We start from the raw sequence: 144,179 nt of genomic DNA, 5'->3' as shown, positions 1-144,179 counted from the left end.
CTTGCTCTTTTTACTACCTGGAATGCTCTTCCCCCAAATTGTCATAAGTGTGACTATTTTTCCCTATCTAGCAACAACTCAAATGTCCGTTACTACTCAATCTGAAGTAAGCCCCCTCAGTCATTGACTTTATCTTATAATATTGCCATAAAACAATTATCATATAAATGTGTTTATTGTTTCTGCTGTTTGCCTCTTCCACCAGATGGCAAGATCCATTTGAAAATTCCAGATCTGTCAATGTCACCACTGCACCCCCAGATCTAGAAGAGCAGCTGACACATTGGAGCTGCTAAAGATCTTGGAGGGGCCACCGCTTCATATCTTCTCCACGTGTGTTCCAGAAAAAGAGAGAAAAGGAGAGAGACGAAAAAAAAAAAAAAAAAAGCAGTGGCAGATGAAGATTAAAGTATTATCTACATTACTGGCTATAGGAGAGCGTGAGAACCAAATGGGTCAGCTAACACAAAAATTAGACTGACTCTGTCTCCCTGTTTCAGGCAGTATCAACTGGGTCAGGCCTGCTGCAGAAAAATATAGCCCTGGAGGATCAGATGAGAATTTCTGGCTTTTAATGAAAAAGGAAGGAGTATTTTCACACAACACCATAAAAAAGTGTTTCTGAATTGGGAACTTACTAGTGGTGTGTGAAGGTCAAAGTAACTAATGGTGAGGGATGCCCTGAAATTGCAACAGAGAAAATGGGACCAGTGTTTACATGCCAGGCGCCCATCAGCGTGGGCTCTAAGAGCTGGTTTTCTCTGTTCCTTGGCCGCTCATTTTCAGCGAGTCTCCATTACTAAAAGAAGACAAATAAACCATTGGCGGAAACTAATCTATCCTCATTCAATTAAACTGGGAAGCAATTACGTTTTTTTTTCCCCCTGAGAGAGTGCAATTAGTCCCCTTTGAAAATTTATTCCTGCTCCAGAAGAAAAGAAGAACCTCTGAAAATGTATGTTGAAAGCAAAAATGTTTGGGAGAACGTCTCCTCACCCTTTCTTAACCATCAGCGGTTTCAGTTTTCCCTTTTTAGGATCAGCTTCCCCTTGTTTGATTTTTGGTGCCTCCCTAAGATAATTCCCTGCATGTCACCTTTTCTAGTAGTGACTTTTTCTCATCCAGGAAGCACCCAGGTTAAGATCTGACAATGTATATAGGCAACGTGGTACATTAGAAGGCACCACGGACTTGGAGGACAAAGGTATGATTTCTAGTTCTTTGCTTGGACTCTGGGCAACCTAAGTTTTCCTCTCTGGGGTTCAATGCCTTTATTTTTTAATTTGAGGTATTTGAATTTAAGTTAGTAGTAGAACACTTAAAAAATGTTCCCATCAAACTCTTAAATAAAAAGCAATAAAAGTATGCAACTTCTCTGGTTGAAGTAGAACAGGACAGTGGCAGAGAATAAAAGCTAAGAAAATTCCTTCATTAGGTACACATGGAACAAACCACTCAACTACACAATCTCTAATATTCTTTCCATCTCTAATACCTCTGATTCTTTTTAGTGGACTGTGGTCTAAACTATCAGATAGATCTAAGTTTGAATTCAAGGATCTGTATGATCCTTGGGTATTTATTTAACCTCTCTGTGCAGATAGTTTTCTTTTTTGCAAAATGAAGAATATAAAAATAAATTTTTGTGTGTTCGTTTTTAAAATAAATATTAGGATATTTTCTGAAATTTTCTTCTCTTAACAGTATCTTAGCATTCTTTCTGGAAAAGTATGTATAAATCTGCCTCATCTTTGTAACTGGTCCAAACCATTCCATAGCATAGATATGCCATAAGTTTCCCTTTGCCTTTCTATTGAAATTTAGAGTGTTACATTATTTTTCTATAGCAAATAATGTTGCAGTAAAGATTCTTACATATATCTCCTTTCAGATGTGCAAATGAATGTATAGGTTATGATCCTTAAGTGGAATTAGATAATAAATTCCAGTATAGTAGATAACACCCCATTGCTGTCCAAAGTTAAATTGCCAATATAAAGTCCCAGCAATCTTAAATTAGAGGACATTTTGTTACTATAACTCTACCAATATTTGAATTTATCATACTTTAAATTTGGGTAGTTTTAGAAATTTTGAAATTTTGTCTTATTGCTATGTTTCTAAACTAGTGCAGAACCTAATATGTATCAAGTGCTTAAGTGATACTTATTAACCTTGTCATATCTGTTAGTTTGCTAATAATACAGATGACAATAATAAAGTATTATACAATTAGCATTTTTTGACATATTAAGGAATTAAATTTAAGATCTTATGGTTATAAATAAATTAGCAGTTAATGCTAATAATAGGGAAGATTAGAAGCCAGGTCTAATTTGAGATAAATTTAACATTGAAATAAGCATTTATTTTGAATTTCTACAAATCTGAATTTTTCCTCCTTTTAGCCATGTTACCTTGGGAATTTTACTTTACCACATAAAGTATTAATTTCTGATTTGTAGAGTGGACATTGCATAGCTTATTTTTCAGGACCATTCTATGATTCACATATAATAAATATAAGATGCCTAACTTGGCCCATAATAGTTACTAGGAATTACTGTTTGAGTCTATACAACATCCAACGCTGAGATCTATGCTAGAAGTTTTATATATGTTTTTCATTTAATTCTCCCAAATGCTCCATGAGACAGATAACAATGTAATTTTCTATTTGTAAGGACTAGGACTCAAACTCAGCTTTTTTGAACTTCTAGAATAATGCAACTTAAAATGAGTTACATCACTAAGAGTGAAATAATCATATTTGGATTCATCTTTCCCAGTAGTGTTGGAGAAATCCAGATCTGTGACCACTGTTTCATAACTTTCTTGGGAAACGTGGGCTCAAATTCTGATTGCAGGATGAATTTGAGATCTGGAGTTTTGATAAGGACAGGCAAAACTTTAGCATTTGTTTATCCATTGTTGGGGAAAAAAGACCTAGAAGGATTTCCAAGTTGAAAGATGGGGTAAAATGAGAGTATAATTTGCTCAATTATTTATAATACCACAATAAGACACTGACCATCTGGCATTTGGCAAGGGAAAAATGCATTCACATGACTCCTGGGAAATTTTAAGAGTTTGAAGAACATTTCAAAAGATGAAGCCAATATTCTGCATAGACAAAAAGGATATACTTACTAACTTACTTTCTCACCCTCGCTCCTACCAGCATCTGACACCAGTTGTCTCACTACCTAAAACGTTGCAGTCACTTTCCAAGTGGTCTTCGTCATGGCACTAGTTATTTTACAAAGGGTATTAAAGCAACACAAGCAAAAGCAAAACCAAAATTGTCCAAGGCAAACAAACATGCCTCTAGTGCTATGACTGACCTTTCATGACCACTGGATTCTTCACATTTTCCAAATCGCATTTACCTACAGATCCTCTAGGCCTCATTTCACTTCTCTTTAGACACCTAGGATGTCCATGACCATGGTCGCTGGTCACTGCTTGTCCCTCACTGTGACTTTCTGGATCCTGTTAGTATCTGATTCCAGCATCCCTTGGCCTCTGACAGTGTACGGGACTCCTGCCCGTGGCATACCCATCTCTCTAGTGGAGATCCCGTCTCTGATTTTTTTAAACTATATGATTCTCAAATCACCCTAAATATTCGTTATGGCTTATCTTTCTCTCTCTGATGGCCCTACTTTACTACCTATTATTTTATTTTACATTCATACTCAAATTAAGCATTAAAAATCTTATAATCAATTACTTTTGGCTTATACCACATCCCATTATTTCCAATTTTTTCAAAGTTACTTTGCCTCTTCCTTTCCTTCCTTTTCACTTTGTACACCGTTCCCTGAGATGTTGTCACATTGTGACTGGATTACCACCGAAGCCTCTCTTCAAACTTTTTGTCTTCTCCTTTTGTAGAATATTCCAAACTTCCAATTGAAATTGCTAATATACATCTTCAGATGTGTATTGTGAAAAAGCTAAAATACTCTGCTGACTGCAGGAAACAATTCCATTAACTTTCAAAGCTCTTTATGCTAGGGTTTAATTAACCATGGTTGTTACCATATAAATCTTCCAAACCAGTTAAGATTTCCTGTCTCTACTTCCAAAGCATTATTTTTTTAATCTCCATTTGTACAAGTCCATAACATGCCCTCATATTAAATTTAAAAAGAAGCAGCCTACAAACTATGCATTGAGGAAAACAAGGGAAGAAAATACATAGTAACCTTACGAAGTGCTTATCTTGGGAAAAATGGGATTATAGGTATCATTTTATCCCTTTTTTCTACTTTACTGCCCACGCAGTCTTTAGTGAGAAAGCATCTCTTTTATAATTCAGAGAAGTAAAGACAGTCATTTTCTTACTTTGCTATCCACTCTCCTCTTCCATTTCAGTATGAGGTTTAAAAAAACAAAACCTGAACATGCAGCTGCACAGAATAAATGACTATATTTCCCCACCTGCTCTACAGTTAGGTATGTGTTAGGTCTGGAGCCAAAAGAGAGACACTCGAAGCCTCATGAGAAGCAAAATGCTGTTTATTTTGAGCATCTGGGTGCAGATGGGTGGAGGCCAAAGAGCATCCTCCCACAAGAGAAAAGGGGAGACTTTTGGGTTTTATAGAGGGTTTTTCCAGGGGGAGTAAGTCGGCCAGAACAGCCATTTGTAATTAATTCTTTTTCAAACAACCAGCTCCTAGGACCCCTGCCCCAGTCGCATCCATCCTTCAGCTCTGGGGTCGTCCTTATCAGGAGAGCTAGGGAAGGATAGACTGCGTCTTTATCAGGGGGAAAAGGAAGGCTGACTGCAACTGTCTGTTAGGTTACAATGTCCGGGGAGTCTCCTCACTCCGGCGGCTATTGTTTTACAAGCCTAAGTTTTGCATTAACCACATTCTGTCCTATATATACTTTTCAGGTTCCCACCTGGAACAAACCTAACAGTATGACCATATGACTTAACTATTGCCAATGAAATGTCCAGAAAGTTGGCTCATTTGGAGCTAAATCCAGCTGAGAAAACACCTGTTTTCCTTCCATATTCCATCTTCCTTTGTCATGCAATGAATTTCTGGAATTCCCACAGCCATCTTGGACCCTGATCGCGAACTTGGAAATGGCAGTCATGCACTAGAGTACTGAGGCAGAGCAGTAGGGTCCTGGGGTCCTGAGGCACAGCCTGGATGGAGCCTTTTGACCTGGTTTGTTCACCTCCAGACTGTTCTTGCCTGAGAGAGAGGAAAAACGGTGTTGATCTTGTTTAGTTGATCATTGCTCTGTGGCTGTTGTTGCTTATTGTATGTGCAAAGAAGCCTACATCTATCTAATGCAGGGAGGCAGAAAATAAATCATAATAATGTTGTTAGTACTTTAAAGTAGCAAAATACATGACCTCATCAATGAACATTCAAATGTTTTCAGTAAGGTATTTGTAAGGAGAGAGGAGTAATTACTCAGTACTGGGAATCCTGGCTTCCAATATCAAATCCACCTTTAACAGTGGTATGAATTCATTGAATCTTATTGAATCTCAGTGTCCTAATCAACATAATATGGTGGAGCCTTCCCCTCATTGATCTCTACCTCTTTTGTGTGTTTCTCCCCTTGAGTGTAGACTGAAATTATTGCTTCTCTTCCATTCTATTCTAATTTACAGCATACTGCAGAAGTGATACAATATAACATCTGATATTAGGTTATAAAAAAACCATGGTATCCATCTTGGTTTCTCTCTCTCTTCCTCTCCTTGTCCCTCCCTCTCACTCCTTGGCTCACCTGTGCTGAGCAAGCCAGCTGCTACATGGTGAGCAGCTCTGTGGGGAGGCCCACACTGTATAGCTGGGATCTGAGGCTGCCAGTCCAACAGCTAGTAAGAAACAAAGCCTGATAATCACCTAAGTGACCTTGAAAGTGGAACCTTTAAACGCAGTTAAATCTTGATATGTCTGTAGCTCTGGTTGCAGCCTCATCAGAGGCCTTGAATCACAGAGACCCACCCGAACTACTTCCAGATTCCCAAACAACAGAAAGTGTGAGAAAATAAATCTTTATTGTTTTCAGCCATTAAGTTTTGGTGTCATTTGTTATTCAGAAAAAAAACCAATATTTTTTTACCTCCTCATAGATATTTTACATTTTAATAAAATAAAACATTCTTTTTATTATAAAGAATTTAAAGAAAATTATTCTGGGAATTTTATCTCCCATTTGCAGAGTATACTCCTCTTTCCACTTATTTTTAATTCTAGACAAAGATGAATTACATGTCTTATTCAGCCTGCAGTATGTCATGGTCTAACATAGAATAAGCGTAACAAAGGTCGTTTCACTACAGGCCAGGCTTTAGGTCAGGGTTTTCAACATCAGCACTATTTGATATTTTGAGAATAACTAATCTAGGATTTCAGGGAATTCCTTATTGTCCTGTATATGTCTACAAGCTGGGGGTTTCTGCTCTCAAACCAGCATCTGTCTTCTTGGCATCCAGAGTTCTCCCACTTGTTTTTCATAACCTGTTGGTTTTGTTTGTTTATTTGTTTGGGTTTTTTTTTTTTTTTTAGCTGTTCCTTTGTTTGTTTCCATTGATGTTTTAGTGTTCTAGTCCATTGGCAAAAGGAGGGATCTTGTTTGTAAGGAATAATTGGGACAGCACTAAGCAACGTTCTTGGCAGGTGTCACATCCTTTCTGCTGACCCTGTTAATGTCAGCCAGCAGGTCTTACATGGGCTATGATCTCCATATAGGTGGCACTCCTTGATGTGTCTGTGGGTGTGCCATAGCTCCTGTTGGCTCCATGAGGCAATAAATCGTTGCAGGTCATGCTCCTGGACAGTCTACGTTGTCTTTGTTCAGAGTCCCACAAAACATTCTAACCTTACTACGTCCCATTTCCAGACTCTAGGGGTAGAGTCAGATTTATCTGTCTTTATTTTCTTTCAAACGTATTTTCTAAGGAATAATTTCTCCTTTTAGAGGTTAGTGTTTTGAATTCTAAATTAGCAAGCTTATACAAATGAAACCTTATGTTCTCAAGGTTAAGTTCTGTCCAAAAAATTTCAAGAAGTTTGTTTTTGCTTTTGATCTTACTTTTGTTCTGTGCATATGATCCATCACTCTGATCTATTTTAATGTGAACTATTTAAAAAAAAAAAAAAAGAAGTGGCCATAGTTGGTAGGGTAATATATCACCAGTGGTTATATCAAAATATTTCCCCACTACTAATTTAAATAGATTATTTAAATGTAGTGTAAAAAGTATAATATTCAAGTGTTACATGTTCATGAAACCATGGCCACTTCATTATGAAGCCATGACCCATATGATTCGGTCTCTAAGGACTACTGCTGTTGTGTAGCATGATGTACAACTAAATGTTAATTCAGGGGGAATTTTATTCTTCCATCATATGTTCTTGAAACCATTGTAGGTGGTCCAAGTCATAACTGTCTAGCAAATTTTCTAGCACATCCTTTTAATTTCTAAGCATGGAGAGAAATACATATCTTTTCCTCAACTTGGTCTAAAAACCTCTTGTCTTTCTTCCCTCCTTCTTGTCTCTAGATTTTTCAAGAATGAAACTATTTACCCCCCAAAAGGGAAACACTTTCCTATATGCTGTGGAGATACAGCTTTGGCAGAATTGTATTAATAATACGCATTCAGTGCAGGCTGAGGGGAAAGGCTCAGCACATGGAAATAGTAGCAATCTGTGCTGAGTGCTATAAGAACACAGGGAAGGGAAGCTCTCCATCTGTCAAGGGGGGAGACTCAAGGGTGGGCCAGGAAGGCATATATGGAGGAAGTGACATTGAGTGAAGTCTTGTAAATGAAGAATTTGCCAGAAGGCAAGCTGCAAAATGTGTTCTTTCTCTTCTTTTAACTCTTTTAATGCTTCTCTCCCATGTCTCTGTTACTTAATACAATTTGTGGTTGCATGTGATGTCTGTGCAGGAACATGGTCTCTTCCATTATATTATACATTTCTTGAGCATATAATGATGTATTATGCTTACTTACTATTCCTAAGAGAGCAAGTTAGTAAATTGTAGATACTTAATAAAGGCTATTTTTTCACTGTTAGAGAAAAGGTGATGAAATTCCATCATGCCCCTCATCTCTCTTCTCCTCCATGAACCTAACCTTCTTACACAAAATGTAAATCCCATGTGGCTACATGGAGGCCTTCAAAATCTTCAGCCCATAGAAGGAAAGTGTGGTAACTATATCTCACAAGACATTTCTTAACTTCTGTGGAGCTTTGAATAGAAGTCTGGAGGAGGGAAATTCCACAAAAGATCACAGATGTATTATTTGCAGATTAGCCAACATATGGCATGTTTAATTGCAGCTCTGAAACAACAAGGAGACTAAAACTGATAGTTCATTTTTTAAAATTTCAAGCGATAGAGCCTTCTAAACATTATTTGAAAATGCCAGTGTTTTTGTTGACTCAACTAAAATTACCCAAAGTATTTTTCGTAGTTTAAAAATTGAACTGCAAATTCCAAAATAGTTGAAAGTTTTAGAGGAAAAAAGATTTTTAAGAGGGGGTTGACTTTTCATTCTGTGGTCAAGTCTCAGTCTCCTCCTCTTGTTTCTCCTCCTTCATTTCAAGCAAAACCACAAGATAGGACATAAAACCACATTGTTGGAACATGAAATTTATAATCTTCCTCTCTATTCATCTTGAACAACGAAAAGAAGAATGGAAATTAAGGAAAGGAAACGATCAACACTAAATTCCAGAAAAACATCATTCAGAATTCTCCTTTATTATTGGGATGGTTGAGCAATGAAGAGGCCTTCCTGCTCCACTGTAGCCCATACTTTAACTCAGAATTACAGTGAGACAAATTTCAGGACTCTACGGGACAGAGAGTAGACAAAAGTTTTCATGTGACCCCTACGACTTTTAAATTGCAATGGCCAGTTTCTTTCCACGTATTACTCTTACAGGTTTTAAATCTCTGCCTGAAAGTGCACATCTTCAATTTTCTAGAAAGTCAAGAACCTTACAGCTGGCTCTGCAATTGCTCCAGGGGAGGGAAGAAGAGATTGCCAAAGCCTCCCATCCAAGACTCTGGCAAGCTCTACTATGCTGCAGTTCCATCGTTTAAGCTCTGAGTCTATAATGAGATCCAATTACAACTTCTTTTTTATAGTATTTTGAATCCACAAGAACCAAGTTTCTCCCAAATATATTTATGGAGACATATTTATTTAAAAAGCAAAGGAAAATACTTCTAACCAAAAGTAAACTTTAACCGAGAAAAGAATCAGTATCACTCATCTTCCCCCAGGACAGATATGCAACTAATCATTCATAAAGTGTAAACTAATACTTAGCTTAAGGAATTTTTCCATCTTTTATTCATATACTAATTTCTTAAAGGAAAAAATATATCTATCTTACTGTTATGGATTGAATGTTATATTCCCCCAGAATTCATATGTTGAAGACCTACCCCCCCCCCCCCAGTGGCTGTGTTTGGAGATAGAACCTCTAAAAAGTAATTTAGGCTAAGTGAGGTCATAAGGGTGGGGCCCTGATATTATAGGATTAGTGTCCATATGAAAAGAGATACCAGAGTGTTCTCTTGCCACATGAAGACAAATTGACCATTTGGAAGCCAGGAAGAGAACCCTCACCATAAACCAGCCTGGCCAGATCTTGATATGGCACTTCCAGGCTCCAGATCTATGACAAAATAAGTTTCTGTTGCCTCAGCCACCCAGCTTGTGGTATTTGGTTACAGCAGCCGAAGAAGACTAATACACTTGCCAATAAGAATTAACCTTAGACGACTTATAAAGGGCACTGTTAGGCCGATAACAATGAGAAACTATTCTTCTGAATGATTATTTTATATTATTTTGCTAGTTTATGATGGAGTGATATTACAGTATTGTTCTTTGAAAGTCATTTTGGAAAAAGAATGCAAGCCAGAATATTGCAAAACCACAAACCAAGTGAAAATTTTGAATTTGTATCTGTAAAATTGCAAGAATTCACATTTTATTTTGTTATCTATAAGTTATTGGAAATTGTGTAAGTGACCTGAGATTGATTCTATTTCTGATTTTATTGCAACCTATGCTATTTGTTTTATATTTGCTTTTTAAAAATGTATTATTTGTTTTATTTGTCCTCATTGCATTCCCATCTTCATCACATTGCGTCTGTCCTCCGGTGTCTTTAAAAACATGGTATTTGTAATCATTTGGCTTTATCTTCTTGATACAGTAAAAGCTTTGGACTGTATCAACTACTTTCTATTGGGAAGCAAAAATGTTTATGAAAATTTTATAAATAAATTGTATCAAGACTTTCCTACTTTATTAAAAAATAATCATGAAATATGCTGAATTTTGTCAAATGGTTTTTCTGAATCTGTTACCATCAAGGGGTTTTCTATTTTAATCTCTTAATTTGGTGGACTACATGAATTAATTTTCTAATGTTAAATCAGCTCCTTTGCTTTCTGTGATGGCTTTAACTTCCTTGTCATCCATTTTAAGTTAGTATTAGTTTGCTGTTATTTTGTTGGGATATTGCTACATTCATAAAGAAATGTGGAATGAATTATATATGAAGCTATCATATCCTTGATATAAAACCCCAAAATAGAGCAGCATGAAAAATAAAAAATATATATATACCTATATAGTTATACATATACTTATGTGTACATATATAATTATGTGTGTAAATATATTTTTCTTTTTCTTACTGTCCTATTTTGGGGTTTTGAATCAGGAATATGCTATCTTTGTCAAATAAGCTGAGGGGTTTTTCCTTCTTTTTATATTATCTGAGAGCATTTTTCTTTAATTAGAAAATGCTTCTTTTTTAAGCATTTCATAGAAGCTACTAGTGAAACCATTTGAGCCAGGAGTTTTCTTTGTGGAAAGATGTTTTACTACTTATTCAATTTTATCAATGGTTGCATGATAATTTAGGTTATCTATTTCTTCTTGAATAAGGCTTGCTCACTGCTATTTTAAAATATTTTGCCCATATCCTTTAAATTCCAAATTTATGTGCATAAATTACTTATAATATCCTATTATTATATATTTTAAAAATCTGCAGTTAGTTGTGTCTTCTTTATTCTTGTACTTAATTATTTGAGCTTCTATTTTTCTCATGTACTTTTTTCCTTCTCATTTTATGAAATTAATCAGAGATTATTTATTAATTCATTTGCATTACTCAGAGTTCACTCATAGAATCAGAGACATTAGAAATATGTATAGACATATGTTAGACCACCTCCCTGGCCTTCCGAGGATTCCTGTAACATGTCTAATATCTATTTTAAGTTGTTGGCTTTATGTGTGTGTAGGATCATGGGGATTTGATTTTCTGCAATTATGTGAGCTAGTTAAACAGTCTCTGTGAGGATGCTGTCTTTGCTTACACTAGAGCTTTAAGTTTGCAGAGTGGGAAGTCAGGAAGGGAAGGGGGATGTATGAAGAAGAGAGAACAACGATAAACTGCACCCCACAGCACAAGGTGGGGCCAGCGAGGATGAGCTAAGACATATGTCAGTCTTTCCACTTCCGGCTGCTTTTAACTTTGGCACTGTGGTTGTCTAGCAGGACAAGCCAGCACCCTTCAGCACGAAGTTAAAAGCATTTTGCCCAGGAGTTGGAAAAGCTGAAGAAAGAGGTAAAGGGGGAATGGAGAGGAGAGACAGCTACAGACTGGCCCTGACCCACACCAATGAGGGGAGCCAGCAAATATGCAACTTGTGTGAGCTTCAAGTGTACCTGCTAGCCCAATCTTGGATATTACAATCTATCGCTTTCGCCATGTTCTGTGTGTTTTAAGAAAATCCCTAAATCCAGAGTATCCTGGAGAAAAAGGGATTACATGCCAGGAGGCAGGAAACATTGAGGGACAGCTTAGGGGATCCTTACCACATGTTTTTTTTTTTTTTTTCCTTTTTCAAAACTACAAAGCCAAGAAAATCAAATCTCAAATCTCAAGTAAGCAAATGTCCTCAGACTATTAGGAATTATAAGCATTTACTACATTTTCATAGCTTTAAAATTTTAAGAAACATGTTATCCAATGTTTTACTTGTTTCTTTTCTAATACTATTAAAAATTTTCCAAGAAAACACAGATACTTACATAACACATTAACAACAAGAAAAATAATAATAATGTCAGGAAGAAAGAAGGAAAACTCAAGTTTGATTTGGCAGGAGATAGTATTCTTTTCAATTTATTCAAGTTTTTATATCTTTTCTTTAAAAACATGTTTTGTTTTCTTACTCTGGCCAATCTTCCATAGCTCTACCTAGAAAATCCTGTATGAAAATTTGCTAGATATTTCAGTGATTAGAGGCTTCACTTTCTAAAAATATCCATAAGACAGTACTATCAAGCAGGCTGTGGCTTTCTTTGTCTTTTCTCTTCTAAATACTTCATAAAGGACATTGTAGGCCGGGCGTGGTGGCTCACGCCTGTAATCCTAGCACTCTGGGAGGCCGAGGCGGGTGGATCGCTCAAGGCCAGGAGTTCGAGACCAGCCTGAGCAAGAGCGAGACCCCGTCTCTACTAAAAAAAAACAGAAATAAATTATCTGGCCAACTAAAATATATATAGAAAAAATTAGCCGGGCATGGTGGCACATGCCTGTAGTCCCAGCTACTCGGGAGGCTGAGGCAGTAGGATCGCTTAAGCTCAGGAGTTTGAGGTTGCTGTGAGCTAGGCTGACGCCACGGCACTCACTCTAGCCTGGAAACAAAGCGAGACTCTGCCTCAAAAAAAAAAAAAGGACATTCTAAAGAGCAATCTCAGCTGCCCTGCTTTAAAAGGTAAAAACATAATAATAGCAAGTAATTTTTGTGAGTACTTTGGAGATCAAGTGGAAGAAATAAAGGTAGCCAAATACTATATAAATTTTCTCTGTATAAAATGAATCATTTTATTATTTTTGTATATAAAAATGTTTTAAAGTCATACACTACTCACCTTATTGTAAAAAGTGTCAATTAAATACATTTAGAACAATTATGCAGCCACCCATATAAGAGACTCCATTTAATATTTAACTAAGATGCCTGTAACTGTCACTCAAATTTACCATCATTTTTGATTAGAATGCTGTGAAATATATTCCATAGCTTATTGCCTTTTATTCCAGAAAATATTAAGAACATTTTGTGTCAAGTCAATAGATGTGAAATATACTGTTTAAAACTTGAATGTTTGATTTTACAGTTACTTTATTTTTCCAAAAGGACATGGTGAATTCTCATGCGTTGGCATGTATACACACACCTACCAGATGGTACCTTGTGCCCAGAATTTTCTCAAGAGGGAGGAAAATTTACTTAGGCTGTCACTGTATAATCTCCAAAGTAAAAATTCTAATTTTAGTAATCATCTATTAGTATGGGTCTAATTATTTTATGGTGACTACATTCTGACATTAATGCCTCCAAGTTCAGTGGGTTTGAGATTGCTCTCAGGAGAGAAAGAATCTGTAGTAAAATTCTGTCAGGTCTTTTATTTTGTCCAAAGCTAAATGGCAATTGCATGTGTTAATAGCCAAGTGTAAATCTCTCCATTTCTGGGTGTCATTTCTTATTTCCTGAAGTCTCCTTCTGAAACCTGATCAGGTCAAAATCTATTTTCTAAGGAAAGCATCACTTCGTGGACATTGTTTGTTTGATTTTCATAGCATCTTTTGGTTTGTATATATGTTTCAGATTTTAAAAAGTAATACATGCTCATTGCAGAAAGCTTAGGAAATACAAAAAGTACAGGAATTTAATTTTTAAAAAATCATTCATAAGCCATCATTCACATTTTTATGTTTTTCATTTCCAGATATGCGTGTGTATATTTACATACAAGTCATAATATATAACATATATGTTCATATTGCAAACTCTGTTTTACAGACGTCCCTCTTAGTTCTACAGGGTGAATCACTTTAATGAATAATAAATAGCCTTATACAACCTAATTTTTAACAGCCACATAATATTTAATTACGTGGGAATGACTTAACCAATCTCACACTATTGTATAGTTAAGATATAGTTTTTCAATTTTTGCTATTACAAAATTTCTTGCAATGATTATTTTATATTTATTTATTTGTCTACATCTTTCATTATTAATTTCCACGTAATAGTTAATTAGAAGTGAAATAGTTATGACACAGGGCATGCAGTATTGATGTTGTGATCAAATGTGCATACCACTATTTTTACCAAAGTTAAACAATACATAACTTAGCAAAAGATACATACGTAACAGAATATTCATCAACATTCATAAGATAGAAAGATAAAAAGCCTTTTAATAAAGGCGGATCTCAGTTTTTAAAAATTCCCTTTTCTACATACTTGACAAGGCAAATAAAATGGAAAATTTTACTCAATTAGTTTAATTGTTCAGAGAAGGAAATAAATGCAATGATTCAATTAAAAAATTATTCTCCAAATCAAAAGTTTGATAATTATGGTCTCTCTTTAGCAAATTACAATTATAGATAATCCGCATGGAATTTTCCTATGAGCCAAAAGCTTCACAGGCCTTATCTAAATAGATTTCTCCAACAATTCTTATGCAGGATAAACTCCATTGTCTCAGTTTAACAGATACAGGAAAACTGAAGCTTAGAAAAGGCAAGTTTTAAATTTGATTAATTCAAATTCATATTTTCTCTCCTTTTCTTTAAAATTGCTTCAGACGAAGAGTCATAGAGCTCCTCAGATGGAAATGTATCCTTCTATTGCTAATATTCTTTTTAATCACAGTTATCACTTCATAATAAAAACATTTTTTGAAAAGAATGGGCTTCTATAATCGTAAAACTTCAAAGAAAGGTGATTATTTTCCCCATTGCTTTTCCCTCACCAAAGCAAAGAGACTCTTTTGCTACAGGTAGTCTTGTTGAACATGGTTTCAATAGTGAGAGAAGAATGATGTGCTTCAGTGGAAAGGGCACGTCAATTCATGAGGTGGTAGTGACTTTCCTTCTTAATGTTAAGAAAAGCATTAACCGACCAGACGAATGAGAGCAATGTAGTCAGAATACCCAGTAGGTTTTCAGGCACTATCATTTTGTTGTTTCTTGTGAACTGAGTAACAGTCATTACTTATATGCGCCAAACACTTCCCTAATGTTTACCTTATAATATGACAATAAAGACTTCAGGCTAAATTATTGTTTTAAATCACAAAACTCCCGTCTCCTTCAGCATGCATTACTATATTTATTGCCTGCTCACTTCACTAAGGTAATTTCTGAATTAAATTTTTTTGTTTGTAATGTTTGCTGATAGCATCTGATAGCATCACATAAAAACTCTGTATGCACAGGCAGTTAGAAATTTGTGTTACACTGAGGAAAATGTATCCCTGAAGAGAAAGACTTTAATAAAATTCTTCTTTTGGAGGACAAGATATCCAATGCCTATTAAAACTCTGAAATAGCATTGTAAATTGTAATTACATATTGTTCCACTATGGCCAAACTATGATTAAAAGAATATTTATATTCTTATTACCAAAAAGGTTTTGCTTTAGTCTCCTATTAATTGAAGCGATATAATCTCTAAAGGCGAGAATAGAGCCATCTGCTCTCTTCTTCCTTTAATTAGTTTGTGTTGGCTTTGACAATGTGTTACTGTAGATTTATTGCAAAGAATTTCAGTTCACTGGAATTTAGGTCCTATTGTTTAAATGTGGCCAAACCCGATTACCCTGGAGCTTGTGTACATGGTTTTAAAATAGCTAGAATTTCCAAAACAAAGTTTAAAACCTGCAAAAGAGGCAAGATATGGCAGGTGCCAAATACAATAAACTATTACGAAAGGCAAGATTTGGTAAGCAAAATTCCATTTTTGTTCTTTTGTTGTTGTTGTTATGTTGTCTAAACAATCATTATGTCTCCCCAAGATTTTGTTCCACAGATGTTCAATACTCTTTCCCTAGGATGTTATTTGTAAGGTCCATTAGGGAAGGTTGTTTAAAGATTAAATGTTTCTTGTTTTTCTCACTTGCTGCCTCTTTGAAATGGTGTTAAGTAGTGATGCTGTTCCCCAAGATGCTTCCAAGAATCAAGTTTGGCTTCATTTGCCTACCAAGAAACTTCGGTTAACCTATTCAGTTATCTGAGGTCCCCAGAATAATTTAACGTCCCATCTTCATTCATGTGAAAACTTACCTCCCCATCTCTTAACCCTCTCCCATCCACAACATGCTCATGCACACATGCAGACTGGAGTATTTCCAGTGAGGTACAGACAATCCAGAGAGCTTGATGAACACATACTATAACAATCTACTCAGAATTCTCTTTCTACATCTTTCACCTTGTATCTTCTTACCTTTGCATGAAAGAAGAAACAAAATAATATAAAAACACACAGTCACAAATTGTACTGGAGCACAGACACTATTAATTTCAATCCTATAAATATGGTAGATAGTAAAGGTATTTATTTAAGCATTTTTATTGGCTAGGCACAGTGGCACACACCTCTCGTCCCAGCTACTGCAGAGGCTGAGGCAGGAGCATCACTTGAGCAGAGGAGTTTGAACCCAGCCTGGGCAACTGTCTAGTTAGTGAGACTGTCTCTTAAAATAAATAAATGCATAAATATTTTTATTATTGTGAGGAATGACCCTTTATTTTTCTCTGACTTCCATTTATGGGAAATTATGAATTTCCTTATCATGTAAATGTATTGAAAGGGACACTTTCTCTTAACTTGCAGCTCAAAATAGCCCAATATAATAACTCACTGTCAGTTGTAATGTAAGTATTGCAATATTTTTTGACAATTATCAACATGTAAATGAAAATTATTTAAAATGTATACCTCCTTTGATCCAACTACCACCACTAGGAATCTATCCTATGGAAATAAAGTATAAAATCATATATATTTAGATCTAAATATAGATCTAGATATTTGTTTGTTGTAACTTTACTTGTAAGTTGTAATTATTTTGTTGCTTTTGAATTAATAAATCTTAGTCCATTTATGCTGCTTTAACACAATACTTGGGACTGAGTAATTTATAAACAACAAAAATTTATTCCTCACAATTCTGGAGGTGGAGGAGTCCAAGATGAAGGTGTCAGCAGGTACAGTGTCTGGTGAGGGCTGCTCTTTGCTTCCAAGATGGGGCTTTGTTGCTGCATCATCCAGAGGGGATTAAAGCTGTGTCCTCACGTGGTGGAAGAGAGGAATGGGGCAAACTCATACCTTCAAACTCTTTTATAATGCACTAATCCATTCATGAGAGCAGAGCTCTCATGGCCTAATCAGCCACAAAGGGCCCAACCTCTTAATACTGTTGCATTGGAGATTACGTTGCAACATGAATTGTGGAGGTGACACAAATATTCAAAGCATGGCAATGGATCATGGGAGTGATTGTATAATTGCCCGCTTTCCCACCTCTTATCAATTGCGGTTTTCCATTTGTACCAATGACCATAAGGCAGAATGTATTACATTTATCTTGTCTCGATTCTACATATGAATAGAAAGTTTTTACTTTTAAAATTAATATATTCATAATGAATGTACATTTTGTCTTTATGCCTGCATGTTGTATAGTAACAAGATGGACTTTTAATTCCTTCAACAAGGAAAGGTGATATATTATATGATGTTTTATGAACATCAGAAAGTCAATTCTCTCTTTTTATAAATAAGAGAAAGAGATTCTAAGAAGAGAAATAGCTTATATAAGACTTTACAGGTGTTTAGTCACACAACTAAAAAATTGTGACTTGCAGGTCAGCTTATTTTTCAATATCATGGACTCCTTCCCTCCACTACTTCCTGTCTATGCAGAAGATTAAAAAAAATAGATATAAAAATGTACAGATATTTTGAAACATTAAGTAGATCTGAAATACAAAAATCTTTTCAAATAAGCATTTATATTTGGATTAGCATGATGTCGACCATTTAGTAAATTATTAATTACATTTATTAAATGAAGGAAAAATGGAAAGAAAGGAGGAACAAAGGAAAAAAGGAAAAAAGGAAGGAAAGAAGGAAGGAAGGAGGGAAGGAAAACATACCCTTAATGTGCATTAATTCATAAGGTATACCAGCTACTGCTGAATCATGAACTCATTTAAAAAAATATCTATGGCCAAAAAGACATTAAGTACACTTGATAAGTGTCATTTTTAATGATCATTTTAAAGGTTTGGATGCAAAGGTTTTAAAAGTGAATAGAAAGTAATATTGATGGATTGTGACTTTTTCTGTTAAATATACATGCCAGTTAATTTTGCATTTCCATTTCTCATTTTGTGTCTCTTGATTTTTATGGCATATTTAGTGATTGACAACAAAATGCATCTCAATCATTATATATGAAAAATTCATTAATTAACAAAAGTTATACACATAATAGGAAATTAGCATCATTACATTCACAATTATGTATAAATAATTTGTGATAAATGTAGATTGATGAATATAAATGTTTTCTAAATAAGGGAAGATAGGATTATGTACTTAATCACTGATTAGAAATAATAAAGATTATGCACTTAATTAATGATTTGAGACTATAAAGGGATAATCTTATTACATCTTTTAAGAAATCCTAGGTAGATGATACCAAATATTTGTGACAGTTTTTAGCTACTAGAATATATTGCCAGTGGAAGAGTAAATGGGTAAAAAGACTTTGAAAAATAATTTAGTATTACCTGATACATTGAATTTGTACACCCATTTGGGCCCAGCAATTCTGTTCTTAAGTATATGCCCTTTATAGTCTCAAATCCTGTATATGTGCCTCAGAAGAAATATTCAAAAATATACACAAAGAACTGTTTGTAATAGAAAAAATAATGAGTAACCTGAATGACCACCAACGTTAGAAGAGGTGAACGATCTGTGATCTCTTAATTCCATAAACTATTCTACAGCAGAGAAAACAATTTTATTATGGCTATATGAAATGACACAAATGAATCATAAGATGTAAAACAAATGAAAAGTAGATGAATAATATACAATATAATTCCATTCATATATATGGAATTACATATGTGAATACATATATTCATAGGTTCGTTTCATGTAGTGAAATGAAATGAATGAAACTGAAAACTTTTAGATCTAAAAATATATACAATTAAAGAAAAGCAAAGGAACAATAAGGAATTCAGTATAATGACTATTCCGAGGCTGGAGTGAAGATGTGAAAGGAATTGGGCACACAGAGAATTCCAGGCTAATGATAATAATCTTTTATTTAAACTGAGTGTTGTGTCCGCAGGGGATCATCGCATCTTTATTTTTTTGTCATTTACATATTTTTTTAACTATTACCTTGTATCTACTCAATATTTCATTTAAAAATCATTTAATGAAAAAAGATAGGTAATTTTGTAATATTTGTGTTATAAAGAGGTATTTCTTTTAATAAAATAAAACAAAATTAAATACCAAACAAAAGTTTTAAAGTAATAGAAAAAACATACAGGATTACTTGGGGTTCCTGGCAGGAGCTATTATCATTAGCTATTTGCCGCCCCTGGTGTGGTTGAGTTGAAAATGAAAACTTTGCCTATCCCTGGATTTTATGTCTGGCATATACTACATTAAAAAAATAACTTATAAGAACTACAATTGTTGTCATTTTGATTCTCATAGAAGTTAGGTTCCCAGTCACATGTAAGTCTGTATTTCCTTGGGGGTACATGCACACCTCTGTGTGTGTGTGTACACACATGTGCATCTGCATACTGGGAGCATGCAAGGACATACAAGAACACTGAAACTGGTTCAATAAATACTTTCATCTATTTGAGAAATCACTTTTTCTTTCAGGAGCTGTAAAATATGTTTGATGAATTAAATGTAACCAGATTGTTTGATATGTCACTATTACTACATTGAGAATTGTGCATCACAGGGGAAGTTGAAACTATCAGGCCCTAAAATAGAGTTGTGGGAAGTAGAAAGCATTAAAGTCAATTCACACAAGTTTCTCCTTCCTATTGAACTTTTTCACATGCCCAAGATCCACCTCACTACTTCTTCAACAGTCCATGTCTAGCCAAGGCTGGAGATGTAACAAAGTTCAGTTCACTAACTAATTGATTACATGTAACACGATTTGTGCAAAACATGTTTTCACGGGCAAATAAATTTGGGAAATACATTGTCAAATAGAGGTAATAGGTTTCTTTGCTGAAGAACATTTTGGAGGGTGTAAAAAACTAAACTGTATATCAATGTGCAGATCTCCATGTGTGCCTTACAAATAAATAAAAAATAAGAAATAAACACTACACTGTATTTTGATTGTCTACTGAGGGGCATTGTATACATTGTTTCTCAAACACACTTGATTATGATGTTTTTTTCTTCCTTAGAAGATCCATCTGATGGGAGCAGCGATTTGTGTAATGGAGTTTGAGAAATGCTGCTACAAGTTATTCTGTTCTATTCTAAACCTTTTTCTAAAAAGCCATAGTAATTAGAGAATTTAGGATGAAATCATAGCCTATTTTTTATGTATGACAGAATGGGTACAGAGGCAGCGATGGTTTAAATGTGTCCCCCAGAAATTCATGAGTTGGAAACATAATCCCCAATGCAGTAGTGTGGGAAGGCAGAGCCTAATGACAGGTGTTTAGGTCATGAGGACTCTGCCCTCATGAGCAGATATTAATGCTGTTATAAAAAGGCAAGTTCAGCCCCCTCTTGTGATCTTGCCCTCTGCCTTCGATCACGTGATGGCACAGTAAGAAAGCCTCAGCCAGATAACAGAGGCTTGATCTTGGACTTGCTAGCCTCCACAACTATGAGACAACAAATTTCTGTTCATTGTAAATTACCCAGCCTCAAGTATTCTATTACAGCAGCACAAAACAGACTAAGAAAGAAGCAAGCTGAAGTGAAACTCTGAGTATATATATAGTCTACAAAAAATAAGAAAAAATATTTTATAAGAGCATAATTTTACCCCTTTGCCTTCTTAGGATGCTATTAAAGGCACAGCATCCCTTCAATATTTTCTTGTATCTTTTTTCTTTCCTGATTCAAACTCTAAAAAAATTAATCGGGCATCTAAAGTTTTTAAAAAAATGCCCAGTAGTCTTTGGAAAGATTCACCTTCTCTTTAATCAGGCCAAAGAATTTTCACTTTAATTATAGATGTATGTCTCACTCAAGTTTCTCTACAAATATCATGTGGTCCACGTCCTACTTGGTTGTTTTTAGATTCTTAGCCCCCATAAAAGAATTAGACCAAGAGGTGAGAAAAGTCAAGTGAATGTTTTGAATGGAATGGAATAAAAACCACATTTAACACTCCATATGGAACTAAGTTTTCTTTAAGTGTGAAGATAGGAGAAAAATAGCCTAGATCGTTGTTATTATTGTCTTATGGATTTTTAGAATTTTCAACACGAATTCCCATGCACCAATTTCCACCACAACTTTATAAAGTTTTGCATATACTGTACAGGATTGTTATTTTTCCTTCTATATAATGATAAGAAATGTACAAGACACAAAACATTTAGATAACCTATATAAAGTCACAAGGAATACTATGACATTAATAAAGTGAGAGAGTTGGATTAGATGAACATTAAGAGCTGATCTAGATCTAAGACGATTAGATTCTATAATGTGATGATATTTTTTCCTAGTCATAACTTTCTTCCGGTAATGTCAAGGAGGTTTAGCAACAGTGAACACACCAATCTTATTTACTGAGAATAGCCTTGATACTGGATTCTCACTCCATTTACAACTTTGATTAATTTCTAAATAAGCCATTCATCTTTGAGTCAAATGTGGTAGCATGGGGTGACTGACCTGGAGTCCATTTCAGGGGCCTAATTTGTGTGTAGATGGGTAGAGGGATGGATATTCTAGCCCCCTTGTCCCACAATAGTGGTAGGTAGAATCCTTCCTGTTGCCAGTGCATAAACCAAAATAAAATGACATTCAGATACTTGATAGATTAAATAAAAAAAATAGGTAAAATAAGCACATAATGGAATGTTTGGTCCCACAATTCCTGTTCTATCAATTAGGAGAGATTAACAGCTTTGTAGAACTTGAAAACTAATGCTTGAAATAGTCCCTCAGCCACTTATCCACCACCAGTCCAAGCATGTGCTATGAAGTCTTCAGCAAATGAAGTTTGGTGGTAATGTCAAATCTCTGGTGAACTTCAACTGGCATGGATATTTGATAATGTCTCTTGTAAGTTCTACATGGATTGTTTGTACCAATGAGCACTGTATAATCAGGTGTCAAGGTTAGAGAAGTATGGAAAAATATAGAGAAATGATACATCTGCATTTCGCATCTTGTATTTATCTCAGACTGCCCTGCAGGTTGAGAACTGGAAGCAAATCTTTGATTGTAAAGAGCATCTCTTTTAAAAAATTAGGTGGATTTTGCCACAATAAAATGAGGAGAGTAAATTCCAATATTATATGCTTATGATTTTCTTAAGTTTTTGAAATAGTTCTTAGACGAATATAGTCTTCTCATTATATAGAACAGGAAGCCATAACTCAGGGTAAGTAAACTAATCAAGATTTTAAAAATAGAAATGGCAAATGCAGAATTCCAGTTCAAATGTTCCTGACTCCAGCACCCAATGTCTTAAGCATTAGGGTCCACTGCCCCTAAAGAAATTAGAAGCATCCCCTAATGTAGAGGAGAGATCTTCTGAAACCCTGAGATTATATCATTGTAATCTCCCCTAGTTAGAAAGCCAACTGCATATCACTTTCACATTTATCTCACCTATCTCACTACCAAGACAAACTTTTCCGTATGCAGATGTAAAATTTCATATGCTGGATTCTTTTCTACCTGTGCTATCTGGGGCAACTCACATATACCTTTCAAAACTCAGTTTCCACCTTGATATGACAAAAGGGTTGGAACTAATGATCTTTGAGATCCCTCTCAGATTAAAGACTGTTTAAAATCCCATCACTATATTCCCTTTATGCCTAAGAATATGATTTCAAAACTCTTCTAATACATGATTCTTTTGTTTGTAAAATGGGCTCATACTATGAATTAATTAATTAATTTGCATTGACATTAAAATAAGTTTTTCCAAATTAAATATTCTAGCTCTACCTCATCCGTTTAAACATTGCATTGTGCTCCATAGAATTTCATCATATTTCATAGTGTATCAAGTTTATTCATCCACACAAGGATATTTATATAATTTATACATTTTTTTAAGATTGGGATATATATATAGTATAGATCATATAAGTATATGTGTATATATATATATAAACACACATACTTTATTTAAACTGGATAGATTCCTAGGATTCCTAGTTTTGGTAGATTGGTAGCTGGATCAAAGGCGATGAACATTTTATTTACAGGTATTTATTGATAATCATCCAAAAATATTGCAATGCTTTACATTACCACTGATGGTGTTTGAGATATTATATTAGGCTATTTTGTGCTGCAAATAACATAAAATGTCAATTTCAGTTTATTTAAATAAAAAAATCACTTTCTCATATAACTGGAAGTTCAGAGGATAAAGAGGGTAGCCCTCAGGCCTCTCCTCCCTCCTGATATTCTATGCTCATATAGTTCTCCAGGATGACAGCTGCAGCCCTCCCCGGTGTCCATTCTAGGCCTGACACCATTCAGAGACAGAAATGGGCCTCTTGACCCATTTTTCGAGTGCAAAAATCTTCTGCAGAATTTTACAAGCAGATTTCTCCTGTCTCATTTGCTTGAATAGTGTCAGAAACCCATGCTTAAACCAATTACTAGGAAAAGGAATGAGTCATCAGGATGCAACCCTAGAACTGGAACTATGGCCAGCATATTCTAAAGTGTATGGGTACACGGAGAAGAGTGGAAAGCTGAAAAACTTGGTTGTTTTTAGAAACAATTAGGTAGTCGGTTGTGGTTAAGCAGTGAACGATGTCTGCCACAGATATTTTTGATCTCGAGGGGAGAGGCTGTATCAATCTGATGGGCATGATGGTATCACATTGCTGTTTTAATATGCATTTCCCTGGTGACTAGTGTACGTAAGCCTTTTTTCATATAGTTATTGATATTTTTCAATTCCTCTTATGTTAAAAGTCTTTTTGTATCCTTTTCTCATTCTTTTGGAATGAAATACTTGTCAACTAATAGGAGGAGCTCTTTGGAGAATATTATATTAAAAGCTTTTATGCCAAGATTGTACAAAAATAATTCATAGTCTAGAGTTAGGCTTTGATTTCTTTTATATCAATAGCTTGCTTTTGTCATGAAGATTTCTAATCCCCACCCCCTTCACTTTATGGATACTAGATTTTTGTCTTATTTAAGAAACCATAAGTTATAAAAATATTTTCCTGTAACCATGAAAATAAACTATAATCCATTTCTTTCCTGAACTTTATCTCTTTTGATATAAAAGTATCATGATAAAGTCTGGAGACATTGCCATTAGGTACTTATTTATCAGAATATTTTATATTTTATGCATCAGAAAGTAGAATTTGTTAGAAACTCGGTGAGGCATTCCCTGAGCCCAATCTCAATATAAATATGTCTTCCACCTGTTACTAGTTGTCATTACAACCTATTTAGTTTCTCAATGATACTTATTATAATTTGTTAATTTACATGTATTTACTAGTGTGTGTGTGTGTGTGTGTGTGTGTATTTTAATATCTACCTCCCCAATTTGAAAATAAGCCCAAGGGAGAAAAGGATCACCCTGCTTTATTCACTGTTTAACCTTCGGTATACCTAGAGCATAGTGCCTAGTACACAATGAGTGTTCAACAGTGTGTATTAAACGAATTAATTGACACAAAGTGAAATAAGGGGGTATCTCATGAGGAAAGAAAATATGAGAACATTGACCCCTGAGTTGACAAGCAAGTACAAGAATGGAGAGATCTTTTCTAAGATCTAGTTGCTGCCAAATTCCCATGATTTGGCAATATAAACTGGGAATTATAAAAATGTTTGTCTCGTCTGACTCAATAATTTGACTTCAAGAAATTATCCCAGGGAAACAAGTAGAGTAGCATTCTGAAGTTTGCAGCGTTAATATCCAAAAGATAGTGTATGTTTGGTAACAATGTCGTGGCCCAACAAAAGATGGGTTTCTAAAAATAATTATGAAAGATTAAAAATGATGAAATATCATTGTCATCACAATTAGGATTTCAAAGTATATGTAATGACCTACAAAATGTTTATGATATAGTGTAAGCGAAAAAGGCAAGATGCATTATAAAGAGTCATAAAAGGAAGACCGAAAGCATAAAAAGTGGAACTTCAATGATTTTATTTTCTTCTTTATAATTTTTATTTTTTCCAACTATTCCACCTGGAATATGGGTTCCTTTTATAATCAGCAAAAAGTTAATATTATAAAATATGTAAAGACTTACATTTTTCAGAAATAACATGGGTACAGCCAGTATTTTCTAATGCAGAGAATTATACTTAATTATTTTACACCTCCTCCCCCCACACCCAACTAAATTCAGTTCACTAGAATCTCTGTAATCAACTCCCCATGAATGGTATTGTTTCAGATATTCTGGATTTAATGTAGACTTTTTGTCCTTCTACTTCCAATAGCCATATTCAATAGAGGAAAGAGGGAGTCTGGGAGAGATGAAGACCTCTGTCTAAAGGCAGGCACACCAAGTAGAACATTTCACTTCTTTGGGTTAATTTCCTCCAAGATATTCCAAATAGTTCTAGGAAATTAAAGTATTTATTATATTCTAGTTTCTGTGTTTTCATCTTTGTTTACATAAATTAAAGAAATAAAAAAAAAACAACTAGGTAGACATAAAAAGATTAGTACGTATTGGGCCAAACAACAAAGAAAGGCCTTTGTAGGATAAGCCTCCAATCACAACTAGAACCCACTTCCTTTTTTCACTTTTTACACTTCTGAACTATTATTTCTCCCTAGTATTTATTTCTACTCTAGGAACTTAAAGCAACAATAATCGTTGCCTCTTGTTAATCTCTTTGAATGGAGGTGAGTATCCTGAGGCAGTGTGAAAGCAGTTATACCAATGTAGAGCTTATGTGAAATATATAACTTTATGAATACAGCTCAAAACCTGAAAGACTGGAAGTGTACTAACCTTCAGTTATCTGGATTGCAGCTTTAGAATATAATACCCTAATAAACTGTGTAATGTGCATTAAGTACCAGAACATTTGACTAAAAGCTTTTGCAAATAGGTATCTTTCTAAAGTGAATTTATAGAATTTCTGGCAAAGTATAAAGAGTCCTAAAGTAAACCTAGCATTAAAAAACACCTAAGATCTAGCTCTGGCCACAACTTAGAGGAGGGAAAAAGGAAGGAAGACATAGCATGCATGGTAGAGAATTCTGAAATAATTTCTTCTAACAGCATGGAAGTGAAGGACACAGTCTTTGACAGCATGAAGATCTAGTTTCCAGGCCAAGCTCTACCACTTACTTGCTACGTTACTTGGCAATATAATTTACTCTCTCTAAATCTCAATTTTCTATTCATCTATGGAATTGACATAATACAACCGCTAAGGTGTTGGTTCTTCTACATAGATTTAATTAATTCTAGGTAATCAAAGACTAACATTCCAATGCATGGATATATCATAACTTATCTGATTTAATAAAGGCATATACCTTAAACATACTAGCCCATTTATTCTACCTGTCAGAAATTTGATTCTGGCAACATGAAGCCAATGGAATAGTCACACTAAGGCAGTCTAGCAGGGATTCTGAGGTTTCCAAAGCTTGTCTGTTTCCATTTCTTCCCGATTTTTTTTTTTATTCAAATCTTTGTGTCTACATGATGTTGGTTGGTGATTAATAAATGCTTGTTGAAACAAAAATCAAATTAGGAATTTTAAAATTTATATGCTTAACGAGACTCAATTAAACATGTAATGTAAAATATATATACATAAATCATATTGCATAAAGTGTATATAAATAGGTTATAATAGTAATACAACTGTGAACACTTACTTCTATGATATGGCTAGATATGTACTTGACAGTATGCTAAATACTTGACTGGGATTCGTATTTTACTCATAATGACCTATTAGCTAGTTACCAGTATTACTTACATTTTACAGATGGGAAAATTAAGGCTCAAATAGGTTAAATAATAAGCATTAACACACAATTGACATAGAACTAGTGAGTTTTCAGCCAGTAGTCAAACAATCAGGCTAATTCTGGCAGCTACAATTTATTCCAAGTATCAAAGTGTACATACATTCATTCACCCACTCATCTGCATTTTATGTGTCTCTATGAGTCCAACTGTTAATAATCTATAACTTCATTAATATCATATAAGACATACCTTCCTAACCCTGCTTATTTTGCAATTTATCACCATTTCCCATGTTATTAAGTGTTTTAACATTGTCTTAATGGCACATATATATTAATATTACCTCCTGGTTTTAACATTATCTACCGCTTTCATCAAAAGAAGATTGTGGGCTGAATGTGGTGGCTCATACCGATAATCCCAGCATTTGGGGAGGCAAAAGCAGAAGGATTGCTTGAGGCCAGGAGTTTGAGATCAGCCTGGGTAACTTAGCATGACCCCATCTCTACAAAAAATTTGTAACAAATAGCCAGGTGTGATGGTGCACACCTGTAATCCTAGCTATTTGGAAGGCTGAGGCAGGAGGATCACTTGAGCCCAGGAGTTTGAGGCTGCATTGAGCTATGTTCATGCCACTGCATGCCAACCAGCATGACAGAGTGAGACCCTGCCCCTGCCCCCCCAAAATAATTGTGCTATTCTGGTTTTCTTGTTATTTAATCTGTCCTTTGACACAAATTAGGCCTTTTAGCTTCCTAAAAAAGAGAAAAAACACCTAGAAGCAAATATGGCCCTGAATTTAATTATGTGCTCCTAAATTAATTATTCTAAAATAAGCAGTCTCTTTTAGTAGCTACATATCACACAGAAGTATGAATTTTCCAGCAATTTTTCATTCATTTAGTTATTGAAGCCCAAAATCTGAGATAAAATGATAAATGGCTAAATGGGTTGTCCCCAGGTAGCTGGAGATGACATAGTTAATATGGTCTAAAGGAAAATGAAAAATGCTTGAAAGAATGGATTTTTATGTTAGAAAAGAATATTTTGTTTTTCTTCTTTTTTTGTTCATACTAAATGCTTTAGGCAATCCTACTTGAAAGTAGCATATTTTTCTCAAATAAAAATAAAACTTATAGTCATTGCTTAACATTTTTGTACAATTCAGGTGTATAAAGCACTTTTTAAATGTAACCAAAATGAAATAGTTGGCTGTCACTTGGGTAATTACCAAAATACAATTAAGTTTCCAAGAAAGAAAAAAAAAATTACTAACTTTTTGAAAAGTAGGAGGTTGAGAATGTCACCAGCTTAATGGTTCAAACCAAGTTGCATCATTAATCTAACCAAACTACATAACTGAATGCCCCCCATGCCTTGCAATAATAAGCACTTCTTTCTTCTGCATCCTCAGTATCATAAAGTGATAACTGGAAGTACTAGTATATTGAACAGTTAAAATATCAGGACTAAAAACAGAACTACCATTCAATCCAGCAATCTCACTACTGGGTATCGATTCAAAGGAGAAGAAATCAATATATCAGAAAGATACCTGCACCCATATGTTTATCACAGCACTATGCACAATAGCAAAGATACAGAATCAACCTAAGTGCCCATCAATGGATGACTGGATAAAGAAAATGTGGTACATATACACAATGGAATACTATTCAGCCACAAAGAAGAATGGCATCATGTCTTTTGCGGCAACATGGACTGAACTGGAGGTCATTATCTTAAGTGAAACAACGTCAGACACAGAACGATAAATATCTCATATTCTCACTCACATATGGGAGCTAAAGAATATGTATACAAGGACATAAAGAGTGGAATGATAATGGAGACTCAGAAGGGTGAGGGGATCGGAGTGGGGTAGATATAAGAAATTACTTAATGGGTACAATGTACATTATTTGGGTGATGGATAAAAAGCCCTGACTTGGCCACTATGCAATTTATGCATGTAGCAAAATTGCACTTGTACCCCATAAATATATATAAATAAAAAAAATCAGAAAACAATAAAAAGTAAACCACTCTTTGAAGATTGGATTGAAAAAACTAGGAACAATCTTATATATTTCACAGCATTTAGTAAAAAGGACTAAAACACAAATATTTTAGGGTGGTAATCTTTGCCTTTGTCTTAAATTACCAATTACAGTTGTTTTTATGTGTGGAGGGAAGCTGAGGCCTGGTAGTCAGTGAATTTGAATTTCCCATCTTAACTCTCATTAATCAGGTGGGTAACTTTGAGTCAGTCATTAAACCTCGCTGGGCCAAATTTTTATTTGTACAAAGAGAAGCTTTGGTCGGACATTTTTCTAAAGTCAATTTTAAGGTTTTGAAATGATATTCAATAACATTCTCACTGAGTGATCAATTTGGTTTGATTAATGAAAATGTGGGGAAAGTAACAAAGTTGTTAAACTGTCTAATTCCACAAAGGTTATAACAATGGGCTCCAGTAATTTAAAAAAGTTTTATTACTAATTAATATCAAGTCCCCACAACCAGCCATGAGTAATCTCTTAGAATGCCAACAAATATTTCACCTTCTTAAATCATTTTTATAAAATGTACATATAGGGCCCTAAAAAATGATCAACACACTGCTTTCCTCATGAATCTTTGTGGGGCTTAAGGGCAAAAATCATGGCTTACTCACCTCTGTATTCCCCACGATCTGGCAGTGTTGAACCTTAGTGGCAATTAATAGTATTTGTTAAATGTATGAATGAATGAATGATAACCTGACTTGGAAGCATATTGGTTTGCCCAGGTTTCTGGAGAATTGAGTTCAAAAAGTTTTTCTATTAGAAATGGGATTCAGGCAAATAAGATAGGCTTTACAAATCAGCAAAGTGAGCAGCCACTTCACTAATGTGAATTGAGGGGTTAATGTCAAAGAAACTCTTTTACCTAATTATCATGCCTACTATTCTATTCTAAGACCTACAATTACATTGTGATACATAATGTTCCTTGGTATTAGATTTTTCATATTTTAAGATTATCTTGTTAAAGCCGGTTCCCCTCGGCCCCAGGAACAGAGAGGCAGAGTCACCGAGGCTGCAAAAGGCAAAGGAGTTTATTGGCTAGTTCAAGCTAGGATCCAAGTCCCAGAGCACCAACGCAGTGGCCTCTCCACGAACCAGGACCCCGCCCTGGGATAAAGGTTAAACTTTTATACTTTTCTGTATGCTAGTTTTCACACGACACGTTAGTCTGCACACGACACGTTAGTCTGCACACGACACACTAGTCTGCACACGACACACTAGTCTGCACATCATCCCCCTTTAGTTTATTTGTTCTTTTTTTAGAAGTGGCTGATGGCGTTGGCTCCTGGTTTGTTGACTCTAAGCTTCGGGCTTTTCGTGCTGGCGCCAGTTGTAGTTAACATCATTTAGGGGAAGAGGAGGGTCTCCGACGGGGGAGGGGGGGCTGTTGTTGCACACCTTCTAGTTTTTGGTTACAAGCGATACTGGGAACACACGCCCTGCACAAGCCGTTCATGCGCTGATCATGTCTTGCTCTTCTTATCTACCTAGTTGGTTGGAGGCCCCCTGGACTCTCCAGCCCTTTATCAGGAAGTGACTTGCGGTTACCTCCCCGGGGCCTTGTTTTCCTTTACTTTAGTGAAGCCTGCCATGGCTCCACTTACGCTGAGCACCAAGCCAGCAAGCCATATATACAGAAGCAGAACTAGGCTGTTAGCTTCTCATATCCAGGAAGCCTAGCCTATCATGGAGTCTTTGCTCTTATCCCTGTTTTTCATTCTGATTAACTATATTTATCAAACAACTAAAAGCAAGCATAGTCACAGAAGCGAATAGCATCAGTTAGAATCAAAGAGAGCACACATTTTCCTACTATCAATTCCTGTTCTTCAATCTTAAGTAACTACTCATAAAACTTGTAATCTTTTGCTATTATCTTTTAAACTCAAACAATGCAGAGATTCTTTAATATGCAAATAAAAGCAGAAAACCAAGAAATAGGAGAAAACACAAGCAACGGGATAAACTAATCATCTAACTTTTACTCAGACATCTAACTTTCATGACACTAAGCAAACAGGGCTAGACAGAGAACTTATTGTTTAACTGGACAGACAAGCATTAAATAAACATAATTAATTATGTATGCAATTATAATCATTCATATTTGAAATTACAATAATTTCAAGATTGTGGATCAGGGAAAGCCTCGTTGAGGAAAATCTCATACAATTTATGCTTTTCAGGGTCACACTGAGTATTCTGAAGGCAAGAACAGATACATGATCAGATACAAGGATATTGAAGAACAGGTGAAAAAAATGATAGTGACTCATACTAAGGCGGTGGCAGTAGATTAAAGTTATAATTAAGATAAATAATTGAGAAGACTGGGATTGAATGTGGAGGATGAAAGATGACTCCTGGTTTATGCCTTGAGATGCTATTTGGTACTATTTGAGGAATCATTTGCCTTGAGACTGGCTGAAGTCCCAGAGCTGATAACATACAGAGTTTCAGACCTTCCATACAGAACATACTAAAACGATGCAAAGCTAAGTTTGTAATCTTTAGCCAGCTTTTTCAAACGGGGAATTTTGAAAATGTGTGGGATGATGTTGGTTATCACAATAATTTGAACGTTGCTATGCATGCTGCTGTGTGCTAAATGACACAGCCCAATGAAGAGCCCTTCTCCAACTCACAAAACTCTCCAATTTCTTGTTAGACTAAAACTACCATAAATATAAATAATATTTAATTAACACTAGAATCATGAATAACTTACATGACGAGCTAGTAATTTAAAAGACCATTATTGGGATGGAAACTTAATGGAAAAAAGACATGATTTAGAAATTTGTTCAGAGAGCATATTCCTTATGATGAATGTAATTTAACATTATAACATTTCTAACTCCAGATTTGCTTGGCAATATTGCAGCATGATTGTACAATAACTGAAAAAGAAAACTAATTGCATAATTGCAAATATTAACTAGATCAGCTCAAAGACAATTAGAATCAAAATTATTAAATCAGTAGGGACAAATACAACATTTGGATCTTATTCAATTTTACCATTAAGTTTTGTTTTAAAATATTTTATACTGTTGCTTCCTTACATAGTTAATTTGTACAGACCAAAAAAAAAAAAAAAAGAGAGATCTATGTTATAAAGATTACATGCTGAAAATATATTTTGATATAATTTTGTTGTTGAGTCTTATGAGTCTTGCCTGTTTACAGTCTTACCTACTCTAGTCCCAGACTTGTGCCACACAACCTCTATATATCTTCTTGGTATACTTTTCCTTTACCTTTTCTTTTCCTTTCTATTCTTTTTAAGTCCACTGAAACATTAGCAAAAAATCTTAACAAACACCTCACCAGTGAAGATCTACAAATGGCAAACAAGAGTATAAAAATGTGCTTAACATCATTAGAAAATTGCAAGTTAAAAACACAAACTGATACTACTAACACCTGTTAGAGCAGTGAATATCCAAATTCAAAACATACCAAAAGCTGGCAAGGTTGTGAAGCTACAGGACTTTTCATTCTTTGCTGATGGGAATACAAAATGGTAAAGACACTTTGGAAAACACTTTGACAGTTTTGTACACAACTAAACATACCCTTACTATGCAATCCTGTAATTGTGTTCCTTCATATTGACCCAAGTGAGTGAAAATTTATGACCACAGAAAAACCCGCACACCAATTTTATAGGAACTTCATTTATAATTGCAAAAAACTTGGAAACAACCAAAATGTTCTTCAATGTGTGATTGGATAAATAACTTGCAGTGCATGCATACAATAGAATATTATTCAGTGCTAAAAAGAAATGAGCTATCAAGCCACATAATGACATGGAGGAAACTTGTATATTACTATGTCAAATAGGCTGATCTGTAAGATTTCAGCTATTCTAAAAATGTAAAATTATGGAAACAGTAAAAGGATCAGTGGTTTCCAGGAGCTTGGGGGAAGAAAGAGATGAATAAGGAGAGCACAGGGGATTTTTACGGCAGTCAAACTATTAATATTTTGTATGATACTATAATAGTGGCTACATGTCATTATACATTTGTCAAATTCCATAGAACATACAGTACACAAAGTCAACCCTAATGTAAATATGGACTGTAGTTGACAATGCTGTATCAATGTTGGTTCATCAATTATAACCAATGTATCAACTGGTGCAGAATGTCAATGGTGGGAGAGGCTATGTATGGTAAAAGAAAAAAAAGGCAGGGTATGTGGGAAAACTGTACTGTCTGCTCAATTTTGCTGTGAACTTAAAATTGCCATAAAACATAAATCTATTAATTTTTTACATAACACAACTTCTGTATATTTTCTATGCCTCATGCCTATGTGTTAACAGACTAGAAATATATTTTATTTATATATTACTTTCCTTTTATTTCATTTTATATTACTGTTAGAACAGTGCATTGTTAATTATATGTATAGGTAGATTATATGTTTTTAAATTTTATTTCAAGATAGTACATGGGCGAATAAAAAATATTAGTTAACAAAAAAGGTGATAAGGTTTGATACAATTGGGAATCATATCCATGTTGATGACCCAAATCCATGGTGTGAAAATAAAGGTGATACATTTATTAACAACATTAAATAGCAGAGAGAATTTCATTGGAGAGTTTTCAGTGTGCTGTTAGGTTCTAGTTAGAAAACTACCACTATCAAAAGGAAGGGCTGCTTCTCTCCTCACTTTAAGCAACATGTTTGGAGTCCAGAGAACCACTCTAAGAGAGTAAAGTTCTCTCAAAGAGAATGAAGTGTTCTTTGGAGAGTTTGGAGGACCTGTGGATATGCACGTGATTCGGAATTGGAACAGTCTAAAGGCAAGAGGTGATGACTAGTGTTTTTGGTAACAGGAAGAGATAGAGTGCACCAGAAACATTCTGCACTTTCAGAGCTTGGCAACACAATTGTGTGTTTCCTGTGATTCAGATGTGGTTTCCAGAAAAGGAGGTTGGCTTTGGGCCACCGTAAGGGACTTCTGATCAGTGCGGAGACTGAGATCCACCTAGAAATTCACAAACTGAGGGAGATCATCACCACCATCCAGATGCACCGTCTGCACCAGAAAACTTCTTAGTGGCAAAACCCACAGAACTCTCAAAAGTGCCTCATAAAAGAAAAGCAATAATTGTGTATCCAAGGACCTCACACAAGATTATAATGTACTCATTAAGTGAAATCTTTTCTCCTCCCTGTTAAAAGCACTTTAGGGTGTGTATGTGTGTGTGTGTGTGGGGGGGGATGTATGTGTTAGGAACAAAGCAAGGGAATGTCTACCAAGATAAAGCAGAAAAGTTAATTGGTCTTCCCAATCTGTGTTCAAGTTTCTTCTCCTGAAATAAACCTTTCCATTGCAGCAGGACATCCTTTAAATTGGGAAATGTTTATAGTTTTATAGTAACTTGAATTGCACATCCTAGTACTTGGTAAATACCTATTCATTTATTAATGACAGTGCCAACAGAAGCTATGAGACATGCCCAGGATTTCAACTGGATGCAAGAAGGATGAGTCAACAGAGAGCATTGGAATGAGTTTTTGTGAGAAAGATTTTATAAGAACCTAAGTTTTAGAAACACTGAGTTTGTTGCTCTGGGAGACTGTTCTGTGTCTATGAGGCAGTTGTGTATTTGTTTACAAAGCATAGAAGAGTGCTTGGAAAGGGCTTATTTAGTGTTTCAGTAGGAGTGAGAATAGTGGAAAGTTATAGTCACTAAACTCAAGGGCATTACCTCTCAAGGGCAAGTAATTTGTTTACTGCAACTTTGTTAAAAAATGAATAGAATAATGCCTGATAACTAGTAGGTATTAATACATTTTGATGAATGTTGTAAAATGAGAGAACCATATGTAACAATAATAACAGATATTTATTGAACATTTAATACAGACAAGGAATTGTATAAATTGTTTACACTTATTAATTTATTTAATCCATACAGTACTATGAGCTAAATATTATGAGTAATCCCTATGCAGATAAGACAAATGTAAAAAAAATTTAACAATTGTGACCTAGGAAAGACAGTAAAATTTCTGATGAGACTTAAAATATAGATTAATTCTCCTTGCTAAAAACTCTTACGTTTTGACAAAGGCAGCAGATATTTTTATGTATTTTCTTTTTTTTAATTTTTCTTTTTGTTCCCACATTCGATATTCAGGCCAATAATTTCTCTAAGTTTAAAGCAGGCATGCTTTCTTTTAAAAATTAATTTGAGGTGCTGAATTTAGTTTCCTCAATAAAATAGTCTGATGTTTAAACTGAAAGTCTCCCTACAATTTGATAGATCCACATTGTTTTTCTATTAATAAGTCTTCACATTTGTATTCTGCTGATGCAACTGTGTAAAATAAATGTGATGATTACAATAATGCTTTTATTTATGTTTTTCAACAATGAATAATTTTAAAAATGAAATCAACAATTTAAGATATGATTCACCTTTCAAATGCAAATCAGAACCATAATGAGATATCATCCATCCCAGTTAGAATGGCTATTGTCCAAAAGCCAAAATAGCAAATGCTGACGAGAATGCGGAGAAAAGGGAACTCTTGTGCTCTTGGTAGGAATGTATACTGGTACAGATATTATGAAAAAATAATATGGGTTTTTCTTAAAAAACTAAAATAGAACTTCCATATGATCCTCTCACTACTGGGTATTTATCCAAAGACTGGTATATCAATGTGATCTACATCCCCTTGTTTATTGCAGCACTATTTGCAATATCCGTGATATGGAATCAACCTAAATGTCCATCAACAGATGAATGGATAAAGAAAATGTGATATATATACACACAATGAAATATTATTCAGCCATAAAAAGAATGAAAGCCTCTCATTCATGGCAACAGGCATGAGCCCGGAAGACATTAGGTTAGGTGAAATAAGCCAGGCACAGAAAGACAAATTTTGCAAGTTCTTACTCATATGTGGGAGCTAAAAAAGTCAAGCTCATAGAGGTAGAGAGTAGAATTGTGTTTTTTAGAGGATGGGAAGAGTCAGGAGGGGTGGATAGGAAGAAATTGGTTAAGGGACACAAAATCATAGCAAGAAAGGATGAATAAGTTCCAGTGTTCAACAGCACAATAGGGTTACTATAGTCAACAAACATTTACTGTATGTTTCAAAACAGCTAGAAGAAGAGTTTTGAAATGTTCCAAACACAAAGAAAGGATAAATATTCAAGGTGATAGATATCCTAAATACCCTGACTTCTTCATATACATTGTATGCATGTATCAAAATATCACATATGCCTCATGTGTATATGTATACAAATGTTATACATCAATAAAAAAAGAAATGATTCACTTTTCAACTGAACAAAAAGAAAAGAAATTAAGTACCTTCCAAGAAGGCCACAAATTATCACTATTATCATTTACTGTCATTTCTGCTTATCCTTTATTTTTCCTTGCAGCTTAAAATCCTCTTTTGGCGATACCTGAGGAGATTCTGAAGCAAGTTGGAAAACAATTCATACTATGATTCCAGACAGACAGTCCCACAGACACTTCTGTGACTCAAAAATCTAAAATAAAGTCCCTGGGAGGCATATCATTAGCAATGAAAGACATTAGCCTGGAAAAAGTCTGCTTTACTGTGTCATGACTGCCTAGACCATCTTAGAATCATCACAAGATAATTCACAGAATTGATCAAGTTCTCACATCATGTTCCATACTGAGTAAATGTTGAGAATGGCTGGTACTTTTCAGAATACGTTTTTCATAAGATTATTGCTGAGTGGTTTTTCATTGCATGAGTATACTGCAATGTGATTATCCATTCTCCTGTTGATGACGTTTGGACCATTTCCTATTTGAATAACTCTATGGAATTCTTGTACAGGACTTTTTGGGGATCCATATTTTTGAGGGTTTTTTTGATAAATACAAGTAGAATTATTTAGTCATATGGTTAATGAATGTTTAACATTGTGAGAAGCTGCCAAAATATTTTGCAAGTAGCTGTACCATTTTACATTTTCACCAGAATTTTGTTTGAGTTTTAGTTACTCTATATCCTCAAAAAATTGATATTGTCAGTTTTGCTAATTTTGACTATTCTAGTGAGTATGAAAAGGTATGATTGTGGTTTCAATTTGCATTTCCTTACTGATTGGTGATGGTGAACATTTTCAGGTACTTATTAGATACATGTATAATTTCTTTCATTAAATGTCTATTCAAGTATTTTGAACATATTTAATTGGGTTGTTTGTATTTTTGTTTTTGAGAACTAGAATTTCTGTATGTATTCTGGATATAAGTGAGATATATTCATTGTGAATATTTTCTGCCTTTATATGACTTGCCTTTTCATTTTCTTAAGTGAAGTCTTTTGATAAACTGTAGTTTTTAATTTTTATGAAGTCCAATTTACTAATGCATTATTTTATGTTTAATACCTTTTATGTCTTCTCTAAGAAATTTTTGCTTATCCCAAGGGTTATAAAGATATTCTCCTATATTTCCTTCTAAAAATTCATAGTTTTAGCATTTACATATGTAATGTGAGATGAGGCAAAAGTTATTTTTTAAAATAATTTATCCATTTGTTCCAGCATTATTGTTTTAAAGAGTTAATCTTTGCCACATTGAAATGCTTTACCTTTATTGAAACATTCTTGTGATACTTCACTTCAAAGAATGGGCTAAGGCTCCACCCAGGATAATATAAGAGGTGGTAGCTTCACCATTGTTTTTTATGGTTAAATAATGCTCCATGGTATACATATACCACATTTTATTAATCCACTCATGTATTGATGGGCACTTGGGTTATTTCCACATCTTTGCAATAATGAATTGTGCTGCCCTAAATATTCGAGTGTAGATGTCTTTATTATAAAATGACTTTTTTCCTTAGGGTAGATGCCTAGTAGTGGGATTGCTGGATCAAGTGGTATTTCTATTTTTAGTTTTTTGAGATTAGATGATTATTTTTATCTATTGAGATGATTTTATATGTTTATTCTTTTAACATGGTGAAAAACATTGAATGATTTTTTCATATTAAACCAAATTTATATTCAACCTCATTTTATAAGTATATACTGTCAATTTTCATGTATTCTTTAGTCAAATATGATAATATTTTATGAATAAATTTTACGTCTCTATTTATGAGATATCTTAGTCTGTAATTTATTTTTCTTGCATTTGTCAGATTTGGAATTGAAAACTTCTGACCTTTAAAAATGAACTTTGAAGTGTTTCATCCTCTTTTTTTGCAAAAGTTTCTGTATGATAGGTTTTATTTGCCCTTTAAATGATTGATAGAATTCAACAGAACAGCATTCTGGGAATAGAGTTGTCTCAGAAAAAGTATCATTGGATATGTATTAATTTCTGTAATAGATATAAGGATATTTAGATGTTCTATTTCTTCCATTAGTTTTAACCTTTGTTTTCTCAAGAATTGTTCAGTTAATCTGAGCTGTTAAATAGATTAGAATAGGTTCATAATAATCCATTTTTATCCCTTTAATACCTGTAAGATTTGTAGTGATGTAGCCTCATTAATTCTTGACATTGATAATTTGGTTTGTTTGTTTCTTTGTTTTTCTGTCTTTAATTCTGATTAGTTTGGCTATGGTTAGTTTTATTTAGCTTTTCAAATAAAAATGACTTTTGTTGGCTAATTTTCTCTATAGCTTTTCTATTTTGTTAATTTCTTCTCTTGCCTTTATTTTTTCCTTTTTCTATTATACTTACTTATGGTTTAATTGATTCTTTCTTCCAGCTTCTAAAGCTGGAAACTTAGATTATTGATTTTAAACTTTCTTCTTTTCTCTGTATTTACAGCTATGTGTTTTCCTCTAAGTTCTCTTTTGGCTCCACAACACACATTTTGATGTGTCGTACTTTCATCCTCACTTGCTTTGAAGCATCTCCAGCTGTTCTTGTGGTTTCTATTTGACACATGTATTATTTAGAAACATGTTGTTCAATTTTCAAAATTTTTAGAACTCTTTTTACCTATTTTATATTATTGATTTGTGATTGAATTCTGTTGTGGCAAGCTTTCAAAATGTTGAAATTTATTGAGGCTTATTTTATGAGAGTTGAAAGGAAGGCACATTTTGTAGTTTGTTCAACAATTATTGGGTGTAGAGTTCCATACATACCAAATCAGAGGACATTTGTTAACATCTCCAAGTATGATTGTGGGATTTGTTTATTTCTACTGTTCTGTCAACTTTTGCTATATTTACTTTGAAGCTTTATTACCAGGAATACAATGTCATAATTTTTATATATTCCTGATGAGTTAATCCTTTTATCCTTATAAACTATACTCTTTATCTCTCATAATATTCCTTGTCTTCATGTCTACTTTCAGTCACAATTTTGCTATTTGGATTCTGTTTGTCCTGTTGTTTTTCCCCTCTGCTCTGTATTTTCAGCCTTCTTTTGCATTTACTAAATATTTTTTAGGATCTTTTACATTTTAACTTATCTAATGATTTTGTCACTTTAAGAATTGCCATTTTCATCTTTAACTTACCAAAGTCTATTTACAGTTACTATTAAACTGCTTCATGAGATATGCAAGAAACTTATGACAATATAATTTGATTTATCTCCAACTCCAAAATAATGTTAAATAAAAATTATAGGAGGCTATTGTTTTGGAGTAAGCTCATGCACAAGGCCCCAGTAGACCAGAATAAAAATCAAAATAGAGTCACTCATGCTAAACATCCATGTCACCAAACCTAAACTAAGTTGCTCTTTGACTTTCAGAGAAATAAGAGAACTAACAATGATTTTCCCAACAGGTCATTTTTTTATTTAAATTTTTTATTTTTAATTATTATGGGTATATAGTAAGTGTGTATCTTTTTAGAGTACATGTGATATTTTGATACAGTCATACAATGTATATTAATCAAATCAGGGTAATTGGGGTATCCATCACTTCAAGCATTTATCATTTCTTTATGTGAGGAACATTCCAATTCCACTCTTTTAGTCATTTTTAAGTATACCATAACTTATTGACTATAGTCACTTCCTTATGCTATCAAGTATTGTTCATTCTATCTAACTGTATACTTTTGTACCCATTAACCGTTCCCACTTTATCCCCCACTCCCTGTCACCCTTCATAGCCTCTGGTAATCACATTCTACGCTCTGTCTCCATGAGATAAATTGTTTTTAATATTTAGCTCCCACATGTGAGTGAGAACATGCAATATTTGGCTTTCTGTGCTTGGCTTCTTTTGCTTAATATAATGTTCTCCAGTTCCATCCATGTTGTTGCAAATGACAGGATTCCATTCTTTTTATGGCTATATAATATTCCATTGTGTATATATACTACAATTTCTTTATCCATTCATCCCTTGATTAACACTTATGGTGATTCTGAATCTTGGCTGTTGTGAATAGTGCTACAATAAACATGGGAGTGAAGATATCTTTTCAGTATACTGATTTCCTTTCTTTTGGATATATACCTAGCAGTGGGATTGCTGGGTCATCTGGTAGTTCTATTTTTAGTTTTTTGAGAAACCTCCATACTGTTATTCATAGTGGCCACACTAATCTACATTCCCACCAACAGTGTTCTAGGGTTCCCCTTTCTAAACATCCTAGCCAACATTCATTATTGCCTTTTTGATAAAAGCCATTTTAACTGGGGTGAGATGATATCTCATTGTAGTTTGATTTGCATTTCTCTGATGACTAATGATGTTGAGCATTTTTTCATATACCTCTTGGCCACTTGTATATCTTATTTTGAAAAATGTCTACTCAGATCTTTTGCCCATTTTTTAAATTGAATTATTTGATTTTTTTAATTTTATTGAGCTCCTTATATATTCTAGTTACTAATCCCTTGGCAGATGGGTAGCTTGTAAATATTTTCTCCCTCTCTGAGGGGTAACCCCTTCCCTTTGTTGATTGTCTCCTTTGCTGTGCAGAAGATTTTTAGATGGATGTGATCCCATTTGTCCAATTTTGCTTTGGTTGCATGTACTTTTGGTGTATTACTCAATAAATTGCCCAGACCAATGTCCCCAAACAGGCCAGTTCTAATCTTCAATTAGCATGCTAATGAAGTTCCCTCTGCTTTAATCCTTACACAAAAAAGGTAGCCTGAAGTAGCCTGATTTTAACTAATCAATTATTTTTCTATTATTCTATCTTCCTGCCCCTGCCTTATAAGAAAAGGAACTTTGAAAGTATTAATATGTTCTTTCTTCTTTGCTACCATTTTGTCTGTAAAATCAAATTCTTCTGCTTAGATCATTGGAACACTTATTCTATATTATGGAATGAAACATTACTTGATTCTACAATTGCAATAAAGTCTATTGAGATCTTTAAATTTGTTATAACTTCTTCCTTTGACAATACTTTGTGCTACTGTTGAGATATATTTATATGTTTTAAACTCCAAAATGTACTCTTGTAGTTTTTGCATTGAGTCAGGTGTTTTTTAAAGAAATCAAGATAGAATGTATTATCTTTTATTTTTTCTCACATATTAACCATTTTCAGTGCACCTCACTTCTCATAGATCTGGGTTTCCATCTGGTCTCACTTACAGCCTGAAGAATTTAACATTATTTTTAGTTCATCTCTACTGGTGACAAATTCTCTCAGCTTTCATGTACTCGAAAATGCCTTTATTTTGCTTTTATTTTTGAAGGGTTTATTTACTGGATACAGAATTCTATATATACATTTTATTTCAGGACTTTAAAGATGTTGTCATCCAAGAAGCCAGACATGGTGGCACATGCCTATAGTCCTAACTACTCAGGAGGCTGAGGTGGGAGGATTGCTTGAGCCCAGGAGTTCCAGGCTGCAGTACATGATGACTGTGCCTGTGAATAGCCACTGCACTCCAACCTGGGTGACATAGTAAGACTCCATCTCAAAAAAAAAAAAAAAAAAAAAAATAGAAAAGAAAAGAAAAGAAGCCATCATCCACTATATCCTGCCCTGAATTGTTTGGCTAAGTCAACCATAACTTTGTTATGGGACTCTCTAGCAACAATGTTTCATTTTATTCTGGATACAATCAAAATTTTCATTATATCTTTAGTTTTCTGAGATGTGACTAAAAAGTTCATAGGTAGTCAGCCTGCTTTGTCATTGTGTTTACTCTGTTTTGGATCCACTGAGCTTCTTAAATATATGTGCTAATATTTTCCATCAATTTTCAGGATAATTTTGGCCATTATTTCTTTAAATGTGTTTCTGTTTAATTCTCTCTTTCTTCTCTCTCTACACAACTTTATTATGATGTATGATATTTTCTCACAGTTAGACAGTGTTTCTTTTGTTTTCTTTTTTTGTATTTCAGGATATTATGGGGGTATAAGCATTTTGGTTACAAGTAATGCCCTTGCCTCCTTGGGCTAGACCTGTGCCCTTCCCCCATACAGTATTTCTGTTTTCAATATATTTCTGTGCTTTTTGTATTGGATAATTTTTATTGATCTGCGTTCAAGTTTACTGATCATTTCTTCTACTGCTATTCTGTAATTAGAAATCTGCTATTAAAGCCTATGCGGTGACTTTTCCATTTAGGCACTGTAAATTTCAGTTCCACAATTTCCATTTTGCTTTCTTTTTATTAATAGTTCCCATTTCAATGCTGGGATTCACTACTGTAAACTTATTTGACTATATAAACATCCTTACCATATTTTTCTTTAAGTCCTTAAACTACTGTATAATGGTTGATTGAATATCCTTATCTGCTAATTGCAGTATCTGGGTCATCTCAGGTTTTGTCTGTTTCTATTGACTGCACTTAGAAAATATCTTATTATTAATATATTGTACTCTGTATGTGTTATGATCTTTTTTACCATGTAGCAGACATTTTATATAACACATTAATGATATTTTGATTTGTTATATTCCTCTGAAGAGTGTTGATTTTTGTTTTAAAGGAGTTAAATTACTGACAATTTCCTTTAATCTTGTGGAGAATTAGCTTTATATTGTTTCAGGTTGGTCAGTCTCAGTTTTGTTCTTAGGCTTAGAGTGATTCCGTAGTCCTAGAACAGGAAAAAAGTATGGTCCTTCTAGAGTTTTGAAGTTATGTCTGAGGTGTTTACAAAACTCCTCTAACTTGGCAAGGTTCAAACTCCAAACTGTTTGTTTCTCCTGCAGTGAGTAGCAGCTGAAATAATGGTTAAACTTTTTCAGTCTTTTGATTTTTGCTTTATCTGGGCTTCTTCTTGTCTATTCCCCATTCCCATATGAAAATCACCATTTAAGGGAAGTTTACATACAGCTGTAAAATTTTATCTTTCTGTTGTTATTTTTCTTCTTTGATTTCACCCTCATCAGAGATGCACTGGCAGCCCCAGAGTCTCCTTTTAAACCTCAAGCCATTGAGACTGCTCCCTTTTGCTGATTCTAGCCATCCTGCACCTCCGGTACCAAGGAGTTTCCCGGGATGTGGGACTTTTCCTGCTAAAATCAGGAAAAGTTCCAGGCAAATAGGAAAAAGTTTGTCACCTTTTTAGTGCCTTCAAGGGAAAAGCCACATAATACTATATCTCATCCAATTCACTTTTGGCTTTTAAGGGCCAAATCCTCATACTTTCTGCCTACTTTTGGTAGCTTCCTATTACTCCACATAGCTGTTTACTTAATATTTTGCCCACCAGTTATACTTATTATCTACAGAGTAGTCAGCCTGCTTTGTTATTACCAGAACTAGATTATAAATAATATACTTTAAATTTCGAAGTAATAAGAGATTTTGTATCAACAACCAAATTTGTTCAACTTTTAACCTAATAATTCACTTCTGGGTATAGTAACTATTAATATAATAATAACAGTAGTAATAATAATAACACAATGCCAAATTACAAGAAAAAATAAAACTTTATTCAGAGAAAATTAACTTCCAAAACAATTTTCCAATATATTGACAATGGCTTGTTAGAATGAGAGGATGTGAGTGATAGCTTTCTTTTTTTTACTATTCCAAAATTTTATATGATTCAGGACACAGTACACCACAATATGGCACCTTGGCATACTGAGTATTTTAAGGTGAAAGAAATTGAGAAAAACCACAGAAGCAGGAAGGTCACTCTGACTTTCTTCTGCACTCTTTCTTTCCTGAATCAGGTCACAAAAACTACAAAAAAAAAAAAAAAAATTCCCTTTGCCCCTGTCCTCCCGAAGTGGGCAATAAAACCTAGTTAACCTTCTCCTGAAAATAGACCATAAGGCACTCATTCCCTCCTTATATCTGGAAAAAAGAAATGTCCTTATCTCTGAAGACACAGAGACATAAAGAAGAATCTGAATAACAGAACTTGCTGAGTTCCTACCAGTTTATTACCATTAGATCACACCTATTTTTGTCCATCATGTTTCTTCACAACAATCCACCTCTTTATCAGACTTAACATAAATTATACACTGTTTTTCCTGTTTCTTTGGGTCATCAATTCTGAAGGCTCCTATGCCACATAAAACTTATATTAAATGGATGTGTATTTTTTTTTCTTGTTAATCTGTCTTTTTTATAGGGATCTCAGATATAAACCTTGTCAAGAGTGAGAAAAAATGTATTACATTTTCTTCTCTACACTATATACATTTACACATTTAGAATGAAAATATGTTTATTAAAAACATTATTATAAATGTTTTATAATATAAAAATTATTTATATTTACTATAAATATAATCTTAAAAATGGGCAAGAATATAGCTAAAATGTGATAACAAAAAATTACTGGAAGAGTTCTCTTATAAATACCAGTGAATATAACATTTGTTGCAAAAGCTTACAAAATATATGAAAATACTTTTTTCAAGAGCAATCCCCAGATGAGAAAGATCCACAGGCATACTAAGGCATTTATCCTTGAATGGCACAATTGAAATTGTACACAGATACTATAAGTAATAAAATTTCCTCTATGGTTTCTCTTAATATGTAGGGAAATATTTCATTATTAAAGTGGATTCTAATTTACAGGGATCATTATAAGTCTGATAAGGAAATCAGTACATGAATCCCTACTTCGTGACTGTGACAACATTCATTCTCACAGCCTCATTATTCTTGTCACTAAATAAACCCACTTGAAAAATTAGAAATGTCCTATATGGTAAAAGAAAGAATTGTCCCATATAGATATTTTAATACCCTATACAAATTTCCAACCTGTGGCTTACATAACTGTTTTTTGATTTGGCCTGTTTTGTGTGTTTTAAAAACTAGGACACAGAATTGAGCAGTGGCAACTCCACTCAGGTGGAGTATGGGTGCTCCATGGGCATGGGCTCCACCAGGTTACTGATTCATAACCAGTCAGTTTCTTCCATTTATTTCACTTGCTTGGTTTTTGTAAGCATCTAATTAAAAAAAAAAAAAAAAACTACATATATATATATATATATATATATGTATACATACACATATATAAGTAATATACATATAAGTGTCATATATACACTTAAGCCTACAGAAAATATGATTGGATCACTTCGTTGTTTATATAGTAATAAACAACCTATGCTTGTTAAAAGAAAAATTATGATTACAAGATGGGGCAAAAGTCCTCACTGTGTAACAGAGAGTGACAAAGAAAGGGGATTTATGTCTGCTCTACCTCCCTTTAATCACATTGTTCCAAAAGTCAAAACTACATGTGAATCTCCCTGCTGTTTTATTGGATTTTGTCCAAACGCCTTGACAATATCTCTGCCTAAGGCAGAGTTCTACAGCCATGCAGGTTTCCAGGTGTGTCTGTCAGGCCTTTTCTGCTTCATTGTGGGAATGCATCTCCTCAGCCTACATCATTGGCAGCAGCCACTGGTAATTCTTTCTGCTTTCCTTGGGTATATTTTAGAGTTAGTGATGGAAGCTGTGGACCAGATTTTCTCATGTTCTATTCCTATGTCTCCTGGACTCCTCCCTCAGGTTCCATTCCTAGAAGACTTTTTTCTTGAAGAAAACATACTTGTTTTGAGAGGACACCCTGTTACTTTCCATAAAGGGATCCAATTTTCCTCTTCGTGCATATCTTCATTGTGCTATCTTGATTCTACAGGGGCCATGAAACCCTCCTCCACTTTCTTCCCCCTGATGAGTGAATGGGGTTTTCTTTGTGGTGGATGAAGTACTTTGGCATAGAGGGGCACCTTCCATATATCAGTATCCAAGGTAACATTCTAGGCAAGAAGGAAACATGCTAATACCACTCCCCGAGGGCAGAAACTTTCAGGATTGTTCCTAAGAACCAGAAGATCAACAACAAAAGCCAATCTCCACATAACAAACAGAAATCTCTTTGTTTTGTTAAATGACCTCTGGACCTTTGCCCACACCCCCTACAAAAAGCAGCCTCCTATTTTTTTGGTCTGTTTTCTTTACTCCATCTATCCCTGTGCAATTACATTCCTCCACCTTCAAATAGTCTGTGTCTTTAGCTTTTCCCTGGGGCTGGAGAACAAACAAGGGAGGAATGAATGCTGGGGAACATAGATTTTCTCCATGTCTTTTCATTCTGTCAGTGTTTTCTCCCTTCATTCAAGTTGAATCCACCAAAATCTGTCTTCCTCCAGAGTGGCTTGCAGAGAAAACAGCCACTCCTCCCCCACTGTCTGCTCTCCCACATCTAACAGAATAATCATGATTTCTAAGACCGCAGGATTTTAAAACAAGGATGCTTGGCAGATATGACTACCACAAACCTTCTGTCACTGGGTGATACAGTCTCTGGGCTTGCTAAAGCATCTGTTGTCCCCATCAACGCCAGTCCTCCCATACTTGTGTGCGCAGTGAAGGGTTAAAAAAGCGCTGGAAAGACACCACGCATGTGTTAATTCGTGCTGCAGCAGCGCGCATCGCTTCCACTTTGACCTCCTAGTTAATCTGCGTGGTAGTTAATCACGCAGAGTCTCTAGTGATTTTTTTTTTCTATTTCTTTCAAACACACACACACACACACACACACACACACAGGGCCCTGCCCCTTCTAAAAAAAAAAAAAATCAAAAGAAAGCAAACAAATAAACAAGCCTGAAATGCAGGACTTGGGGGAGTACGAGTGAGTGTGAGGGCATGAGTATGTATATGAGTGTGCTCGCCTTTCTGTCTCCCTTATTTGTCTCTCGGCGGGAGTCTTTCCTGTGCCCTCCCCCTGCCTCAATTATATGACTCCCCCAGACTTGGAAGCCGCTCCTGAGCTGACGCTTGATGATATCTGCAGGCGTTGGTGCTGATCTTATTTCTGCCCCTTGAATATTAATTCCCTAAGCTGGGAGCAATCCGTCTCCCCAGTGACGGGATCTACGAGAGGCAGGTGGGGGGAGCCACCGGCAGATCATAAGCATAATAATAATACAAAGGGGAGGGATTCTTCAGTAACGAAAAGGCAAGAGGCAGGAGAGAGGAGAGGAAAAAAAAAAAAAAAAAAAGAAAAAAGCGATGAGTTCGCCAAATATATGGAGCACAGGAAGCTCAGTCTACTCGACTCCTGTTTTTTCACAGAAAATGACGGTGTGGATCCTGCTCCTGCTATCGCTCTACCCCGGGTAAGATGTGCTTTTTTCGGCGTTTTGTTCTGAAGAGGTGGGGGAAGGGGTGGGGGTGTGGAACTCAGGAGACCACCCAGATTTCAAACACTCTCCTAGGATTTGGGGTTTTATAATTTAGTGTGTGTGGTGGTGGTGGGGGGGGGGGTGGAGTGAATATATGGGGCAGGAACGGGAGGGAGGAAAGAGGAAGGTCACTTTCGTTTATTTATTAATTTATTAGATTTTATTTTTTTGTTTTGTTTTAGAGTGGAAAAGCTAGCCTCGTAAAGACTTTGTACTGAGGAGTAGCATTTTGACAATACTGCAATCTGATGTCTGTTGAGGTGGGCTGTGCTGATACACGCCGGCATTTGAGGCCATGTTGAAGGCGTTTTGGGTGGGGGTCTGGAGGAGGAAATTGCAAATGGGGTCCTGGAGCCCCCCCGAGAGATATGCATGAGGGAGGAGTTGGGGAGGGGGCGGGCTGCCCTGTTCTTGTACACTGAAGCATGGCTTGCTCCTGCACCTGGGCATTCTTAAGGTCAGACCTCCAGGGTTTCTGTCCAGCCTTCGTTGACCCGGCAGCCAGACTCCCTCGATGGGCATCATGGTTCAGCACCAGGGACAGCAATCTCGGTTAGGGCCAAATGGAAACAAGGCTTGTTTCACTTGATAGGACATCTCTAAATCTACACAGGATATCAATCAGTACAGTCAGACAGAAGGCCGATGAAGCCAAGGAGCACTAATAAAACCCAGGGACCCTTCTCTGATTATCACTCCCCTTTCCTTGAGATGGGAGGGGGCCTATTGGGCACGGGGTGGAGAATGTAGTTAAATGCATGCATGGGGGACTATATGTTTGGGAAAGAGTTGGCCTTGCTGCAGTGTCAAAAATATGCTGAACCAGGTGAATGTGATACCAAAATGGTGAGGTATGCATTAATTTTCTAGAGCCTTCTGCACTGAATAGAAAAGAGGGGAAGGGGAAGATTGGACTCCTGAAAACACTGAGCATGTGTGTGCTCCAAAATGTTTGCATTTAAATTGTCTTGAACTTCCTTGCACTAAGAATATTAGGGGAATATATCCATCCCTTCATGTAGCTTAGTTCACTATTCATCTATCTACCTAAATGTCTCCCCATTCCAAGCTTTCCAGCCAGGGCCAAAGGCAGGTTAGAGGTCCACTATTTACACTACTTGCATTCTTCTATACTTTCATTTTGAAAGAAAGCTCTTTGAAAATTATTCTAAATCTCCCATCACCGCCCCCCCAAAAAAAGAAAAAGAAAAAACAAATAAACTTGCTATAAAAGAAATCAAGACACTGCCCTAAGGAATTTCTTTTCTAGACCTCTCTTTTCTGGGGTAGGTATTGGAACATGTAGATTTCTGCTAAAAGAGACCCAGGAAAAAAGGAGTGAAAACCTCATTTTGGTGTTTCTAAGCAGAGAGGGTCCTCTTACACTTCCAGCACTTTTTATACCTTCTCCCTCATTTACTTCAAAAACAGAATATATTTTCACTAAGAGTATAAGATTGAGTAGCTTTCTCAGAAGAGGAGGGTCTTTTACTGAAAAGAATTTTATATGCAATACGCTTTAGTGGAATTCTGGAAAAATACTTTTCCTATTCAAAATTTGAACACAAATTTTTATATTTGATGTGTGTAGCTATTAATTTGTTTCAGAAGTTAGAGAGATGATAGTTGCTTATTAATAGAAAATACCTTTCCCATATGTCTACCATTTATGAAACCTGTGGATTAAAATCTGGACAAGACATAGGGGAATATGTCTTTCTTTTCAACTCACATCCTTCTTAGTAAACAATTGCCTAACTAAATAGATGAGGATATTCTTATTTATTTTATCTGCAATGGTCCTATTTTAACCAAAACATGTTTAATTTTATTATTGTCCATTATAGTATAGTATTTAAGAGGTCTTGTTGCAACAGATCCACCTTTTCAATTTCAATGTGATATAAAAAGTGAAATTTGATGATACATTTTAATTTTCAATTCTTACCAGAATATTCTAGATGAGCTTTTTATAGAGCTCTAAATAATGGGAGCTATCTGTCATGAAAACTCTCCAATAGGGTGATTTTTTACATTTTCTCAGTAGTGACAAAGAATGGAATCATTGCAGTTTGGTGCAGAGAATGTGATCAGAGAGTTTCAGTTTGCTGCAATCCCATAAAAAAAAAAGCTATTTGAATGGTTGAATAATAATGGAGGTAAATAGGAGCTTTAATCTCTGAAGCTGATCCTGAGGAAGGACAATAAATAACTGGGAAAAAATTGGGACCCTAGAAGCCAATATAAAATAGTCTTTTGGGGTAAACAGTAGCAGTAGAACTACCTAGAAAGTTAAAGAGAAATAAAAAAAAAACCATGTAATTGACTTTTTATTTATATAACTCTCTAAAGAGTAAGTTTTTCCTCTCATTAAATTACTAAATGCATTAGTTTGTGTCTATACAAAAGTAAAGCAAAAAGGAAAATAAAGCATTAATTTGAGAATATTAATAGCTAATGTCTCTTCTTATAAGTGAAACAGTTAATTTCTGAAACTCAAAATTTTCTAAACTTTCACCTATCTTATTTACAATGTTATCATAAATATCACCTAGGCAACTTACTGAAATGGAAATTTCCTAAACCATATACTGGATGATTCTGAATCCTTATGTCTGGGGTGGAGACCAGGTATATTCAACAGGAGTATTTTCAACAAGTAGCCTAGTTGAAGAAAAAAAGTCTATACTTTGTTGACTTCCAAAAGTTTATTCATCACTATAGCTAATATTTAAAAGTGGTTTTATTATTACTGCTTTATTATTAAGTTCAGATCAATGAATCAATTTAACATCCAGAATTTTGTTTACATATAAACCATTGGGTGTATCTTACAAATCATAAAGTATAAGAAATAATATAAAGCATCTTAATAAACCCACATTACATATGAGGACATTGGCTGCAAAAAATCAAACATACATACATGAATATGTAACTATATTCACAAATATAATTATATTCACAAACTGTATATACTTCATATACATTTAAGTTTTAAAACAAATCTTATAATTTTATAAACTCTTTCAAGGAACTTTATTTCATCTCAGAGTAAAAAAATACCTTATTAGGAAGAAAACAATTAGGATATAATGGAAAAATTATTTGAGTAAGTAGGAATAAATAAAGCAAGAAAAATGTTTTCATTATATTAGGATAAAATGAGATTTTATAATCTACTTCAAGTGATGAAGAATTATTTTTGAAGAAAGATTGAGCAGAAATGAATTGGATTGAATTTTTAATGATCAGTCTAAAACCTAACTTTGAAGTGCTAGTCCTGAGTTTTTAAAAAGAAAATTGAGTTAAAGGCTTATAAATATTTTCAATTGTAGCTGTTACCTGAAAGGAAGAGTTTTAGGTGATTTTTCTTATGAGGTGCTAAAGTGTTTTTATCCCATAGTTAAATTTTACATAGCTTTTAACTTTAATGGGCTATGACCATGCATGTAGAGGAAATATTGTGATTCTTCAATATGAGTGTATTTATTTACAGAATTCATCTCTATAGCCAAGCTTATTTTTCCCTAACATTCTATATGCTCCACCTGGTTTTATCTAGAAAAAATAATCATTTCCTCAGCATATTTAATTGCTTTCGCTGTAGACATGGCATTTCAAATAGTCTGCCCTGAGACAAACAAACATCTACCTAGAAAAAAAAAAAAAAAGAAAGTAAGAAAGAAAGAAAAGAAATACTTATCACTCAGTATTTCCCAGAATCCAGTTGCCCACCACTATCTAAACAAAACACCCAGATTCTAGGCAGGAGCTTAAAAATTGGCTTTTAATTTAAATAATTAGTTATAAACATGTCTCTCTGATACCTTAAACTCATTTTAGAATAGCCAATCATCTCAAAATAATTGATTTATGGAATATTTTAATGATAGAGGTCTCTGTTGTATAAATACATTTTTAAAATTTGTTTCATGCCAAGAATTTCCACTCAAATTGGAAGCAAGTTAAGACTCCCTTTAGAGATCTTATCTTTGTTGTAAATATTATGTTACGAGGGTTCTGGCTGCCTCTCTGCTCCAATTCCCCGGCCATTCTAAGACAGATTTTCTGAGTTTAAGTAAAGTAGGCTTTACCAGAATGATACATACTTGTCGTTCTCCAAAGGACTTCTGCCAAATTGATTGATTACAGAAGATTGATTAAAAGTTATAATTCGAGTATTTGGGGCATTGTTTGACAACAATGGGTGTCAGCACAATTTAAGTGCTTAAAGATTCAGGATTTCAATTGAGATGGATGTTCCAGACGTGTTACTTTATTCAGATAGACATAAAGAGAAGCCTACATTTTTCTGCTACTAGGTTATAAGAGATCTATGTGACATCTTCCAAGTCAGAAACAAATAGTCACAATCTAATATCAATTTCATGTCCTACTTGTATCATGTATCCACATACACTGAATCCAATTTACATAAACACACATACAGATACACAATCTTCACTGTGACTCTGCAAAGTAGTTATTGTCAAGCACATTTGACAGATTAGAAAACCAGGATTACAGACAGATTAAATGACTTGCTTAAAAGCAACAGATAATTAGAAGTAGCATACTATAATGATAAGTATATATGTGGATAGAGATACATAGGTATAACAATAAGTAAACTACATATAATGATAAATGTACTAACATATGTATAAATTATAATAACCAGTTATGTTTTAGATATGTAACTATTATCTTCTGTGTTTTTGTGATCAGTTTCAGTGCATCAATACTCTTCTTATAACTGTAGTAGCTGGACTAGATTATCTATAGGATATTTATCAGCTTTAATCTTTATGATTCTCTGATTCTATCTTCAGATGCTAGATACCTTAGAACAGATACCTTAGATCCATTTAGCCCATCAAATAAATCAAAATGTTTAATTTATATAGGGGCATGGTTTAAGGTACTCAGTTTCCATTGTTTTGATGGAAAGCTCTAGACAGAAATGCTTAGCAATAGTCTGCTATTCAGTTGTTTTTGAATTTAAGAGCATACTAAATGACATTAGGTCTTAACCAAAATTATCTTTAGAAAATATATTTTCTCAATGGTTGTGTTTATGTAAGTAAAGCATAGTTTAATCTGCAATTAGTTCATTGTCCAGAAACTTACTTATGCCATGTCATCTCATTTTTAAAAAAGAGATCTTACCTTCTATTGAGTAAATTTACAGGATAACTTATGCAATATTGTCCTTCAGTTGTCTTACAAAAATCCTTATGAAAGTGAAACACAAAATTGAGGCAATTATACTCAATATTAAAATATAAATGATATTACAAATTAATATATTGATATGTACATTTTTAATATAAAGATATTTAAAGATGACCTGTTTTTAATCCCCTCAATCATGCAAGCATCTGCTTAATTAATTTTGCTATATAATAGTAATATCAAAGCACTTACATTTTAATATCTAGAGGAACAAGAAGTTATAATTTTTAGAAATTGATGGGGGGTTTAAATTTTTACAAAAATATTTTCATCCACATTCTTATTCTCTCAATAGACTCATGAGTTAGATGAGGAAGATAATATTTTCTTCTTTCAACAACTGTAGAAAATGAGATACAGAGAAATTAAGGGACTTGTCCAAGGGTCCTTCAATATCAGCCAAAGGGCAGGGTTAATACCTCCTCCTTGCATTCCTATTGCAACACACCACACTACACAAGTATAGTGGTTCTTTTTCTTTCTAAATGTAAGAAAGTACTTGGATTGTTTTGAGATGTGAAAGGCCTCTCCACTTTGCCCTCCTGGGGGGGGGGGGCGGTTATTTCCTATTCATTTGTTCCATATACTAGAGAATAAATATTCTTTACAAGGAAATAAAAAGCTCCTTTTAAGTTACACATTAGTGGCTTAGGGTAAAAATAAAATTTAACTCCAAATCATATTAATCCCTGTAGTATTATAAGAGCACAAAACATGGTAATAATTCTATATTATTATAAAAATCATTGTGTAACTCTGCATAGATAAAATACCATGTAAGCGCTAAATATATAGCCCTGATACTACACTCTCCACCCATTCATAAAGAAAACTATATGAATATCAAATAAGATAATAGTGGGGAAAACAAGGGATGTTTTTAAAGCAAAGATCCTTTATAATAATTGAAATCCTGCCACAAACCGAATTGTGTTGTAGAGCCAAAGTTATGTAGTGAGATAAATATACACTGAGTTCTGTAATTTACTTAGGTATGTTTAAATAAAATGGCCAAAACAAACTGAATATAACATGTCAACATAATCTTGTTAAGAAGAAATAAATGATGCTTTTTTGTGTTCATTTTGTTGGTTGTCAGTCCTTTTTATAAATTGCTTTTGAAAACACATTTGAAAGAAGTAATTGAGGAAAGCAACTCTAGATATAAAAAGTAGAAATAAATGTATCATGGCTTAATTAATTCATTACAGAAATAGTTTTCAAGCCAGGAACTGGGTGTGTAATTAGGGGTCACCAGAAGACACGATGTCTGCCATCATGGAGTTTGCAGTTTCATGAGCAACAGACAATGATCAAGAAATGTACAAATAATTATTAAATTTTAACTCAGGAAAATGCTACCCAGGAAAGTCAAATGGCGCCATGAGAGGATATAACAGATTTCTAGCATAGTGAAAACATAGGACAGAGAAACTGAGCTCCACAAACTAGCTAAAACTCATCCAGAGTCATCTGATTGGTTAGTATTAATATTCTAACATTCTTTTCCAGGCCACAATATTCTGTTGGATTTGTTGCCACCAATTGCAGAGGGTTTCACTTGAAAATAAATGGTAATTTTTTAAAGAAGAAAAATGGTGTAAATTTTTTTAAATGTTTTGAAGATTACTTTACCTTTTTTTTTTTTAAATCTATGTTATAGACAAATAATTACATTAAGGACAATTAAATAAAGCGATGCTGTGGTCTATAGCATTATCTTAACATAGACTCAATAGCCAGTTGATGAGTTTTTGCTCCACCAAGTTCCTCCCCAATAATCTAGGTACACATAAGATAAGGTATTCAAGTTACAATCTGAAAATGGATTCATTTTCCTACCATCACTTTCTACTGATACATTTTCTCTGAGTCTTTGATAATCCAATATCAGTAGTCAAATACAGTCAAATTTTTAATTTTTATATTTATTCTATTCCTCTTTACAGGGGAAAAACATGACCAACTTAAATATACATATCAGTTGTAAGCTTACAATTAATTTCAGAAGTATTAAGACATGAAGACTAGGATACAATAGAATGAAGAAATACAGTGAATTTTTGGGGGGAACATTTTAGTATTAAGTGCAAAATACACTGTGTGTGGCCTATAAAAATACACACAGAAAGACATTTTTGTGCCTAAGTATTTTTTTAATATTGATAAATTACAATGTTTTGGTAAAAGAATAGATGTTAAATTATCAACTGCTTTTTAAACCTATTTTCTTCTAATACCCTCCTTCAAATTATTCCATTAGAATAAGCAAGTGTGCTTTTAGTTCCTTTCAAATAATCATTCTACAAGGAAGGTGTCATATACTCACGCACATATATATACATCTGCAACTTGCTTCACATAAAAAAGAGATTAAGTAAATACATATTCCTGCTAAATTGTTCCAAAATGAAAGAGCAAACAAATCGACTTTAAATTTGATGCTACACTCAGATATTTTCCCTTTCTTAACAGGAAAGTGATTTTCCCTAGTACTTCTTGGTAGGGAAAATTTGAAGAGATAATTTTAGTAAGTAATGACATTTAGATGATTCTAGGTAAAAAAATTATCATTTAAGCAAATCGTCTTCATTTCACTCTGCTGAAGGAATTCTGAATTCTTTATTTTTTAATCATTTTTTATAATTTTCAAAAAACTCACCTCTTGGTTTTTTCAAATTTGTACACTTGATAATGTGTTGTACACTAATGTATAAATATATCAAAATTTATTTTTGCAATTGCCTGTTGATGGATATTTGGTTGTTTCCAGTTACTAGCTGTTATGATTCATGCTGCTATGTGAATCCTTATACAAGTCTTTTTGCGGACACATCTTCATTACTCTTGGGTAAATATTTAGGCATGGAATGCTGGTTGTAGGGTAGATGTATGTTTCAGTATATAAGAAACTACCAAACTGTTTTCCATTTTACAGTCTTATTTGCAGTGTATGAGAGTTTCAGTTACTTTCTGTCTGAATCAACAGATGGTGTGGCCAGTCTTTTTTATGTTAGCCATTTTAGAGAGTGCAAAATATTATTTCTTTGTAGCTTAGATCTGCATGATCCCAATAACTAGTGATGTTGAGCTCCTTTTCATATGCTTGTTCCGCCATTTGTGTAACTTATTTTGTTATACATCTGTTCAAAATGTATTTGCTCATTTTTAAAGTTGGGCTGATTGTCTTTTATGTTATTGATTTGTAGAAATTCTTTGTATATTCTGGATAATAAGTTTTATTTGAAATTGATTATTCTTGGTTCAATTCCACAACAAATTGCTTAAATAATTACTTCTATTATTTAAATAATTTAGATAATTATTCACAACTTCACAACCTTCATAAACCCATATTTTTGGAAATCATAAAAATTTAGATAAATTTAGTTTATTCTGTACCTAAGCTGTTTTTATAAACTGAATTATTTTAGGAAATTTCCCTAACTCTACGGTCAACATTTGTTTTATATCTATAAGACAATTTAATTGATATGGTGTACTGCAATATGTACTGTCCTCCTCTAAAAATGTGGAATGTGTATAATAACTGAATTATATCCATGTTTAGATATTAGCATTAATTTGTCGCGCCGCAGTTGCCAGCAAGTACGACACGACCAGTTGGAGTTCTTCCAGCAGTAGTTTAATGAGGCATCTACAACAGTTACATGGCGAGAGACCTCGAACAGGAAATGCAAGCTGCTTTTATGGCCCCGGATAGGTGTGTCCCACAAGCGTGTCCCACAGGGATAGGTGGAGGGCCTGACTATGCATGTCCTGGGCGGATACACTAGGAGGCCTAGACCGCTCCCCACATTAATTAATTTAAAAATCTTTGATTTTATGCTTTCTATTTTAAGATGATACTTAATCTGCCTGAATGTCCCTATAACTAATTTATTAAACAGGGTGGATTTAGAAGGGTGTGATCCAGAAACTCTGTTTCCGTTTAAATCTCATCTGTTGCATCTCTCTTCCCCACACTTAATCAAGAACTCAGGTAAATCTCATAGCTTTTCCATTCACTTTAGGCTTTAGAATCATCTCATTTTCAGATACTAAAGTCTCATCTAAATTAATCCTTGGATCTCTCATTCCGTTTAAATCTTTTTCTGTTCTCTAATCGGGCCCTACCAAAGATTTCTGCAGCCTGATGCTATTTCTTCACTTTTTAGGCTCTCCCACACGTTCTTATTATGCTGCTTTTGGCTTTTTCAAGATTGAGGTGGCGTGAGGGAGGTGAGTTAAAGGAACATAAAGATCTTAGTTTTTACTGTCTGGTGATAGATGTTTAAGTGCTGAATCATTTTTCATGGTGGGATTGGATGACAATCCTTCCTCTTTTCCCCTTCTGGGGGCTTCCAGCGCTGCATTATTCGGACATGGGTTATGCTCTAAGATGGCCAGTATTGTTAAGACGCTCCCTAAACCCCACTCCAGAGATACAGCCACTCTGGTTCTGCTAAAATTGTCTTGCCAAATAGGTAGCCTTTTAAAGAGTGTTCCAGCACAACTATTTTTCTGGCATCCACTTTGTTCGTGGGAAAACAAAAACCTCAGCAAAAGTGCTTTCAGATTCTGAAAGCGAAAGTCTTTCTCACTCAGATTCACGGTCGGGGTAGTTCAAACCAGCCTATTGACCTTTAGAATTCTTCAGCAGTCATTGGACAGTTCACACCGTAGAGAATACGGCGCAAATTGCCCTAAGAATTCTCTATCCACCCTCTGTTCAGAGAACGCTAAGAAGCAGGTATGAAAGTTTTCCTGTTTGGGGTAGACATAAGAATCTACCTGTTAGTCTTTTTTCATAGTAGACATCGATGAGTGGATTTCTCAAATTCCTGTTCACTTGCCTTGAGATGATAGTGGAGCAACCTCCCATGGTGGGAGGAGGAGATAAAATCGCATAGCTCTTTCTACTCTTAGGCCAATAAACCTCTTCCACAAGAGCTCCTCTCTCATTGAATCCTTAAACTTTCATTACACAGCTGCAGGATACGAGAAGGAGAAGGGCCCCAGAGCTGGTTTTTGACCTTCTCTAGCAAATTCTGTGTCTTCCTAGCAGTCTACCACATTTATATTAAATGAGAGGATATTTCTCATCTATTTTTCTCAGACTTGGGGCATCAGTCATGATCATAATAGGGAAAATCTTACTGAATATTCTGTTTTCCATGCAGTGTGTTTCTTCCAGATACTCAGAGGTCACTCACTTTCTTCAAGTCTTTGTTCAAACTTCACCTTCTCAACAAGGGCTACACTGATCACTTAATGTGACATCGCAAACTCCCCTCCACTCCCAATCCCCCTTATCTTCTGCTTTTCTTAATACTTACTGCAGCCTTTAGTAAGTAATGAGAAAGTTTTAATGTTGTTTATTGGTTTGTCAGTTTTACTTTTCATTTTCCATCCCTAGAAGCCAGGAACCATGCAGGAAGGCAGGGATGGCACCAGTATAACCCCGCTTTTACAGACGTGCCTTGCCCCTAATAGATGTTCAATAATTATTTGCTTAATTAAATAATAAAAATTGCACTCATTTTTTCATTCATTTTTTGTGAAATTTTTATTCTTTTAAAAAAGGGAAAAAGAAACATTTTCAACTTTTTTGCAATATCTCACTTGAGTTTCAATAAAATATATCAGAAAAATGCAAATGCACGTAAAACAGAAGAACTGAGATAGAGGTTGTCACGTCTGGCCTCTTGACCGATTGTTGTCCTGGTTCTTCGGCTCCTTGCTTGGAAAATTCACAAGTAGGGCTGGTGTGACAGAGTGACCACAGACAGGAAGCAATTCCACACAGTTTTCATTGCAGAAAAGAAGGGAGCTATACAAAGCAAGAGTATGTTCCAGAGAGGAACTGATCAGTCTCCATGAGTGGAGAAAGACATAAGGACTCCCAGGTGGTTTCGTTTTATTGGCCTGGCTGGGGGCGGGCTTACAGGAGGTGTGGGATGTTACCGGATGATTGATATACATGATTGACAGGTGTTCTTACAGCAAAGTTGCAGCTCCACATACAGGTGTGTATGCCTCAAAACCTCAGGTTCCTGCTCTTTGCAGTTGCTAGCTGCGTTTTCCTGCTGTCCTCCCCGCACCACTTCTCCACCGGTAGGAACCGCCCTGCCCTCCTTGCCTTTATCTGCCACCTGCAGATTTGTCCCCTGCCTAACAATGGGGCACAATCTGATTCAGGTGCAGGTGACCCCAAATGTACCTTCCTGAATTTCTGTTTATTTTGTTAATCGTATTTTGTTTAATTCCTACACATTGTGTTCCCAGCATCATGCTAGGTGCTGAAGACACAGCATTGAAAGGGCAAATATTGTCCTTGCTCTTGTAGAACTGATATTCTAGCATGAAAACATTTCCTAAATATTTTAATGTTTATAATATAATTATATTATATATAATATTTTATGTTTTTAAAAAGTATAATCCTACTTTTATAAATTTACTTATAGACAATATCATACCTATGTATTGATTTGTCTCATTGCCTCTGGTTTAAGGAAATGTGCATCTAGCTCTGTAGCTAGATGCATATTTTATACTCAACTATTTTTGAAACTGTAAATCCATATAAGTCTGTTCATTTTCGCCTTGAAATAGGCTAAGATGGGATATCATTTGACTCTTGTTGAGCTCTGAAGTGCTGTGTTAAATGTGGAATGGAAATAAATACAAGATGGACAAACTCCTTCCTGCCTGCCTCCTGCCTTCAATAAATGTTTATTGAGTTCCTAATATAATACTCGGCACTGAGCATAAAACAATGATTATCTGCACAGACCTTGAAGTCCTGGGAAAGGTAGTAAACAAACAAATAAATACATAAATAAACTTCAAATTGTGGTAGTGTTGAGGAAATAGTGAGGAAATAAAAAGTGCGGTGTGATGAAAAAATCAGGAAATTTCACTTTGCATAGGATGGTCAGGAAAGGCCATTTATGAATAAAGGGTACGAATTCCTGCTATGGAAACTTGAAGGGAGACCATCCGCATCATAGGTACCAGCAAATGCAAGAACTTGAAAGGAATAAGAGCTTGGTCTCATTTAGGAACTAAAAGAAGGCCCAAATGGCTGGAGGACAGTGAACAAGGATGAAAGTCAGGAGACAGGATTTGGGAGGAAGGAAGCTATTTCTTAATGCATGGCTTTGCAGCCATAGTAAAGAATTTGAATTGCATTCCCCATAAGGAGTTTGGATCAGGAAAAACACTTCCTATGCTAATACCATCAGTTACATTCTTAAGGAAAGAAGTGTACCCATATGATTTGGGGAATGGTGAGGGTTGCAGTTTACCTATCAATTTTCAGTTGCTCGGCTACCAACTAAAGTGTTGACTTGTAGCTTCTCTGGAGATATACACAGTGCTGCTCTCCATTCTACTCAAAAATCTTAGCAAGACCAGGAACCAGTGATTGACTCTCCTGTTAGGTCAATGACTTGAAACATAATTATTTTATGGCATCGTTAGGAAATTATTGTACTTTATTTAACCAATGTGTTTAAACAGATTTATTTTTATAGAGTTAAATACTTTGCATTGAATAAATGGCAAAGACTGCTGCTAAATTTCAAATTAATTAATATGATTTAGGCATTCATTAATTGTTTAAAATTTTAAACAATTAATGATTCTCATAGAGAGCATTAACCAAAATACACTTATTTCTTATCCACAAGATTTGTTATTGAAATTTAATCTGTATACAAAAGAACCATGGAAGGTAATATCTGATCCAAAAGTCAAAAAGAGATTCCAAAATTGTACATCAAATTAACAAGAAACCACAGTGCCATTTTATTAGTAAAATTTTCTTTCTCCCCACAAGATTTTTAAATTTTTAAGTTCAATTACCTCATACTTTAGTATCAAGAAATTTCATAAGAATCTCAGGTCATAGGATGTTTTGAAAAATTCAGTGATTTAGTTTATAGACTAATAGTTTTAAATTATTGTACCCCAAAACTGACTTTTTTAGTGTAGAGTTGTGTGAATTTTAACCTATATGTAAATTCTTGTAAGTACCATAAGTACCACCCAAATCAGAATACTTAACAGTTCTATCTCCTCAAAAAAAAAAAAGATTCCTTAACTCTTTGCAGCAAATGGTCTGTTATTCATCACTGAAGATTTTTTTCCAAGAATATAATATAATTACTCTTGTACAATTCATTTACCACAATGCCTTTGAGATTCATCTAAGTTACCGGGGTGTCAAATAAGCACATACAAAGAGGTTCAGCATCATTAGCCATTGTCCATTATGTAAATGCAAATTAAAATCATAATATGATATCACTACATGCCTATTCAAATGGGCAAAATAAAAACCATACTGGCAAGACCAAATGTTGGGGAGGATGTGAAGCAACTAGAACTCTCACACATTGCTAGTGAGAATAAAAAATGTGGTACAGCTACTCTGGAGAATAATTTTGACAATTTCTTATAAGGTTATACATATACCTAACATATTACTCAGTGATCCCACTTCTAAATATTTACATCAGATAATTAAAAATGTATGTTCCAGAATAATGGCTTTTAGAAAACAGTGATTAGCTAAGAATTTTTTCAGAAATGGTTGCATAAAAATGATCACATCGAGTGTTCTAGACAAGATGGGGGTTTCTTTTATTTTGATACGAGAGTGCATTCTTGATTGACATTAATCATGAACTTTTCAATGGTTATGTGTTCTGCTTTGGTGCTACTGGTGATTATGTACTTGATGATATTGGAAAGACTAGAAAAAAATAATGATAGGGAAAACAAGAGGGAGAAGTATGGATTCCTTAGGAGCCTCATTTTACAATCTGTGCATTAGTGTTGCAGCCTTTTGCGAGAGGCAATAATACACTACTCAGAAAAGACAGCAAATTACCTTGTTATTCCATTAAGCCTCTCTCTCTCAGTAAGATGAATTCATAATTATTTGAGGCTTTTAGCCTTATTGTATGAAAAAAGATCTAAATTTGTAAATCTATGAATTGTACAAACAACTCTTTTCTACTGTAGAAACTTTTTATTTGCTTATGAAACCAACCTGCTGACTTAAAAAACATACTTAAACTTGGGGTGAACTGAAGATGATTTCAAATTCCATTGGGGATTTTTTTTATATTGTTACAGAATTCTAGGAACAAAAGTAATTTGGGACTTTCTAAAATGCATTCTTAGAACACTAATTTGTGCGCATTCTTAGTATAGAACTTTTAAAAAAAGTAATAATTCCAAGTACTAAGAATAGTGCTTAGCTCATAGAGATGTCTGTGAATAAACACAAATGAGTGAATGAACATAGCATTTCTTATGATCTAGAGAATGCATAATTCCTAGTTATGTAAATTTATATTATATAGAGATAAAAATAAACTATTTATATAATGAGAGTAGGAGGAATGAGGAAGAAGACCAGTAGTAGCAACAAGACTAAAAGATAAGGATGAGACAAGACTGGTTAATGTCTTAAAGTGAACAATAAAACCTTGGTTTGAGAAAACATTTTATCTATAAATAGTCAATGCATACTTAAGAGTAGTCTTCTAGAATTAGCTATGCCCACAAGGACAGATTAGGCATTTGTTTGACTTGAACTTAAAGATCAAAGTTATAGCACAATTTTAGAAGAAAAGAAAGAAAGAAATGTCCCCAGAATTATGGTCACTCAGTTGTATGCACACATGCTGGTAAAACTCCTGTACGAAAGTGGAAATTTAATCAATTACTTGAAAAAAAATAGCACCATGGTTCCAAATATTTGAATATTAAAAGAAAATTGAAATATTTCATTTCTTGTTGCCACAGAGTAGAACACACTACAGTGATATGAATTTTCAGTACAATTTAAATACATCTGAATTTGATATGTTTTAATATACATCTGAATATATGCAAATATTGCATTCAATAAAACCAGCCTTCATTTTCAAACACTTATTCTTAGTGACCTTTAAACTATCCTAAATCTGAAACAATTTAATCTTTCATCCTTGTATCATGTGAAAGTACATAGTTCTCCTATCCATCTGTGGTCCCCTTGTACATATGTGAAAAATTGTGCATGTTTATATATTTGATCTTTTTTTTGCTAAAGTTTTATCAGTTCCTCAAAATATTGTGCATTCTAGAGTAAAATAGTCTTCTTACAGAAATGGAGATTTAAAAATGAATACAGAGACACATTAATAGAAATAACTTTAATATCAAATTGGAGGTGCTGACAGAGCTTAGTCATGTTCTTCCATGTGAAAATGCTGGTAATATTGTCTTGCATTGTTATGTGAGTTGTCTTTTTCTAGCTGTTCAGGTACTTATGTTCACAAATAGACAAGAGGTGTTTTGATATCAGCATTGCACTTTTTTCCATCTGCAACTGTGTCTTCCATAAAAGAGTCTCAAATATTAACTGATTACCTGAAGGATCAAGAAATCTAAATTTATAATATAAGGCATTGTTTTCCCAATTCAGCCAACTTTCTAGTTTTTACTACATGTAAGTGACAACTGGTCATTTATTTACTTTTTTTTTTTTTGTAAAACCAAGCATCATTTTAGTATAATTATCTTATGTATTATATTTAATAATAAAAACAATAAAAACTGGAAAACAAGGCTGATGCCACGGCACTCTAGCCTGGGCAGCAGAGTGAGACTCTGTCTCAAAAAAAAAAAAAAAAAAAAAACCCTGGAAAATCAGTGTCACTTTTCATAACAATACAACTGCAAGGTAAACTCAGTCAAACCAGAACAAAATTAACAAATTTTAATTATATAATTTTGTCTACCAGATGTGGGGAGCTTGCTATTTTTCCCTTTAGAACGTAGTTAACAAATTGGTAAGAGAGGCTAAAGGCAAATTAGAAATAAACCAAGACTTTGTCCTTAATATAATTAGATGTGCTAAAAGAAAATTAAAAAGGGAAAGACTTTCTAATTATGTATTTCAATATCTTTTAATACTATGCCTATGTGACATTTAATTAAAATCGTCTATGTCTCAGGGGCAGGTGCCCCATGCTTTGGGAAACACTAATAAGGGGCTATCTTAGTACATAAATATTAAGGGTGATGCTCCTTTGCATTTCCAGGTTACCTTAAAATACTAAATGACATCTGACTTTCCTAAGAGCAGTTACCAAAGTAGTTATTTACTCTAAGAAAAGAAAGTCCAGGGGCATCTGTCATACTCTGTTACAATAGCTCTTAATTATGGCTACATCTTAGAATTAGTTGAATACCAATGTCTTGGTCCCACCTTACACCAATTAAATCAGTATCATAAGAGGTAGCCCCTTAGCATTGGCATTTTTTAAAGCCCTTCATGTAATTTTAACATGCACCTAGGATTAAGAATGACTGGTCTTTGTCCAATTTTGAACATTCAGTGTGTGTTGGACATTGAGCTTGCTCAATGCATGATTGTCATCGTATAAATGCTTTGAATTTCTTCCTTGATATATACCTCGATAGTAAATCAAGAAATGTAAATCAAGAAATACATCATTCTCTGACATTAGTTTTTATGGCTTGCGTATCTTCTGTGGTTAAAATTGGTCTTGGGGCCGGGCGCGGTGGCTCACGCCTGTAATCCTAGCACTCTGGGAGGCCGAGGTGGGCGGATCGTTTGAGCTCAGGAGTTCGAGACCAGCCTGAGCAAGAGCGAGACCCCATCTCTACCAAAAATAGAAAGAAATTATATGGACAGCTAAAAATATATATAGAAAAAATTAGCCGGGCATGGTGGTGCATGCCTGTAGTCCCAGCTGCTCGGGAGGCTGAGACAGGAGGATCGCTTGAGCTCAGGAGTTTGAGGTTGCTGTGAGTTAGGCTGATGCCACGGCACTCACTCTAGCCTGGGCAACAGAGTGAGACTCTGTCTCAAAAAAAAAAAAAAAAAAAAATTGGTCTTGGATTTTCATAGTCAGAACATAGCAAGAAATGCAGAGTCCACGTGTGTTTCTGGAGTGAGGGAAAGGAGTGCCCCAAATTATATTGATTTAATCTGTCATCATGTTGTCATTTAGTCCAATAACAGTGCCAGTATAGTGTGTATGTTCTGCCACCTCATTAAAAAAATCGTTGCATGAGACTAACATATTTATGGACCCACTTCAGGTTACTGCCTTTTAATTTTCCATGTTAGTGTGTAGTGTGCAAGGTGAATTGTCCTAGTTTTCTAGTTTTCTCAAGATTATTCAGGTTATGAAGCCATACATTAAGTGGAACAAAGTCCGTGTAGCTTCTATTCTGTGGCAAAGTGTATACAAATGAGAAATCGAGAACACTATTTTTTATCATTTTGTAAATAATCACATTGCAGTGTTTTACAAATAGATAAATTAGAAAATATGCCGGTTTAATAATCATTCATTGAAATTTCTTTCTAACCCCAATTTTAGCATCCACACTTTTATTTCTATTCTTTCCAACAGCCATAGTCAGTTGAGATGACTTTAGAATTGGTTTCTTGCGTTAACCTTGGTGTTGTTTCATTTTAATACAAAAATATTTTCAATATACATCATTGGAGTTTTCACAGCAAGGAACCAACAGTGTTTAATGAAGAGAGTGATGGCTAACATGCAATATCATTTTATGTAGGCAGTTCATTTTGCTATTAACTGTAATTTTTACATTGGCAAACATATAAAGAGAGAGAGTTTTACTAAGTTAATTTTGACAAACATTGAATCTTCTTTAAAAAATAACCCATACTCTTATTTTTATAAGTGTTCATTGAGTATCTCGCCAAGTGGCAGCCACTTGCAAAGTTTTGGAAAACAACACTGTTGAAGACAAAAATAGTCCTTGCCCATAGGGATCTAATGCTCTGCTTCTGACCTTCACACCTAAACTTAATCATTTGAAGTATTTTTTCTCATTGTGAAGTAAAATTTATATAAAGTGCATAAGACATAAATATAGCTCAATGGATTATCACAAATTATAATAAAAACCCATATAATCACTAACCATGTCTGGAAAAAAAATATTGCTAATGCCCTAGAAAATGTCCTCATTTCTTCCCAATTTCTGTCCTTTTTCTCTGACGTCAAAGTAATTGCTGTCCTGACTTTGAGCACTATAGTTCAATTTTACCTATCACTAAGTTTTATAAAAACAGGAATATAACTATTTGTCTATGTATCGATATGTATGTACATCTTTTTCTCAGATTTTTAGTTTTCAAATTCATTTTGCTCCATGTAGCAATAGTTTGCTAATTTGCATTGTCCAATATTTTATTATATGAAAATACCACATTTTATTTATTCATTTTACTATTGATTTTGGTTATATTTATTCCTGTCTGTGACCAATAATGCAACTATGCACTTTCTTGTACACGTCTTTTAGTAGACATGTACATGCATTTCTGTTTGGATAAATCTAGGGATAGAAGATTTTCTGGGGTGTAGAATACACAAAATGCTCATCATTAGCAGATAGGCCAAAATATTTTCCCTCCTGCAGTGTATGAGTCTGAGCTATTCCACATCTTCCCACTTCTATTTAAGGAGGGTTAAAACAAGCAAACAACACAACTTATGATGAGGGGGATAACCTGGGGAAAATGAACAATAATGATAATCCTAGAACATAATCTGACATTGATGATTTTTATTTCTGTTATACTCCTATTACCCGCTTTCTTCCAGTGAGTGCTATGTTTGCCTTCTCCACATTTTCCCTTCTCACTTTCTCAAATACCCCAATTTTAATTTGGTATCTGGGAAGCCCACATGCTTTTGGAGAAACTGATTCTGTATTTGATGCTTGTAGTAGGTTCATATAGTTAGAGTAAAATATCAGCATATTCCCATTCTCTAGCCATAGATATTGGTTGCATATGCATGAGCCCATTCAGCCTAGTGATATACAAAAGGAGACTTTCTGGGGCTTTTATTAATAGAAAAGTAGACATTTTGTTCTATTTGAGAGAGCTTTTGGAAAAGTTTATCTCTCTGTTTCTACGGGTGCATCCAAGGAAGTGTAGAGGCTAAGAGTTGTTGGCAGCTTTTTGTGACCACATAAACAAGCCATCTTGGGGTTGAAACTGGCACTATAGAGGATAGAAGACAGAAATAGAAAAATACCTGAGTTTTTGCACACATAGTTAAGAAGCTGAGTCAAAACACCCTGAAGCTCATCCCATCTCAGGGTTTACCACTGTATGTGTTGATGCCTCCCAATTTAGTTCAAAAGTTGTAATACTTGCAATCAATTCATCTTAACTAATGCAATCCCACAGACATTTATGTGATACGGGTGACTGGTGGTAGTTCATAAAATAAAGTTAGCATTTTACGCATTGGAAAATACATATCTCTTGATTCATTCAGTCAAATAAATGCACTTACCAACAGCAAAATATCAAAAACATGAACAGGGTGTGAGGTAAGGAAGTCCTTATAAGCAGGAAAAATTGCTAGTAGAATGTGTTACTTCCCTGCCCTAACTCTACCCTCTTTGCATATACACATTCATGTGTACAAACCACGCAGAGATCACCATTCCCAACAGGCTTGGCACAAGGCACGTACGTGTCCTTAATGGGAGGTATAGAACCCCCGAGCCACTGGAGAACCCTACATGAAGGAGCAACTGGTGCCCCAGCGGCCTCTTTCACTGAACACCACTGTGTTTCTCAAGAGTTTCCAGTCCTCCTGGATAGTACTGAGTGGAGTCCCCCCTCCCATGATCATACACTGAGTTCCCTCTGCCCTCTGAGTTCCCTCTGCCCTCTGAGTTCCCTCTGCCCACTCACCGACTCTACCTGTGCCTACACTGGCTACCAAATTCCACCATTTGCAGTGGCTGGAGGGTATCCTTTGAATCGAACTAGCTTATATGTGTGCCTGGCTCCTGCAATGTATATTGCTTTCCAAACCGAGAAGGAATTTAAGCCAGGCAGCTTATTACATCCATTAAGTTAAATTGCAAGCTTTGCTTTTATTCCTCAGTGTGGGGAGATCAAATTTTTGGTATCTGCAATGGTGAGTTTATGAAATCCAAATGTTACTAACTTTGTGCTGAAGGTGCCATATCTTTTACTGTGCTCAGGCATAAACTAATTTATTGTCCTAAAGGTAAACAAGCTGGAGCCATCATTTATTATGATGATCCTATTGTGGATGAATGTATAATAGCAGATTCTTTGGTCCCCATTCCTTTCTCAAAGCCATAAAGAATAACAGTTAAATGTTTTGATTTTGACCAAAGTGACTCTTGATAATTACAGCTATGTTTCTTTATCTAGAAAATGGGGATAATTGCAGGACTATCACTGTTTTGAGGATTAAGTGGGCAGTCTTTAAAGTTCTACCTAAAACAGTGAATATTTAACAGTAGCTATTTTGAGTGTTATTATTTCACTGAGGAAAAATGGTGAGCAAAAATTTATTTCCACAAATCTTCATTAAGCACACACTCATGAAATTTATAGCTTAGTACTGGAGACAGACAATAGGCAAATCAATCAATGCACATTGTGATAAATGATATGAAGCTATCTATTGGCTAGAACATATAAAGGGTGAAGTGGGCAGCGAGTGTAGATAAGACAGTCAGAGATTGCCTCTATGAGAAGATGAATGATGCTTGTGTTGAAAATGGAAAGATAAGAAGAAATAAACTATGCCGAGTATTGGGTTGGGGGTGGAGGAAAGGGAAGACTGTAGTCAGAAAGGCCAGTATATGCAAAGGTACTTCAATTTAGCTTGATTTCTAGAACTAAACCAACTCTCAGATAACATGATGACATCACATAAAGAGCAAGACATTCCTCTATGGATGATGCTTTGGGGTCATGGGATTCCCACTGGACTCCATAGCCCGATGAGAATCTGAGGTAGCAGGGGATCCCTCTTAGTGTCGTAAAGCAAGGAATAGAGATTTATGAGCTGTAAGCAGTGGGTATTCACAATTCAGAGGTAACAGTGGAGCAGAAAATGGGAATTTTTCATAGAAAAGATTTAAAGTTATTTTCCTAGCCTTTATGTCTTGAGAGATTTATTTTTCCATATAAAAGACTCTACATATGACTCATTGCATTTATAGAATAAAAGTAAGCCAAAACCTGTACCAACAAAATGTTAGTGAAAATAATAGGAGTGAACGTTAATCAATCATTTAAAAATATTTCAAGTATAAAAATATGTTTTTGTTTTTAAATCAACTACTTTTCTATATTATAGAAAAAGAAATATATATTCTGACTTTATGATGCCAAACACCAGAGAATTTAAAGATGCTTGAATGAAAGGACAAATGTTTTTATTTGTCATCCAAATGTCTGCTGTTCTGTCCTGGGGAGTACAATGACTAAATACTCCAATCTCACTGAACCTAAAGTTTCATAACCTCTATGGGAATCTAAAATATCTAGGTGGAAATTTAAATTTCCAGAAATTTAAAAATGATTAATCTTCACAGTGACAACCATCCAGAATATGTATCAAAATTCAAATATTTAGAGTCTTAGATATCATTGTGAGCAACCTCTGAGCAATCTCTATGCAGCATTTGTTTTTATAAACCACTGTTTTCCAAATAAAATTAATTTTTGCTTCTAATTACAAATATGAATTCACATTTGTAATCATGACCAAATTGAAATTATGCATAAAACTGTAAAATTGAAGATAAAAATGCATAATCTACAACATGGAGATTGAGGTTCCAATCTAAGGCAGAAACATGGGAATCTGTACTTTTAAAAAATCCCATTTCTACACAAACACACACACACACACACACACACAGAGTCAAGAGTAAGTACCACTGATACTGTACATGAATCACTTGTGGAATTTATTAAAATAAAGATTCTGATCGAGGAGTCTGGGTGGGTCCCAGGACTCTCCATCTATAGTGAGCTTCCAGTAGCTACTGCTGCTGGTCCCAGATTCCTGGTAAGGTGGCTTTCTAACACTTCTTTGAAAGTTTTCAGAGATGAAAACTTCACTTCTTTTTCTAACAATGTCCCAGTGGAATTAACATTCAGACGACCGGGAAAAAAAAAAAAAAAGGTGTTTTAATAGTCAATGTAAGGGTAATTTCAATTTCAGTTCTTTGTATAAGAATATTTTTTAAACTATAAAGTGTGAGCAGGGATAATAACTACTAAAGGCTGTTACATTCAGATAGGTGCTTTTAACCGGAAGTTCAAGTTTATGTTTGTTCTCCACCCACTCATCTGTTGGCTCGATTTTTTTTGAATCATTAGCAACATATTTCTGCCCAGGTGTTCTTGTGGAGTCTGCAGTTTCACAGAATGTCTCATCTAGTAGTCAGACTTCATTATTCCTGGATAGTCTACCTGTAAATACGGATGTTCTTATCTCTAAAGAATTCTAGAGAAAAGAAACAGCCAAGCTTGAATGGGGGAAGTTTTTTATTTTATTTTTTTAAGACAAATCTGGAAACAATCCCAGATTATGCATCAGCCCTTTTAATTTAGACCTCAGCTAGGAAAGCTGCAGAGAAGAAAAACTTCATTTATTTGCAATGTAGTGGCTCATTATTTTTCTTCCTGGAAAACATTTGGTTTTAGTTCTTCTCAGCCCATATTAGATAAAAGTCTTGAAGCCGCATCTGTAGATTCAGGTTTTGGTTCCATGGTTGGAGCTGTTAAAAATCTAGCAGTGGTCACTGTATAACAATAACTGTAGTGGACCGATTTGCAATCCTGTGTGTTAGGTACTGTGCTAAACACTTTATAAACATTATCTTAACCTTACACAAGAATGCGATAAGAATACTAGTATTAACTGTATTTTAAAAATGAGAACTTTGAAGCTTAGCAAGGTTAAATAATGATCCCCAAGGTCATAAAAACAATAATAGAGGCAAGACATAAATCCAGACAGCAGAGCTAGGAATTCCTAACACCTAAGTATGTGCTTTTAATTACTTCATTTTACCTCTCTATGGCTAAGAGGACATCTTGAAGTGTGAAAAAAATTTGTCACTGACATTTTTATATAAAATAATCAATCTGACTATTGTTTTGGTATTCACTAGGTGATGACTTGGAGAGAATTACTGGTTCAATTCTGTAAAGTAGCATTCCTTCTCAGCAAGTATCCCTTATCTTTTCATTTAATGTATTTTTCCTCTTGGTGTGCTAGATAATAGTAATAACAGTAATACAGCACCATCATAGTTGGATCATTTATTTGTTAGTATGAGGAGGTGCCATAAACAAACAAACCAAATGATTTAACACATATTCATTCCTTTGAAGAAAATTTAATAGGGTGCTGTGTCTGACAGGTAAAAGAGAAAGAGAGAGCGAGAGAGACAGAGATTGGTTTTTTGAAAAGGCACTTTTGCATGAACAATTTAAATGGTGGTAAATTCCATTATGATGACATCTGACGGCCAACCATATTCTTTTCTCAATGAATTATCGGGGAGATTTGGAAATTGTTTTGCCAGAGAGCTTTTTTTTTTTTTTTTTCCTTTCCTAAACTAGTAAAATTTAGATCTGAGGATTAGCACTCTATTAGGCAGAGTTCAGTATTAGACAGAATTCAGAGCTCTGGAGAAATTCCTCCCAAGAGCTAGCAGCGAACCAGTGGCTATGCTTGCAAGGAGGCATTTCTCTTTGAGAGCTGGCTGCAGCATTGCCCAGCCCATCATACCATTGTGGACACTCTGTGAAATTAATGCATGTTTAACGTGCCTGTGCTCACTAAAGTGCAAGATTGAAGACACTGGCTATGTTAGGTTTTTTGCAGATATATTTTTAGAGTGTTTCCTAATCGTAAAGGTATATAGAAATAAAAAGACAGGAGGTTACTATACTTGCTTACTAAATTGATCCATACCAGTAACCAGTAATTACTTTTAAAACCTCATCCCCCATCCTTATTCTCAAACCAGATTAATCACATAATTATTTTTCTTCTGCTGCATTTGGTCATCTTCTGCTGCATTTGTGTATACATATACACACAACATATATAGTCATTCACATGAACTCACATACGTATATACTCATATTTATGTGTATTTAAGCTATGTGTATGCATATATAATGTAGCTATGTTATGTGTGCATGCACATATATATAAATTTGATGACTATGACTGATGAAAGGTGATGAATCTGGTTTGAGAATATATAAATATCTCTCTATATATTTTCAGGGCAATGTGGTAATTATTTGAATCTGACAAAATTCATTCTATACCATATATCTAGGAAAATAAGCTGAAGATGAGAATAGGGTTGGGAAATGTTATGTTAATATTTTAAGTTTATATTTTTAAAGAAATTTTACCCTAAACCACAGAAGTAACCAACATTTATTGAGTGCTGATAAAAATGAAAATGGCAGCTTTCCCAAGGGTTTGTGTTGCCCCTAGATCTAGGAAATATAATCATCTTGTGGAGAGGGCAGTGTGGAACTTGTGGCAGGGGGAGAGGTAAGCTGTGGAAATTCCAATCGCCTTCCAGAGTCGCCCTTAGTTAGCTTCCAGCCCAACTGTGGGAGGTTTTATGACAGATTTTAGCACAAAAGACTGAATCACAGAATATTGTTTGGCTTTTCTGATAAGTCAAAGCAGGTAATTCCATTTCTGTGATTGCAGTACATTAACCATTAGTATGAGTTTCCAGATTAGAAACCTTTACCACAATAAAGGGTGGTTTAAAGTCTGCAACTACATTTTTCTTCATAGTACCAGGTTCTCAACAACCAAAGATAAATGAACCACCCTTGCCTTCAGTATAAATGAGGGGGAAAAATACACATACACTCACCCTGGGGAAAGCAAAGGCAGCAAGAGTTTGCTCTCCTTAGTGCTCAATTAATAGAGGAGAAGCATGTCTGGCGGATTGTGGGAGTGAATCTAATTATCAGTCTCTTCCTTTCATTAATAGGTTGGAGCAAGTTAACTTCTCAAAGGAGGATGAAGTAGACATCCTGAATTCTTAGACTACAGTATGATCATTTAAGCATCACTTTCACTAAAATAGTATTTTTATAACTTCAGGAGGCTAGGCTAGGCAGGTGGGCAGGAAGAACATTAAATATGGGAAAGGCAAAAATAACTGGTAAAACAGTTGTATTTATGGATGGGAGGGCAGAGAATTCTGGAAAACTGGAGAGTACACTTTAGTATGTTTTAACCTCCATCTGCACAGTTTAATTAGTTAGACTAACTCTCAGGTAAGATTTTTCACGGTTTTATACATTCCTTTAATTCTGTTTTATTTCTCTTTTTGCACCAATGGTCTGCGGGTAAAAGTCAACTTGGGTGTAATATATGTGATTTTTGACCAATATTTTTGGTTTTTTAGCTTCACTAGCCAAAAATCTGATGATGACTATGAAGATTATGCCTCTAACAAAACATGGGTCTTGACTCCAAAAGTTCCTGAGGGTGATGTCACTGTCATCTTGAACAACCTGCTGGAAGGATATGACAATAAACTTCGACCTGATATAGGAGGTTTGTTACAGCCTTTTGTGGTATGCTGTAGATAGGAATCTACCTTATTAGAAGAAAACATCAGCATACTTCAAGAATCAGAAAGATTTAAATTATACTTTTGTTATGTGTTGTAAAAATAAATAAATAGTGTTTAAATAGCATTCAGGCCTCGGGGAGGAAGAGGTATTGATAAATGCAGAAATGTGATTCTCAAATGAAGCTCCAGAGCTAGAAATTCAAATTTTCCTAGATATCCCAGACAGAGGCTGTAGGAAAAAAGTGACAATCTCTTTATAAAGCAATATCAAAAAACAAAGAAAATAATAATAATAAAGAGGATATACATTGGTTGCCTATTGTTGTGTAACAAACAACCACAAAATCTCAGTAGCATACAATAATAAACATTTATTTATTTAACACTTAGCAGGGGGCTGGGTTAAGGCAAGCCTGGGGATGTGTACTGAGGGCAGATGTGCTCTGTGTGTCTTATTCTACTCCCAAGACCAGTAAACTAGCTAGGAGAATCCTTCTCTCAACAATGGGAAAGACCCAGAGAGAAAGTAGAAGCTCATAGGACCTAGTGCTTAGGCTTGGAACTGGCACACTCACTTTTGTCGATATATTATCACCTAAAGCAAGTTCAAAGTCTGGAGGCAGAGGAATAGCCTCACTGAGGAGAAGGCAAAGGTGTGGATGCGGGTAATGGTGGAGAACTCAATCCACTGCAGAGAGTCAGGACACAGCGCTGTCAAGGAAAATGAATAAAAAGGCAAATGTACTTGTTGAATCCAAGCCCAGAATGATATTATGAATCCTTGTTCATTAAATGTTTAATGAAAATGGAGCGCATGCATTTGGTCATGGATTTTTAATATCAGTCTTGTCTGACAAATGGGTACACAATGGGCTTCCATATGGTTTCCTCATATTATCTTTGGTGTCATAACATCCACTAAATCATTGAGGGAGATTAATTTTGTGTTGGTTAGAAGTATGGAAGGATAGAGTGGTCATAAAAGGAATCTACATGGAACAATGTTTCCAAAATAATTTATATTACTAGTTATTCTTTATGTCTACTGCATGTTTTTAGGCATATGTTTCCTCTGAGTCACCAAGTAATTATTTTTGTATATGGCTCAGGTAAGTACAATGACCAGATCATTTTCAGAGCTTGAAGGAGAAATGGTAAAATTCAAGATATCTGAGAGAAAGATGAAGAAGAGCTAAGAGAAGCATTTTCTAATTCTTTCATTTTTATGTAGTTTTAAAAGGATAATCAGTTTCAAAACTCTACTGTGCTTGCTTATTGCATGTATGTGCATAAACTAGCTACTCAAATGTAGTACATTAGTAACTGGTACCAAATTAGTTGTAAATAAATTACTTCTAATGTAGCTAAATACATCTGTTCTAGAAAACAAAGACTAAAACATTAAAATTGTGTACCTCTCCATATGCATATTTCTGTGGTTCTCTTCACAGTGAAACCAACATTAATTCACACAGACATGTATGTGAATAGCATTGGTCCAGTGAACGCTATCAATATGGTGAGTTTCCTAATAAAATTTTCTGCTATTTTATTAGCATGTTTGAGAGGAAATGAGTCATGGAAATAGCAAGGAACATAACAAAAAATAGGTTCAAGACATTAGAAAGGAAAGATAATCTTTCAGATATTTTTCTTTCTTATAATAAGAAGATAATTAAATTTTGAGGATTTTTGTTATGAGAATGAGATGTGATCATATATATAATTAATCTGTAAATATGCTATACTGTTACAATTCAAGAATCATTGTGTACTTGTCAAGAGCCACTTACTACAAAATAAAATAGAGTACTCCACTAGTAATGTTTTTAGAATAGTGATGATTCGAGGATGGCATAATTTGCTTCAAATTAGAAATGTTTTTCGGAAGAAATAATGCATCAGATGTAATAATAAATGTTAAACTTTGTTCTTATATAACACTTTCTACAAATCTGAAATAAAGAACTAAAATGAGATCCACAATACAATACAATAGAGTAGAATGGAGTACAACATAACAGGATGTAATATTATGTATAGTATGGTATTAATATAATATAATATAATATGGTGATGTTATATATTTAAAACATTGTTTACCAACCTAGCAACAAAGATGCTTCCTTAAGTCAGAGAGAGAGAGGAAAATAAACTTGAATTGCTCTTAATCGAGGTGCTATACCATCACCTGCATACTCCATGCCAGTAACTTTGGTTGTTAACCATTAAACACATTCTAACATTTTACTTCTTTACAGGTAGAATTCCCAGAATCTTTAATGTTCTGCTATAAATTGTAAATATCGAAGAACTGGAAGCTATATAGGCAGTTTACTTAAACTTAGAACTTTCTTGCTTTAGCAATAACAGTTCCCAGAACTGTTCCTGGATTACAGTTTGTGAAATGCTGGTTTTAAGGATCAAATCTCTTTTTTTTCTTTCTTTTCTTTTTTTCTTTTTTTAAATTGAGACAGAGTCTCACTATGTTGCACAGACTGGTCTTGAACTCCTGGCCTCAAGCAACCCTCCCATCTCAGCTTCCCAAGTAGCTGGGATTATAGGCACTTGCCACCACACCCTGCACCAGAGTTTTTCATGTGTGGTTTTTGTGGCCAAAATGTAAATCTTAAATTATTTAATTATTCCTCCTACTGGCACATCACTAATTAGTTGACAAAGTATTTCAGAAAATAGATTCCCTTCTCATTATTTAGAGCTTAGAAAAAGGAACTAAATGGTGAACAAAGATGGCATGGTTTACCCCAGTAGAAATGTAGTCAGTTACAATGACTCAGTGGCAGATGGTGCAAGGAAAGGACACAGAACAATGTGAATGAGGCCAAAGAAGCAGATTCTCCATGGATCCTGTCGGGCTGTGTAGTCTTCAAAATCAACAGTCTCCCTGGTGCTTTATGTTTTCAGCATAAAATGGCGACTAGGGGACTGGACTAGGAAATGTGGATAACCCTCCTTCCCCAGCTCTCATATCCTGAGAACTCTGAGTTGGTTTTTTTTTTTCCATTTATTTGTTCCATTTACAAAATCAAGTTATTAAATAATGCAAGACAGAAGTAGGACGAGTTAATTGCAATGGTGTCAATACCAAATAATCTAACCTATTGTTTATTATAGAAAGAGTTTATTTGTTTCTATTGTTCAAATAGGTAGTTTATTAAATGAGATGATGCATGAAAAGTGTTTAGCCAGAGAACTGGCACAAAATAAGGACTTGATGAATAACATCAATAAGAATAAAATGATAATAGCTTTTTTTATTAACAATTGGGAGGAGGATCATGGTGATAATGGAGTTGAGAAGCAAAGAATCTTACTATTATAGAGCTGGAAGTAACCTAAGCATTTATTTGTATTAATTGTCGACTTGTGAAGATGAGGAACATGAGGCCTAAACAGTATAAAGATGTTTCCCCGAACACTACCGCTAAATATGATAGTCAAACTAGAACTCGGTGTTCTGAGTCCAGGCCAAATGGTCTGAATTTCATACCATATCTGCTTTTCTTTGACTGAAGTCAACCACTTTCCAGTTTAGTGACATATATACACTTGAGGGGAATCTACATAGTCATTTGTTACTATAACCTTTAAGAATGTGCTTTGTGATAGAGATTAGCACAGTATTTTAAATTATTTTTAATTGGTTAATTTCATCTTGTTTAGAGAAAAAAAACAATAATAAACAAATAGTAAAAAAAAAAAAATAATAAGTTACCTTTATTGGGTGTTTGCTACCTGCCAGGCATGGTGCAAAGCACTCGTGTGTGTTCCCTTTTGCTGTCCTTATATGACCTAACCAGATAAGTCCTTTAGGGTCCTCATGTTACTTTGAAGCAACTGAACTTCCAACTCTCCACCTTAGGACTGTTTTTGAATATTCTGGGCTTCGTTTTACTCTATAGCAGTGATTCTGAACCGTGACCATTTGTTTCCTCAAGAGACATTTGGCAACGTGTGGAAGTAATTTTAATTGTCACAATTTGGCAGAAGTAATTGCGGGCGGGGGTGGGGCTTGCTACTGTGCTGGTGAGTAGAGGCCAGGAATACTTCTAAACATCCTGCAATCCACAGGACAGCACTGCACGGCAAAGAATTAGCTGGCTCAAAATATTATGACAAATTCTGCTCGGTAGACATGGAAAGTAAAGGATTACATCAGGGCTAAGATCCTGTTACCAGAACTCATTTAGGCAAGTCAATTTTGTTTTCCATAAAAATATCAAACTGGTCTGTAAAAGATGGGTGAGGCGGTAGTACTTGCTTCCTTTTGGTCTATTCAAAGCCAGAATAGCTTTGCCTCATATTAGCAAACAGAACAAGAATGAGATATACAAATACTCTACAATACAATCTTACTATTTTAAAAATGTTCTGTTTTATCATTTTTCTTAAAACAGGAGTATACGATTGATATATTTTTTGCCCAAACATGGTATGACAGACGTTTGAAATTTAACAGCACCATCAAAGTTCTCCGATTAAACAGCAACATGGTGGGGAAAATCTGGATTCCAGACACTTTCTTCAGAAACTCCAAAAAGGCTGATGCTCACTGGATCACCACCCCCAATAGGATGCTGAGAATTTGGAATGATGGTCGAGTGCTCTACACCCTAAGGTATTTGCTTAGAGAGGAAAAAAAAAAAAAAGTCCTCTGAAGGAAAAAAAAAATAAAGAAATTTCAAGCCTATATCAGGATGGACATGTTTGATCAAATAGTATATGACACTATAACGTTAGTTTTTTTCTTTCTGTTATCAACGAGCTTTTTCATAGCACTAATCATAGGTAGCACTTATTTTCTATGAATGATGTGAAAATTCTATTTCCTCACAAGTGACATGAAATTTCCCTTGCCTTTGAAAGATATCTGACCTTTGCACCAATCTTGGCTTTTGTGTATGTGTCCTACTACTTTAGAATATGGAAACTAAGATACAATCAGTCATCCTTGAGACCACCAGCTCTTAAGCTTGGAAATATCTCCATTTCCAAAGGAAATCATTGCTAAAGAAGAATTTTCGATGTGGATGTCTCCATATATCCTTCTCTTTTTAGCTGCACAATGACAAGCACCTTGAATCTATTAATATTATCTTCCACCTCTTGGCACCCCACTTCACATTACATTAATAGGCTGTTTGACTTAATTTATTGTCTATTTTGGGAATAGACATCTTTGGGGAAAACTTGAAGAAGCTATCTTTCATCTTCTGAAATTAAATAGTAGGTAACATTATTTTATGCCATTAACTTAGCACTTCATACTTAGATGCATTTAAAATATTTTTACATGGAAGTTTCTCCTTAGCAAGAGTACATTATTAGACAGCACAATAGATAAGTACATAGACTTAGGACTCAGATAGATTCAGCTTTGGTTATTAGCTCTCTCTCTTGCTACCTGTGTGAACCAGGCAACTTTCTAGCTTTTCTATACTCAGGGACTTAGGGCAGCTATCTTGTAGTACGGGTCTTTGTGCTATAAGTCATTCCAAAGCTTTACCTGCATAGTAAGCATGATGTTTTCACTTAGTTACATTTTTATTTAGAGTAATTAAGTGAGAACTGATGGAAATTATTGGGAGAGAAGGCACCACCACCGTACATCACCCTTCCCTTCGTCTCCCCCCACTTGACAACACAACTGAGTAAACACTTTTACCTTTTATTTTTTTAATTTCTATAAAATAGAGACAATTATTCTTACCTTACAGAGTTGTTATAAGGAAGAAAGAGAGATATATGTAAAGTGATCAACAAAGAGTGTGATACATAGTAAGCACAGCAGATATTAAAATGATTTGCATATATTTTCAGTAAAAATGAGAATAATATTCTAAATCTTGGTATCCTAGAACTTCTAGCTTCAAAATGATTCCTGTGAAAAGTCCTGTGGCATACATTTTTAAGTCTTATATAATATTCAGTATACAAAATATAATACTTGAAATTATCTTCAAAACCTTTGTCAGAGTTTTATCAGTTACTAGGAAAAATGGCCATAACTACAGAATAAATTAATTGCATGTATTTTATATTTGTCATGGGTTTCATTAAATTTAGAGATAAATGACTGGAATTAGAATCTAGTGAATACCTAAGCCTGTCCGATAAATCAGAGCTCAGTCTACCATTTGAAATAGGAAGTCATTCACCCTACCTCAAGTCCCTTTATTGTTCTCAGAATTTTGTAGTCATTTTTTGACTTCTATTAATTTGTGGAATTACTACAATATTTAATTATGGAAGCCACCTTAAAAATGTCACTCATGAGATTCAATCAAGGTTTGAATAGATTGGTTACCAATCTATATAGAGAGATGATTTTGTTCCCATTGCTTTTCTATAATATAATGAGCTATCAGTGTGTGTGTGTATTTGTGTGTGTGCATAGACACATGTCAGTATCTATGTTTGTATCTGCAATCTATATTCTTTTCAATTTTAATAATTCCAGTATAATTTGGAGAAGTAATACTAATAACATATAAAACTTAACTGTAATTTCATTTATGAATAAAACTGATCTTTTCTTAGAAGAGCATTCAATTACTGAGCTAACAATAATTAAAACCTCCAGCTTTGGAGAGGCATAAACCAGGCTCCAAATTTCAACTGTGCCACTAGTTACGTGACTTTGGATAAGTTCAAATACACCAAATGAGAAAACAATTCACTTTAACCAGTGCTTTGTAGACAATTAAGAGCTCAATAAATATTAGATATATTTTAACATCAGTAATTTTTCTATTGTACCATAGAATGATAAAATCTCCTCAATTAAAAGTTATACTAACTGGAAAATCTTTTAAAATAAATTAATTTTCATCAAATAATATGACTTCAACAGTGATATCTGTCCATTTTAAGAAATATAACTAACACGTGAAATTTTAAAAATCATGAACTGTTCACCATTATTTGGTATTATATTCATATCTATTCAAAGATGGACAAGACATTTGGAGCTCCAAATAGTCTCCTTGGTGGAGTCTCAGCCCAGGACTTGGGACTCATAAAATCTGTATGCTTTAGTAAGCATCCCACACACAAACTGATTGAGACTCACTCACATACAGTTTTCTAATATGTCTGTGTATGTGCATTCAACAGTTCTTCTTAGCCATTAGGTATTCTTCTACTCTATGACATCCTATTTAATGACTTCATAATGTTCCACTGTAAGAATTCATGATACTCCATTGTGCAACAAAGGTATTTTTAAACTCACGTCTAGCAATTTAAAGCTAACAGCTAACAAGTACTTACAAACAGAAGGTCCTGCTTTAATTAGCATATAAGATCTGAGAATTATCAGCATTCATTTATATGCAAACAATAAATGAGCTTAAGTCCTTAAAACAGTTTATTCTGTTAAGTCAAATAATACTCACTGAGAGATCTCATGTGAGCAATTAATTTGTCCTAAAAAACCCAAAAAACTAAAAACAAAAACTTAAGCAATCATAAATTTTGAATAAACAAGTTGAGGTGAAATGAGATGCTATTATTTGGTCTGTGAAAATGAATAGACTACATTAAGTCTTAAGTAATTTTTTTCCTAAACTTGGTGGATTTCTACTTTGAGGATCACTGTGTTATCAATAAAAATATAAGATATGTTCTCCAGAAATAAAGATGAATGGTCATTAAAAATTGTGCTAATGTACATTTTTAAAAATATTTCTAAAATATTTTTATTTATGTTTAATACCTTTCTCTTTAGGCTGACAATTGATGCTGAGTGCCAATTACAGTTGCACAACTTCCCAATGGATGAACACTCCTGCCCCCTGGAATTCTCCAGTTGTAAGTAACATTCCTTTCATATTTCATATCCTCTCTCACCTAGAATCTTTCAGATTGCAATGTCAGTTAAGAGAATCACAGAGAATTGCACAAGTGCAATAAGTCGTTGTTGTTGACTTTGATGATTTTGACAATCTGTTTCATCATAATCCCAGCTTGTCCCCATTAGGGAGATTTCTGCAAAAGAATGATCTATATTATTAGGAATTACAAATAGGTGTCATTTGACTTGCAAACTTCTCATAAATTGGCAATGGTTGCCTGGAGCAACCTTTGGTGCAATGTCCTCTGAACCCAAATGCAACTCACTGTTCCTTATTGCTACCAAAACAATTCAGACACCAGCACATTCTCTGCAGAAAGTTCCCTAATAGCATCATTCTTTTCCTCAGTTTTCAACACAACCTGCCATACCACCCTACCCAGTAGTGCTCTAGGGATCCTCTTTCATTTTTCTCTCTCTTTAATTTATAAACATAATAGATAAAGAGAAGAGCTGGATCAAAAGGAAAAGGGAAAAAAAGGAAACATATAGGATTTTATTCTAAGTAGTCAATCAGCTTCCATAAGCATGCAATTATCTTTACATATAATTATTATTAGACAAACAGTTGAAATGATTTCTAGTTTTTATTTATTTACTTTTACTTGAAAAAGTTTATTTCAAACTTTAATAATAATGTTTATCCATCCAAAAATATAAATTGACCATCAGTTCCTTGAGATAAATACTATTATCATCACCATAAGGAAACAAATAATTTAGAAGAAAAAAATTTAAAAAATTTGCCCAGGGCATTATGGCTAGGAAACGGTACTCATAACCACTACTTTATCCTACTTTTCAATGTGATACCTTTTTCATAAAGACTTTCTATTCTCTAGGTACCAAGCTCATTGATATCTTTCCCCATGGCATTTCTACTTACTGCTTTTATTTGTATATTTCTATGGATCTTAAAATAGAGTCCCAAAAAGTTGAGAGAGAAAGAGAAAATAGTGTAAATAGTGGAGGTTATTCTTCCCAAACATCTTACACTCCAATTGCATGCCCTGGAGAGAAATTTGGGTCTACTCTTGTCATTATTTTTCTATTTCTACACAACTCTCAAAATTCTGCCCTGCTGACTGCCCTTCATTATGATCTTGCATATAGACTATTTATTGTATACTGGTTATTTTGTATACATTACTCCAGACAATGTGAAGTATACGTAAGGCTTATATAGACCCGTGTAGTCTACCTTCCATGCAATTTAAGTCATTTTCAAGGGTAATTTTGACCTTCTGACTTTTGAACCTTACTTCCTATTAGGATGTGATGTTATCACATTTATTCCACTCACCAATGCCCTTTAGTTCAGGTTCCTCATCTAACTCATAGCTCTCTCTCTCTCTTAGTCCTTACTTCAGTGTCTTGTTCATAGAAAGGGGCTGCTATAAATGTTCGTTTATAATCAATTTTAATGTGAGCTTTCCCATCTCATGGCAGATGGCTATCCACGTGAAGAGATTGTTTACCAATGGAAGCGAAGTTCTGTTGAAGTGGGTGACACAAGATCCTGGAGACTTTATCAATTTTCATTTGTTGGTCTGAGAAATACCACTGAAGTAGTGAAGACAACCTCTGGTAAGATGCACTGGAAAAGAATTTTGAATAACCCTTCTGGAGCTGAAAATCTGGTATAAATGATTTGGAAGATTTCTCAATACCTGTTTACACATGATAGTCAGAAAATTAAATTAAATGTTTTAATTTCCTAGAGAAAATTATAATTGGCATTCTAGTAGAACAGATATATAATAATGTATTCTACCAATTTTAAGCAAATTGGATTCAAATTGGATTAGTAAATTATTTGCTAATTGAAGCAAAAATTAAATGGCAATTATAAAATAATAAAATATGTATTAGGTGTAAGTATTTTGTTTCTTTTAGAAAGTATGTTTTATAATACAGTAAATAGCAGCAATTAAAGTAATCACACAAGGAGAATGAACTTTCTGCAAATACAGAAAAGTGATCATAATGGATATGGAATCATTCTCCATTCAGTAATTCATTATTTTATACTTATCCATCAGTGGATAAGAGAACAAGCTTTGGGTATTGAAGAAGCCTGGCTTCAAATCCCAACTCCATTAGTTATCAGCTATAGATTTTGGGCAGTTTTATTGAATTTCTGAGAGGATATGTTTTCCCAGATACCAAATGTGAGTAAGAATATCTGCATCACAGGGAGACTATCTGTATGCAGTGTATCATAGTAATAATAATGATAATAAAAATACTTAGAATCATACCTGGCTGCTAGTGAGCACTCAGTCAATAGTAGCTTTTATTAATATTTACTAAGATTAGTAAATATTTCTCCTCACTAATAGTAAATATTAGTAATTACAATATTCATTATAATATCAGATATGCAGGAGGCATAATGTGGTCAGGACTTTAGATTTTTCAAGAGAAGCTAAAACTCAATATTTTTATATAAAGCCTCATTATTTTCATTGATATTAATGAATTGATTTAAATCCCCATATTGGGGCCAAGCACGGTGGTTTAAGCCTGTAATCCTAGCACTCTGGGAGCCCGATGTGGACCCCAGGAGTGTGAGGTAGCAGTGAACTATGATGATGCCACTGCACTCTAGCCTGGGTGACAGGAGTGTGACTCTGTCTCAAAAAAAAAAAATAATAATAATAATATGGGAAAAATTAGACACATTTCCAGACCATATCTGTCTCATAGGTGGCCAATTTGAACTCTCTGCAATGCTGAGTGTATACTTCATACAGATTACTCCAAGTACTCCTTTTTAAATTAGGTAAATTTAAATATGTCCCAATTTCAAATATAAATATTGGGTTCTCAGCTTAGCTTACCAGCTATTAAGAAATGTCATTTGAAATGTATTTACACAAGTTGATCTGTTTCCTGTTGATTTATTCTCACATACCTGATTATTTTCTAGAATTTATAGGACATATTTTTGTGATGAATAATTTGGAATAAGGCCTTGGTCTATTGTACAGAGAGAAACAAATTAAGTACCTACACTAAGATGGATATTTATGATTCTACCTTCAAAAATACCATCCTCTAAAGCAAGAGTTATCTGGCTCTAACATTATTTTTAGCATTTACAATTTTCTGCTAAAGGCCTTCTTATTTTGCAAAAAGAGTCTACAAGAAGGTCAAAGTAATGCTTGAATATATTTTTAAAAAGTGGCCTTCTTTTCCCTTCTTCATAGGAAATCCTGACCATCAAGTAGTAGAACAATTTGTCATTTGGTTAAAAAAACAATAAGTTCAGGATTGCCTTAGAACTGAAGTCTTCCATCTGTGAAAGGAAGAACATGTATAAAATTAATCTCCAATTTTGCATGCTTCCAGAATGAGAAATTGGACATTAAGTTCTGTTGTATATTCATATTACTATAATTATTCCAGCACCCTAAATCAGAACCCACAAACTTATGACTAGAAGTTTTTTGTTTAGTTGTTTCCAGCCCAGAGTGACAGTACTGAAAGGGTTGGTTTTACATCACAGGGCCTAACATTACTTCCTCCCCAATGTCTCATATTGAGAGTGATCTGGGTATTTACTGTCAAGAGATACTTCTACTTCTAGGAAAGTAAGTTATCTACTTGCTTTTAGCATGGCAAAGAGAATTACCAAGGTCCCACAAGGCTATTAATCTTTCTGAAGGAATCACAGCAAAACTTTATTGAAAAGATACTGGATTTGATACTGTGTATCATGATTTAGCTGATCTCATCAGCTCCTTTGTGGAGTTTTGTATGGTAGTTAGCCCACACATTGGTCGTCTTTCCACTTTTTGCTCCTGCTGGTTTGTACTTTGTGTGCAGTACTGTTTTGATAGACTCTGTAAACAGAAAAGGCTCAATTGAAAATTAGCATAAATACTGAAAGGCAGCTAGCTCGATTCTTGCGACATTTAATTTTGCAATGACTGGACATTTCTGTTTGATATTCCTTTGATGTCTGATGCCATCCTTATCTTCAAAGCATAGCTCCCTAACGAGTGAATATCTATGAGGAATCTATAGTAACAACTTCCTTGGGGAATTATCAGAAATTCAATCTCAGCCATTATTATAACATGGTTTTCTCCTAGACTTGTAGTGAATGTATAATATCTCCCTTTAAGAAGCCTCTATTGTACATGGACAAGAATATTGCCTAAAATGTGATGTAGCTTAGTGCAGGGTTTTTTAACCTTCGCTCATTAAAGCTTTGTTATATCTAAGTGGTGACTGTATTGCTGGTTCCTTAGTACTTTTTTTCTCTTTAAATAAAGTCATTGTTTTCAGTATTTTCTTTTTAAAAAGGAAAGTTTATATAAGTACCATAATTGTAACGCCAGGCTATTTGACATAAATAGAAGTTGATATAAAAATATAAAAAAATCATTCTTAAATTGTAAGTGCTTATATTTGTGTTCCCCAGATTCTGAATACGTTGAAAAAGAGGAAGAGAGTGATATTAGCGATATAGTAAAGTGAAACTAGTACCAAAATGAAATATTCTCCTTGATGTAAACAAAAGGTTAGAATGAGTATTTCACAGGAAAGAATTTTCTCACCACGTAATTTCACACCACCTGATAGGCCTGCATCTGCGACCTGAGTCATTTCCTTTCCTGCCAGTTTTATCTGTACCACACAGGAGAAAGCTATTTCCTCGGTGGTAGATGGATAATATAGGGAGAATATCTTTAATTCACAGTAGAAACTTCAGAACAGATTCTGCATCCATGATTTCTCCTCCAAATCATCATCTCTTCCTGATTGTTCTATATCTGGTAAAAGAACCACCACTGCCCCAGTGAGCCAGGCGTGAACACTCAGAGTCATGTCTCTGCCTCCCACATCTAATGAATCACGAAGGCATTTATGCCTCTGAAATACCTTGTGTAACTGTCCTCTTTTCAGCTGCCATTGCCGCTGTCCTAGTTCATGATTGTGTCTGTTCTCATCTGCACTGTGTCAGTAGCTTATTACGTTATGCCCCTGCTGTCAGTCTCTCTCTTCCAGTCTGTGCTTTACACATTAATCATAAAAGCTAGCACTTTCTGAGCACTGACTACATGCGCCATAGCAAGCACTTGTGTAAATGATCTACTTTAATTCTCATAACCGAGGTTGTGTTTACTATTGTCAACACCAATGGTATCACTGCAGATGAGGAAGCTGAGACTTAGAGGGGTTCATTTATTTACAGGGATCAAGTTCAAGCACTGGGACATGAATTCAAGTGGGCTGCTCCCAGACCCATGCTCTTAATCATCATGATATTTGACTCCCACTGTGGCCCAGAGAATCCCTGATGTCCAGCTCTTATCAGGTCACAAGAATTCAGGAGGTTCAATTAAGCACAAGCTATTCTGTTTCTAATATGTAAGAACCAAAATTGTTTCTATAATTTCCAAAATCGTTTCTATAATTTTCCAGATAGTGACAGAATTAATCTGTTAATATTTTCCTGAATTAAACTGGCCAGTCCACATTGAATCTCAGCCTCCTTTCTCTCCTGATTGGCTCCTTAATTCATCCTTACCATCTCATCTCTATGACTTTAAAGCTTAAACAAATGGCATCTTCTCAATGATACCTTTACTGATCTTAACACCAAAACAACTTGAAGCAATTTTTAAGAATGTTCACTCTGGGAATCAGGCAGTGCAGGTTTTAACACCAGCTTTGCCACTTACCGGTGGTGTGACTTTGTATCAATCATTTAAGATATCTGAGCTCATTATCACCAATATCACAGGGTTGCTCTGAGAATTAAATAAAATACTCCATTAAAAATATTTAAAACTGTGCCTGACACATGGGAAGGACTCGGTAAATGGAAGGCAGTATTATTACTGTCATTATCATTAGTATTATTATTCCATTAACTGCCCCCTGAATATTTTCACCCACTTCATAAAAACATAATTCCTGCCTTGTGATACTTGGGTACTTGTTTTACTCTTCGGTCCCAGATATTCACTCTACTAAATCATAAACTTCACAACAGAAGCCTCTTTTAATCATCTTTGAATCCATGAGGCTCTTAGCCTGGTTGGTGGCTTGTGTAGAGTGGATTATAGATAATTGTTGAAGTGATTGTTCATGACAATTATATTGTTAAAGCTGTACATCTTTCCAATTAAATAAGCAATGCAGAATTCTATTACATATGTTTCCATTGCTCAATGCTTACTCTAAACTAGGAGAGTTTGTTCTTTCTGCCATGTTGCTATGGCCAGTTCATCAAATTCCATCCACAATTTTTGGTACTTTGTTCTTTCACGTTCTCATCATGAGATGTGGGCTAGAAAAGTGGGCAAATGAGTTTCTTAGGGAAACCTATATTGTTGGGATCCAAGTGTCATCATAATGAATCAAAAAGAAATATACCACATGCCTCCCATATTAGAACACCATTAAAGCTTTCATACTATTTCCAGCAATGCATCCAAAATATCACTGTTTCATAAAACGTCTTCATAATTTTTCAGCATAACCATGCACATTAATTATTATTTATAGTCTTTGTTGTCTTTAACTCACCTTTTTGGCTTAGATTCCATGTGCTAGTTATATTTTTCTGATTTTTATTACACAAAATACATAAATATGAAAATAAAAATCTATATACCACTAAATGCGTGGTTTTTTCCACCAGTGGCCTGCAGAGCACAATTTTAGAAACACCAGCTCCATGGATGAAGTCTATGCTCATTGCCTGATTTCTAAAATATCTATAATCTACTTTATGTCTTCAAACACTGTGTATTATACTCTAATCATATCTTTTCCATTCCCTGAGATTTTCTGGATAGGTTGTACCTACTTCAGTGTGTCTGCTCATTTGATTTTATCAAGTTCAGTTTTCTTCGCCTCCATCTGTACATATATACGAATGAAATAATTCCCCAAATAGAAAACAATAGCTTCCACCTTCTAGGCTGTATTTTAATTTAAATGTCCTTGGTAAACTAAGAAGATACACATAATAAAACTTTACTCATCATTGAGATGAGATATTTTGGGGTGAAAAAGGAAAAATAAAAGACACAAGTTCGTAGTAATTTTTTAATTCAAGAGATTGAAAGGGGGAAAAAAACCCCTAAATAATAAAAGAGAAATAAACAACGAGAGCACCAATTCTACAGTCTCTTGTTACTTTTGAGAGCCTCAGTGAGTTGTGAGTCTATTTTAGTCAATACTAAATTTTTGAAACTATTTGAAGCAGCGTAATATCTTAAAATAAATGTGTGGATGATTGCACAGTAATAGATTTTTACTTTATTTTTGAGCTTCAATTTAGAAAGTCAACTTTGGTTTCAGGAGAGGAAAATATATGAATTATGCAAATAGAGCTGGGCCAGGAGCAGCCATGGAGAAGTAGCTCTCCTTCTCTGGGATGAAAGTTCTTAAAGGAATGTGTTTGATTAGATGCTTCTTTAATGTCCTTGTCCTCAATACTTATCCATTATCCCTGATATAACCAAGGTCACACTGTTGATGCCTTAATGTAAGAGTTACCTTCTTTATCAATGAATATTTTCCTTCATCAAGTTTTCAATATATTTTCAAAACAAGTCAAATGCAAAAACAAACTCCTTGACATTTAGGTTTTTAATTTAGGGGAAATAATACTCCTCCTCCATTTATTTTGTTATTAGTAATATGTTATTATATTTTTTTAAAAAAGTATGTTAACAAAAAATGGCAACTTTCTTTCAGCTGCAATTCTGAAATATTAATCTATTACATTTAAAAACCATGCATTTGGATTTTAAATTCCAAGTTTGTTCTGATATCACCTAGAGGGAAGATAGTTTTTAAGGGGTGGAGGCAGATGACATAGAGAAGTCATATGAAATTCAAGGAAAATTATTTGTTTTCAAGGTGACACGTCATTTCTGCTTATGTTCTGTAGTCAGGAACTAGTTTCATGTTCCCATAGAGATAAAATGAGGCTAGAAAATGCAGCTCAGTTGTGGGCTGGGAAGGGACAATGGGTTTTATGACTTTCTGGCATCTGTGGTACATACATGATAGCATTTTATTTCTCACTACAAGCCTCTGTGAAAGGTATGATTATTTTTCCCTTTCACAGATAACAAAATTGAAATTAGATGAGCTATGTATTTTACTCAAGGATATTCAGTGATGTAGAGTTATTTTTCCAGATCCAGAATTTTTACCCCACTGTCTCTCATAAAACTATTAGATTAAAAAGATGAATTAATTAAAATAAAAATTATTCCTAAGCTTGATAATAGCTAATTTTACAGAGACATGCACCAATGAAGTATTAGCATTTAATAAGATAACCAAATATATGCATCAACAGTATGTTACCCTGTAGGAATAGCAATTATGTTTAGATACAATAAAAACATCAAGTGAGGAACAGTTCAGCAATCATGTCTTTCGCTTTTCAAAGAGCTTATTTACTGCTTATAAGATATTATTATTCACTAGTTAAGTGGACCTATGGGTCACCATTCAACTCTGGCTTTAATTCGCAAACTGCTGGATCCAGTGTATTTGTATAAATTTGTTCCATGAATGAAAATCTCATTTGAAAGAAAGCATAATAAAAGGTTTGCATGCTACTATTTACAATAAATTTAAGGATTAATCTCTTATTTTAACAGTCTATCAAAACCGACCAGGTCAAGAAAGCATTAACTTTTATCCAAGTTGTTGATTTTTCCTAATTCAACTGGAAATTCTATTTTACTACATTCAACAGACACTTAACATCAGTGTGACTGATATAGCTGATAGATCCTTCATGCTCAACTGCTGCTCCCAAATAATTTCAAAACAATAAATAATTTTTAAAAATTTTAAAATATGAGTGAGAAAATGGAGACTGAGCCTACAGAAATACTCTACATACAACTTTGTTAAAGATTCATTTTACCCTATTTAATGTAATTGAGTGATTTCTTCATCTTATTTTTGCATTTTCAGAAAATAATGCTATTTAGCATTGCAGATACTCAAATTAAAGCATATTATATATTGAAAAGAGCAACATATAGCAATGAGGATAATAATGAGTGTTTTGTTTAAAAAATTTAATTTTCTTTTCTTCAAAAGGAGATTATTATGTAGGTCACAACACATTGTAGTACACAACAGCCCAGAAAAGAATTTGTTGGGCGTACAGAATAGGGGTTGACTAGAATTTATTCAACATTCTCACCTGCTGCTCATGTAATCAATCTCATTTAGAAAATCAAGAACAGCCAGTTTTATTAGCACATTCAGACAGGTAGAAACAGATCAGAAAATTTCAAGGAAAGGAGAGTGACCACTATGTTAAACACAACTTACAATATTATTTTTTGATTCATTTTTATGTATGGGTTTCTCTGCTGTTCAAGAAGTTGACAGTGCTTTTACATTTAACATAGAAAACATATCATAAATGTCTAATGTTTCACATTTCTTTTTCTTCCAATTTATCCACTCCAAAATGAACTACTCCTTGCAATAACCATCTTCCAGTATGATGACAAAAAGATATATTACAAAGTAGCATTTCCTTAAAGTAACAGTTCTTCCCCTATGCCCACCACAAACCTAACTGGTTTGCCCATAAGCACCTCACTACTAGCTCTCCAACATGGTACCTCTATTAACAAATATTGAAGTACAATAAGCAAGTGACATTGCTGGTAGACTTAAAGATGAAAGCTTCAATTTAGATAATGGTGTTCACTGGAATAGTTTCCAAACATAATTTCTAATCTGCCTATACTCATATGCTAACAGCACCATGCACTTTGATTTTCATCATTGTATCTATTGTTCCCTGCTAAGTGAAGGGCTGTGCAGTGCAATATAAAAGACAATGTGTAATTCATGAGCTGTGTAATGCCTCCTTGTTAAAGAGATAATGCAATCATGGACACCAATTGTAACCACCTAATGATGACATTTCCTTCGCTAGTGATTTCTCGTTACCAGTGTCAATGACTGAGAGTAAAATTAGACTGATACAAAAATAACATTTTAGGGCTAAACCTTAAGGATCAAGTCCAATTGTAATTTTACTTACATCCAAAGAGGTAAAGTCAGAAGTTGTTAATTGACAGCTAATGGTCTAACTCCTGCCTGGAACATGGGTCATTAGTCATGAATAGAGTTAGATTTTATTTATTTCAGTCAACTTTAAGCAATGAGAAATTTCATGAGAAATTCTTAAATATCACTGCATCTTATACATCTGGGCCCTCATTCCCATGTGAAAACAATTGTGGAGAGCTGAGTTATCACCTGGTGGGGCATATACAATCTCTAGTTTACCAAAGTCCTTACCATTCCCTATCCTGTTTTCAGGGTTATATGGTTTTCTTCTTGAATTACTGTTTTTATATTCAGAAAGCAATAAGAATTTATATCTCTATCAAAAATGGGATAAAATTAAAGACAATCACAAAATAGTACTCTATAAATGTATATAAAAATGAACAATATTCATTTTTCTTTAAGATATAAAGAAAATTTTTATTACAAAACAATACTTTAAGAATGAAGGTTGAAACCATGACTCACTCAGGGTTTGCCTGAGAATAAGGGTAAAGTTTTAGCAATAAATAATTAATGGATATGAAGGTTACAAAGAAGTGTCAGAATCTGGCCAATCGAGGTCTTCCTCTTGATGTTCTATAACTGGATTTATTTATCATAAATATCTAGTATAAGCAATTTTAAGTTTAGTCAGTTTATCTCTACTATTCATTTTCATACAAGATGAATTTAGAATAAAAACAAAACTGTGAAGTTCTATACATGGCTATACATGGACATCTGTGCCTATAGTCTTCTCTGTCTTTGTTTCTTTTTCAACTTAAGCTAAGCAGCTCAAAGCTTTGTTGCCATTTTTCTGCACATTACTTATTAGCTGTCTTGCATTGCCAATTAAATTAACACTTTGTCTTTTGTAGTCTTCCGAAGATCTACACAGTTATTGTTCTGCAGTAAAACCCTATTCTTGATTTTCTATGATGCAATGAGGCAATGGGTATAGGGCTCTATATACCATATATATATATATATGTGTGTGTGTGTATACGTATACACACACCCCCTCTCTATATACCCTATGATTCCTATTTAAGGACTGTTGTCTTGGTTGTGCCATCATATATTTGAATGACCTTCAGCAAGTTATTTTTTTTTCTTTTGGCTGGGAATTTATCTTAAAAAATAAAAAATACATCAGAATAGATTGATTTTGAAGGTTTTTTCACCCCTAAAATACTGTGCTGTATTTCCTGATATTTAGTAGCTCTGTTATAAAGCAAACTTCTGGTGACTATTTAGGTTTTCTATGTCTCCAAGAGTTCCTAACAAAAATTTTCTCATGTTTTGTTATGTCATGTTCAGAAATTCCCTTGGCCCAATTTCTTTATCTAGTGTGTAATTTGTCTTCCTGTAATTATTATGGCATATCTCTGTCTGTCTATCCATCCATCATCTATTTATCTAAAGGTGATCGAATGGGTCTGTGTTGGTCAGTTTAAGCTAGACTATGCTGTGGTAAAAATAGCCCTCAAAATTTCAGTGGTTTAAAGCAAAACATTTTTTAAAAGTTCATATTGCATGTATTGTTCTCCCTCCTGTGCTTTTTTCATTTTGTGGCATATAATTCTCATGGCCAAGGGGGAAAATAACAGAAGAATATTAACAAAATGATCCTCAAAGCTTCTGCTTTAAGTAAGTCATTTTGGCTCTCATTCTATTGGCCAAAGAAAATCACATGGGCAAGCCTAATGTCCATGGGATGAGGTGCATAATCCCGTTACACAAAAGGCTACTAGGACAGGCCTCCGTAAGGATGGACTTGGTAGAAAGGGGAAACAAATATTTTAAACTACAAACATCACCAAAAAATACCGTTTGTGTAATACTGGCCATGTCCCACCTATCTGGCCATGTAAGTAGGCATAGGAAGTCAGAAGTGTACAGTCATCAGTTCTTAGGAGGTCTTCTCTGGAAGTAGTAGTGCAGACTGTATTCTGCGCCATCTGATTTTGTAGTATGAGACCATAACTTTGACAAAGATCCCATCTTCTTAGAGAGGGTGAAAAGAATCCCTAATCACACGGGTGAGGAATAAAGTCCTGGGCTGGTGATTTGCCAGTTTCAGTTTCTGCTGGTCTTCAATGCTCAAGATCTTGTGTCAACATAAGTTACTCTCGAAAAGAGAAGGCAATATCATATTCTCAGAGGAAACATAGCCCATGCATAAAAATGTCTTTCTGGAATTCTCCTCTTAAAAAGAGACTGTTTGGGTCAAGCTTGTCTCACTTTGTTAATGACCACAGCCATTATTTTATATAAATAGGTAAAATTGGTTTCAGAAGGAGCAGGTGAGAACACACAGTATTAACATGAAAATGATTGTAGGGTGATGGGAACTGTCACATCTTATAAATACAGACAAGATTCCCTTTGCTGGATTACTGGGACAGCTTTATTAATTACAAATCTATAATATTAGTCCTGTACTAAATTCAATTTTACAGATATTAGTCAGTGGCAACTTATAACAAACAATAAACCAGAATCAGCCTCTTGGCAGTAGGAGGAAGTAATTGAACATGATTTAATAAAGAATGGCCACAATAATGAAAAGGTCAGGCTGTCTTGATTGCTATTATTTTTTGCATGGAAAAAAAAATCCTTAATGTCTCTTAATAGTACTGTGTAAGAAGAAGATATGGTCAGATAGAGTAGTTTTGAGCAAAACTTAAATGTTTTCTTATATATACTCTTAACAATTGAGCTATAATTTTAACCTTTTTTTAATGAAGCATTTTTAAAATCAATTCTGTTCCTCTGCTTTATAAATGAAGTACAGGAAGTATAGTGCTGCCAATAATTTAGAACATCGTCACATGGCTAGTTATTGGTAGAACTTGGAGCTAATCAACAATCATTGGGGTCCCCAAGCAACTGTTCCCTGGCCACTAAGCCCAAATTAATGTAAAAACGAATTTCCATTTCATTGGCTGACATTGAATAAGTGAGTAGTAAGAGAGATTGTAGTTCTGAAAATCTGCTACTGTTAATCTATACACAGATAAATACTGTTAGTAACGACATGATGATGCTGATGATTATGATGCAGATGCTAAAAACAGCTTTTATGGGGCATTTCACATTTGAAAGGCACTGTGCTAAGCACTTTACAAAAAATATAAACTTGAAACAATTTTAGAAGGTAAATCTCATTTTTATTTCCATGATCACATAGCTAGTACGTGGCAGAGCCAGATTTAAATCTACAACTTGAGAGTGGGCCACAGTATTTTTGTTGGATCTTATTTATAGGTAGTGGTGATTTGGCACAGTTCTTTTATTAATTTTTTCCTCAAACTCCTTTTTACCATGTGTAATAGTTTTATTAAGGAAAAAGACTATTCATGTGAATAGAGATTTCTATGGTGTGTGTGTGTGTGTGTGTGTGTGTGTGTGTGTAATATATATAATAAAAACATATTTTGAAGTCACTCATACCAATTGCATATTGTAACAACCTGTTAAGTTATGTTAACTCAAGTTGATGGCAATGTTTAGAGTTTTGATAACCTACTCTAACCTGATAGGTCCAGTTTTCTTTTTATAAAAATGATAGTGAGGAAATAACAGAAGTATCTTGATCCAGGGCAGTCAAAATGCTTCCCAGAACTGGAACTATTATCTCTGTCTCAAAGGAAAATTCTAGGTATAATTAAATGGGTACTATATTAGTAAAACTAGGCTAGGAGTGAGAAGACCTGATCTTATGTCCTAGTTGAACTTATTAATATATGTATATATTTTGTACAAGTCATTTAACCTCTTGGACCTCACTTTGCTTATCTGTAAAATGGAAAAATTATAATTGCTCTGCCAGAGTTGCTGGGAGACTTAGCTAAGTATCTGAATATGCTTAAAAAAATTATGAATAGCTTTTAAAATAGGTGATAATGGGATCATGACATAAATGCTTTTTTCCTCTTGCTCATCCCTTAATCTGACCCTTGAAATAAAAAAAAAAAAAAAAAAACTTTCTGCATTAAAATATCTAATAAAATTCAGGCATATTTAATGGCTCTGAGAAAAGAAATGTGATTTATAATTTACTGAAAGTTTGTAGACACTAGTGATTGACACAATGGTCCACTCCTGCTTACTTTGTAACCTTCCATTGCACTACAGAAGGGCAAAGTCTGAATGGGAACGTTCCTTGGCGAGCAGGTATATACAAATCTACCGCCAAAGGCCGAGAGAGCTGGGAGGCAGAAGAAAGAGGCTGACAAACCTAGTTTCTCAGAAAGAAATATTTAATAAGGATTTATGAACAGAAGCAATGTTTTGGATGGCTGCAAGAGGGTGAATCTCTGCACTTGCTTTCCAGAAAATATTCTTTATGTAACAAGCTTTTTTTGTAAAACATGTGCAGTTTGTCACACCTCAGACTTTCTTGCAAAACTCATGACCACTGGAGAGGTTAGATAAACATCTTTATGAGCAGTTCTCTATGCTACGAGAACATCTGAGTATGCAGGAGTCAAATATAGGTCATCATGGTGGTTTCACTTCAAGATGACATCACTCTTGCCATGCAACGGGCTGTTTTCCTACAGGGAGTACTCTTTTAATAGCTGTCGTATAAAGTGCCTTTGGAAGAAAGTACCGGAGGATTTGGGGAAGGAATATTCCGTTGACTTGTTGGTTAACCATGACTAGTTTCGAGTGTCTAACTCACACACACACACACACACACACGCGTGCACAAACACACACACATGCATGCCATATTTGATATCAGGTGAGTCCATTATTTTCTCTTCCACACAACTAAAAAGACTCTATGCCATAGTTATATAATAAAGATAAAATTGTGCAATCCAAGGAGAGCTTGTAATTACCTAGTCAAGTTCCCTTATTTCCTATATTTAATAAAATGAAATGCAGAGAAGTGAAATGGCCTGCCTGAGGTCTCCCAGATAGTTGCACAAGAAATGAAGCATATAAAAATTGGTTTCTAGATCTCATTTCAGTAGACTTCTCTCAGGCCTCCCTGGTAGGTTCTAGAACTCAAAAGTTTACTTTGGCAGGTCGTCTCTCTTGCATCAAATGCTGAGGTAAAACAGAATGAAGAAAAATAAAAATCAAGAGGAAAAAAATGATTTAGTAAGAAGATGACCTATTTTTAAGTTTGCCAGAACATGCCAGCAGTCCACAAATGTTGAGGAATAAGTAATTCATGGCTTAGGATATTTTAAAGTGTTTGCAATTATTAATTATTAATTGGAATACCATGGAGTGTTGAAAGAAAAATCAGAGAGTAAGAGTCTTTAAACCCAGGTTCTAGCCCGCAGCCTGCCTCTAACTTACTACATCACCTTGATCGAACCCCTTTATGACTTTGTGCTTTAGTTTCAAAGAGGTAAGATGTGCACAACACGTCTCACCAGACTTAGTAGGCTTCCTTTCTCAGAGAGGTATGGAGAGAATAGAATGAGATGGCAGATGTGAAAATGGCTTATAACATGTCAGGAGTCCAGCACATATGCAAAGAGTCAGCCATATCAGTGCTTTGATTATCTATAAGACCCCTGTGGGTCTGAAGTTACCAAGTCATGTCTTGGAGTTAAGACTTAAGTAGTATAGGGATATAAACATAGATATATAGGAAATTATACATGCACACATACACACGCACACTCCAGTAAGGAAATTGAGACATGAAATAAATGAATCATTTGTTCCCCCTCCAGAAGGAGCAAGGCTGAGAGTGTGAGTCAAGTTCCTGCTTCTCACTCCTGGGTTCCTGTGATCAGATTTTGTCATCAGGACTTAAGGCGGATGACAAGCTGATAGCAATCGAGGATATTATTAAAGCAACACAAATGGAAAAAATTCTGACTTTTCTGCCACTCTGGGGAAAAATTACTATTTAAAGATCAAGGCTAAATGTGGAAATGAGAAGATGAAGGAAGGTCTTCCCCTACACTCAGGGGAAGACCAAGGAAGGTGGAATTTGGATGGCTCCTAGGATTAACGCATTTTCCCCTAATTGAAAAAGGGACCTGTAGCGCTGGATAGTTTTGAAGTCACTAGGGGCACATGAGCATGCTGAGCCCAGCTAAATGCAGTCCTTTAACTCTTTTGGGAATCAAAAGCTAAAATTCCAAATGAGGGATTTAGGATGGAAAATGATCTGAAATTAGACTTCACATAGTAATTTAGAAACGTATTTAAGAGAATTAGCCTTTTCTATCAAAACGTTCAACGCATTCTTTTGCCTCTAAGTGGTGATGCAAGGAAAATTACAAAACTCTGCATCAGTGCTAGTCCCTATTCTGTCTGGGGCTGACAGAAACAAATGCTTATTTCTTCTTGAAAACTGATAACCTAGATTCAACATTCTGAATTTCTTTCAGGATGATTGCTGCTTATTTCAAGACCTCTTAATTTTCCAATGTTGTAATAATTAGTTTTATTTATTGAAAACATACTGTATGCAGCAAACAGCCCATCAAAATTTGTTTAAGGTATTTCTTTTAATCCCCATAAAAACTCTGAAGCAGATACTATTACTACCCTGCTTTCAGAGATAAGTTCATCAGTTATTTAATCAGAGTCTCCTATGATCTAAGCACCGCTAATACAGTTCAAGAAGATAAATAAATTTTCCTTAAATAATTGTTATGTGAATGTCTATGATAATCCTGATGGAGCACCCACAACATGCAAAAATCTCTGTTTTTACTACAGCAGAGCACATCAATGTATATGTGCTTTAATAGCATGGCATTCTTTAATTTTTCTGAATGAAGAAACCATTATGTTAAAAATACCTTAAATCTTTAAAATACCTTAGTATATGTTTGGAATATAATTTGAAGGTATCAGCAGTCAATATGCTGTTTAAGAGCTCTTCTTCATTGTGACGGCTCCAGGCACTTATTTGAGCAAGCTGCCTACCTCCACCCACCCCTCTTCCTGGCTGTTGGGATGCTCACCCCCACGCCTGCCAAGCCTAGTGCCTCCCAGACAGAGGCTGGTGGGAGAGAGGTATCTGTAGAGTCCATCTGCCAGCCCAGCACTGCAGTAACTGGGATTTGCATGGGGGGGGGCCTGTGCTAACACGTCAGACAGCAGCAAAAGTGGTGTTTCCATAGCTGTACCAACTGAATGCTGAGTCAGACAGTGTATGGTTTATGCATGCCTTTCCCTGTCTTTTACATTTAAGTTTTGGCCCATGGAATTACATGGAATAAGCTTTGCATCCAGACATATCTGATCTGTCTACAGCTCTAGATATAACAGACATTTGATGTTGTATCCAAGAAGAAAGAAACCAGCCAACACAGATTAAAAATTTCGTGAAAACATGGTAATGAAATCCAGCATTGTTTTCATTAACCAAGATATTCTTCAGTAAGAGACTTTGCTCATTATTCATTTAGTATTTTCCGAGCACATATTATATATAAAACACTGTCTCAAGGGATGTTAAGTTCAAAGTTAAATGAGGCATGGATCCCACTAAAGTCTAGTTATTTTATTTTTATTTTTTAATTTATTTTAAAAATTATTTTGGATACATAATAGTTGTCTGTCTTTATAGGATACATGTGATGTTTTGAAACAGGCATACAATGTGAATTAATTAAATCAGGGTAATTGGGGTATCTGTTATCTCAGACATTTAACACGTCTTTGTGTTAGGAACATTCCAATTCCACTCTTTTAGTTATTTTAAAGTATACCCTAACTTATTGTTGATTATAGTCACTTTGTTGTGCTATCACATAAGGTCTAGTTATTTTAGTATTCACGCAAATCATTATAAAACTGTAGAAACACTCTTTAGGCTACTTATTTAATTCCTTTGCAGACAGGTCTACACAGTTAACCTCTCCATTGCCTCTGTCAAGAGTATTGGCCAATGTGTGCGGCAATTTGAACACTTGATGCTCGTGGGTTATTCGAGTGCATTTCCACCTAATTCTGTTGAGTTTAATATTTGTCTAGACTCAGTTGTGTTTCTACCCAAGCCTGTTGATGCATTTGGATGTGATTTATGTATGAAAGATGACATATTGATAACCAGTTGGCAGACCCTTGCTCAAAGAAAAAGTGTCTTGGGTCTAATTTTTTTAATGTAAACAAAGTATATATTTTATAGGTTTTGGGGTAAATATGCATTTTAAAACATTGCATGAATCATATTTATTAATAACTGATAAGAGATAATTTTTGATCAACTGAGTACAAGCTCTTTTTGCATTTCATAGGGCAGTTTCTCCTTTATAAGACTGGATGTGCATACAATGCCATGAACATCCAACTTTGCTGTTGTCTCCTTAGCAACGAGTGCCAAGCCTGGCACGTAGTGGATGCTTTATAGTGAATGGTGATGGGACTGAATGAAGGGAGATAGCTAGAAGAAAGAACATGGAGATAGAATATTTTGAACCGAATCTTGAAAATAGGGGGAAATTAGGTTTGATAGAGATGTAGACAGAAAAGAAAGAACATCGATGTGTTCTCTTGAGATCAAAGGATTATAATTTAATATAATTTAAGATTTGTAGGTATATCTCAGAACATGATTTAAAATTCTGGACTTGTACTTCTTATGATTGTTGGCCCTCAACAGAGCCTGAGAATGTAACATCTAAAAAATGTATTTCTGTTTTTGCTGAAGGATCTTTATTTTGTATTTGAATTTCTGTGTCTATAAAATATGGAATAGCTAGCAGTCAAAGGGTCAGATAGAAACTACACATCTGTGCATGGATAAATTAATGCTCTCACTAACTGCAATGTCTTAGTGTCACTGAAGGCAAAAGTCAGGTTTTAAAAGATTCTTAACTTTACATAAAGAAGCATACAAAAATTTGTAAGACATGAGTTTAGGATATATCTTTATTCCTCTATTACACACACAAAACACACTGAAATAAATGCTTATTTTGAAATTTCACAAAATAGAAACTTATATAAATTGAAGTAATTTTAAATTATTTAGAATCAAAAGAAAGTTGTGTTGGCTAAACTTAAGGAAGAATTTGAATACTTAAATGTAATTGATAAATCCGGTATCCTAATATCTATAAGAGTTAGATCTCTGCTGCAATGTAGTACCTGTAAGAACCAAATCAAATCAAACCCAGACTAAACAAACTGGAAAACAAAAGCACATGCAAAAAAAAAATTTAAAACTGACAATGATATTTGAAGAAATTTTTTTAAATTTAAAAATAATTATATTAACAGAATTTCCTTTCACTTTCTTAAAAGAGATCATAAATCATCTATATATTTCATTCATCACATGTATTATTGAAGGGCCTCATCATTAGTACAGAGATATGTTGAAGATAGTTTATTTTACATTTAATATTATCTATTGTTATTTTATCTTCATGACAGTCAACCCAATGCAGTATAAGCCACTGCTGTATAAATGAAAAAGCTGAAGCCCAAAATATTTTCAGGACTCTTACACTTAAAGGTAGCATATTCAAAGACTGGTTATATAAAAAGGGAATGTTTTACACGACTAAAAGTCCAAAAGTAGATCTGGCTCGGGCATGGCTGAATCCCAGGTTTCAAGTTGTAATAATCAGCATTTAGTCCTATTCTCTCAGTTTTCTAGCTCTGTTTTCCTCTATGGTGAATACATTCTCAGGAAGGCCCTTTCTTTGAAGGGACAAAATGGCTGCCAGTAGCTGCAGGTTTATTCTGTTCTATTGCCTTGGCAACCCCACGAGCAAGGAGCATGCCACTTTTCTTTCAATTACAATAAAAATCCTGGATTTGAGTCTGAATGCATAATTTTCTAGCTTGGGACATTTGTCCATGGGACTAATTATGAAACTAATTATGGCCACATGCCCATTTCTAGAGGTGAGGGTACAACCACTCACATCACATGGACTGAGAGTGGGGCGGGCAGCTCCCCGAGGAATATCAGGATACCAGCAGCACGCCAGAAATGAGTTAAGTAATTTAATCAAGTCACATGTCTACATACTTCCCTAATAAACTGCTAAACAAGAAATCTTTATGTATTCTAACTTCCTTCACCTACCACTAAATCCACACCACACATATGCCAATACTTCAGATTCCCAAAGGAGTTCATATTATTCAGAAACCTTAATAAGAAGAAGGATTTTTTGCTGAAACTAATATGTATAATGAGACTGTGCCTCAAAGCCCATGTTTCAGATGTCTGGGGAAATCTCTCTGATATAAATTTGAAGCGTCTCTTGAGTTTCACTCTGAGTTTTTATGCTGTCATATAACTGGAAGTATCACAGAAAAAGAGCCTTGGATTTAATTTTTTTTTTTTAATGGTGGACAAAGCATACATTTTTTAGGTTTTTAGGTAACAATTCACACTTCCATTACACCCTTCAGATACTCTAAATCCTAGATAACCCTTGGGATTTTTAAAATTTGTTTTTGTTTTTCTTTTTATCTTAAATGTTTAGCTATCCTAATGGATAAATAGTATATCTCATTGTTATTTTAATTTGTATTTCTCTAATAACTATAGAAGTTGAGCAACTTTTCATATGCTTTTGGTCATTTGCATATTCCTCCTTGTGAAGTACTGGTTCAAGATTCCGTCCTTTTTGTCTTTCTTTTTTTTATTGGTTTATAGTAATTTTTTACATATTTTGGATAGAAGTCTTTTGGCAGGTGATAGAAAGGATACATGTATAGTTATATACAGCTACATAGATAAAACAAATATCTTCTCCCATTCTCTGATTTGCTATTTGACTTCTTAGTAATACCTGTAATGAATAGAAGTTCTTAACTTTAAAGCAATACAGATTTTAATTTAGTCATTAGTGGTTTTTGTGCCATGTATGAGAAATCTCTACCCACCCCAATGTCATGAAGAAATTACTCTATATTTTTTTCTAGAGGCTTTATTATTAAACCTTTCACATTTATGTCTGTGATCCATCTGGAATTGTTTTTGTGTATGGTGTAATGTAGGGATCAAGATTCAAATTTTACCAATGGATATTCATTTGCTCTATTAGTGTTTATTGAAAAAACTGTGCTTTCCACAATATATTTCAGTGGCAGTTTTGTAATAAATTGGGTGACCACATTTATGTTTTTAAGACTAAATCTGCTCTGATTTTCTATCTTTGTGATAGTGTAACATCGTCCAAATATCTTTGTTTATAAATCTCTTGATATCTAGTCGTATAATTCCTCAATTTCATTCTTTGTCTTGGCTAATATTGGTTCTTTATATTTTTATATAAATTTCAAAACAATATTGTCAATTTAAAAAATACTTGGAATTATGATTGGCATTGCATTGAATATATAATTAATTAGTGGACAACTGATATCTTTACAATATTGAGCCTTTCATGAACAAGGTATATACTTCCTTTTATTTTGATTTTGAATATTTTCCTCAATCATATGTTCTAGTTTGTGTGAATGTGTGTGTACATGCAGATATGTACAGGTTCTGTACATTTTTCATAATTTTTATGCATAGTTTTTGGGGTTTTGATGTTATGTAAACAATATCATTTTGATTTTCATTTTTTGTTGCTAATATATAGAAATAAAAATTTTAAAATATACTATACACATGTTAGCAAAAAGAAAGCTAGTTTATGTACACCAAATTTCAGACTAAATAGATTTTAAACAAAAAGTATTACTATTACAGGAGATAGTGACATTTCAGAAAAATAAGATATTGTGGACAATATATAAGTACAAAATTTTTATGCAGCTAATCACATAACCATACATTATTTAGGCACAAAGGCAGAATTCAAAGGATAAACAGGAAATTCCACAATCTTAGTTTGAAATTTTAACCATTCTTTCTCAATAACTGATTGAACCAAAAGAAGAAAAAAAAATCGGTGGAGCATAGCAGATTTGAACATGATTATAAAACTAGAAATAATTAACATATATACAACTCTGTACTCAACATCTGAAGAATACAACTTCTTTCCATATGATAGTGAAGCATTTATAAATTGAACATATGCTAGGCCATAGAACAAAAGTTACTGCATTTAAAAGGATTAACACCTTTCAGATTATCTTTTTTGACTATAGTGGAATTATACTAGTGATTAATAGCAAAAAAGTGACTAAAATTTTCCTGAATATTTTAAAAATAAGAAATAGATTATTAAATAACATATGTAATAAAAGAAATGAAAACAGAAATTAGAAAGCATGTTTGAGTTGAATGATATAGCTAAGCTGTGCTTAGAAGGAAATAATTTTTAAATGCATATATTAGAAAATAGAAAATGGAGAAAAATCAAATTAAATTCACAATATGTAGGAAAAAATAACAAAACAAGAGGTAAAATCAATGAAATAGAAGATAGCACTGTACTCGAAAAAATAAACAGGGCCAAAGGTGATTCTTTAAAAATAGTAAGATTGATAACATTTAGCAAAAATGATCAAGAAAAATGAAAAAGAGAGAAGGCACATATTTTAATGAAAGGAATATAAAAAGGGATATAGCTATAAATATTATGATATTAAAAAGAAAATAAAAGTATCTTATGAAAAAAAATTAAAAATTCAATTTTTAGAGTAAATAGACAAATTCTTTGAAAAACCGAATTTGTATTATAGAAAGATACACAAGGAAAAATAAATAATATGTATAATCCTATAACTATCAATTGTCCTTAAGTATAATTTAAGAGAGAGAGAAAGGAAGAAAGGAAAGAAGGAAGAAAGCAAAATAGGAAGACTCTTGCAATGGCTTCATTAGTAAATATATTTAAACATTTATTGAAAATAATACCATTCTGATGCAAACTATTCTAGAGAATGGAAAAGGTAGAAAACTCACTTTGATAACATTAAAACCTGACATCATAATAGACAAGGACATTAGAAGGCAAAAAAGAAAAGAGGGAGGCAGGCAGGCAGGCAGGCAGGCAGGGGAGGGGAGGAAGGAATAAAACAAACAGAAACACAGGCCAGTGTCTCATGAACATAGAGGGATCAATTTTAGACAAGGTGTCAACAAATCTACTCCAATGTTGTATAAGAAGGATTTTAGTCCATGACCAAGTGGAGTTTTATTCCGGGGATAAAGGACTGGTTTAATATTACAAAATTAATTGATATATGTAAAATGCTTTACAATCATAGAACAAAGGGGGAAAAATACAATTATCTCCGAGGATGTAAAAAATTCATTTGGTAAAAACTTACTTCTCTTTAATGATAGAAATTATTAGCAAACTAGTAATAGAATGGAACTTCTCTAATATAAAGGGTATCTAAAATAAAAAGTTACAGCCAACACTATGCTTAATTGTAAAATATTGCAAGATTTCCCTTGGAGTCAAAAACAAGAAAAGAAATCCTACTTGCGACTATTTTTTGCACATACTGTTCTGGAGATTCCATCCAAAGCAGTGAGGCAAGAAAAAGACATAAACCGCAGGAAGCTTAAAAAGGAAGAAATAGAAATCTCATATTTGCAGATTGACATAGCTGCCTACATAGAGTATATAAAAAACTCATTAAAATGTTAAAATTTAGCTAGATCACAAAGTCAAATGTCATTAGAAAAATTACTTTTATTTGTATATACGATACTAAACAATAATTAGAAATTCTATTGAAAGCACAGGTTGTTTTCTCCTGATCTGTCCTAGAGCTCCAGTTTTTACCATCATAGTACTGTTAAATCATCAAATGCCCAAAGTGACTGCAGTTTTCTTCTCTTTAGCATTCTCAGAGAGGTCCTAGATATTCCCTTTAGTTCCCTGTTGTCTACAAACAATGTTCTTTCATTTCCTTTTTAATTTTTTTTTTAATCCAGCTTCTAGAGTTATTCTCATCAGAAAATTTTGGGGGATATAAGCCACTCGTTTATAGCTTGAAATGGAAGTCTGTATACTTTTTTTTACTCCTACCATTATTATTAATAAATTCCCTTTAAATTTTATTTTTAAAATTTTGTCTTCAATTTCAATTAAGTCAAAATTACCGTGAATAAAATTTTTTCCTAAATCTTTGATGTTTTTGAGACCTAATTTTATTTATCACAGATTTTTTATGTAATTTTCTTGATATGTAGTAGGGCAGGAAAACTGTCTGTCTCTGTATCTGTTTTATACCCTGGCATAGAATCTGATGTACTTTCTCAATAAATGTTTCTGAAAAAAGTTACCTTATTTTATTGATTCTAAAGTGCATGTTTATTTTTCATTTTTATATCTCTAAAATCAAGACACTTTTCAAAATAAATGCTCTCTTGTAATACCTGTCAGGCAAGTAGCTTCCGGCATCGTCAAGAATGTACCAATATGAAAACACCTTGAAATATATTAAACATGATAATCATTGTATGTTTGAAAACAAAGTGGTTAATCTTATTATTCAAAGGTGGCTAATTAAACGTTTGAATATTCTACAATGACTTAACCAATTACCTTTGAGAAAAAAATGGGGCATACTGTTTTCTATTATCAAAGTCTGAAAATTATCTTACTGATGTTTTTTTATTTAAATTCTGTTTCTTCTTGCTATAAACCTGTATTAAAATTAAATATAAATTTATTTAGAAATATTTATGGATGAGATATAATCATCTTTAGTGCATTCTTTAACAATTTTCTATGTATAAACAAAACTTTCTTTTATCTGTTCATTAATTATTTTTGCAGATGATGATATTATCATAGAATACTTGTTTATATGTAACCAGATTTTCCTAAGGAGTTTGATCAGCATTAAAAATCATTATGTGTTTTCAAAATACGTACAAAAAAATTCAGTTGAGCTCAATCTGTCTTAGGAGTTGTATCAAAAAGGAAAAGAAATTATTTCCATGCAATTGTGTGTCTGTTTATGTATGAATGCATGTATATTTATAAAGACACGTAGTGGCTACCATTTATTGGGCATTTACTATGTGTTAGGAGCTGAGCTAAGTGTTTTTTGGCAATTTTCATTTGATCATTATAGTAACTATGAGGCATTGTGTTATTATTCCAAGAGAGAGAAACCATAGAATAAATGAGCCTGTCTGCCTCCAAAGAATGGGTTCATAACCACTGTGTTAATGCCTTTGCTTGTGTATGAAACATTTAAAAGAACACTATAGGAGCAACATCTTCAAACAATGGCCATCAGAAAATCTGGGAGAAAAGTGAATCTCTTACATCCACATGAGCAAAATGTAGCAATGAAGTAGTGAGTCAAGAATAGGACAAACAAGGGTTAAAGCAATGCCAGTGTATGTCCAGAGAGGCAGGAGGAATGAGAGAAGCCTCCTGGAAGATAAAGTGTTTGAGCTGGGTCTGAAAGAGATATTTCAATAGGCTGCAGAGAGAAAAGAGACATGTAGGCAAGGTTAATAGCACAAATAAAGGCTCAGATGTAGGAATAATCAAGCGTATTCAAGTCATTGTGAATGTTTCATGTTTAAAAGTCCAATGAGTAATACCACCTTCTTGTCTACCATGTTCTAAAACAATAGAAAAATAAAACAAACAAGTGAGAAGTGATCAAAGTATTACCTTTATTATTGATAAAGCTGATATTGAAAAATTTTGAATGATCTTTGTAATCCTAAACCCCAGAACTACAATTACTCACCCAGCATAATTAGAGTTACCCCCACAAGGAAGAACAGAGTAGAACAGGCATGCCCTCTAGAGAGCCCTTACCAAGAGAAGGAGGGACAGGAAGGAGTTTGGCAATGCTTGTCAGGTTTTTTCCTTCCCATTTAAGTGATTCAGCCTTCCTCTAGGTGGAGGTGAAAGGCACAGAGAGGCTGGTGGTGTTATTCTAATGCAGCTCCATCACAGGGAAGGAACATGAGGAATGCAGATAAAATATCCCTCCACCTTGGCCAAACTTGAAAAGCTATACCCAAAATCTCGAGCATTGGCTATTTTCTTAATTTACTACATGACACACAATGCTAGAGATCCAGTCCTTTATTCCCAGTTCCTCTTAAATATTCCTAATTAAATAGAATTGAAATATTTCTCTGCAAAGTGGCTCAAGAGATCTCCTAAGTCTCTAGGAAAGGCATTACTTAAAAGAACTGTCTTGAAATACCCAAGAGGGACTGTTCTCTATTATTTTAGGAATGAAGATATGTGTGTGTGTGTATTTTCACCTAAACATATGAAAAACTGTATGGAAGAAAAAGTTTCTCAACCTAAGTTATGCTATCTTTTTGACCATGCCTCATTTGTGTTCAGTAGTTCGAATAATTAAATCTGAAAAAATAAAACCTTGGGACAAATATGCTGTATCCTGAGATAACAGAAACTTTCACTTTCTGGAAGAGAAACAACTAGAGGAATCTATTAACTGTATTTTCTTGTCTCTTAATTTCCAGAATTTATTTGTTTCCTGTTGAATCCTTAGGCAAACTCTGTTAGGTACTGGTGTCCTTTTAAATATTCATTGCTACTTGTTGTCTCCTCATTGATCCATTCTGTTGTCAGTGTCTGTTTTTAAAAACCATTTTAAAATTTTATCATGAAATATAACATAATCAAAGAATGTCTGGGTTCTGGTGACTAAGGTGTTTTCCACCCTGCCTGTGGGTGGTATAGGCATTGTGGAGGCCTCACTGCAAACATAGGTAGCAGCTTCACTGTAAGGGCTGATGCATAAGGTTTGTTGAGGTCCTGTGCACCATTGTGGAGAGTTAGGATTCCCATATTTTCAAATACTGCTTATTAATGCTACAAAGTTCTTAAGACAAGAGGATGCCTGGATGGTCCAAGGAACAGCAAGGTCAGTTTGGTTGAGAGTAGGCATCAAGCAGAAGGAAATTGTAGAGAAATCAATATGGTGGTTTTGTCAAATGAATGTGATGAATGACAATAGCGTTGAGAGAGTGTTTGTAATGACCAACCCAAATAATTTACACAGAGTAAAGAGGGAGAGGACACCAGGGAAATAAGGGAGATAAAAAAAAATCAGAATCAATGGATTGAAGTTTCCTATAAAGTAAAATGATTTTGGAGGACAGAATATGAGAGGGAGTAAATTAGAAACAAATGAGAGAGATTTGCCCCATAGTAAGATTCATAAAATAGATATTATGGAAAAGTTGCAGTTATTAATTTAAAAAAGTAAAAGTATTAGGTATGCCATTAAAGTGAATGAAGGAAATAGTGTTGAAGTCAACATCACTGAACAATCAGACTAGAGGAATTCAAGGAATGTAGATAGCAGAGTTTTACAGATCATACAGTGATCTTTTAAAACTCTAAGACTTAATGCAAAGGAGGTATTAGAGTGTGTGATAGTGAGCCAAGAGCTAATATCTTTAAGACATAAGAGAGTAATGACCTATTATACTAAGATTAGACATGGTAGTTTCAAGGAAGCTAGTGTTAGTGTGGCTGTGGTGTGTGTGACTGAAGAGGTGGTGTCTGTGGTCCCATCTGCACCCTATGGATGATAGAAGGCATTCTAGAGGATCAGATGTTTACCCCAGTGTGCAATCCAGTCTCCCACCCCAGTGGCTCCCTGATGAATAGAAAGGCCTATGGAAGTCATTGTCTTAGAATATTATGTAGGCTCACTCTGGACCTCTGTTGTGGGAGGATGAGATTATATGAAATGTGAGACTCCATTTGACACCTTTAGGTAGAGTTGAAACTTTTGGGAAAGATAGATATTATCCTACCATGAGGTTGACCTATGAATCCCTGATATGGTGGTAGATGGCCTAAGAAATGCTTCACATTGTTCTCAGGACAAGTTCCCAATACATGACATACGTGAAACTTAATATGTACTTACTTCCCCAAGCTCATCTTTCTCTACCTCCCCCTTCACCTAATCCTAGCACTTAACATTATAGACTTAAGAATTGTTTGTTCTTTACCAGATATATCAGGCTGTCACATCCCCCAGGGACTTCTGATTTATTGTTTCCTTTGTACAGAATGTTCTTCCTACATTCTTCACTTGACAACAACTATTTGTACTTTATCATTCATTTGAAATGCAACAACTTTTAAGAATATGTTTGCTTTCCCATTTCTTATTTTCCTCTTTCATGGCACTTATAATAATGCTTTGAATTGCCTGGTTACCTGAAATATCTAATTGCACACAAATGGCATTTTGTAAGCTGGGACTTTCTTGTTTACTCTGCATCTCTAGTTCATACCAATGGAAGTGGTGTTTTTTTTTTTTTCTATTTCAAAATATTAAGGGGGTACAAATGATTTTGTTACTTGGATACCTTGTATAATGCTTAGGTCAGAGTTTTTAATGTGCCCATCCACAGAATAGTGTTCATTGTACCCAATAGGTAAGTTTTTACACCTTACTGCCTCCTACTGTCCCCACTTTTTGTTTTCCGATGACCTTTACATCTCATGTGTGCTGTGTATACCCATTGTTTAGCTCTCAATTATTAGAAAGTACTTGAAGTGTTTGTTTTTCCATTCCTGAGATACTTTACTTAGGATAATGGTCTCCAGTTCCATCCAAGTGGCTGCAAAAGACATTATTTTATTCCTTTTTATGGGTGAATATTACTCCTTTATATCTGTATCTGTATTTATATCCATATAGACAGATATTACATTTCTTAATCTACTCATGAATCAATGGGTACTTAGGTTGGTTCCACATTTTTGCATTTGTGAATTGTGATGTGATAAACATTCAAGTACAGGTGTCTTTTTGATAAAATAGCTTTTTTTCCTTTGGGTAGATGATACCCAGTAGTGGGATTGCTAGATCAAATGGTAAGTCTGCATTTGTTTCTTTGAGGAATCTCTATACTGTTTTTCATAGAGGCTGTGCTAATTTGCAATCCCACCAACAGCGTATAAGCATTCCTTTAGCTCTATCTCTACACCAGCATCTATTATTTTTGAATTTTATTAATAGGCATTCTGACAGGGATAAGGTGGTATCTCGTTGTGGTTTTAATTTGCATTTCCCTGATGATTAGTGATGTTCAGCTTTTTTTCATATGTTTGTTGGCTATCTGTCTTCTTTTGAAAACCTTCTGTTCATATCTTTTGTACACTTTTTAATGGTGTTGTTTGTTTTTTTCTTGCTGATTTGTTTTCGTTCTTTGTAGATTCTAGATATTAGCCCTTTATCAGATATATAGTTAGTGAAAATTTTATCCCATTCTATAGGTTGTTTATTTACTCTGTTGATTATTTCCTTTGCTTTGCAAATCTTTTTTATTTAATTAAGTCCAATTTATTTAGTTTTGTTTTTGCTGTATTTGCCTTTGGGATCTTAGTCACAAATTCTTTGCTAGGCCAACGTCTAGGAGAGTTTTTTCTACATTGTTGTCTAGAATTTTTATGGTTTCATAACCTATATTTAAGTCTTTTATCCATCTGGAATTAGCTTTTGTATATGGTGAGAGATAGGGACCCTATTTCATTATTGTGTATGTGGCTATCCAGTTTTCCCAGCATCATTTATTGAATATGGCTTCTTTTCCCCAGTGTATGCTGTTGTTTGCATTGTCCAAGATCAGTTGGTTATAGGTAGATGTTTTATTTCTGGGTTCTCTACTTTTGTTTCATTGGTCTATGCCTCTACTTTTATACCAGTATCATGCTGTTTTGGTTACTATAGCTTTGTAGCAAAATTTGAAGTCGGGTAATGTGATGCCTCCAGATTTGTTTTTTGTTTGTTTGTTTGTTTGTTTGTTTTGGTTTGGTTTTTTTATTAATAAAATTTCTTTGGCTCTTTTTTGGACCCAAATGAAGAGTAGAATTATTTTTTCTAGATCTGTGAAATATGATGTTGGTATTTTGATGAGGATTGCATTGAATTTGTAAATCACTTTGGGCAATATGGACATTTAAATGATGTTGATTCTACCAATGCATGAACATGGGATGTTTTTCCATTTGTTTATGTCATCTGTGATTTCTTTCATCAATGTTTTGCAGTTTCCCTTCTAGAGCTCTTTCACCCCCTTGGTTAAGTATATTCCTAAGTATTTTATTTTCTTTGTAGCTATTGTAAATGGTATTAAGTTCTTGATTTGACTCTCAACTTGATTGTTATTAGTGTATAGTGAGACTGGTTTGTAGCAGGTGATCAAGAAACATTGATTGTTATAAGTCCATTTAATTTCCAGTAGTAATTGATCATCTAGAACTTTTTAAAATGAACAATTACAAAATTCCAGAGGTAATTTCCAAGCACCATTGCCTCTGCAAACCTCCCATCATTAGAATTCAACAGTGGCACTCTTAAGAAATGAAAAAAAAAAAAAAGAAAAAAATTGAGTATAGACATATTAGTAATAAAGATTAAGAGAGCAGGATTGCGTGAAACTCATGATTCTTGTTAAGATTTATTTTTAGCAAAGTTATCAAATCTCTGCACACTGGCAAACCTATGTGTTTTGAATATGAACATAATTTTTTACATGAAAATTATCTTTTCATTATTGGTTGTACTTTAGATGTTTAGGATCAATGGATTGTCCCCCCAAATTAAAACTAATCTAGAAAGAAAATTAAGAATATTCTAGGTTCATATTGGACTTTTAGTCTGTTTTCTTCATCTAATCACCTATATGATATGCTTTAGGGTATGAATAAACCTAAGATTTGGTAAAATTATAAAACTGAGAGTAACTTTATTTATCACGCAATTCAACCATCACTGAGGTTTGGTCTTAAGGGTGGATTAGAGAGTCAGCTTTCTTACTGTGTGGTTCTCAGTACTCTGGATATGATTCTATCCTCCTACCTACCATGATGCCAGAACCCCACTATTAAAGACCACGTTCACTGTGTTCAAAGCATTATGTTTACGGAAATCTTCAATAAAATACAAATGCCTGTGAAAAGCAGTCATTAGACACCTAGTCTGTCATATTTTCTTTCTACCAGATCATCAAGGAGGAGGGAATGGGGCACAGAAAAAGTTGGGTGTAGACATGAAGAAACTGACATTGCAAGGAATTAAGTATTAATAACTTAAAGTTATACACTTAGTAAGAACAATAGTCAGGGTATAAATCCAGGTTTGACCTCAAAGCCACACTGACATGGTGAGAGCATAGAGTGTCACTCAGTGTAAACTTGTTTGACAGATGCCCTGTGTAAAGTTAGGGAGGAGGTAGAAAAGAGATCTTTGGTTGCATGATACTGAGAACATTGAGAGACCATTTCTCAGAGAAATGGAAAACATGATACATAAATTCAGTATTTATTGTGCTTTCACTTAGGCCCCCAAATTAAGAAAAGGAAAAACATTCTTTTCTTGTAACTGCTGGTCTAAGTTTCTGAATGCCCTTCCTTGCCTGAGGATCACAGAAGTTGGCTACGTGCCAAGCCAAGCATCTCTTCTGCTTAAGTGTTCCCAAGTTCTCTTTCCTGGCTGAGATACAATGAGGAGGTGTATTGATTTCAGCTCAGATTCTCATCTGGGTCGTTCAACCCACATTCAGCAAGTGGCGTTTGTCCATTGCTGGAGGCAAAGAGACACTGTCACTCTCTCCCTGGAGAACAGTTGACTAAGTGTGGTAAGACTGTTTGCTGGCATTCCTTCCCTTGTCTGGGTTTGTTTTACATAAAAACATGTCACAGCTCTTCAAGGAACAATGCTAGAAATTACCCTGGCTTCCCTTCTCCTGACACCTAGGAGCAAAACATAAGCACTTGAAAAATGCTGTTGCTTCAAACGGAGCTCAGTAGGCAGATCAATTTTCCCCCATGCCAAGCTCCTCCTGCTTCTCTCCTCTCCTTCATCTGCCACATCCCACATGGTAACCTCTGACTGAGGAGCACTAATTCTGTAATTTCAGTGCTTGGGGAGCAGGATGGGAAACAAGGGTCTTCAGTTTTTGCATTTCTAAGATGAAACAATTGAACAAGTTGATATCTAAAATTGCATATTTCTGTGGTTATGGTCATTGCGTTGTTATTTCAGTAGCATGAACCAAAATATTGGTGCAATGCTTTTAATGGAAAGTCATTATGAGAAAATTTCAAATTAAGAATCAAGCAACAAAAAGTCTATGTCCCAGATTTGGTACTAACTAATTGTGTGAGCCTGGGTGTATAATTTCAGCTTTCTGAGCTTTAGTTATAGCTGGATTAGATGATCTTTGATAGTCTTTCTAACCGCAAATAGTCTAAGTTGTATGATTTCTCTTTTCCAATTGGTATATCTTTTATTTACTCTTTTTTTTTTTGTGACAGTCTCACTCTTGCCTGCGCTAGCTAGAGTGCCGTGGTGTCAGCTTGGCTCACAGCAACCTCAAACTCCTGGGCTCAAGCGATCCTCCTGCCTCAGCCTCCCAAGTAGCTGGGACTACAGGCATGAGCAACCATGCCAGGCTAATTTTCTCTATATATTTTTAGTTGTCCAGCTAATTTCTTTCTATTTTTTAGTAGAGATGGGGTCTCGCTGTTGCTCAGGCTGGTCTCGAACTCTTGACCTCGAGCAATCCTCCCGCCTCGGCCTCCCAGAGTGCTAGGATTACAGGCACGAGCCACCACGCCCGGCCTTTTATTTACTCTTAAACAAATTATTCTAGAACTAAAAAAGAGGGGAGTTTGTTTATATTCTATATTCTATTCTTTATTGGTTAGTGCCTTTTCTTAACAAGAACAATAGCCAAGCTAGCACAGGAGAGCAAGAAAGTTTATGGGGAATGTTTATCTCACCAAAATTTGCTTTGCCTTTATGCAAAAGACAAGCTACGTGTAAGCTTGGTTAATTTGACATTAGGTTAGGTTATCCACAAAAACTGATACATAGCAAACCAGAAAAAAAGAGATTTTCTCCTTTTTTGGAACACAAGTCTAAAAACATTACTAACAGCATCTTTCCTGCCATGAACAAAATCAAAGACAATAATACTTAACTCGAAGCAAGTATTTTCCATTCTGTAATTCTTATAGCTATCAAACCAGTTTTCACAAATTATTTTCATGACTACGTTTTTTTAACCAACAAATTCTATGTGTTGTTAAGGAATTGGTCAGGTTAAGGAATTATACATTAAGGTGAATAAATTCTACAAAGTACACATACTATAGAAACTACTTGAAAAGAGTGAGTTTTTTTTTTTTTATCGCAGGGAAGGCTATAGAGGAGAAGAAAAGGACTTTATGATTTAAATACCAGATTCGAAGTAGGCTATAAATTTATTACTCAAATTATCCTTGAGAAACTTCTCCTGATCATCTGGCTGAGAAGTTGTTGCCTCACTGCTAAGAGAACAGTAGCAGCTTAGCAATAATATATCTCTTTAAAATTAAAGATTATTATTTTCTTCCTCCTTATTCTTTGCAAATCATTAAAGCAAGGATTGGTTTACTCTGAAGTTTATTCAGGAACTCAAACATGGGAAAGGAGAGAGAAAAATCTATTAAATCTTGAATTGCATAAACCACTGTTCAATTTGACAACTCATAGTTATTTAAATGACAGTATTAATGAAAATAAAAAAGCACTCAGGGGTGAATTGAGTGATTTGCCTTTGAGTGCAGGTTCTGTGGTGTGAACCTTTGGCAAGCTCCTGTACCTCTCAGGGATCCACTTTCTCACTTGTCAAATGAAGAAAGTGGCCTGGTCTCTAAATTACCATTCAGCTCTGACACTATGGGATCAAATGCAAATTCTGACTCAGCAATGAAAACACTAAAAACTGCCTGTGTAATGAGGCCAGAGACAGTTTCGGTTTTGGTGAACAGAACATTATGCTATAGTTCTTGATGCTGATTAGACATGCAATACCACCTGTGAAAATAAAGCAAGCACCAGCTCAAAAAGAATGGATTTGGAGAGCCTTTGATAATCACCCACGTCAATTCTGCAATAGCAGAAGCCAGATACAGGGCAGATGCTTATGTACCTTGGCTCGCATGATCCTTCTCTAGAGCAACTGCTCGCAGGGGTCTATTCTGGTCAAGAATGCAATCAAAATCTGCCTTATAGACAGAAAATGCTTGACTCCAACCTCCTGCTCTAATCTGTTCTGTATAAAATGAAAGAGACTCAACACCCCATTATGGCAAACAGGGTGATGTTAGGATTCAATCTTTGACATGTAAATTGAAAACCAAGACACCCTTGTGTTCTGAATTCCAAATATAATCTGAAAATACATGTGGTTGCATGCTTTTCTAAAAGTATTCACATTATTTTACTAAAATGACGCAATCAAGTCACAGGGATAGAAGGAGGCAACTGTGTCTGACGGTGGAGTAGTGGAGGAACAGATGTCATCTCATCAGCCACGAAGTGAACTCTTCAGTCTACAGAGAGTCTCACATTGCACACAAAGCCTGCCACCCTCTGCTAGGGAGCCTTCTTATATCAAGCCTGGGCCGTGGCCTTCTCAGGATGGATGTTTTTCTCTCTTGTCTTTGATCCCAAGTGGCCTTTACAATGCAAGAGAAGAGGTCCTGTAAGGTACACAGCTGTTAAAACTGGGAGAGGAAGGAATGGGACTGTTTGACTTCCTGACAGATGCAGAAAAATGTAAAGGTATTTATTGTAAACACAAACCAAAATGAATAGCTCTGATATACAACTAGATTCTCAAGATCATATGACCCTATGCATTATGTGAAAACATTAGGAAAATGAAAAAAAAATAATAATGGTAATAACATTCAGAAACATTTGTTATGCACATACTATCTCTCAGTCCCTGTTCTAAACACACCACAGTAATCATTTTATTTAATCCTTGTCACAACTCTATGAAGTGAGGCTGACTATTTTTCCATGTGAAAAAACAGAGACAAGAGACAACCTGTCAAGGTTATAGAGCAAACAAATGTCAAACTAATAAATAGCTGGTTTTTTATTTTTCAACAAACGTCTTATTTTTTCATTTTCTAAAAAGTAAATATTAGAACTCTCATTGGTGAAATTTGACTTATGTTTCAAATATGTACATTTAAATAAAAACACTACTAATAATTTTTAAATACCCAAATCAGATCCAATATTTTAAAAGGGTTTTCACTGATCCATTATCTGATTGAATTTGTTATGTTTCATAGAGAAGAAAAAAAGAAAACCAGAGAAGAGAAGGGATTTTATCCAAGATCACACATCATGACCATAGTTAGGCAGGGATTAGAACCCAGGTCTGCTGACTTTGGATCCAGTGCTTTTCCCACCAAAACACAAAGTTCCCTTATTCAAAGAAGCTGAGCTACTTAGAACCAACTCTATATAGTATGGTAAAATTTACAAAAGTTTTAAAATAAATGTTAGCAATGATTTTTAACAGATATCTTTAAAATATACTTAAATATTACAAAATGAAAAACATCCTGGGTGAAATAATTCCATGCTGGGGAGGTAGTTTAAAAGTGAGTGCTTGTAATAAAGAGCAAGTAAGGTCAAATTTTTAAACCTATAATTTTGCAAAGTATCCCCCGGAGTGATTTGACATCTTGGGGAACATTTTGTGATTTGACCTTTTGCAACCAGTGCTGGCAGTTGCCTGAATTTGAACATTCTTTTCTCGAGCTGCTTTCAAAGCCATTTTAGAAAGCTTGGTATTCTGATAACATTAGGTTTCTCAACCTCTGTGGAGTCTTTTCTTTAAGAAAATGTCAGTGCTTGGGTTAGATTAAGCAAGTCCAGCTTCAAATGCAAAGTTATGCCAGGCTCATGGAAAGGGTGAAAATGACAAGAAAAATAAAGCATTTCTAATATATGCTTATCTCTCCAGAAGAGGTTTCTGGGTTTTGGGTTATATTCGTTAATAACATTTCTCTTTTTGCCTCCTGATTTTGGAACCATTTGTGAGATGTAGTCACAAGTTAGATAGATAGATTTCAAATATCATCTTCCTTGCTGGTGATATTGGTTTGTAGAATCAGTTTTTAATTGCAACTGGGATCCTTACTATTTCTCCTCCAAGTCTACTCTTTGGTAGTACCCAACCAAAGGGAGAGGTGGTTGTCTAAGACCCATACACTTGTTTAGAATAGCTGCCTGAGACCCATTGCGTACCTACAGTAGGCATGAGGGAGATCACTAGATCTACCTCTAAACATTACTCCATGCCTTGACTCAAGAGAGTTTACCAAATGAACAAGGAGAAGCAAGAAATTACTAGATCCATCCAATATGGAACCACCTAATTGGCCAAATGTCTCAATTTCACCAACAGATAACACAAAATGAATGACATGGGAGGAGGAAGAATCAAATCTTTTCTTTCCAATACTTCTAAATGGGTGACTATTCCTGTTCAACAGATCACAGAAGAATAAGGGAAAATGAAAGAAATTATGAACCCCCAAAGAGGAATGTGTCTCACAGCGAGTCCTGCTGAATATTTGTATTTTAGGCTATAGAAAGTGCTCTCCATAAACCTACTTCTATGATTATATAGGTGAAAAATGCTAAGTTAAAGCAAACATCTTCCTAGAGTGCAGAAGCACATCCCTGCTAGTGTGTGTGGTGAACCTCCAGTGATGTAGTATGCTGTGTTCACAAAATCAAATGACCTTGATTGAAGAAGTTATTATTTTTAGTATATTAAGAAACCAATGCTCAATGAAACATATTTTTAGAGATATTGCTTTAGGAGTACTCCCAACTAATCTCTTTATCTTTCTTTTCTACTGTTTTCAGTTCCTTTTTTTTCCACCTTCTTTTTTAATATTTTAATTTCTGGTGGCTCTCAAACTTTGGCAGAAATATTAAACAATAAATGAAATAAACTAGGAGCTGAAAAAAGAACAAAAATTGGGATAATTTATAAAGAATAAAAAGTATTCATAAAGACTAAATTTATATAGAGTAAATATTTACAAAGAATAAAAAATGCTTATTTTTCAAATTCACAAGGCAGCATCCATCTAATTATAATTTGAACCATATGTCATGATTCAAATGCCCTCCACTATTTGTGCTGACCTTCTCAACTTATTGCATCTGTTATCTTATTAGAATTAGTGGAAAATCATAGGTAAACCTTGGATTTAGGGTCACAACTTGGTTAGATGCCTACTCCAATATTAGCAGATAGAGGAAAATTACCACAAATGTGAAACCTTTGTATACTAATCAGTAATATTTAATAAGAATAAACCATAGGTTTTAGGTGACATTCAGAGTGCCTAGTAGTCTTTGGCACATAAAAAGGGATCAAAAGTGGCAGTAATTACCAAAAAAAAATTAATAATTGCAATAACTCCATGAGGTTGCTGTGGTGGATTTTGTCATTTCTATTTCACATACAAGGAAACTGAAGCCTAGGTGGGTTAGTTAAAATAACCTCCTAATATCAAAAATTAGTTTCTGACTAATTTGGGACAAGAACTCAGTTCTTTGTATAGGTACTCTCCTGTTTTTACAAATTGATGGATAACAAACAGCTTTCTGGGAGAGCAAGCTTCTATCTTCAGAGTAGATGGAACAAGTCACTTCCCATGGCTAAAGACTCTGTTTTCCAGGACAGCCCTGTAGACCATATATTTTTCTATTGAGAAATATTGTTTCTTTCCACATATCACAAATAGGATTTCTACTCATTTGCTATGTGAAGTCCAGTCTCATTATTTCTACGTCAGAATGGCAAAATACAATATATTGGCCCCTCCTCTGTGGCTCTGGGATTATAACTCTGATGAATCAATTATAATCTCTAACTCAAAGGAGCACAGAGTTCTTCTAAAACTTACCTAATTGTGCATGGTTGACTACAAGTAAATGACTACATCCTTTCTCAGGATTTCTCAGACCTTCACTGAGACCTCTGTAGATTCCAATTTCTTTATAAAGTCCAATTTTCTCATCAAAGTTAACAGAGATAACTAAACTATACATTTGTGTGTGCTGCTTATGGGTATCTCTCTTCTGAACTGCTAAAAATATTCCCAGTGAACCACGACAGCTAAGAGTTAAAAATGAATTCACATTTTAGAATTTTTCCCGAAATGGGACTTCTGAAAGAGGTAAATGAGATCTTAATGTCACAATAATATTCTACACAAAGAGTAGCTATACGTGAAAGGATATTTTGTTACCTTTGACTACCAAACTTTGTTGATATGTTGATATGTTATTAGTCTGGTCTTCAGAGTCTGAGTTGAACAAAAGAGTGTGTAATTTTACTGACACAAATCTGTTAACTATACTAAGGTGGGAGTGTGTTAAAGGTTTTCATGGATACACTGATATTGGGATAAACAAGTACAAAATTGGCTGCTTTACTATTACTCCTGAAGGTTGCAGGTAGCACTTTAACAAAGACTAAAAAACATACCACTCAACGGGAAAATTACCTACCAATGTTATAGAAGTTATTTTGCAAAAATGACTGTCCTTACGGAAGCTGTGTATCTATAAATTGTACTTGAAAGATGACAAAAGACTTTCCCTACCATTAGCAAATGTGAGTCCCACAATAGCCTTAGTAGTGAGTCTGTTTATCTGTATTTTACTGGAAAAATTTAAATGACTCACCCAGGTTCCTGTACCTTGTTATCATTATCACATGTACTTGAATCCTGGGATTAGATCTGCTATGCGAATTACTCAGCACTTATGTAAAACATGTTTTAATATCTTGTCAGATGTTTGCAGGAGTAGACTTAATTATGCTGGGAAATTGCATTCCTTTTTGATGGATCAAAGTGGTGAATATATTTATTTGTATCTGTAGTTTTAGATTTCTGAGCCGGAGTTGTTATATTTATGTAGATCCCAAGGTGAATTCATTTGCTGCATTTTTAGAATTTGATGATGGACTCGGAATAATGAACTGCATTGCAAAAATCCACATCAGGCTAGGCACCTGTGGTGACTATTTTGAAGGGTGAGGAAGAGAAGCTATTGCACTAATAAAGAGAATCGTCTGTTAAAGGAGTCCAGAAAACTGAGATACTAGCAAATACCTTACTGTGTGAACCTGGAGACAACCTCTGTGCTCTGGAGGCTTTGCAATTATTGAATGTCTTTTTATCTAAAGCTGTTCTCCAAGAGAAAAGCTCTGCTATGGTCATTGAATCGGAGAGGCTGGTATTCTAGACAAATAGGTTTCTAGCCTCCTAAAGGTAATATGTGCATTATATAAAGTTCAAGAACAAATGAAGGGCATTTTTCTCTTTGAGGTTGGGGACTGCGGTTATCCAAACCAGCAGAATGTTGGTTTGTGTTAACTACATTCAACAATTTCTCAGCTTCCCACTGTTTTTCCCCTTTATCTCCTTTGTCTTAACCACAGATTCAGAATGAAGAAGATATTTTCTACAAAGGCAGTGTGGGTGTGGGAGGCAGGAGGCTTCAGCCTCCCCCTACTTCTTAGCTCTGTTTCCTTGCATAAAGCAGCCTCCTTCTTTGATAGACCTCAATTGCTTACTCTTTAAGAGGATAGAATTGGTTGGTATAGATGAATTCTAATCCCCTAACTCTGATTCTCTTTTGAATGTTTAGCAGTATTTCTTCTGTGTTTATTATGGGTCAGAATAGTGTTTAATCGTGTTACATAGATGACTCTATTTTGTAACAACTGACACTAATGGACCCTTTGCTATGTGTCAGGAATTGTACCAAACATGGTATATGCATTAACTTTTTTTATGTTCACAATAACCTTGCGAGGTGGATTCTGTTATTATTCCTACTTAATAGATAAAGAAGTTGAGACTCATAGAGTTAAGGAAGTTGCCTGAAATCACACAACCAGTTAGTGACAGGACTAGGATTTCTGAACCCAGCTAGTCTAATATGACAGTCCTTACAGTCCCAGCTAGTCTAATATGACAGTCCTTGCAGTCCTAGTTAGTCTAATATGACACTCCTTGCAGTGGGCACTATCACCTTCTAGCTCACGCACCCATTTCCCAGATGCTTGAGAGTCGGCTGCTAACAGCTCACTACTGTGCCCTTCTCCAGAGAATTGACTTTGGCCAAATTACAGCCATCTCAAGCAGGAGATTAAGACCATCTCACTTCAGCCTACAGGAACAGATGTCTGCTCTGCTTCTAGGGAACCTGACTTGAAGCAGCTCCTGTTCTTCACTGCAATTCCACGCTCCTGCACTCAGTGGAGATTCAGACAAAGTCTTTAAAAGATAGATTTAAGCCAGAAAAAAATTACCTTCTTTAATTACACTTTTTATTTTTTATTGTATTTTACCTAATTGCTATTTTCTTCTTTTCCTTCAACATATGAACTTAAACAACAAATGAAATAACGATGGTGAAGTTTTTAAGTGAAGACACACCTATTAGACTTGATGTGGTAGACTGGGGTGGTTCCGTTTCAGCAGCCAAACCCCTTTGTTCTTTTTTCGTACTAATTGGATCTGGCTGAGAAGCTCAAATCACCAATCAATTCTTTACTAAACATAATGCAACCACTCTGATGAAGCTGATTTCCTTTCCTTTTTTTTTTTCTTGGCAAGCAGTTAAAATTGCTAACAGCTCACTGTGACCTTATATCCACATCTCAGGGGATTAAGTTCAGCAAGGTCTCCAGCAAAAATATTTCCAGATGCAATGATTTGTAAAGTAAAAGTTTAATATTTTAAAAGCCCATATTGATATCTGCCTTGGTCTTAAACACTTTTGGTGCATAGTTCATCCAGGATTTTCTTCATGGCATTCTGAGCTAAAGCATGTATGCATTTAACAAATAATTGTTGAATCCCATCTATGTACCAGGCACTGTACTAGATGCTGAGAATAAAATAGCAAAATAGGTACAACTACTTCCTTCATGGAGCTCATGAAATAATTATAATCTAGACTATAATCTAATATTCACAATCATATACTCTTGATTATAATCTTACTAAGATCTTACTTTGAGATCTTACGGAGGACATTTGATCTAATAAGTGCCTCTTTGATGGTGGGGTAAATTAATTGACATTTGAAGAATAAAAAGGGTTAATTAGGTCAAGATGGCATATTAGAGTATGAGCCCGAGAAGTCAGCATGTGAAAAGACCCTATGGCAAGAGGTAGCTTGGTACAGGGGGGCATTTGATGAAATGCAAGAACCCCAATTAGTGAAGGTACACTATTCAATATTGGGCTGGAGATGTAATCAGGAAAAAGACCGTATGAAGCCTTACAGCCAAGTTAAATAATTTTAGTGTGTCCTGATATCAATGGGTAATTATTGAAGGGTTTGGGGGTATGTACTCATATATGTATATGACATGATCAGAGGGACAGAGAACATTCCAGAAGTTGGGGACAACATAATACAAACAAGAACAAAAGAATGAGAAGTACTACTCCTTTGGGAGAACAGAAAGTAAATGAAGTTCACTAGGCATAAAACAAAGAGATTATAAATGGTATGAGATAAGGCTGGGATGACTCAGTATGGATCATGGTAAAATGGACTAGAATCACATGTTAAGCAGGGTGGATTTTACACTGAGAAACTTGAAGAAGATTGTCTGAACAAAGATGTATTTTAGAAAGAGTTTAGTTCAGTACTCTTCAGTTGAACTTTTAATGATGAAGGAACTGTTTCTATAATCTTTACTGTCCAATACATTAGTCACTAGCCACACATAGCTATTGAGAACTTGAAATGTGGCTTCTTCAACTGAGAAACTAAATTTTAAAATTTTATGTGATTTTAAATTATGTTTAAGATGGTTACCACTTTAGACACCACAGGTCTAGCTGCACTGCGGGGTACGTGTGGGGGGTGGTGGTGATGGAGGTGGTGTGGGTGATTGGAAATTCAGAAAGAAGGAAGAGATTATTTAGTAATATGAGAGATAAATGATGGCAAGAAGAATAAAGACCAAAAAAATCATAGAAACGTGAAATTAAAATATGTAGTTCACTTTGTCTAGTGTTTAGAGAACACAGAGGGACATAAGAAAGAAGGAACCAGGTTAAATTCAGAGTATAGACTGCCTTGATGCCAAGCTCAGTTTGGACTTTCTTTGAAGAGAAGCATGGGCCTATTTAAATTTTGTGAAAATTAGCATTATTTAATCAGAACTTTCAGAAATGTATCTGCCAGAAACATTAATTGTGATATGTAAGATAAATTAACATGTATCTGGTTATTAGAGCCCTTATGCAATTAACTGTACAGTGATAATATATTGATATTTCTTTCCTATCCTAAAGACCCCTTGATGGCCAAGACTACAGCTTAGCTATATGTCTTTTTCCCTCCCTTGACCTCACAGGACTTAGTTGTTGGGAGAATGTTGAATGTATTCCAGAATAGTTCATGAAAGTCTAAGCCACTACTGGGAGTGCTGGGCTGGTGATTGATGCAGAAACTGCTTAAGAGTAGCACATATAGAAGTTAGCAACTGATTAATTTGGAAGTCTTTTCTCCCCAACAATGTTCTAGATTCCTAAAGCTCAGGGACTGGGATTCTGCCCAAGGACTGGGTATTCTATTCACACTTCTGGGCACGCAGCGAACCTTGAGAAAATCTTGGTGCCAATCGAAGGAAATATTTGAAAACCATTCTTTTTTCCTGCAGTGTTTATCACAGAAATCTAAAAGCAAAATATGTTTTTTATACTTCTAGAATACCTTCCAAAAGATTTACATCAATACCTACTGCCTCCAAAAGTGTATAACTATGCTCTTTGTGAGTTTTTCTGGCACTAAACATTACCAAGAGTTTATTTTTTCTCCAATCTGATACTCTAAAAATGAAATAGTATTATTTTAATGTATATTTCACTAATCACTACTAAAGTTGAGAATCTTTTCATATATTTTGTATTTATAAATGCTCCATACATGCATATCTTACTTAAAAAATTGTTTCTTTTCTCAGTGACTAATGGGAATTCTTTATGTATGAGTGATATTAGCCTTTGATTTCTTATTTATTTTTGAAATATCCTATTCAAGTGCAGTATTTTGCCTTTCAAAACTACTTATAGCATTTTTGTATTATAGTCATTCTAACTTCTACACTGTAAACCTATATATTTTTTTCTTTATGCCTTTTATGTTTTAGTTATGCTTGACAAAGCCTTTTCCACACTAAGACTATAAAGATAGTCTACATTTTTTCCTTGAATAGTATTTAGATACACTCATAAATTTGGATCTTACACTTATTTTGTATGTTAGAGTAAGGTACAGATCTAATTTCAGAAAACAATTTTCCCAAATGAAACTTCAGTCAGTCAACTCTCCTGCTTGCCTTTGGTCAAAATCAACCTCATGGAATTATGCCTAAGATTCAAGTGTTTAATGAAGGATGATAAAGGTAGATCTAATACATCTTTCAACTCAGCTCTCTGTCTCTCTTGGTTGTAGAGAGAACATAATCTTGTTCCCATTTAATACATTTAATTTAGAATCAGTTGTGAAATCCCATATGTCTTAATCTCCACATTACCTAATATAGTGCTTTATGCATAGCGGTGATTAAAAATATTTGTTGGCTTAAAGAAGGAACAGCAGAAAGAAGTGTAAAGAAGTATACAACAGTATTTATTTCTTCAAATTTAACTTAGTAGAATAATATATACTCTATTCAACTATATTTAAGTGGAGTAAAAATCCATGATAGTGGAACAAAGTGAAGATATATTTAAGTATGTTTTTTTTTTTTTTTTACCAACCTGACAAAGTATTTAAGATGTTTAGAGATAATATATGCAAACCATTAATCCAGTGCCTGTACATAGTAGGCCCTTATTATTGGTAATAGAAAATAATTTTTAGATTTCATGGGTTCAATGGAAGGAAAGACTTCTGTACCAATGAATCTCTAAGCTCTTAAGAGGAGATAATTTCATGTATGAAATAAGAACCTAAACACTCTACTAAATACTGAATTTTAAATCTTTCATATGATTAACACCACAGTGAATAAAAAAATATACTGACATTGTTACTCTCTTCTTAAAACTAGACATAAGAAACTTATAAACAAAATAGAGAAAAAGACATTAATGAGTGTTATTTCAAATTGTATGTCTCCTCTTCTCAATCATAGCCTGTGTCTATACATTCTAAATTAGGACCAAAGCAGGGACAAAACTAATTTATAAAATCCTATGACTTTAACATCATATGCTAGGATAAATCAATAGAAAGAATAAATTAGAAGTGGCTGAAATAACCACCTTTGACTTGGTTGGCATTTAAACCTTTGGGGCTTCGAGAATCACTGATGCGGCACTTTAAGGGGATTTGATTTTGCAGGCACTTCAGCCCAAGAATTTTTAAGAATAAAAAAGTGTTGTGGCCTTGGAGATATGACAGGTATCAGGCTGTTACTGTGAAGCTGCTTTGCTTTTAAATAGCTTATCCCCAAGTTTGAATCCACAATCCACTGGTAGAAAAGCTTTAGATTTGCTGGCAAATATGAAAGATGCTCAGAAGCTATTACCTTATCATAGAAATTGATAAATAACTGGACCTGGAAGTTTAGACTCTAACCTAAAGGGAAGTAGAGAATTTAACTGAGATAATTATCTTGCTAACTTTGGGCAAAATTAAAGAGTCACCTTTAAAAGAGTCAGATCATTAATGCCAAAGTGCAGATTCTCATTCTCTTACATGACAAGGGGAAAAGAAGTTACTAAAATTGTCCAGCTTTATTTAAATTATTATAATTTGTAAATTTTCATTTAAACACATTTAAAATGTTAAAAAAAAAAAAAAGCTCAAGAACTTGGAAAATAGGAGAGAAAGTACCCCTGAATATTATGATTTAAAAAGACACCCTTTCTTTATTACTTTGCTTTTTCTATCTAAAATAAGAGAGCTTGCATTTGCCTTTGGTGTTCAGATAAAAGAAATGAAAAAAGAAAAAGATAGATGTTAATAGAGGTCATCTTAAATTAAATCTTTTTACTCTTCAATCATAAGTGTGTCTATTATATTCTAAATTAGGACAAAAGCAGAGACCAAACTAATTTATGAAATCCTATGACTTTAAATAGTTTATGTTCAATAAATTAACACAAAGAAGCATAAGCTCTGGGAACTAACTAAAATCTATCACCGTTGATATAAAAATTTTCTACCTTCAAATTTTCAGGCATAATTGCTAAATAATTGCTACTCATTGATCTCTGGGAGGGAACTGATTCCCATGAGAAGACTAATTCTCCAGTCAGTGCTAGGCCAGGATCACTGCCTCAATCAGGCCTGATTTAGAAAAGTAATAGCATGCCAATCTACCAAAAAGCAGTGGTGAGAGGTTTTCAAAATCTCACTTAGGAAACATCGCAAGGTTAGGGGAGAGTCTTTACTCCTTGGAGGAAGAGCCAATGAAAGACGTTCTGTCTCAGAATTTTTGAAGCATATGGGGTTGAGCTTGAGTGTGGGAAGGAAAAACCAGACTGAGTATTAGTAACAACTCACCATGCTAAGGCAGTCCTTTCTGAATCAGGCTTCCAGGGCATTTTATTTTCAAATCAGATTAAATCAGCCAAGTAGAGAAACACAGGAATAAAACCAAATAGTTAAGCTAAAACATATGATTTGGATTTAATTATCTATATATTTCAGGACAAAATATAATTTAATTTTAAAAAGTAGCAACGTTTGAAAAGTCGTCTTATGTAAACTCACATTGCCAGTGCAGATATAGTCTTCGAAACTGATGTTCTCTAAGAGTTATAAAGAAAACATAAATATATAGTAACTGGGATGTGTTTCCACAGTATATTTTCTAATTTTAAAAATTAAAATGTTTTAAAATTTCACTTGGAATGATAGAAAATGAAGGACATAGAATTTTAAAAGCAACTCATGCAGCATGATTTTAAAAAAATCAGAGACTTCAAATTGTGTCACAATAAATTGTTCTCATGCCCCAATATATGGTTACTGTTTGATTTTTCTAGTACTTTTTATTAGTATATTCTCTGGATTATTTACATAAATTTCTTTTTTTTAACTCAAATGTTACATAATATACTTTATTGATTTTTAGGGTTTTTTTTTTCCTTTACGTGTAAAATTTATGAAGACATTCATTCTTTTTTTTTTTCATTTATTCAACAAATGTTGCTGCATGTCTATTTGAAGTCAAAAGGATGCTAAATACTGTTTGTGTGATGGTGAGATAAAATAGGAACTGTTTGTGGACTTATGCAGTTAAAGGTCAATTGGAGAGAGAGAGATTAGCACACAGAAATCACCATACAAATGAATGAACACTTGCAAATTAAAGTACCTGCTGTAAAGGAAAACCATATGATTTAATGAAGATATGAAAAAAAGGTTTCATCATAAGAATTTGGTTATAAATTCTGAGGAAAACATTCATTTCTAGTGTCAAGCACCAGGGCACTCCTCCAGGGTTTGTATAGATGAAGACCCTAAGAAAAATAGGAACATATTCCAAAAGTTGGAATGTATTGCAGGCAAGACAGGCATTAGTGTAGAGATACTGTGCCCTGCCCTCTCCACCACACACAAAAAATTATACTGTCTGTATCAAGTAGGAAGGGAAGGTCAAAAATCATCTGAAAAAGGAAAATTTGACCAATATGCTAAAAAATGTTTCCTTCTATCCAGTAGTCACATTGCTTCTAAAAGGATCAGGATTCAGTTCAGGTTAGTTTTTATTTGTTTTGTTTCTGTTTTTAACCCAAGTGAGTAGAAAATAGTTTAAAATACAGCTCTTACATAGAGCTCTTAATTTAAATGGGTGCCTGTGAGCATTGAATACATGATTATTTTCAAATGTTTCCAGTTTTTGATAAGGGCTTGTGTGGTGCTGTCTTCATTCTGTTCCAGGAGATTATGTGGTCATGTCTGTCTACTTCGACCTGAGCAGGAGAATGGGCTACTTCACCATCCAGACCTACATCCCCTGCACACTCATCGTCGTCCTATCCTGGGTGTCTTTCTGGATCAATAAGGATGCCGTTCCAGCCAGAACATCTTTAGGTGAGACATACTTTTTCATGTTGTAACGTCCCAAGATAAGTCCCCAAAACAAGTAATCCTTATTTCCCTTTCTAAGTTGATATGTTTTAAATTCAACCAGCAGTTACATAGAAATGCCATATGTTTCATTTTAAAGAAAGCTACCGTATTTATAAAAAATAGTGTTTCAAGATTCCTAGTTCTGTGGTTCTGTTTTCCTTGATTACCTCAATAGATTTTCTTTCGTGAGTTTTCTTAATAAATTTAACTATAAAAATACTTTTAATTTTAGCAGATTTATTTGTTTTACCCTCTGGGCAATAATATGCTGAAAATGCTCCCATCAGCTTGTGAAAGCTGATTGTGTTTATCCTTTCCCAACTCTGTGTTCAAAGATGTCACTTTAGTAGTTTGAAATGGGCCAAACTGGAAATGTTAACAACATGAAGATAGGTAAACATTAAAGCTCGGGGCCTTCTTTTTTCTAGAGAGTCAATTGTAGCATATTTCTCAGCACATCACTAGCAGTTGGCTAATTCCAACATGCCTAATTATTGCGATGACGTTTGAAGTAATTCAGTCTTTACAGAAGAGTCATTGAAAAGATTATTTTGGGGAAAACACATTTAACTGTGAAATTTTGAGGGGAAAAGCCCCTCTAATTATTTACAATTTGCTCTGCCTATTATATGTAGTGATATTTGTGTTGGATTTTCACATCGTTTTCTTCACACGAAGAAGAAGTCTCACGTAGACTAAAACAAAGCCACGGACATATACGATTTTTTAAAGACATAACTAAAAATAAGGCTAGTGAAAGATGAATTATAAATTCACACTGCCCTTTCATCAGCTGTGTCAAACCTAAACCTAAAAACATCACTTGCTAACTCTGGCTAGAGAGGCGGAATCACGTAATAGTTAAGAACTCAGTTTTGAAGTCCAACAAATCTGGGTTTCAAGTTACATATATAGTATAACCTTGGAATTCCGTTTAATCTCTCCAAATCACAGTTTCCTCGAACAAAAGAAAATATATACCAATTCCTGTATGCACTTGTGCAGTTCTATTAGGGTTAAATAAAGTATTCTATGCAAAGCACATAGAACAGAGTAAAGCCTCAGAAATGTTGGCTACTATAGTCATTTTCTGACAAAATGATCTGTACTAGGTTATTAAACTGAGGGCAGAAGTGATTACTGGGGGAAAAAAAGACATCATTTGCATATCTGTCCTCTTCCAAACCTAATTTAGTTCCCCATCTGTTTCAAAATGAAGTTATTTTGATTTTTCCTGTTACATGCAGTACTTTGTGTTACAAGTCCTATTCAACAATTAAAATATCTTGTCTAATGCTACATGCTGAAACAAACCCAAAATATGTTGAGCCTCTTACTTTAGGACTATTACTTGTCACTGTGAGTAGACTGTGTTGCATTACATGCTTGCGTGTCTGTCTCTCATGTCAGAGTGTCAGTGTCTTTTCATCTCCAGTATAGTGCCTGGCACGTAGATGGGACCTCGATGATTGTTCAATTAATGTATACACTTGTGAATGGATGGAACAAATGAATTAATGCATTCCAAACCACCCTCTTCCCAAAAACATTTTAAGGAAAAGATTTCAAATCAATCTCTCCTCTGGAAGCCAGGACTCCTGCTGGTCAAAATATCTCTCATGATCACTCGGGTAGCTCAATTCACTCATTAAATAGGTGTTCGTTGGCAAAAAGCCATGTTGTCAGAAGGAATCAAGGTGTGTAAGTTAAAGAATGAGGGAGAGGCCCCTCGGGAGTAAATAAGTAGCAGGTGCTTCTACTTGTTGATCATTTGTACCTTGGCTAATGGGACACAGGTTTGCTCTGGGCGGCGGGAGGCTTTGTTGAAGGCCAGTTGTGGGTACAGTGAGAAGCACAGCTGAGCCAGCTTTTCTACTTTAACTTTCCTGTCTCGCTTCTCTAGATCAGCGCTTCTTCAATTTAATTGTACATTTAAATCACTCATTCACTAGGAGACTTTATTTATTTATTTATTTGAGGCAGGGCCTCTTGTCCCTCAGGCTAGAGTGCAGTGGCCTGATCACAGTTCACTGCAGACTAGGAGACTTTTAAAAGTACAGATGCCTTAGTCAAACCCCAAGAGTTGCGTATTTAAGTTTTCTAGAGCATGGCCTAGGTGTTGGGATTAAGAACAAAAAATCCCCAGCTAATTTGAATGTGCAGTCACCTTTTAGAACACTGCTCTAGATTTCAGTGAGAGGCCCATTACTCTCTCCAAGGTTTACAATCAAGATTTAAATCAGGTAACCTTAAACACCTGCAGACTTTAAGCTTCTTGACATGGAACAGTTAGGGCCAAGTTGTTTAATGAGTGGGATAAATAGGTCCACATGGCTCAGAGAGTCTGGCTGATTTCTGAGCACAGAGCACCAGAGTATGGGAAACCCTCATCTTGGAGCTTGTAACAGTTTAGTGTAGCTTGGTACACAGGTGGTAGTCAGGGAGGTTTATTCCTGGTGCAGTGGCAATGGATGAAGTGATGAAAATACCAGTTGGTATTTTTCACCCAACTGATTTGCGGTAACATTCCCAAGGAGCTCGCTTCATGCAAAGACCAGAGGAATTGGTAAAAGTTATGGATATTTTTCATCTACCCCAGTTAAGAGACGTTTCATTTCTTTGCTTAGCAAACCTGGATTTAAAAACCATATCAAGCTATGTTATTGTTGGTTGGTGACTCAGTTAAAACCACCACTTCTCTACTCATTCTTGATGTCATAGCAGTTTTCTTCCTTGTGGCTCCAAGGCAGAACTCTGAAAATATTATGAAGAAATTCTTCAAGATTCCACTTTTACATGGTGCTGATGAACTTCCATGTAGCCTAAATAACATCTTCCAATTTGCTACATCAGTGTTTAACTTACATGTCAGAATTTGTTTTGCCAAAATTATCACATGCCAGATTTTTAAAAACGAACTCATCTCTGGTATCTACATAAACACTGACATTTTCGCTGGTTATAGGTCAAATGTGGCCTGAGGCCTGATTGCAAAATGAAGGCGGAGGTGCCAATTTAGTATTTCACTTCTCCACAAAAATACCAGCTGTGATTAGGTACAACCAAGAACTTCTACATCAATTAATGCATAATCAACCTAATTGAAGCTTTTTTTTTTTTTTAGTTTAAGAAATAGACCTTTCTTCTCTAAAATAAATGACACCAATATCTAACATTTATTGAGGTGTCACAGAGTGTTGGCATTCTGTGCATGTGATTTAAGTTAACCCTCACAAGAGCCTTATGAGGTTCCTCGATCACCTCCTCAACCCCAGTTTGTTGATAAGGAACTTGAACCTTCCTAAGAATCCACCATGACGACATAGAAGATACCCAGACCCACATCAGGAATCTACACTGGCTCCCAACTGCCTGCTGCTTCCTTCTGCATGGATATCTTTCCATATATTTATGGAAATAAAACAGTGTGGTTCAGAGAATAGCATTTGAAGTCAGGCTGCCTAAGTTTGTGTCTCATCCCTACCACATACTAATTTGGACAAGTTTTTATTCTTTCTGCGCTCAGTGTTTTTCACCTATAAACAAATGGATAATAGTGCTTACATCATAGGATAACTATGAGGATTTTATAGTGCTTGACACCGGACCTGGCCAAAGGGAAAGATCAATAAAAGTTAGGAACTGTTATTTGCAATTAAAACTATCTCCCACAAGTCATAAATATGAATTCCTATTCTCTAATGTAGGTTGAGCCTATTGGTCTTTTACATATACGATAGTCATCGATTCATTGTTTCACATATTCATTTGACATTTATTGAGTCCCCCGGCGTGATGCTCTACTGTGGGATTACAGTCATCAAGACAGATGCTGGTTGTCACAGAATATGTAGACTAGAATGGGAGATGGATTATTACATAATCAATAATAATATAGAAAAGGGGCTATGACATTGATAACTATAGTTACCCATCACCCCTTTCCTTTACTAAGGGCCAACACTAGTCTTTCCCCCTCTGGAATTTCATAACACAGTATGTATTTAGGAAAATTTGATATTATGCTAAAATTAAGTGACTCAAGAGAACCACATGGTCTTGGAACTATAGCTAAACCTTTTAAAAATGTTTATGACGAAGACTTTAGTGATTAAGAAGAAAGATCCCGATTTTTATCTTACCCCTTCTTCAAGAGTATTTTGGCTTCATTCAGTCATCTTCTAAGCATGTTATACCAGTAACCTAAGCTTCTGCCTTAGAGAACCAAAGCTCCTTCTCTTTTCCTGTATGATGCTGCTGTCCTTTTCTGTAGCTTCCTCGTCCCTCATTGTTCTCCAAGTTTCTGTTCCTGATTCCTTCTATGTTTCCCTAGCACCTCCATTGAAGACAGTGGAATCTGATTGTCTCCTACAAGTCTCTTGGTCAGCAGTAAGAGTCATAATTACACATCATTAAATAATGGAAACTTTTATCCCCCCATGAGGAATATAAATTATAAACCTGGAGATGGTAAAGGCATGAAGTTACTGCTTTTGGAGTACAAAAAGATGCTTCCAGCTATGATAAGAGATGCTTAACTAGAATCATAGAATGAAAAAATGGGTGAGCCTTCAAAGAGTTTGTCCAAAAGAGGAGAAAACTGAGGTTCAGACAATGAAAAGATGACTCAAGTTCCTATACAGCAAGAGCTAGAGCCTGTTTGAATACTGTATCTATGTTGCCTTTGCTATAAATAGCACAGCTTTTATACTAGAAGAGCTCCTGATCAACGCATATAGGTTGTCTTAACTGTGTTCTCTGTCACTAAACAACCATTGGAGGGCTGGTTTGCCTGGGTACTGTTGTACAATGAGTAAAAGAAGGGTTTTGGAATCAGACATTTAATTTCTGTTTTCAATTCTTCTTCTGCTACTTAATGGTGTTGCTTGTCCTTTGGCCTCATTTTCCTCATTTATAAAATCAGAATGAAAATATCTGCTGTGAAGATTCAAAGAAACAATATACACATAGTGCTAATCATCATGCCTAGCATAAGGAAGTTTTCAATAAACATTAGTTATTATGTTACTTCTGAGATATTTATTTTCATCTTGTAATTTAAAGAATTCATGAGACCCTGTTACTTACATACAACTCACCTTGTTTAACACCCTTGAGTGATTTCCTCTTGCATTTTGAATACAATGCAAACCTATTTGCATGCACCGCCTAAGAAAACTTCTATTTCACCAACATCACCTTGATCCCCTGTGTCTCCCCAGATGCCAGGCATTCTAGAAATTTTAAAACAGGCAAGGCTTCCCTTCCTCAGAACCTTCCATTAATTTATTAATAGTCAAAAAGTTGGTGTCTTCTGATATTTTAAGCTTCACATTAAGCATCAGCTCCTCAAACAGGCCTTCCTAAGCACAGACCACAATTTGAAATTATACTTTTCTTACTGGCTTGATTCATAGAGTGTCTCTCTCACTAAAATATAAGGCACATAAGGGCCATTACAAAATCTATTATATTCCCCCAGTACATATTCAGTACTTATGACAGTAACTGGTAGATAAAAGACAGCAATAAATATTTGTGGACAGAGTGAATTAATTCCAGTTATGCCTTCGTTCCCACTGCTGACCCTGCTTATCAGAAGTCGCAAAACCAGTTTCGTCTCAGTAGTGACTCAGTTACCCAACTCGCTGGTAAGATCACACAGTCTGTTTTATTGTGCTCCTCTTCAGGCATCACCACTGTCCTGACAATGACCACGCTCAGCACCATTGCCCGGAAATCGCTCCCCAAGGTCTCCTATGTCACAGCGATGGATCTCTTCGTATCTGTTTGCTTCATCTTTGTCTTCTCTGCTTTGGTGGAGTATGGCACCTTGCATTACTTCGTCAGCAACCGGAAACCAAGCAAGGACAAAGACAAAAAGAAGAAAAACCCTGTATGTATCATTTCCCATTGGGACCACTGAAATTTTTATGTAGATAGACCATGTAGGTTTGGTTTGGTTAAACTATCTGCAGGCTAAGGCTCAGCACTTTAGTCTCCAAGAGGAAAACAGAATGTGTGAGTTTGGCAAAGCCATTAGGGTTCACTTATGGTCACTAGTTTCTTGAGAGAGACCCGATTCTCTAAGTCAGACTTCTTATGCAAATGTAATTACTTGCTCTCTCTGTTTTGTGGGGATTAAAATCATTGTTGAGAAATGCATCTATTTTCCAGTTGCTATCATTCAAGGTTTCATTGATTTTTATCTTTCTGCCTCCTTACTATAATATTTTTAAGTTACTGATGTTTTAAATTAAAACTTTCATCCAAGGCATTCCCCAAGGAAGTCACAAGGTTCTTGAAATTTCAAGGATCACTACACTTTGGCAAATATTTAATGTGTGTGTGTGTGTGTGTGTGTGAGTGTGTGTGTTGTCATCAGAGGACTTCTAGTGATTTCATGCTCAAAATGTACCTTTTTGTTTTTAAAACAAATGGCTAACCTGCTGTTTGGGCAAGTTACTTAGCTTCCCTGTGTCTTTGTTTTCTTATATATAAAATGAATATTATTAAGAATACATGTCTTGTGGGGCTGTGAGAAATAAATGTGGTAATGGAAGTAAAAAATAATTACATAGTACCCTACATATAAAAGGCCTTAACATTAGTCATTGATGATAATGGTTGATGTTGATTTATACAGTTAACAACATGGATTAGTTTCATTGTTTGTGTGATTTGGAAACAGGTAGGATGACTTCTGCTTGCCACTAAACTTTAAATAGAGAGGATGAGACACAAACATAAATGCCTAAAGCAATGGCTTTTTATTGTGGGTGTTGAGGAGAGAATATAGCTACACATCTACCCACCTGAACACAGTGGCTAGCTCATAGGAACCCCATGAAAGTTAGGGACTACTCCTATCCAAGATGGGTTAAAGGGAATCACTCAACCCTCCTGGATTTATAGCCTTTCCTGGTCTTCTGCTCTAAGGGCCACGAGAGCCATAATAATGTCTAGCTATCAGATCCATGGACTTCAGAGGCTGAATTATAAAGAGGGAATTTAGCTGATTCTAAGTTGTATCCTGATGAATCTCCAGCAACCTCAGTGACATTCTACAAGTGGCACATGTTTATTTGAACGTAAGACTTTATAACAGGTAAAGAAAGAATCAGCATTATTCTTGATAGTTAATAAAAAAAGAAATGCTTGTCTTTAATTTCTCAAATATTTACTATGCTTTATGCAGTCCTTCCCTTCCCGTCTGTTTTGCTTCTCTCTGTCTTTCCATTTTCTCTATCCTTGTTTATTTTCCTTGTGTTGGTTTTTTTTTGCTCCCTCTCCTTCACTTTCCATTGTATTCTCCCTGTAGAAGGTGGTTCTGTTGACAGTCGGCATTATTAGCTGCCAACTGCAACAAGGATGTGAGGACTGATTTTCAAACAAGGTCTGAAGAAGCCTCTTACTCTGTCAGCTATGTCATTGCAAGTGGATTTGGTTGTAGAGATAGAAACAGTTGGATTTGTTAATCCAGGGACATGGAAATGGCAGAAGAAAAGAAGCCAGACGAAATGGGGGTTAAAGAAGCTAAGAAAATGAAATCACCTGAGAGTTTCATGCATTTTCCCTTTTAAGCCAATTAGGTGATTTATTAGAACTAGCAAGAACCTAAACTGGGAATGAGAAGCTGAAATTTCATTGTCCTATTTAATATGCCCTTTGGCTAATTGTGTCAAGACTTGCCTATTAAGGCCTCCTTGATGATAATTAGAAAATAAAATTACAGTATTTCTATGGAGGAGAACCAGGCAAGAGAAAGCTTCCTCACAATTGAACAACATTGGCTTTTTCAGTCAAATAATTGTAGATTAATTTATTAAAGATTTCACTAGTAATCACAAAATTCCATTTTGCAACTTTCAGCCTATACTTCATTTATCCCAAGCTCAGAACTCTCCTTCTGTGTTTATAATTTTAGTTCATTTCACTTACTATGTTTTCAAAATGTATTTTTAATTTATCTTATTTTGTCTCTCTCTCTTTTTTTTTCTTTTCCTTTTTCTTCCCTTTTATTAAAAAAAAAAATGCAATTCTCTTTTCTGTCTACAAACCCAAAGCTTCTTCGGATGTTTTCCTTCAAGGTATAATGTTTTTGGAATGGAAATTCACCTGCATGCATCTGCTGAATTTAACTATTAATGCTTACATGGTGTTTTGGTTTTTTTTATAAGTAGACATTTAAGCATTTTACTAGAGATAACACATTTAAGTTGGAGAAAGTACGATAGATTTCTAGAATTGATTCAGCAACCATACACTAATTCACACAGGTTTTGTTCTTACCTCAAGCTCAAAAGCTATAAGCCCTATAAAATATCAGAGGCAAAGGGGCAATCATAATCATCAAAGCCAAAACTGGCTCTCTCTTCTCAGATGAAGATGGGATCCAGTTTACTGGCTATACCTACCATATTTATGCCCTTTTAAAACTAAAATTTTACTCTGTAAATCCTAATTCAAAAATGGGATTGTTTTATGATTGTTTTAAAACGTAATAATCTCTATATGAACTCTACTTCTAAATTCTATAAGAACAATATTCTCTTTAAAAGACTTTAAGCTAAAATAGTCATGCCTTCCTTCCAGAGTGATCACTGGGCCTGTTGGCTCTATCATAAAACATGGAAAAGAGATTTCTATTTTATTCTGATAGCTGATTTGGAGAAATTAGGATTTGTGTTTATATTATCCTAAAATTAACTCATGCAAATTAACATTAAATGTATCATTTTGTTTTATAACAATTTTATAATTGGGTTGGCAGCAAAGATTAGAGGAACACATAATCAATTGGTACTAGATTCTTCTCAAATGCCAAGAAGAATTTGACAGGTAGTAACATTCTTTTCTGAATTGTCATTCACCTATAGGTAAACATCGCTGACATGCTTAAGCTTACAGATGGTGAATGTTACACAAAGTATCATATTCCCTTAAAATATATGCTCTCCCTTTGTAATATAATATCAGGAAACTTCTATGTTTATATAGATGCTAACATTTTCTATTAACAGCATTTAATACATTTGCTCATTGTAATGGGATTTTCTATTTGTCTATAAGTAAGCATGACAAAAAATTTGATTTCAGAATTGATGCATTTTTATTTCTCTGCTCCACTCACATGCAGCACCATTAAATGCCTTCATGTAACCAACTTCACATCTAATAGTTAATAGAATAAGATTCCATGTAGCAGCTTGATTTAAATCTTTAAAACTTTGAGTTCTTTTGGTGTTTAATCTTCTTGCTATAGCTATTAGCTTGATGATATTATTTTCAGCTGCACTGCTTAAGCTCAAAATTTGAAACCTGCCACTGTGCTATCTTTCTGAGTTCAATTTTACCATTGTAGATCATGATGTCATAGCAATTTCCTGAGTGCCCATTTTCAGATTCATCATCACATTGGTGACATTGTGGAGAAATAGTCTAAGATTTCTCAAGTATAACTGATCCCTCTCTTTCCCTACCCCTGTCTCAGGCTCCTACCATTGATATCCGCCCAAGATCAGCAACCATTCAAATGAACAATGCCACGCACCTTCAAGAGAGAGATGAAGAGTATGGCTATGAGTGCCTGGATGGCAAGGACTGTGCCAGTTTTTTCTGCTGTTTTGAAGATTGCCGAACAGGAGCTTGGAGACATGGGAGGATACACATCCGTATTGCCAAAATGGACTCCTACGCTCGGATCTTCTTTCCCACTGCCTTCTGCCTGTTCAATCTGGTTTATTGGGTCTCCTACCTCTACCTGTAAAGAGGTATGGGTTTTATTGATATGGGTCTTATTCATTGAATCTCATGGAGAGAAGATGTCTATTCTAAGTCCACTTAAATAATCCCCTATGTAGTTGATAATGATCTGAATTTGTTTCTATGTCCAAACCTGGTAAATTGTATAATGTCATATTGTTTGTGCCCAGCTCTCCTTTGGTTAGTGTAATTTGAACTTCAGTGTGTGCTGTGTTTCAAACCTGCAAGGCAAAGTCAAATTAGAGCAAGAACATTGAAACCAAACAAGATATTTTTCAGCTACAGCAACTGAAATAATGAAAGCCCTGACTAATCACAGTGGTGGTATCCTTACTTGATTCATAGTACAGTTAGCAAAAAAGGTCCCAAACTGTACCCTGTGTTCACTTGGGGTCAAGGTGTGGTAAATCTGATCCCAATAGAATACCTCCCTCATTTGAGAAAAGTCAAAACTCATTTTAAATATAAAAGACTAGACTATAAATCTATCACATCATTATCCCAAGAGAGGAAGAAAATTTCCTCTACATTCACATGTACAATGATGTAAATATTTCAATAACTTAGAATGCCTCAAGTTTAATGCATGCATCTCTTTAGAGCCAAAATAAATGGATTGAAGTTATCATCATAAAGTATTGTCTTTTATTTTGTGTCCTTGGGCTACAAAAGAATCACGAATGTAATTAAAAGGATATGAGTTTGGAATTGGAGAGAGGGGTTTTCATTGCCTTCTCCCTCGTGCATGAAGATTCAAACAGCGTATTATTTTCCTTGTATGACATATTACAACACTTTAAGTAAAATGTAGACTGAATAATCAACATTTGCCACCTCTAAATATGCCCAGTTTCATAACTAGAGTATAAAGTAATCGTATGTGCTTGCCGCTATCTTTTCTTCCTTTTAGGATGACAGAACTTATTCTCCATCTCAAGATCTGCTTCTAGTGATTGTGAGTGCCTTGTGGGCAGAATCCTTGTCATTTCTTCTTTGGGTCCTCTGCACTTTGCATAGTGCCTGGCACATAGTGCTCAAAAGTGAATTGCCCTCATATGCTTCTGATGAATCTCTCTGTGCCGGCCTGGAACCAGTGATTCATCTTTTCACGTAGACATTGTCAAGTGATACTTGATCTTGTAAAAATAACCAGAAGGATCCAAAGAACTCTGGCTATTTATGTTCATCTTCAAAAATTTATTTTAGGCAAATTCCATACTCCTTTCAAAACAATACGTCCTGTGTTTGTGTACAGAGATGACTCTGCTAAGGTATAATTAGAGTTTGTGTATTATTTTTCCAGGTTTGGAGATGAGTCAGTTCTGACCCATCCACAATTTCATTTGTAAACTTGTAACAGGAATAAGCAAGTTTCATACCTGAGTGGTATTCAGAATGTAGTATTCTATGCTCTGTGAAGAAAAAATAAAGTACTGAAGGTTAAATGAAAAACTGAAAAAAAAAAAATAAATGAATAGTTTATAGAGGTTGAGCCTATGAATGTGGCCTCATTAGCCTATATTGTAATCCAGTGAAGTGGTTTCCCCAAACTTCAAACATGATGGGTTGAGCACCATCTTCTTGTTTTTGTCCTGAATTCTTATTTTTCTAAAATAGCACCCTTTGTCATTTATTCTTTTCTATGGCAGTTACTGCTCTAAGTTAGAATTTGATCACAGCTAGTATAACTTTATAGATAATCTAAAAAGAGTAGAAAAGATGAGAGAGTAGCATTGTTAATATAAAACCATGTGAAGTCATCATCCCATCGTCATCTGGATGAATCTTGAAACACATTTAGCTGCCAGTTTTACAAACGTTTAATATATCAGTGCTCTAGTATGTAACCTCAAGCAAATGTAAATAGAATGAATTATTTTCTTGTTTTGAATTGTCAAGATATTAAATGTTGACTCTTTGGGAGAGTTGTTGACAAATTCCAATGGTGAGAAACATGTTGTTATTGTCAACTTGAACTGTGTTCTGTAATGAGGACACTAAAAAAAGCTAGCTTTCCAATGTGTGCATAGTATTGGCAATATGAATATATATTATATATAATCTAATTCTTAATTATCAGCTGCTCCCTGTCTATGTATTTGAAAACCTTTTCACAAAGGGAACTGCCTAACATGTGGACTTTTACAATAAAAATGCTGCATTCTAATCTATGGTGGCATCTCAGTGGTCTGGATGTACTGTTTGTTTTAAAAATTGTGACCTCTCTTATCTTATTTTCCAAAATTCCATTTCAGTGAGCTTTATTTCAGAGAGCTGTGTGACTGTGTTTTGCACGGTGATATTCTTCACTTCAAAAGAATTAAGAGATGCATTTGGGGGAGGGAGTAGACAAGGAAGGTAGAAATATTACGAAGTAAACAAAGTTTCAGCCTTCTCTACCTCAAGACTTTTGGTGTGATTTAATATGGACTCTGGTGCCAGACAGAGTCGGGATCACAAATGTACCATTTACCAGTTGTTTGCCAGTTGTCAACTCATCTTTCAGAAGCTTCCATTTTCATAGCTGTAAATTAGATTTGATAATGCCACCCCATGTAGCAACAACACTCAACAAACAGTCAAAAGCTCTCTCCCTCACTCCAATGTCTCCTGTGGGAGGAGCTGCCATGCTCCTCCCACACCACCAAATCAGCTCTCCCAACAGAATCCAGCAGTAGTCATACATATGCCTTAAAGTGACTCTACATCATGATATTTTATTTTATTTTATTTATTTTTTTTATTTCAGCATATTATGGGGGTATAAAAGTTTAGGTTATGTATATTGCCCATGCCCCGCCACCGCCCCCCCACAGGCAGAGCTTCAAGCGTGTCCATTCCGCAGACAGTGTGCATCGCACTCGTTTTATAGATATACACCCAACCCCCCCCAACACCCGATTAGTATTATTCCCAAATGTGCACTTAGGTGATGATCAGGGAAACCAATTTGCTGGTGAGTACATGTGGTGCTTATTTTGCCATTCTTGGGATACTTCACTTATTAAAATGGGTTCCAACTCTATCCAGGAGAACATAAGAGATTCTATATCACCATTATTTCTTATAGCTGAGTAATACTCCATGGTATACATATACCACATTTTATTAATCCACTCATGTATTGATGGGCACTTGGGTTGTTTCCACATCTTTGTGGTTGTGAATTGTGCTGCTATAAACATTGGGGTGCACCCGAATGTTCATAATATTTTATTTTTAGGGAATATTTGCATTGCAAACTCTCTTTTAAACTCTAGATTGGAAAATCCATATCTCTCATTGAAAAAAATATTACACTTTAGATTAGTTAATTTTAAGGCCAAGGAACCCTACTTTGCACCCCTAAAGCTTGAAAACATAGGGAGTTGATTAGCCTTACTCCGGAGATGATATCATATTTACCTGAAGTCTTTTGAAATTCTTGAAAGAATAAAGTATTATAATCCTTCACAACACAGCTGCCCTAACCTTCCTCTGCCTGTCAGTCTCTTGGTGCCTCATGTCTTCCTATACCCAATATAAACATCTATTTCTCACCTTTCAGAAATATAAAAATATAGTTTTCACTTAGGCCTTGTCTGCTGTCTGACTCAGTGCCTTTCTCTTTGGCTCAGTGCAGATTTCATTGTGTGGCCTTCATCCCTTTTTTTTTAAATCTCCACATTATTCTGATGAGTAGCAACAATGTATGTCTGCGATGAAGGTCAAATTAAATTAACCAAATGATGCGGTCTTTGGGGATTATGTCAAAAATTGCTATCTCTATGCTTTGTCACTATGAATTTTTGTCAAATGTGTAGGAGACAGGGAAATGACCTAGACCTAAGCTCTGCTGTATTTTTCAATGCTCAGTGAACTACCAAAGGTCGCACAGCTAGTTAATGGCAGATCAGGGAAAAGTCATCTGAGCATTGTTCTTTCCCCAGTGCCTCGTAGTGTTTCAGGATTTGGAAGTAAAACTCTGAAATACTTTACCTTTCTGCTAATGCTTTAGGATCTGTCAAATGCGAGGATGCTTTCTTTCTTTGATTTTGACCTCACTTTGGTTCTTTTCTTTGCAGTGAGAGAAATTTTAGAATACCTATTAATGGAGATAAATCAAGGGATTTTGTGACTCTTTTATTCCCTATCTTGTATAATGACCAACCAATATTCAATATTACCCATACTGCTTTCAGAACTCTGTTTCCAAAGAAGTAGTCTTCAATTATGTGAAAAATTCCAGACCTGGAGTTGCCCTTTGTCTCTTAGGGTGTTGGATCAGTACACAATCAAATAGTTTCCCCAGTCTAGTCTCTGTGAGCTCATTCTTGCTACCATTTTAGCAAAGCGGTGGGGAGTGCTCTAACTCTTATGTCGCCTTCCACTTATAGGGACCCTTGTGATTATATTGGGCCCACCCAGATAAGCCGGGATAATGTCCTCATCTCCAGATGCTTAATCATGCCTGCAAGGTCACTTTGACCACATAAGGTATCGTAGTCACAGTTTGCAGGAATTAGAACATGGACATCTCTGGGGGGGGTCATTATTAGTCCTACCACACAGCCCTAGTTATAAAATCACAAGAGGAAGGAACAGTTGCAGGACATAGAAAGGGCTGTGGAACAGAAGCCACTACACAGGAGCTGTGGCTTTAGGGAAATACAGCCAATGGCTAACAGGGGCCAGTCAAGGAGGGAGGGTGGGAATAGGTAGCCAGAATTCTCTCTTCTCCTATTTAAAGCACCTAATTAGCCAAACCAAACAGAAACTAGGGGGCAGGAAAAAAACCCAGATAGTGAGGGCCAGAGAGGTCAGCCTCGTGAGGCACACTTCGTGGTGAGGAAGGGTAAAGAATGGATCTAAAGAATTGAGGCTGGGCGCAGTGGCTCACGCCTGTAATCTTAGCACTCTGGGAGGCCAAGGCGGGTGGATCGCTCGAGGTCGGGAGTTCGAGACCAGCCTGAGCAAAAGCGAGACCCTGTCTCTACTAAAAATAGAAAGAAATTATATGGCCAACTAAAAATCTATATAGAAAAAATTAGCCAGGCATAGTGGCGCATGCCTTGTAGTCCCAGCTACTCAGGAGGCTGAGGCAGTAGGATCGCTTAAGCCCAGGAGTCTGAGGTTGCTGTGAGCTAGGCTGACGCCACGGCACTCACTCTAGCCTGGGCAACAAAGTGAGACTCTGTCTCAAAAATAAATAAATAAAATAAAGAATTGAATGCAAATTACTTGGCAAACCTCTCTAAAAATTAGCACATGTGGTACAAGGGAAAGCTTCTTTGTTTGCACCCTATTTATATTAACTTTCTGAAGATAAAGGAGAAATCTACGTTTTTCAATTTGATTTCTATGCCATGAAAAAAGTAGCCTTTAAAAGTTATTGTATTAGAATATTAGAGACTCGTGTATTTTATATCAGGTAATCTGCTCAATATGCACAACTTTGCCATTGGCTTTATAATGGGAGAGCAAATGCCTTCATAAAACTACTTTCTGGGAGCTAATGTGGGTTAATGGCCATGACCCTCTGGCGAGTCCCGTGGCAAAGGGTGCCAAGTCAGTCAGTGACTTGCAGATCAAGGCAGCCTTGAGCTGTTTTAACAAAGGGTGGACTTTCTGGGCCATTATTTCTCATCTGTTATTGCAGAACTGAAAAACAGACAGGGCTTCTGAGTCACTGGGAGCCCAAGGGTACAATTCTATCCTGGGTTCAAGGCTAAAAATAGCAAAGCCACAGTCTTATTTCTATAAACACAATGAATGGCTATAAGGACAATTAAAACTTAATTGGCACAACTTAACCTAAAGTGACTGTAGCCCAACCATTTGGAAAACAGACCAGCTTAGTACTGACACTCTGAACACAGCATCTGACTGGGTACAAGACTCTGCCTTTCTCAGGGACAGCCTCCCCTTCTCTTTAAGTCACTGGAGGAACTAAGTCCTCATTAGGGCCAAATTGTGAACCCTTCTGAACAAGAGAGAAAGATAATTTGACTTTGTACTTAAATTTAGTTCTTCTCCTCTTCTAAACCTCCAGTGATTCTGTTTCCCCTTTCACTCTTTCACTCTATGTT

The 144,179-nt window shown here is 34.8% G+C and overlaps 1 protein-coding gene across 12 annotated transcripts; it reads left to right on the top strand.

Moving 5' to 3' along the window:
• Positions 1-47,057: 47,057 nt before the first annotated feature.
• Positions 47,058-140,295, top strand: GABRG2 (gamma-aminobutyric acid type A receptor subunit gamma2). 12 transcript variants are annotated; one of them, XM_069484240.1, is made up of 12 exons: positions 47,638-47,744; positions 73,380-73,531; positions 75,002-75,069; positions 77,969-78,189; positions 81,301-81,383; positions 82,876-83,013; positions 84,578-84,580; positions 114,157-114,192; positions 128,155-128,307; positions 134,037-134,242; positions 136,413-136,436; positions 137,840-138,115. In XM_069484240.1, exons 1-12 carry the CDS (start codon positions 47,638-47,640, stop codon positions 138,113-138,115), a joined length of 1,467 nt encoding a protein of 488 aa, XP_069340341.1. The 12 variants fall into 12 exon arrangements, with proteins under 12 accessions (XP_069340347.1, XP_069340351.1, XP_069340348.1 ...); XM_069484246.1 differs by lacking the exons at positions 84,578-84,580; positions 114,157-114,192 and adding an exon at positions 47,058-47,257 and having other exon boundaries at positions 47,701-47,744; positions 137,840-140,280; XM_069484250.1 differs by lacking the exons at positions 84,578-84,580; positions 114,157-114,192; positions 136,413-136,436 and adding exons at positions 54,637-54,646; positions 63,207-63,313 and having other exon boundaries at positions 47,058-47,744; positions 137,840-140,280.
• Positions 140,296-144,179: the final 3,884 nt, after the last annotated feature.

The sequence above is a fragment of the Eulemur rufifrons genome, chromosome 10, assembly GCF_041146395.1.
Source record: "Eulemur rufifrons isolate Redbay chromosome 10, OSU_ERuf_1, whole genome shotgun sequence".
In the NCBI taxonomy this organism is placed as follows: Eukaryota; Metazoa; Chordata; class Mammalia; order Primates; family Lemuridae; genus Eulemur; species Eulemur rufifrons.
Note: the sequence above shows the minus strand (reverse complement) of the source record. Positions and strands in the feature narration are given on the sequence as shown.

What these genes read in the sequence shown, in the direction of transcription:
- GABRG2 (XM_069484240.1), top strand. Translation starts at nt 47,638, where the DNA reads ATGAGTTCGCCAAATATATGGAGCACAGGAAGCTCAGTCTACTCGACT. An exon ending in ACTTCGACCTGATATAGGAG is followed by an intron (nt 73,532 to 75,001) that starts GTTTGTTACAGC and finishes TTCTCTTCACAG; the next exon opens with TGAAACCAACATTAATTCAC. An exon ending in CAGTGAACGCTATCAATATG is followed by an intron (nt 75,070 to 77,968) that starts GTGAGTTTCCTA and finishes TTCTTAAAACAG; the next exon opens with GAGTATACGATTGATATATT.